Source organism: Cebidichthys violaceus, unplaced genomic scaffold (assembly GCF_023349555.1).
Source record: "Cebidichthys violaceus isolate CVI_PGR_0920_01 unplaced genomic scaffold, fCebVio1.0.p SCAF_6, whole genome shotgun sequence".
Taxonomy (NCBI): Eukaryota; Metazoa; Chordata; class Actinopteri; order Perciformes; family Stichaeidae; genus Cebidichthys; species Cebidichthys violaceus.
In genome coordinates, this window is record NW_027176816.1 from 10,580,061 (window position 1) to 10,705,582 (window position 125,522).

At 39.9% G+C, this 125,522-nt stretch overlaps 1 protein-coding gene across 2 annotated transcripts; it reads right to left on the bottom strand.

The window, feature by feature from the left end:
- Positions 1 to 11,660: 11,660 nt before the first annotated feature.
- On the bottom strand, positions 11,661 to 84,017 carry sema3b (sema domain, immunoglobulin domain (Ig), short basic domain, secreted, (semaphorin) 3B). 2 transcript variants are annotated; one of them, XM_068732785.1, is made up of 18 exons: positions 83,622 to 84,017; positions 36,209 to 36,864; positions 34,492 to 34,649; positions 33,154 to 33,216; positions 24,317 to 24,436; positions 23,749 to 23,842; positions 23,469 to 23,588; positions 23,192 to 23,334; positions 22,904 to 23,018; positions 20,758 to 20,827; positions 20,255 to 20,399; positions 18,705 to 18,924; positions 18,508 to 18,599; positions 18,324 to 18,365; positions 17,457 to 17,614; positions 17,260 to 17,315; positions 16,027 to 16,166; positions 11,661 to 15,378 (listed from the first exon to the last, which is right to left on the bottom strand). In XM_068732785.1, exons 2-18 carry the CDS (start codon positions 36,381 to 36,383, stop codon positions 14,866 to 14,868), a joined length of 2,424 nt encoding a protein of 807 aa, XP_068588886.1. In that variant the 5' UTR covers positions 36,384 to 36,864; positions 83,622 to 84,017; the 3' UTR covers positions 11,661 to 14,865. The 2 variants fall into 2 exon arrangements, with proteins under 2 accessions (XP_068588886.1, XP_068588887.1); XM_068732786.1 differs by lacking the exon at positions 83,622 to 84,017 and adding an exon at positions 43,194 to 43,435.
- Positions 84,018 to 125,522: the final 41,505 nt, after the last annotated feature.

Genomic DNA, 125,522 nt, shown 5'->3' on the forward strand with positions numbered 1-125,522 from the left:
TTTTCCAAATGTACAGTAAACATTACTGCATGATGTTTTTGCAATGCATCATTTATCTCAGTATGTTATTTGTTCTTTTGATCTTTCGCTTGAAGTGAAGCACACACAAACATGGCGCCTGTATTATTTTCTCTATACAAACTGCAACTGGGACTAAAAAAAAACATAGACTCAATGACACATTCCATGCCCTATAAAATGAATCTGGACTAAACAAAGTTGCTGCCTGCTTCAGCCATTTGCATCTGTTCATTTATCTCAGTGCACTGTGCTAATGCAGAACGACGTGTGTGTGTGTGTGTGTGTGTGTGTGTGTGTGTGTGTGTGTGTGTGTGTGTGTGTGTGTGTGTGTGTGTGTGTGTGTGTGTGTGTGTGTGTGTGTGTGTGTGTGTGTGTGTGTGTGTGTGTGTGTGTGTGTGTGTGTCACACTTCATTAGGAGCCATAGGCCTGAGTTGAAACAGGTGTGTGGCAGCATGCTGCTCAAACTCTCTTATGTTTAAAATATACAAAAAACTTTTGGAAAGATTTTTTTTTTTTTTTTAAAAGATGTATGTTTGGAAGATTGGTCTGATAATTTGTCCGGCAAGGTTGAATCAGATCAAGGATTCTGTGTGTAGTGCCAACATTAATTTACAAAAGTATCATGAAGCTGGAGTGCGGGACTTCTACATATAAATGAATGTCCCTTACATTCCCGCCCATGCCAAATGAGTTCACACAATGCTGATTAAGCCTATATCTTATTGGCATAAGCTCGAAATCCTTCATCCTAAGAATCACCCAAGAAAAGTTACTTCAATGTATGCTCCAGATAAAAACAACGTTCAGAAGAAGTATTAAAGTAAAAAAAAGAATGGCGAAAACATTCCTGGGGGCGGGGGAGATGCGGCGACCTCACCTGGAGCCATGCGCCTCAAGTATGCATTACAGTGTGTAATTTCTTTCACTGCCAGAGAAGGAAGACAAAAGTTCTCCAGCTTTAAATGATGGTCTCACACATCATATGCATTAGTACCAACTGTATATATCTTCAGTGTTTATGAGAAACAAAATACAACCACAGCTAACACAGCCTCCAGCTGGCAGGCACAGAACACAGAGCTATTCCCACAATCCTCAACTCTGTAAAATGTTTTATATACATATACAAACGCATGTGTACACAATTACCTCTAACCAAGTTATAGACAAACACACCCTACAGTTAAGTTGATGGTTGCTTTTCCCTGTGCACTCAGTATAAACTTTACTTCTCACTAGTACAAGAACATTGCTGTGCATGATAAGCCCAGGACCAAAGGGCAGTGCAGATAAAGTCAATAATAATGTACACCACTATTTGATGGATTACATTGAAGCTGCTTCAGAGGCTGATTGGAGCCCAGTTTGGGTTAAGAGGAGGATTTCCTGTCCACAATCCTGAGGTTTCCTGTTGGGATATTTAAAATTCATCACCACTACAATTGTCTGCGAAAGAAAACTAAAAAAAAACCACTTAAAGTAAGGACTTTTATAATGCTGGACTGTCATGTTTGAAATATGAGCATTTGACTTCACTTTGATATCTGCAAAAGCTCCTGACAATTTATCACTGCTGTGCTTATCAGAGATTTGATAAAGTGTTGCTGGTGTAATATTAATATATATGAAAAATTACTAAATGTACTTGGCAACACAACAACTCAACACACAGTTGAGTTGATTACTCAGTGGCTGTCATAGATATTTCAGTCCCACAGTATTCCTTGGCTTGTATCACAGCTGGACAGCCAACCCATTATTTCTACATATCAGAATGTAACATGATATGTAATGAAGCCACAACTTTGTTTTAGCTGTAAATATTCTGTAAGTTTGAGATGTTGGTTTGGGACTTGAAAGATTGGATCCTCTGCTTCTAAAAGATTGTGGTCTTCCACATGATCTAACATGACACAATGATGTATGGATATGTTGAAGGCCAAATAAGTTATTGCTGCACTTTACTGCTGTACTTCTTTTGGGATTTCATCTTGTGTGGAACGTTTAGTGTTCGGGAGGTTCAAGAAGTTCATGAAACTGCACTACAAGGAGTACCCTCACGCTGGAATCACAGCTCCCTTTGATTTTATTTGGCCCCGATCACACCAAGACGCGTTGTAGAAACACGTCTATTGCAAAACCATTGCTTTCTTATATGGTACAGCGTGCCTGGCATGCGCAACTCTTTTGGCGTGTGCCACGTCTTTCGATAAAAGTTTTAAATATTCAAAAATTTTCAGCGTCAAGTATGGAATCACACTGTTCGTCAATGTCACACTTAGCCCTGGCAGCCAATCAAATCAAGCAGGAGGTGGGCTTCACTACTTTACCCTGACTTCTTCTTTTGATGCCGGTAGATGTGGTAGGGCTAGGCAGACTATTTTGCCTGACCTGCTTTGCCAAGGTGATTTACTTTTATCACTTTTTTTTGGGGGGTGTGTTTATACTAATTCATGTTCAGAGGTTAAGGTTAAGGGTTTGTCTCCAGATCTAATCCAGAATACTAATAAACTTTACTGACGTCCTCTACTTAGTTAAGTTGTTGTTAGTTCTTTCTATTAAGCAGCTGAGTTTGTTTGTACTTACATATACATTACAGATTTGTTTGGACTTTAAACTAAAGATCAAACTCTAATGGGGCTATGCATCCAGGTCTTATTTAAAACCTTCGGTGGTAATGCACAGTCCTCTTGAGGCTGTCTAAACTATAAAAAAATATGAGGAAACAAACTTGACCAGTTTAGTCATGTGTGAACTGCCAAAGAAATTAGAATATGTCTCATTTATAGGTTTAATGGTATTAAATGAGTCTGTTTGGATACATTAAATTGACAGAATGGCCCAAACTGAATGGACTTAAATTACTTTAATGATGCCGTATTCATTGACTTTTGCCAAAAGAAACCGATAAGAGAAGAGTGAAATTGTTTATAGACTAATACTTGGCAGCAACAGTGGTTACAATATACACATAATGATGTTTAATATCCACTGAGAAGACTGCTGCGGAAAGCTGGATGTTCCCAGGATAATAAACCTCTTTTGAAAGTTGTAAAAGTGACAAAACATGCAATTCCAAATGTTGCATGTACATATTAACTCAGCAGTGGTTCACCCTTCTTCTTTTTGCCTCCGCTGTCTCCTTTGCTCAGACCAAAAATATGTTGTGTTCCTGTCTCTGCTGTGTTCCCGCTGTAGAGGCCACAGTCCTGTATCCAAGTGTTAGTCACAATGTATTTAAATACATTTTACATTCAACGTTGTGGGACAAAGCAACTTTATAACCTCAAATTTAGGTTTATTGCAGCACCTCACAGCAGTGTTATTGCCTCAGAGGCAGTTTTCCCACTCGGCCTGTTGTCGTCTGTTGGTGTATTTTATTTCTGGTCGACTACAAACAAGTTTCCTCTTGTTCTGCTTCTTTTTTTTTTTACGTTCTGGTTAGGATTGTACCCACTGGAGCGGTCTGTTGAACTCATTGATCCTGATTGGAGGCATGAGGTTTTCCTTTTATGTCTGTGTGCTGGAAAGAATCAGTCTCACACTGACTCACTGCAGACCTGCCTTGTCCTTCATTGTTAGAATTTGCACATGTGGTTAATTTTTTTTCCATTTGGACTAATTGTGAGTTTTTTTACCTATTAGTTTTGTCTATAAAATCTGACTTATCACATTATAAGTACATTTTTGTTAAAAATCTGAGAAAATGACTACTTACACACAGACTAAATTCAAAACTTCGCTGGAGTTTATTTTTTTCCTGTTTACTGGTATTGTTAGTCATGATGTTTGACATTTCCATATCAATGTTCTGCTGCTCTGAAAGCAGTGGTTGTAAGATAAGTGATTGAAGCAAATAAAACCATTGTGAATTGATATAGTGGATCAGGGGGAAACTGTGGGAGGAATATTTAGTTAAATTAAAAAGAGGTCTACAATGTTTCTACATTAAGTGTCTTTCACGTCAAACACTGATCTAATAATGTGTCTAAGAAGTCTAAAATTTAAAATTCAGTTTTTACTGAAAAAAATAATTTCTTTTTTCTTTCTTATTTAAAGTAATGAAAAAGTATTTTTCATCTTACAACTTGAAGTGAACTAGCCTTATCTTGTGCCTCATGGAGGAGAGGAGGAGAGTTTGGTCATTAATCTCTTATGTTTGGTCCCACTCATCCTCTGGGAGAACAAAATGAACAATTTCTTGGTGTGTCACAACCTGTTAAAGCGTGTATTGGAGTCTCACTAATACAACTCATTACTCATTAGATCGTGTCAGTGGGCCCACAGTCCGTACTCAAGCTCAAACATTATATGACCCACTTTAAGCAGGACTGTGTATTCATCTTTCAATTTTTAACAAGCTGACCCCAGGATGTTCCGCAACAACCACAGAAACCTCGCTCTCCTTCATGGTGAAGGTCTGAATGTTCTTCGTCTCTTCAGGCTTCTTTCACAAAAACCACAGAACAATTCCTAGTGCAGCAATGAGGCTTAATTAAAACTGTGTGGAAATGTTTTTAAATCCGCTATGATTTATCCAAATTCCTTGATGTTTTTTCATACCCTTGAGAGAAAACAAACTGTGTTGGGTTTTTTTTCAAGAGAGTCCCATGAAAATAAACCATTTCAAGATTGTCTTGCAGTTCATAATGGATAAATAATCTAGCTTTGTTCCAGGGTCACTAAAACATTTCCTACATGTACTGCAGAAGAAAAAGAAAAAAAAAACATATAAAGAACAAGATGGAAAGAAATACTTGGTTTCTGAGGAAAACACTTTTGAGTGATTGTCTACTTTGGTCAAATTGCCAACTTAATTCAAACAAAAACATACTCTAAATCTTGCCATGAAAAAACAATATATTGGTATCAACTTCTAATAAGATTAGTCAGTCAACAGCTGTTCCCAAATGTTAGACTTCCATTTGAACTGATTAATAAAAAGCATATTGGCTCTAAATTTATCTTCATAGCAACACAGCTTTCATCAAATGCTTCCCAGCAATACTTAAACGTATCCATCGATGGAAGAAGATGACCGTAATTATTGCCATGAAAAATGCATCTTAGCAGCCAAAATGTTTCCTGTTTTGACAGAATTTTGTATCCCTAAATTTGCAACAGCTTCACAGTGACAACAAAGTCTTCAATACAATTCATGTTTTTGTGGAAAACCACAAAGCCAAGCACTCAACTGTTTTGCATTGTTGAGTCCTCTTGAGGCTTATCATTTACAATCACATGAAAAAAATCTGTGTCATAACATGAAGAGACAGCATGCTCTTTTAATCAGACTTAGTATGCACTCTTCCACAACTTTAAATAATAAAGACTTCTAAATCTATAAATATGCCAATACATTAAGATTTAATTTGCATACATAATTTACTTTATTAAAGATGAACATCAGTATCTAAACATGCAATGATATTTAGCAATATGTAATGCAAAAGCTTCAACGCTGAATGTATTTTCTTTATCAGCTATGGTGATAAATATTACAGTATGTGTGTATATAAGGTAACACAATACTTGTTTTTGTTATATACCCAGACAGCCATGGTAATGAAAGTGCAACCTTGTGTTACAGTGAAATGCAAAGTGAACTAGGACACAATGAAAAGATGAAAGATGTCAAATCTGATCAGACTTTGTTTGTTCACATTCATGGTGAATTTACTCAGAAATGTGAACAAAAGTTGATTTATTTTTTAAGTCACCTACATAAAATCACTCCAGTCTTTTCTCTTTTTCCCAAACTTTGTGGGCTGGCTCAAAGTCAAATAGTATCATCCTTTTAGGATATAATCATTATTTTTCCTTAACAATCCTTTTCTTTCAGAGTTGTTGATGATTGCAGTTTTTTGTAAACGTTGAGCAACATGCAACTTTAAAACAGTGGATGAACAAGTTATACCCTTTAGATGTAAGACTCTTTAAAAGAGTAAACCAGTGCCATTTTTGCTTTTAGAACTTCATTGTAAGACACTGGCAGATTTTAACGCATAGTATATAAAGTATCAGTGTCATTCAAAGTCCACTCCTCATCAAAACATTTTACAAAAATGTTACCAAAATTAAAAAACAAGCTTCAAACTAAACATGCTGACTCTACCTGTCGTATGCTGTACAGATTGTAAAGCCCCTTGCTGAAGATCTGTGGTATTGGGCTACATCAATATAACTGTCTTGACTCAATATGTACCAAATGTATATGTACCAAAATGTAACTGATTCCTTTTTAAAATGGAGAGTTGCATGCTTACTCCACTTAATTAAAGTTACTGTGAGGACATTTTAACTGGTTATGAAACAGTCTAAATGTAACACTAATGCCACTGTATGACATACATCAGTAAATGAGACCATCAGCGAGAAGATTGGCTAATTGTTAACAGTTATTATAAATGATTGGCCCCTGCTGCAGTAAAATGAGATTTTTTTCTAAAGGGACTCTTGGGCTTGGAATACAGTTTTTGCCCACAGGGACCGCCAAAATCAACACAAAGTTCCATGTAGCTATGAAGTTTCAAATTGTTTTAACTTGATATTAACTTTCTCTCAACATGCTTCTTGTAAAGCCGCATACTCTAGAGAACATATTGAGGTTTAGAAGTTGATCAGATGATTTTTGCTGGTCAGGGACCCAGACTGAATGTTTTTACCTTCTCCCTCTGTGCCTGATCCTGACCATCATTTATACAGCGATGATTCACCACAGGCGTCAGCCCATTTTTGCTTGCGTCTACCACGCAGATGATCCACTGGCTGTTGTGCGTCGTCACCATAGATAGGACGAGGCCTGTCATCAGGAACCACAACTGATTTGGGCCTAATCATTTCCTGGCATTAGCAAGATCCTTTTCAATTAATACAGGAACATTATTTAAGTCGTGAGCAGATGTTTCTTGCAATGCAGAGGATAACGTGTGTTTTCATGTTGTGTTGCTGAGAGAGTCATCCATTAGGTATTAGGAACTGATGGAGGGAGAGACAAAGAGGTGCTGTTTTTACCCAGAGCAGAATAAACAACTGAGAGGAGCATGAACACCTGGTTATTAAAGGTGGAAGTAAACCATACAGCAACACACAATTACATGCCAAATGTTGACTGAATACTGGTGGGAAGTCGGGTGGATAACTTGCATACCACAGGTTGTTTACCATAACACACACTTATGGTTCACTTCCTTTTCCTGTTAGGAACAGCGCTAAAGCTGGCTTTAGTCCTTTCCCAGATTGCCTTTATTTTGTCAGAGGTAATGACGTGTGTGTGTGTGTGTGTGTGTGTGTGTGTGTGTGTGTGTGTGTGTGTGTGTGTGTGTGTGTGTGTGTGTGTGTGTGTGTGTGTGTGTGTGTGTGTGTGTGTGTGTGTGTGTGTGAGATAGCTACACCAGCTGTACTGGGTAACAGAGCAGGCACCTCAGGAATTGCCCACCTGAGACAAAACCTTTTCATACACATTTGCCAGTGTAGCTATAATTGTAAAAATGTTAATTTAATGTTCTCGTATTCAATTCAATGAAGCTTTATTGGCATAGCTTTTTGATCAAAAACATGTTGCCATATATTTAAAGACTGACTCTTTACATTAATGAATAAATATGAACACACTGAAAATTTGAAATTTGACTGAAATAAGACACACACACACACACACACACACACACACACACACACACACACACACACACACACACACACACACACACACACACACTGTTGTGTGTTAGAAATGTCGTCACATTACATTGACTTACTAACTTAACCTAAACACGCCTAACACAGACTTCTGCAGTGAAGAAATGTGTTAAAATTCCAGGGAAGTGGATGATTAGTCCTGCTGTGTGATTTTTAAAGATAAATCTTAATTTACTTTGCGAAGGCAGGGTGTATAAACAATCCAAGAACTGGTACAGACGGCTGTCACCTAACATTGTTTTTTCTGTTCCTTCACGGTTAAATGTTATACTTCATACTGGGCAGTTCATGAATGCATTATGTCTGCGTGTGCCTAAGTCTGTAAGTTAAAGTCATTTGCTTAAAACATCTCTTGTGAGTGTGATACGTTTTGTTAATTGATGTACGTCATCTTTACTTTTTGGAAGTGACAGATTAAAATCAAATTATTTATTTTTTCTTTCATAACAATACAATTTCTACATCATTTTAGTTAAAGGTTCTGGATCAGTTTTGCTTTTAGAGCAATGCTAGCTGCAGCCATGACCATGACCTGTTCCCTAACCTTAACCAAATAGTTTAAGTTGCCAAGTTCCCTTAGGTCTATATGAGGTGGCATGAAACTTTCATATGAGTCATTTAACAGTCGCATGGACTGATTCGGGAGGCACTGACAAACGACCTACAGTATTTTGTCATTTAGGCATGAGGCATGAGGCATGAACTCTTCAACCCACCCTAACTTTTCTGTGTAAAGAGGAGATTGAATGAGGTGTGATTCAGGGACACAGCAGCCACTTCACTTGCACAGATGATTATTAAATAACCTGATTTTGCTCAGGGGACATCTCACTTTAGCAGAGCACGTATATTAGCAGTCCATATACCTTATATTAAACAGAGCTCAATAACAGTCTGATATTCAAACTGCCTGCTCTCTACTTGCACACGGTATGTGCCGACACCTGACATAACAGAGACAGGGAGGTGCTGGTAGTACACGAACCAATGTATTACACTCTTTGTCTTTGTAGTACAACGCTTGAAAATCTAATGAAATGACTTGGCTGGTGGTAGGTGGTAATTGGAGTTCATTTATGTATGTTTATGTATGAATAGGATAAACTATCCAATACTGTTGTTGTTTTTTTTCTTTTCTTATTTGTGTCTGAGCTATTTGTTTTTCTATAGAAATTAGCTGGGGGAGTGTTTGGGTTTTCAAGCTGGTAGGGCTCCATCAGCTCAAATCAAGCTGTGGTCAAAAATCTGAGCGTGTGTGTGTGTGTGTGTGTGTGTGTGTGTGTGTGTGTGTGTGTGTGTGTGTGTGTGTGTGTGTGTGTGTGTGTGTGTGTGTGTGTGTGTGTGAGAATGAGTGACCGTGGTTAGTTAGTGTGAGCTCTGTCTCCTTTGTGTCAACAGGCTTTCTGGCTTGCTGAGGCTAATCACTGAGGTAATTACTGTTAATTAGGATCATCAATCATTAGACCTGTCAGCCTGTTTCATTGCCTGGTAGCTGGTGTGTGTTTGTGTGTGTTCATGTGTATTGTATAGGTCGGCAAAAGACAGGCAAGATAGGGTTGATCTATATTTTGCTTTATAAGAGTAAAAGCTACGTAAATTAATTTTTCATGGTTCAGCTTAATATAATATGTTACCACCTCACTGATACCAAGTCAGAAAAAATAAAACCAGACACAAGCATCCCAAGCAACCAAAAACAACATATCAACAATAGTATTCCGGTGTTGCATGATGCATTTTTACATGTACATAGATTTTTTGTGTCTGCATTCGTACAGAAGCAGAGTGAATTAATATTAAAACAGTAACTGCTCTGAGAATGAAATAAATGCCCATTGTTTTACATATATTACAACAAATTAAAAAGCCTTCAATTAAATATTTTCACATAAGAGAGGCATATTCAGAATGGATCTACACATGCTACAACTCATCGATGAGTTTAATATAGTGCTGCAATATAATCAGTGGCATGGTAGCAGTCATGTATTTTAATGGTTCATTGAAACTGTTTTACATTTACTATACAACGTGTTTATTGTACAAGACAGTGATGCAATCACAGGGATACACATTCTCCTGTTTCCCATTTAAAACTCAACGTAAACAATCCAGCATGCAGTGGAGGAACAGTGTTTATTCATTCAGCAAATGCAGTTGAAACCTCTGTGCAGCTTTGACTCTAAACACTGGGTGATGTATAGTCACAGTTTGAATTTAAAATATTGGATATCATCTCTTTCTTTGTCTCAAGTCTTTTTGCGTCATTTACTCTGTCATGACATAACAAGTATCAGATTTTGAAGGAAACCTTTATTGGAGGGGTTTTATTTTGAGACAAGAAGAACACAATTTGAATTGTGGTTATTTTATTGGTGAAGAGCTATATAATTGTGTACCATGGTACTGTAGTTGATATGACGACCAAGCTGTATACAAGTTTTCAGGGGCTTATGTCCAACAAAGTCAAGGTGTCATTTCTAAAATGAATGGCTACTACAGAGGTTGTCCACTCCCTAAAGCAGTTAAAGAGTTAATATTTTCACTAAACACTTATAATAGAGAGGCCTTTTATCTAAATAAGCCCTTTTTTGTGAAGAAAGCATATTTTACAGTAGCTGCTGAAAGGAAAACAAAGACAGGCCCAAAAGAGATTTTAACGAGTAGATCTATGGAACGACGCACATTTAACTTATACATTGCTGTAAGCACATTTGATACTCATCAGTCTAAGTGCACTGAAGTTCCTACCACTTTCGAACTAAAATATTCTAACAGAAAACAGAGCTGTGTCTTATATTTATATGTCAAAATAACACCTTTGTAATCTAAATAATTTCATGAGCTCACTGACAACTGTATTCGTCCGGCTCCATATATGTATATGTTAACATTAAAATGAAAGGCATGGGAATGCCTTCAATAAGCCTATTCTATTCTCATCTGGTGCGTCATATTATATGTAAACATGCCAGTGTATATAAATTAGAGTGTGCGTGTGTTGGGGTCTCAGTGATATCATGTTTCATACAGAGGCCACTGTGTGCCAAAGTTATGATACACTCAACTATATATGAAAATATGTTCACTTTTCTGGGCAGGAGAGAGAGACACCTGCACGCACACACACACACACACACACACACACACACACACACACATATACAGAAAACTGAGGGCCACTGAAAACACTGGGGGACTAATGGGTTGCCACTTGCCAGTTTGAGGACCCAATTTAATTTTGTGTTTATGACTGGTGACCACATGCTGCATTAGTGTGTGTGTGTGTGTGTGTGTGTGTGTGTGTGTGTGTGTGTGTGTGTGTGTTTGTGCGTCACTGAATACTTAAACATATGTGAATGTTTTTCATGTGTAAAGGAATGTAAGTGGTATCACTTATGTGTGTGTGTTGTATGTTTCTGTGTCACTCTGCATTGCCAGAATTGTTTTTTTACTCTGTCTTAAAGAACTTGTTTAGTTTCTTTAACAATTTTCTTTAACAACTCTCAACAGATCTCTCAATAAGTCACACGAAGGCACCATAGTGCAACTGCCACCATGTGGTGAAAACACGTATAACATAATTCAGAATCCAGAGCTGGGAAAAGTAGAATAAACTTGAATCAGACTAAACTAAATTTAATTAAAGGATCTAAATCAATCAATCTCTGTCACAACACTGGTAATCGTCTACCCAGTTATTAATTTATTAATTCATGAAATCTCATACTGGCAGAAATTAAAAACAGAAAATCATTACATCCTCACATTGTCATGACCATCTTTAACCTTTAAAAATGTTGGATTGTTAGATTCAGAATATGACTCATTATTATTATTATTATTATTATTATTATTATTATTATTGAGTTAATATGCTGCAATGATTTTTTTTCACGGCTCCCCTCCCCCACTATGGTACAAAACAGATCAGGAATTTCATTTTTAAGTAACTGCATATTTTTATTGTGTTAATCAAAAACAATCTGACATGACATTTCACAAAGACCTCTGGGAGTATTACAGTGCACCACGTTAACTTTGGCCTTTGACCTTTGAACTTTCAACTTCAGACCTCTCTACACACATACACACACCACTGTTCCCTTTGCCATTATATACAGAGCTCTGCTTTTCCCCAAAACTCACACACATAAAAACCGCTAGCACACATTTCTTTCTTGCTCACACACACACACACACACACACACACACACACACACACACACACACACACACACACACACACACGCTCTCCTTGTGAGCTATTGTACAGGGGTGCATCACATGACATGGGATACAACAGGAGTGTTGAGTACAGGGCTGTGTGAACAACAAATATTCTAATTGGACACTGATCAGGATTTCTTTTTTTTTTCTTTTTTTTCACCATTGGCTGTAATGTCCCAAAAAATGTTGAGGATGAGTCCTTTTCAGCAGACACAAACAACACATGTAAATCTATAGGAAAAATAAAACATATCAGACAACATAACAGCTTATCTTTGCACATAAATACAAAGGAATGATAATAATATTCAACATTGTGCTTTCTTTCTCTCGCTCTTTCTTGCCACCGTAACCATTGTCAAACGCGTTAACCACTAACATTGGTCATGCAATTTCAAAAGAGCACAAAACAGCTGGCTGAAAAGAGAGACTCAAGCAGATTTGACATCACAACCATTGTACATAATCTCTCATTAAAGAAAAGGTACACAACTAACAATCAAATTTGAGTGAATTAGTAGTATAACCTGAATTAGTTCTATGGTTTAAATGCCGAAAGGCAGCATCTTCCTACATTTAAACTCTTTTTTTTTTTCATGACATCATTTTGCAGTAAATCCTTGATGTGGTGTCAAAGTGCAGAGTGTGCCTTTTACAGGAGTCAGTCAGTTTAGTTCAGTTCAGTTTAAAGAGTTAATTACATCTCTATAAAAAAAAGGTACATAAATAACAACGACAATTATTCCATACATCTAAAATCCACTCACAGACCTAGTTTGTGATGCCTGCTGTTATCAGGGACTGTGTGAATTAATGAACACAGCCAAGTTTAGCCAATTAGAGTATACTGAAAACTTTAAACCACGATACTTCTGAGGAATTTGAGGCAAAAACACAAATTAGACTATGAATTCATCATAAAAATCATCTTGTGTCATGAAAGCAAAACACAAATTCATGTTGTATCTAACATGGGCAGTTGTTTTCTTTCATGTGGATAGACTATGATATAATAAAGTATGGTACCATAGGTAGGCTCCTCATCCGAGCCCATACACACAATGGACACTAAGGAGGCAGGCTACACACAACATGTTAGCACAGACGAGCAACAAACAGGTTTCTTTACAGATAATACACAGAGAGAGATTGGACTAAAGACAGAGAGAAGGAAGACCTCTTCGTACTAATTGTCCATAAGGAAGAGATGACATCATTAAGCAGCAAAAGGCAATGATATTAATGACGAAAATTTTGGTTTTGAAGGACAGTGAAATGCATTGTGGGTAGCGCAAAACAGCTTTCTGTGCATTTTGCGGTGTTGAATGAGGAGTTGGCAGGTGGCTCATCTCATATTATTTGCATATATCTATTTATCACAAACATTATATGCAAGAACAGTGTAAAAGAGCAAGGAGTACCGCTTAGAATACAAAACAAAATCATAGTTTCACTCATAAATATCATGCTAATATATTTATATATATTTACTGTACTGTAGCCCAGAAACATGGGTCGTCATACTAGAGTCCACTTCCCTCTATCTCCTCATTGTATCAATGTTTCCCCCCCAGACCACCATGTTAATTATTTATCCTGTTTGTTAATGCACAGAACATTAAACACAGCCAAAAACAAAACCAATAAATAACTAATTTTAGAGTGAGGTGTTGATCATGTCAAAATGTGAAAGATGTTACAACTTGTATAGATGTAATCCAGGTATTGTTTGGGCTTTTATTTGCTTTTACAGATTGAATTAATTTGTGCTTCAGCCTTGTCTGTTTCCTGTACACATCTCATCTTTCTCTCACATCGTGGAATGCCAGTAGTTTTTCCACCCCTCACTCGCTAGTGGTTTGGACCAGTAAAGCAATATAATTATATCTTGCTAGATTTGACTGCTCTCTAACCATAACTGCATTGTATTGTGGGATTTCTTTTGCTGCAACATGCCTCAATGTGCCAAAGGAAACCATAAAAAAACTACACATATAATATAACCAGTTTTGCAACATGCTGATCTGTTCCACAGGCTGACCCACACTGCTGACATCTCTACCTCTTCCGTGACTGCATTATGCACACAAACATGTGAAACGTGAGGTTACTGGAAAAAGTTGATCAATTTATCTGTTTGTGTAGTAACAATGTGTAAAGTGTTTATTTGTCTGAATGCTTTCGCATTTGCACATAAATAGTTGCATTCAAATGTCTTTCCAGTTAGAGACGATTACTTTCCAGTATATTCCAGTTTCTCAACTCCCTCCCATTATGCGCAGCACTGACGTCCACCATTTTTCTACGTTGTTGTGAAATCTTCAGGTAAGAAATGCCATGAGCAGAGGTCATCCACAACTTTGGGGGCTGTTTTTGTTCTGAGTGGTGCAGTCCAGAGTTTAGATGTTCATACTATGAGCTACTATCCACATATAACATTGTGTTGTTGGCATGAAGTAGGCAACAAAAGATGTGGGGTTTCTTTGTTGTCAAACCCACCTTCCATATACAGTCAGTATGACAACAGGAATGACAGGGGAGTGTAAGTTTTTTGCCCACAGGTAAAGGTGGGTTCACTCCCGTGTATTTGCATGTAACTTCGATTACGCTAGTGGAACAGTGTAAAGGGATCGTGCAGAATCAATTTGGGCTGTAAGGCAGCACATGCAGGGGCTGGCCAGTGGGACGAGGACTCAGAGATTGGGGTACCGTATAGTGGGGGCATCCATGGATAAATATACACAATAGTGGAGGTGCTGTGTTGTGTCTGCATGTGTTTTTATGTACGTGGTTGTGTCTGTATTTGTGAACACCTCCAGGAGTTCTTGAGCTATCAATCTCGTTCTATCATTTTCCTCCTTCCTTTCTTGTATTAGTCATTCTTTTCACCTTCCCTGTCTTTCTCAATGTTGTTACTCCCCTGCACTGCGAGGCGCCCGAGGATTCGGCTTCCCGTCGTGGGTCCGGCGGTTTCTCCCCTTCCTTATCTCCTGAAGATGCTTCCACTTCTTGTTAGCTGGGCGGACAGCGGGGCCCAGAGGAGGGGCGTCCTTCCCCGGTGCAGGAAAGGTCTTATCCCCTTGGTCACTGCCGGCATTCTTTCGTGCCCAAACTTGCTCACAAATCTGGTCAACAGTGCTCAGGTTAGGGTGGTCCACTAGCTGCATGAAGTCCCGATACCAAAGCTTTTGATTGGTCAGTGGGGGCCCACCTCCACTGCGGGGGTCTAGTCGGACAGGGGAATCGGAGGGTAGATTGGAGACTGAGGAGGATGTTGAAGGTAAAACTTCCAAAGTGATGCCTAGTAGGGTTTGGGTGAAGCCGTGTTCCATGGCATGACACTGGTAGATGCCGACATCTCTCTTCAGGACACGGCGAATCAGAAGGCCTCTGTCTGTCTGGAGAATGCGGTCATCTAGACGCACCTGGAAAACAGAAATAACTTCAGCAAAATGTTGGAGCTCAACTTTGTGCCATTTTGTCTTTTTGTACAAGTGTGTATCTTAGCACCAATGACATCCAGCAAAGTTTCATGCACATGTGTAAAGATGATTCTCACCCTGATTAATGGAAGAGCTAAGAGAACAGAAATGTTGTGGATCTGGAAGTGGCTCTAAACAGCCCTGAACATATGGCAGTGAATGCACAAGTACAGAATAAAGCCCAGATTTTAACAACTGCAAGAGCAGCTTGCATTTAAAACCTGATCTGTGAAGGTTGGCAATTTTGCACCCAGTATACTGTAAGTGGAATGCTCTTTAATCTGATTTGACTTTGTGGATAATAATCATCACCAAGGACCAAGGAAAAAAGCTAAAATGATCTTCAGTACCAATTGCAGTTCATTGTCAGAATATACTAACTTGAGTGACACTGCTTAACAACAATGTCATGTGGGGGAAAATTATTAAACTTGGATAAGCAAGAATCATAATAAATGTTAACACTAACTGCACATTGCAATAGATTGGCTTCCTGACTTCATGATTGGCGTCATGTAAAACCTTTTTTTGAGTTTGGTCAATGTTCCTGTAAGATCTCTTAGTTAAGCCTCTCTCCACCATCCCTCTCACCTCTTCACGTGGGTTCTGTGGATGTTTCTGGAAGGTCCAGGTGACTCTGGCCTGAAGGGATTTTGGGATACACTCCAAGAAAGTGCTGCTTCCCTCAACTCCATACAGCTTCTTCTCTGCAACACGATGCTTATGGTGGTCTGCAGGGGGCAGCAGAGACAAGGACATTATGGGATCTACTGTAACCAAGGGATATGCTCACTAATAACAATCCAGGACCAGTGAAGAATTGAAAAGCCAAAAGATTGCAGGACAGGACCGAGAAATGAGCTGAAAAAATGGACAAGGCAAGACAGGGAAGGAAAGACCTGGGCAAGTCAGACTAAGGAAAGACGGGATGATATGGGACAGAAACAACTTGAGCTAATAATGTGATTGCAAATAGGAAACCAAAGCTTACTCTCAAACAGTATCTCTGATCTATAAAGATTGGCTGTTGATGGGAAAGTTCACTACAATCATGACATGACTGCATCCTGCAGAACATTGGTGAATATTTGAACACTTGGTTACATGTTTAATGTGTGATACCCAACAAGGACTCTTCTGGTCCTGGCAGTGCTTATTCATGCATGTTGTCAATATGAGTGATGAGGTTTAGCAATGACAAACGATCAGTGTCTGTGCCCCAAATCTTAACCGTAGCCACAAGTGAGAGTATATGTGCTTATAAGAGAATTTCTAAGATTTACAAAAATATATACAACCACTAAGACTGTGATTGGGTCAGAATAAGAACAATTTTGTTTCTAACCACCAGCACTACACAAATTATTGGGAAAACAATAGTGTGGGTGCTGCTAAACTGACCTCTGATCAGTGCTTTGGGGCAATGACTCTCTCATCAGAGACAATTACTCTGACCTTCATTAGTTTTCCACAACCCAGCTTGCATGCCGCATGGTGTAATCGTATTACCCAGGAGCTCCTAAAGTTTGAGCGATTAGCCTGATTACGTTATGTGGCAGAAAGACAGATAGCAGCAGAATGCTGGTATTGTGGTCTGGGAGGACAGAGGTCACCAGGGGCAAAGGGTGGAAGGATTTGGGATTTTTTGGCACACGGACAGTGAGATTTCAGATGCCAGAAGAGTCTCTGAGTCAGAGCAGGATCAGAGTAAAGCTTTATTTTCTGAATATCCTCAGTACGCTAACAAAACTGGTCACAGCTGCAGAGCTTTTATTTATGTTTTCATTTTAACAACCAGAAAAAACAATAGTTTTTGAAGAATACCTCCAGAGCACAGGGTGTTGGGGTCTCCGTTCCTTACATCCTGGCGACGGAAACGTCTATAAAAGGAGTTAATTACAATTTACTACAACATTAGGAATTTATACTTCTGAGATTACAACAGTTTGTATTATGTTTTTCCTTCTCAATGTAATGAATGGTCATCTGGTGTGTGTATCATTAGTGTTTGTGTCACAGACCTCTTGGTGTTTGGCAGGTAACGAGTACAGGATGTTCCATCCCAGGCGCAGTACGGGTCTCTGGCCAGGCAGCACTCAGCGCAGGCCTTCCCATACACACTGCAGCGGTGAAGGGGAACCTGGGCAATGCCTGTGTCTGAGCCCAGATACAACTGTTGCTATGAGGACAAAGAGTGGAGGGACACGTTTGAATAGAGAGTTTCAGGACTTAAAGTACACACTGATTTTAACTCCTTTATAAGGCACGGTCACAAATGCACAAAATGAAAACTTGCCTTCTGTTCTGGTGGCATTGGTATTGTTGATAATTAAGCATAAATCTACTGGGCCCCATCACAGGCAACACCGTTCTCTAGTCCTGACTTAACTTACCTTTAAGCTGTCTTTTAGCTTCCACTCTCTCCAAAGCAAAGGACAGAAGCGCACTGTGTCTAGCAGTGGCTGCTGCTAGACACTTCAGCCCTTGCTTATATCTCCAAATGTATCAGCTTTGAGACAGGTTTGTTTTACACCCGGATAGAATATGTTAAAGGGAAGCTGCACCCAAGTATCTTTTTCCACACCTTCCCAACTCATCCACTCAACCCACTTTGCCCACAAGACCACTCTTGCACATCTATCAGCTTCTTCTTGCTTCTGAATCTCCTCTACAACCAGCTTTCTCCTGCTAACTGTTGATGGCTGTGCTATGCTTAGCCCATGCCGTACGGTCTCTACAACATCCCTACTTGTAAGTGCTGCCTGAGATGGTAAATCTGCCTTCCTTGGTTTCCACCTTAGTGATACAAAGACCAATATTCTTTCAAGCAAAAGGAGCCACAATGTTCCATATTTGTATCAATGATTATAAGTTGAAAACAAACATACCCGTTTTGAGGAGATCTGCATGTCGATGATAGATGAGGCATCCTTAAGAACAGACGACACATCAAATAAATTGATACATTTGCAAAAAAAGGCATTTAAGATGTATCAGTATTGTCTCTCAATATACAGCCATTACATAAGTGCTCGTATCTACAATAAATTAGCTTTATCATAGTTTTCTCACTTTGAAGACCTCCAGCTCTTCCAGTAGGAGCTCTTCCATGTTGTTCCAGCTCTCCTTGGGGACATTGATCACCTTTAGTACTGTCCCTTTGTCTGAAATAAGAGATGCAGTCCATCAAGTCACACATCATAACACATCATTTCTTTATTTTCATGTTTAAATATAAAGCTAAGTTAGAACTGAAAAAAGTAAATCACCTGTGCCAATAAACATGACATCATATTGTCCATCGGCAGCATTGACTCTGTCCACAGCAATCTGTGTGAAGCTGTAGTCCACGTTAGTTCTGACGAAGACGGGCCGTCTGCTCATAGGGTAGACCGGATTGTACATCAGAGGGTGGTGACGTGCAAACTGGATCACATCATCTGGGAAACCCTTTGTGGACTCAAAACTGCCGAATGTCTTGCTGGGACACTATTGCAGGGCAACAAAAGAAAATTGGATTCATTTTTACAGGAGGTCCTTGTTTATACAAACTTCCAGACAAACACAAATAAGATACAGCATAAAAAAAAGTCAGGTATTTCTGGTTCACAATTTTCTGAACTTCAAAAGGAATGGAAAATGGTGCAAGTAAATTTGAAATATTAAAAAACAAACTGTCAGTACTGAAAATCATCAAAACTGACCATTTTGCTTTCAAATATCCTGGGAATATATGCACATTTTGTATTCATAAATGGATTATACTCTAACCAGCAATTCAAAGTATTCCAATAATACTGCCAATCCACTTCTACTGTAAAGGATTTATTATAGCTCAGAATAGTACTTACTGTGGGTGCTCAGAAACTTTTTGCCCTGTTTGGACTCAAATGTTCCACAGTGACTCATACAATTTTTGATCTGTTTTGTGATTATTCTGCATGTAAACTGGTATAAATGTCTGACTTCTCAAAGTTACTGTCAACCAGGTCACAGTGAGGTGTTATGGTGTGATGGGTCACAAGAGGTGTGAGAGATTTTCTCCAGCTCAGAGTCCAGCTTCCCTCGCTAATTCAAATTCCTGTCTTAGACTTTAATTCCAGATACCTAAGCTTTACAAACCTTTACTGTAGCATGATGCAGTTTTCACACTTTTTCATGGTGTGCACAGGGGATACAGTTGGTAAATAAAGTGGAACATTCTTTGATCTAATTCAAAAACTCTGAACTCTGAATCTCTTGTTCTGCAGTTTTGCTTAATTTTCTTGAAAAGTGGTCTGTTTCTTTTTAATTTGATTCTTTCCGCTAATTTTACAACCCAGTGAGGTGATGATGGCATGAGAGAGGGTTTACTGAAGGCCCAATACAATTACTATTCGCAGCCATACAATGGGGATTGTTCTGCTGTGGCAGTAACAGCTGAGGCTTTGCGTAACAAATCCTGCTGATGCTATGCTGGTGTGCTTAGAAGAATGTAAGAGCCCTAATAAGCACATATTAATTGAGAGGACTCTTTTGGATGAAATTAGGTTTTCATCTAGGTATGGCGTGCCGCTAAGCCTTATCACAAGGATTAATGAGATTAATCAAGAATAAAACATTTATAACTGTTGTTATGAATTGTATACTAATGAGTGTTAATGTAGGAACAATGCTTTATAAATTATGAATTAAGTGTTTACTCATACTAATGCTTCATAGTGTGTAGTTATTATAAAGTGTTACCGATTAAGGTATTCATATTGATACGATTTAGTATTTTTACAGTTCAGTGCCCTAAATGGAAATATTAGAAACCAGGGAGAAGTTATTGACATACCATTCCTGGGCGTGGATAGGGGACTTTTCCCTGAAAGGGGACCCACTGGTAGTTGGGCCCCTCTTTGTGAGCGAAGGGCCCCAGGAAGGCCCTCCGGATGTCATTCATGGAGTAGAGACACACAGCTGAGCCTTTAAATACACTGCTACTGGGGAAAAGGGGAGCTGGGTTAGAAACATCCAAACACACACAGTCTGATTTTCATGACTTTTGGGGACATTACATTGACTTCATTCATTAACTTGAGACTTGCCCTAACCATAACCACTACCAGACTAATCCTTACCCGTAATCTAACTTTAGCCTAAACCTAACCTTGCCTTACCCTACCTTTAAACCAAATCTTCACCCTAAAATTCAATGATTTACGTTACTCGGACGTAGATTTTGTCCCCATGAGGCTAGTCCCCACAATGCAACTGTCATGAAAACACACACGCATTTGTCTTCCTCTCCTTTTTCTCTCTTTTGCACAAACACACACAATATGAATGGACTCTGACCTGGAAGTAGAGAAGACTGTGTAGACCAGAGGGTTCTTTCTGTCCCTTGTCTGCAGCAGGAACACGTCGCCTGAGGACCGACACACACACACACACACACACACACACACACACACACACACACACACTCAGGTCAGGAGGTGGTAGTCTAGAGGTCAAAGGTTGAGAGAAAGATAAGCAAAGCCCTATGGCAATTACTTTAAAGAAACGTTTCACCAATATCTCTGTCATAACATAGACCAAAATTCACTACAGCCTCGAGCAGTGTTTTTAACATTATTTTATCAAGATTGAGTCTGATTAAAACATTATTTTACAGGTTGGGGTCTGGCACAAATGAGATGCATCTCCAAGACCTGGCACATGAGTCATAAAATACTGCTGTTAAAAAAGTCTACTGCTCCATTGTACCATTAAAAAGTTATGTGGTGTAGGTATTTCAGTCGGACAATTTCAACAGGTTCAGATATTTCTACAGGGAGGTCCTTTCTAATTATTTGGCCTCAGGTATGGTCAAAACACTCTTGGTCAAGAGATAAGGGACTCATTGTTCACATGAGGGAATGTGATAGACAGACTTAGCCTAAAGGGTAAGGACAAATTCTTCCACTGAGTTTACCTTTCACTGCGTCACGAGATAAGCACAAAGTTATATCATATTATGCCCCACAGATATGTTCAGAGAGAAAAATCAAAAACACCTTGAGAGCTGAAACTGCTGCAGCTGCTGTGCAAACCACATGACTGGAGGTTTGGTGTTTGTCTTTGAGATGTTTTATATCATTCTCTAGCTTCCCATTGGCGTTCCTTATATATTCTAATACAAACTTTCAAATTTTAGTCAAAGTATCTTTTGTTTTGGTGTCAAAATGCTATTTTACCAAGCCCTGCAAAAAAATGTTTCCCCACATGACCTGATCTAAGTTTTGAGTATGACTTTGCTACATATATCTTTATCCATTGTGTGTATTACCTACAGTAATGGTGGCAATGGCATGCTCCCAGTTTGAAAATATCTTAAATATAGCTTACACTTAAACTGAGAATTTTTTAGATTGGCCTTCTTTTAGGTGGCAAATATTTCCGATGGGGAACTGAAGCAGTTATATTGCTTTCTTCAAAGCCACAAAACAAAAACAAAGGTCTAAAAAACCCATTACCTTCTTTATACTGTACAGTATTGCTCTGACGATACTCAGCATGTCGACAAATCCAGAGCTTGGTGAGCCTGACCTGCCTACTACAGTTGCTAAGCTATGATTGGACAATTGCTTGTCGGGTTTAGCGAACTGTTGCAGAGAAATCAACATGATTTAAATTTCATCTTGATGTCCAGGGATTACTCTTAGACTTACCCACTTTTTTTCGTCATATTTTACAAAATTATGAATAAAGGTTATAGCTGTTTTATCTATTAGATTGTTCCACAAATGTCTGGTTCCATTTCACCCAAACATTGTACTCATAATTACACAAGTGAATGAGTTTAGAGTGAAATGATTTCTTCTTTATCACAAAATATTTCCTCTGCCAACAATCTATGCTTTAGAAATACAGCCTGGCTTCTGGATCTTGTCTAATGAAAACATATTATTGCCTTTCATCACACGAAGACTCAACAGAGATGAGCCTGCAACTTTCTCTGAACTCACAGCAAAAACATTGGCTTTGGATCAGGCCAGAATCTATTACCAATGAATCTCAAAACTCATGCTTTCTCCAAGTCTGCAGGAATGTGAGGCAGAATGATAATCCACAATTGAGGTCAGAAATCCTGTTTAATTTATTATGCTTTCTCTCCCTTTGCACCCACAGAATATGCCTCTGGGTAAATCAGCCCAAATTTCCACTCTTTGTTTAGCTTTTTCTAACTTATGAAAACTACATCTTTATCTTAATGTATAATGTTTTGGATGGATAATGGGGACACAAAATAGAAACCTAGATAGGTTCAACCACTTTGTTACTGGAGTTGATGTGAGTTCATACTCAAAAGTGTGCTTTCTTCAATCCCAAATAGGCACATATGATGACTTTTACTGGCACATGCAAGGCCTTCACTTCAAACACCAATTACTATGACATCATGCTTTGTTCAACGTCATTGTAGTCATAAACAAGTTGAAGTCTGTCTATGTGAACTTACGCAGCTCATCAAAGTATGTGTCGCTGCCGTCGGCTCCTGGCACCGAGCAGATCAGACGTGTCTTGAGGAATGTCGTCCACTTGTTCACCAGACTTCGCTGACCGCCCATGTCATTCTGATTTCAAGACAAAACAATCAACATTTCTGTAACAGGATATGGTAATTCTTTTAAGAGAATATGACCTAATTTTGTTACAGAATCTGTAGCTAGGTTAAGCGGGCCTTGTGCAGATTGGTTTTATCACACCCGCTTTAATTAGAATACAGGTTGATGAAACAATCTCTAACCCTGCAGAGCTGTCCGATGCGGGAGTAGGTGGACTTTCCCAGCCCCTGGGCTTCAACCGCCGTCTCGCGGAAGAAGAAAAATACCTTGTCATCATCAGGGTTTTCACTTTCTGGGACCCAAAAGGAACCAATAAACTTTGGTTCTGGTAGAGCGAAACAGAGATGAACAATGTCAGTTTCTCAAACAAGTTGTGACCAAACTGAAGTTAGTTATGATGTAAAATGAACTAAACTGAAAAAAGAAGTGATGCCTAAGCTGACACATAAACACACAGACCATTGAGCCAGCGTGAGTCATGCTGTTCAGTGCGGATGGAGGGGCGTTTCCCCAGGCTTCTAAAGATGGTGAAGTCCCGTCCCATTAAGTCTGTGGCCACGCCTGCATATAGCTCATCACCTAGGAGACAGGATGAATCATCCATCATAATCAGCCTAAAGTATGGCATGAAAATGTTAGAAAATTATCACAACTATTACATATTTTGAACCAATTTAAGTAAAAACCTCTTCTAGTAAATGGATAATCAGCTCATATTAACGTGCATGGGTTTAGTTACCGACGAGAACAGATGCAGCATTGTGGCGAGGATCATACGGACTCTTCCCCTTCCCGTCCTCCACCTGGGAGGGGTCAATCCTGAACACATGGTCCTGATGGAGAGAGGGGACAGGAAGGATTGGCTACATTTTACTTCCTTTTGTCAGAATCATTTTTGGGTTGAGGTATCAGGTTTGAGATTTTGGCGGTTTGAGGGACATGAAACAAATTTGAAACCGGGAACTTGAGCTAAGCTTGATGGATTCGTCTGCACTCTTCGCCATGATTCACCTTTTCTATAGCGTCCAGATTGCAGCTTGCTTGAGTCAATCTCGCTATGCTACGCTTTCCAAGCATGAGCAACTCCTAGATATCGGATGTCAACATTCATGTATTTATACAGTTGAATTTGGATTATGTTCTCACTTATAGTGAAGGTTGGCTGAGGCAATTTAGGCAAAGCAAATTATGTTTGAGATATTCTCTCTGTTGACTCGATCTTATGATGTACTTAAAACAAGGAACAGTAAAAACTGGAATACTGTTCAGCAGTTTGGTGTGTTGGTTTTGTTTTGTGTATTCCTCACCTCCATCCTATGTCCCACCTCCACGAAGGCGCAGGTGGGGTGGAAGGCCCCGGTTCCACAGGCGTACAGGTGGGTGCGATTGAAGTGGTGCACAATCTTCACATAGTTCACACAGTCGGACTGAAACACACACAGAAGCACAGTTTTAGTTTATGCTGCTTGGGGGCTTTAAACACTTGCAGGAATTAAATTCTGGGAAGAAATTTATTCATGCGCAATGTCACATTAGGTCACTAAAACAAAACAAAGCAAAACAAAGAAATTACCAGAAAAATACCAATGAAGTGCAACTTCCAGTTATCTGCAGCTCAATTTAAGTAGTGTAAAAACAAGTTACCATGACAACACAAGAAAAAAAAACCCACTGTAAATGCAAGACCAACTAACAAAACTCGGACTCTCTTCTTTTTAGGTTTAGTGATGTACATTCCTCACATAGCTCCTCTCACCCTGTCTGCCTGTGACAACACTGTCCAGTCCCAAGCTCCGCCTCCAACACACTGTTGTGACAGCCTTTGTGTCCTGGCTGTACACACACATGCATACAATGTGTGTGCGTGTCAACTCATACGAACCTCCATATGAACACACACAAAAAGTATAATACGTGCCTGAAATTGTGAACTACTGAATATATATGTTGCTGGTTAACTCACACAGTATGGATTTCATGAAACACATTTTGTGCATCGCAGTGGGTGTGAAACACTGAGCAGAAGATTGCTTTCATGACGGATGGGACAAGAAGACAAACCGAAAGAGGAAAGCTTCCTGTTTAGCTCAGTGGCTTGTAGAATAGATTATAGTATTATAGTTTATATAGGCAAATGAATCAAACACCTTATGACATAAAAATCCAAATGTTGGTACAGTTATGATTTCAAATGTGTATATCAGTGGATAATCTATGATGTGATCAGCATTTGATGAAAATCTTGATAGGTTGGTTAAAATGGCACGGAAAGTGGTCTGTTGTAAAAAGCGGATAATGAAACAAAAGATACTCTTGTACTTTACCATATATATCTTTTTTTTTATTATTCTTCAGAAAGTGAAGACAAATAATGAAAGAAAAACTTTAAGCAAGTATGTTGTTATGAAAGAATTTTTGGGTGATACACATGTTCACTTTCTTGTCAGGAGTTAGATGTGAGGATCCAAAATACTCTTACAGCTGCATACTAAATACTACAGCCACCAGCTGATTAGCTTAGCTCAAGACGTGTCAATAAATGTGTGAAATAAATGTCAAGCGTGATACACAACTCAAGGTTTTCCTCTAAACTGAAATGGAAAACTTAATATTTGACTTGTTGAATAGTTTTATTTCTCTTCCTCCTCTATTCTCCTTCATATCATACATTTTCAGTATCCCCATTTTTGTCTATTCCCTCCTCTTCTTATCTAGACAGCAGGTTATTGACCCACAGTCACATCTGTCCATCTGGGAGTCAGGTTACAGTGAGCTGGATCTCAGGAGACATCTGCAGAAATAGATTTACTGTACACTAACATACTGGATGGTAACATTCCTTTTCTGGTCATAGCACTGATCCTTACACAAGGCATAGAGGAGATTGGACAGTTTTTCAACTACCCTTTACGAGAAGAGAAGATGCATACGATGATTATCAGGATTACCATCATGATTTTCAGTGGTCTTCAGTCCCAGGGCTCGGTAACACATGATGAGCTAATATAATGCTTTCAAACATCTGCGTTGGAATTTCAAAACAAGTTAATTTTCTTAGTGTACTAAATAATATTTTGCCGTAAACACTTGCTGGCTGTCACGTCTAATCTCTCCTTTTTCTCTTCTGTCCACTATTCTCCAGACAGGCCATTGTAACATCTGTCTGTAGATCAAGTTACAGACACTGTTAGACCCCGGGGACCCACTGGAGAAAAGGTTTATATAGACATGAATCTGACTGTCAACAATCGTCCTGTGTACAAAAGTTGTAGATTCTTCCATATTTAATTTGTTGATCTGCATATTTTTTTTTCAATCCAAGTTCATTTGGGAGATGCAAGATGAGAGAACTGTTTTGGCTTCTCTACATTTTTAGTTTTTGTCATTATTGGTGTGTATTTTGTGATTTAATGCCTAATTGCAAAACCAAATTTCCTTCAAGATAACATTTACTATGAATGAATGGAGGTTGATTGAGTATTTGTCTTTTTTCAGTTTCTCCGTCTCTGTTATCTACACATTTACTCTCCTCTTTAATCAAATGTCTTTCTTTATGTCTGTTCTGTCTCTAAGTGTCACCCGAGGGTGACAGACAGACAGGCCAGGTTGTGAAAGCAGGGACAATCGGAATTGTGGCTCATTAGGCCTGAAAAAAAAAAAAACACACACACACTCACCTCAGTGGTTTAGAACAAAGGCCTGCTTTTCAGCCTTTGAAAACCACTAGGGGGTTAGACTCTGAGTTGTTGGTGTGTGATTGCATGCATGTTTCCATGTGTGTGCACATGTGAAGGTGTTCAACCAATCGAAAGGCCGATTAAGCTGTTGACAAACACAGGAGACCTCTGTTTCCTATGAAAGAAAGAGGCACACACACTTTTGCCTCCACCCTAAGGCTGACATGGATATCAACACAATGAATACACACAATCAGGCACACACCTCAACAGCTTCCAAACACCCATGGTCCTCCAAAGAAACATCCTTGTTTCAACGTTTCAATCAACCTTTTATTCCATGTTTCCCACTGTGTGTATCTGAAGCAAGACCTCCTCCTTAATCTAACTCCCATTGTATTCCAAGCCCTTAGCGTGTTTGTGTGTGTCAGAGGGCCGAGGAAGGTGAAGGAGTCAGTGGAGCAGTAGTTTGACAAAGTCAATTCTTTGATGTGACAAAAGAGAAAGAAAAAGGTAAGAATAGAGAAGACGCTTGAAAGACCTTGAAAAGATCAGAAAGGAAGGAGGAGGACAAGGGAGGTGAATTATGCCAGCCATCACATTTCCTCAGTGTGTGTGAAAGGGTTCACTGGCTAACCTTTGACCCATCACTGACTCATTAGTTAAAACTGTGAGCAAAATGCAGGCTGTGACCTCACTGCGGCCAGAGCTTTAGGTCTTTGCCTTCATGTCTTGTAAAGCTGTATTGTTCCTCAGTGGATGTCTTTTTTCCTTTTCTCTCTTTATCCTCTCCATTCTAAAAATGATTAACCCGATCTATCTATTTATTATTTCAGCCGGTATCTGCTTCCTCTCTCCACCTCTTTCTGTCTCACATTAACTACATTTTCATTGAAGCATTACGTAGCCTATTGATTTATAAAGTCAAAAGAAAACTACAGTTTATCTCAATATTGCAATGATTTTTCTTGACCCTTAAAATTAGACGTCGGAGGCATTTTTTTTCCACCACACTAATATCACAAGTGATGTTTCTTTAATATATTAGCATCTAATTTGTTATATTGTTAGATATTATTCATCATAATCTTTACACAGCTAATTTGGGTAAAATCTGCGGATATTTAAATACAACTTCCCTAATTTTTTCCCATTTATCTGGCACTGATCTTTTTTCAACCCATCTAACGCACATTTCAGCTGTTTCAATGGATTATTATGAAAGATTTGATAGAAACAGAGCTACTGTTTAATTTTCTTCCTCTGTTTTGATTGTGTCTGAGAGCAAAGAGTGCCAGTGGCGTAGCAAACTTTAATAAAGTTAATGGCTCAGAGCCTTTGACTGAACACACGGACCGATGGCGCACAGTAGACAGCCATTAGATACACAACACAGCACTGTGTAATATCCCAGGAATGCCTTTGATTGCTTCTGCTGAACAGGACAACGTATAACAGCATTGACATTTGTCTGACGTATTTCTCCTTCGGCAGAATGATTTCTGCACTCTGACTTTCAACAATCTGTTCGGCTGTAATAATATCACTAAGGAACACATCGAGGCGGGGCAGGATTTCCTTTTTTCCAATTAGTTGGATGGAAATGCTCAATTGTTTCAGATGAGCTACAGCGATCAACTCAATAATTCTACACAGTGAAAGTCAAATAATCAGTGGTTTTCAGGAGAAGACTGCTTCACAATCACACATTGGTGGCCACTAAACTGCTTCACCAAAGGGTTAACGCCCTTGCTTAAGGGCACTTCAGGTCCTAATACATAAATGACTAAATATAGGTCTTTTGTAAGTGCCTCCCAAAACAACAAAAGTGAGTATTTTGCAGACGCGATGCCAGCGGCGTGACTCTGTGGATGGCAATGTTGGTTGGTTCTTTGGCTGCGTTAGTCGAGACAGAAATATCTCAGCAACTATTGGGTGGATAGGCATGACAGTTTGTACAGACAGCTGTGGTCCCCTTAGGAACAATCGTAATGACTTTGTATTCCTCTGACTTTTCTGCACTACCATAAGTTTTACATTTATGGTTTTGAATGAAATGTCTATTGGAGGAATTAACATGAAATTTGGTAAGACATTCATTTGTTTGGCCCCTTAACATGTCATTTAGTGCAATAATCAGGTCAAATTTTTGTTTTATTTTAATGCTAATAAGGAACTCTTGGCATGCTAACACACTAAACTAAGTTGGTGAACATGGTAAAAATTATACCTGCTAAATATCAGCATGTTAATGTGAGCATGTTAGCATGTTGACGGTTTTTTATTTAGCTCAAAGCACCGCTGTGCCAAAGTTCAGCCATCATGGAGCCACTGGCATGACTGTAGATTCTTGGTCCTGTTTTCAAGGTAGGCAATAGAATGTATTCAGTTAAGAATCACCTGCATAATTACAGAAAAAGAAACCAACTCTGTTGACTGTTTGTAGGACAGGAAACACAAGCTATGTGTGTCAAACACTGCTTACAGTGTTATTATATGAAAGTTTTTTGGTTTAAATATGGCTCCAACTCAACAGTCAGAGTGTTGAGTCAGACTAAGTGTCCCGGTGAACAGTCAACTGTTTACTGCTACTGTCTGACTGTGTTTATGTGCATGTGTCTATGTTTGTGTTAGTGTGTCTGTTTGCATGTTAGGTGGGTTTATTTCTGTGGTTTAGGGGTGTGTGTGTGTGTGTGTGTGTGTGTGTGTGTGTGTGTATGTGAGTGAAGAAGTGTTGTTACTTGTCCTTATGTGGGTAAATTGTTAAGCCCATCACATGCCTTGTGTGTATTTTGTCATTTTTGTAGTTAATTAGTTGGAATTTATGTAATACAAAATAAACACACACATACACATATACTGCACTGTATATGAATACAGCAAACCTTTCCGACTTTTAAAGTAACAGATTGACATTTTGGGAAATACGCTTTTTCGCTTTCGTGCTAATATCCGTTATAAATAACGTTACAATCAGGAGACACTAGTTGGGAAAAAACCTTGGTTTCTTAAGCACCAGTTTGCATAACATTGGTTTTCAAAACAGTGAATTGTTAGCATTGCAGTCTAAACCAAATGGCAGCAATTAAGCTGAGTAAGTTGATAAAATAAGTATTCTGAGACGAAAGAGAGGGCACAGAGCATAGGAAGTCCATGCTATCCACCACCATACTGTTACTACGGTTCCAGATCTCTGAAATGTCATCAATTCAGTCTGAATATTAGGCTTAGTACAAATCACTACCGTGGTGACAAGGATCTGATCTATCACTGGCTTCCCACCTGAGAACCCTGAAGACAGCATGGCCGAAAAAGAAAATACCCTGCCAGAGATTGAACCCGTGCGGTTTTGTCCTAGGCATCATCCTTGTGTCATGAAGAGACTTCTAATAAAGAGTAATTATGTATTATAAAGGCAGTGTAGTGTAGATACATATATTTGATTCTACATAACAGCATACACTTAAGCATCCCGCATTACTTTTGTGTTTGTGTACATGTGTGTTGTGCAGCAAATGTGCTAGCAGCATTACAGTGTACAAAGTGTAAAAAAAGTCTGATCCAACAGTGAAACGGCTAATATGAGGGTAACTGACTGTGAAGAAAAAAGATTTCTCAAACAAGTGCATAGAGACAATGGGAGGACGAAAGAGGTTGTAAACAACATGAGAAACTTCAGGTTCCCAGAGAACAACTAATATGAAATACAGAGAGAACATGGGAAGAGAAAAGGACTAAGAGAGAAGGGTGAAGTGGGAGAAGAAGAGATCCAGTTGGGGAGAGAGATGTTGGCCACAGAGAAACACTTCCCTGTAATTAGGGTCAACGGTGTGAGGTCAGGTCAGCTCTCAGTGTGTGGGTGAATGTTCACAAAGATACCAAAAGTCAAAAAGAATACACGGGCAGTGTGTTAAACACAGGATAAAAATAACATTTCAAAGGCCAGAAAATCAGGAATAACAACTGACCATGGGAAAGCTCCTTTCAATGCAACATTTGTCTTTAAAATCCCCCCTTATTTTTTTCTTTTATTTTCTTATCTCTTTCACCCTCCACCTCTTCTTCCCTTCTTCCTCTGGAGCAATTTTACTAATTCTCTTCATCCCTGTCCTCCCGTCTCCTCCGTTGCTCTCTCTTTCAAACACACACATACACAGGACACACACACTCAGACAGACTCCTGGTCAGGTGAAACTGGAGCCTCGGGTTTTGAATGAATGGAGCTCGTTGTCTGTCTGCTACAGCTGTGTAATCACACTGATGAAGGGTTTGTTCTACACACACATAGAAAGACACACACATCGGATACTTTAACATACATGAACAAACGTATACACACTCTGTTAAACATAAGAATACTGTATATATATATAGGCAGACTTGTGGCATTTTAGGAAGCATTGATGGGAAGTTACTGTTTTACACACACATGCACACACCTACGCACGCACACAAACTATATGAGTTAGCTAATTGTGTGTGATGTAATCCTGGGTGGTCTATGGGCTCTTGGTGGCCTCTACATGTCGGTCAGTGAATTCGAGCCTGCTCTGCCGAGACCTCCGTCCACACACATCACATTTAGACACATAATCATTCCATGCAATATTTACTCAACATATTCTTGGAAACTAAATTTGTGTCTTCTGTAGATCAAAATAGAAAATCTTGATTTTTCTTTTTTTTTCTTCTTTTTTTGGAGCCAATAAAAGATTGAAGTAGCAGGGTGGCCTATGTTTGGTCAAACAGTTTTCACATTAGGTCATGAGTTCAATCCTAGCAACATGTAGGAGTCGTATATGCTGTCAGTCAGGTCCCTCCATGGACACTCACTTGCAAGCACACAGAAAACCATGTGACTTTTTATACATAATTTCATGTTTAGCAATTTTCTAAATTTCATACATTTTGAACCATACGATTCCTTGGAAAAACAAGCGTTTCAACCTCAATCATGCCTTCATTGCAAAATGAAGGCATGCAAAACAGTTAAAGCCACACTGCAACCTAATGTAACCTAACACGTGTTTACATGCAGTGAGTGAATTAACAGATTTGTCCCGTGCCTCCAGCCTTATTTTGGAACCATGTCTTAATTACTGTACTTTAAGTGTATTAGTGCTTTAAGATGCTCCTCTTTTTAACTGTTCAACTGACTTAGAGGAGACATACCGTAGACCTCAAGAAGCCAGTGCCAATTTCAGTTTAACTCTGAATTTTAAATAGATTTTTCACAAAAGCATCACTTCCAATTGTTCTTTATGTCTCTTTGTATTGCTGTCACAGCAATACTTACGCTTTGTGATGTTAAAACTCTGATTCAAACTCTAAAATATATATTTATACATGACCAAGAAATCAGGTTTCACAAAAATCTAGCCTGAGCTAACTGGGTTTATCTAATTCGTTAACAAAAAATTGTCACGCCCATGTCCATGGCCCTGTCTCTCACTTGTCTTTCCTTGTGTTCCCCACTTCTCCTGTGTCATCCTGGTTCCCAGTTTGCTCTGTGTGCTTCTGTGTGTGTGTGTGTGTGTGTGTGTGTGTGTGTGTGTGTGTGTGTGTGTGTGTGTGTGTGTGTGTGTGTCATTCCCGTCTTGCTGCTCACCTGGACCTATGACTACCAGCACACCTCTCCTGCATATCAACCCCAGCTTTTCTCCCACTCGCCACCAGATTGTTGTTTCAACATCTGTGGAAGCTGCACTCAAGTCTCTAGCTTAGGAATCTTTGTGAATAGTTTTACCCATCTTCTGGTAACCTGACTTAATGCTCATTTGTTTCCTGTGCTCCAGGATTCCTGTTGGCCTGTTTGTCAGTTTAGCTGCTTGCTATCCTACTCTTCACAGCCACTCTCCATTCCACCTCTGCCATCTCCAGCCTTCTCCCCTCTCCGTCTGCACTAACATTACAATAAACCTGTTATATCAATGTCAGTGTTCTCTGATTGGGTCCTCCTTACTACATCACAACACAATTTAAGAAATATTTTTCCTGCATGAAGCCACAGGACGCACGCTAAAGTGTATATTGCAGTGGAAAACACAAATGTCTTTGAGTTATGCCGAGTGTAACATTAAGCCAGTCAGAAAGGGTTTAAAACAAACAGATTTTGAGGGTGTGATCTCACCACAGGGCAGGTCCAAAAGAAGGAGTGTTGCACCTATTATAACATGTTATCAGTTTAAACGTGGTGTTTCTGTCTTGTGATGACTCCCATGACTCCAGTGGATTAAAAGGTAGCATTGTGTTGTGCCGGGAAGGAGCACATAGTCCTCCACGAGGAGATCCTCAGCCCTTTTATTTATCTCTGTGTGCAATATATGTCTGCAGGCTGGTGAGTGATTTTTAAAAAGGATGTTATGTAATGGATTAAGACTCAGTCAGTTTGGTCAATAAGCGTGGTCTTATTATTTCCGGATATCTAATGCAGTAATACACAGTTTAAGTGGTATGAAGAGACTCACAGTGATATCCTTGCCAGCCCAGTTACACTCCTCCCTCCAGTCGACGGGAGCGGGCCAATAGATCTGAAACACAACAGCCAACGATCAGATGATTCTGTACCTGAAATATGAATGAATTATCTGGATGGTTGATGTACGTTCTGATAAAATATTTAAAACCTTTACACTAAAAACAACCCTCTAAGAATAATATGCCCCTGAGCATGAGTTCAAATGAGACACCTCCTCATCCTCCCTTCTCATTGTAAAGAAGGATGACCCCACCACATTGAAAAACAGCTTCAGCTATGGTTACTCTTCACACCCAGGTCATAAATCAAACTTGCCCATAAACCCCAAACCAACAGAGGCTTCACATCTAACACAGCAAGTACGTACATGTAATTTACTCCAAACAGCTGTGAACAGATGTTTGTAGTGGGCTGTATTTATATCTATGGTTCTCTATGCATTTAAGTGCACTCATTGTTTTTCTAGAGTGTACATTTTGGTATAAATGTGTGTCTGCGCCAATGTGTATTCAAGTATGTCTTGGCTATGACTACATATTCCAAAGGTAAAGGTTTCAATCAACTCATGTCATTTCAGATATCAATCACTATGTTTTTTTGGTATAAATTCTCTCTTTTCATCTCTGTCCACCTCTTTGATTTTCTACCTTTCTCTATCAATCCCACATTTATCTTTCTTCTATTGTTAGACATGAAGCCGCTCACTTGAGTGGTCACATATGTGCTAGAATATGATTCAGTCATTTTCAAAGGAGCATATTGGTAAAAAGTGTCCACAGTTAAATATCTCTCTTTCCTCCATGCCTTTAGGTCCAAATGAAAACAAGCCCATATCGCATGTGTGGCTGGTAATAAAACAGTAATAAATGATTCTTAGGAATCAGACATTATGGCAGTGGTTGTAAATAAAAAACACTTCCTGATTTCCATCCAATGTCAGTATAATCCCCTCTATCTAGTTTGTCGTTAACGCAAACTAAAGTAATAAAGTAATTGTATGATAAGAGGCAGATATGGTTACCAGTCAGAGCACAAAGCAGAAGTAAAGTAATAACTGCCATGTTTTAGAGACATAACAAACTAAGCTTATGAGAACTGTAAACACATTGTAGTCCATTAACCCAATGTTAAATAAAACAAAGAGTAAAAGTGTTAAAACCTCAGCAAAGTAATGGAATCACCAAACCTTCCATCCTTCCACATGTTTTATGGTTGTATTCTGCTTTGGGCCAGTAACAACTTTGTATTTAGATTTGACATGTCATCGGTCCAGCAAAAATAGTTCCTGACTTACTGTTGTTTCTAACTGATTTTAATTCTGACCAACCTTGTGTTCCTGTTTGGCAATGTTGTCTAACGATAGCGACAGCAGGAAGTTCTTGGCCCCGACGAAGAGGCGGCCTCGTTCTTCATCCAACAGCAGACCGCTGAAGCAGCACGAACGCTCCAGCTCGAACCTCCGCACTCCATGGAACTGCTGCAACTCTAGAATTGCACAGATATAGGACAACCGCTTCCAGTTTAGCATCTGTTTATTGGTCCTCTGTTACTTCCATATATACAGAAATAGACAATTTCAATTAAAACTGAGATACCTATGCAAGAGTCCAGTCACAGTTCTAAAATGTATGAAGCATCATCAGACTGTTGTGAGTTAACAACAACATGGATATTATGCTGTCAATAGTAAAACATAAATGTATTTATGGCCATTATCCGTGTGCTCATTTTTTGGGGAGTAAGTCTTCAAAAAAGTTACAAGTAAAAGTTAACAATGTCCTAAGACTAAAGACGTTGTGACCAAAACAACCTCAAATCATCAGTCTTCAGATCAGTTGATTGTCCATGGGGCTGCAACAAGTCATCTGGTTGATTAAGAAGAATACTTCCTAACCTTTTAACTGGGATGTCTCCTAGGTCCAGTGACTTGTGAACAGGCAGGACAAACTCCTCTGACAGTAATGACACTATTGGTTTCAATGGAAAAAGTGAGCGTCCTTGCTGTTTTCAAACTGGCAAGAACAAATTCTGGGGGAACAGTGCCCAGGAAAATTCAGCTTATATTTGTAAACTTAAGCTATAATAGTTACCCCAAGTCGTGGAAAAAAAACTGTGTTCTTGGCCTGAGAAGCTGAAGAAATAAAGGGACTGCATCCTCCCCTGCTGGACTGTGCTTAAACCAGAAGCTAAAAAAAACAAGCCCTCTTTGCTCAGACTTTAAAAGGGCTTTATTAGTCTGCCATTGTTCTAATTTATAACTTTTATTAAGACTCTGACGCCACCCAACAGCTGCCTCACCTTTTACTAGCTTATCACAAAAGGCAACACAGCAAAACCGTTCACCAGTCAGACATTACTACATTACAAAAGTAATTTCAGTTCAGAGATCTTGAGGTCATCAAGATCTCGTTCAGTCCTTCATGTGTCTACTAAAACTAAAATATTCAGCTGATCTCCATCCTGTGTGCTACATGTTACTGTCAGCCTAAATTAAAGGGAGCACATTTCTCAGCTGGGCAGACGGCCTTCAGCGAGCCTCATGTCCTTGGTGAGTTCCTTCAGGCTGTAAGTGCCAGCTTTCAATGATGGAACACATCCCTGGTTTATGTGGTTGTGTTGTCCATTGAGCTGCCTTCTTCTAACTTACAATGCTTGAGATAAAACACAACACCCCGCCGCTGTGTGTTTAAACTGTGTGTGTGTGTGTGTGTGTGTGTGTGTGTGTGTGTGTGTGTGTGTGTGTGTGTGTGTGTGTGTGTGTGTGCATTTGTTTGTGTGTGGCTGTTAATCACACTCACCACAAATTGCAGCTGGCTGCTGTTTAGGGCTGTTTACTTTGAAAAGGATATTGCGGAAGCTCACATGATGCATGAGAGAGTGTGTGTGTGTGTGTGTGTGTGTGTGTGTGTGTGTGTGTGTGTGTGTGTGTGTGTCCATGTACTGCACACAAAATAACGTATACATTATGTGCAGTAGGCAAGTAAAAACTCCGGAGTACACAAGATAAATTTCCCTTCTTTCCTCCTCAAAGCTTTGGATCTTACCTTTGTATGAGAGCTTCATACGTGGTGAGGAAGAGGGGGAGGAGGAGGAGGATGAAGATGTAGTGGAAGTGCGGGTTATGGTGCCGGAGGAAGCATGGGCGGCGGCCAGACCCAGCAGGAAAAGAGAGCTGCAGGTGACCATCATGGCCACCGTCATCATCATCATGGTCATCATCTTGGCTCGCTCAGAGCAAACTTTCTTTTCAAAGTCAACTTCAAAGTTTGAGTATGCAAAGTGACTTTATCGTAGTATTCAGCCTAGATTCCTGTTAACATTAATGCTCAATGTTCGTTTTATTATTTTATTTCGTTAGAGTCTGGTTCAGATTTAGAGCAAAATCAAATCCTTTTTTGTCCGTATACTTAATGCAGTTCACCTGCCTTGGTTTGGGCTTAGGTCCTGTTTGGCGAGGATTCAGTATCAGCTCAGCTCTCTAAGCCCAAAACAGATTCTCTGTCTTGGTGTTTGCTTAAGCAGAGCTTTTTCTATCCCTGGCTTCCTCTCAAGATCTTAATATTCAGTGTAATCTTTAAAATGCCCTCCTTGTTTCTAAAGAGTCTCTCTTGGCAGATTCGATGCTCCTCTTGTGAAGGACGACCAAGTTCACCTCTCACCTCCAAGACGGGACAAAAACGTCACACATGGGCATAGAGACCTAAAAATAGAGACAGAAAGGGAGAGGATTTAGAAATGTGCCAGGGATGCCCATGCACACACACACACACACACACACACACACTCACACACAAGCATTGGCGTCTGAGGTATATTTAGTCGAACTCAGATTGATGCCCCTGCCAGGCTGTGTTAGCGCCAGCCTCCATTATGGCAACAACACTATAATCTCTTCACGTTACAAAGAGACCCAGGGACAGTATCCAAAACACACACACTGACCATGATGATGAAGACTGTGTGTGTGTTTGTGTGTGTGTGCGATAGAGATATGCCATGTCCACTGCCAAGCCAAGCGCAATCTCCTCCTGTCTGTGACACTGCCATCTCAAAGTGGCTTCCCCCGTTTTCTCTTTCTCCCTCGCTCTCTCTGCCTCCACACTGGCAGACAGTGTCACCAGATGAGATCTCCTCATTGCTGAGGACATGATGAGCCAACAGTGACGTTGGATGGATGTACAGTATGAATGCATTGGTGCACAACACAAAGTTGCTTGTGAGCGAGTCTTTTGTAATGAGATTTAGTATCAATATTGAATTAAACAGTAGTAGATAAATTACATTACAACTTATTTAAAGCTTCAAAATGTTGGCTTTTATAACCTGCTTTACACACGGCTTCTATAATGTGCAGTTGCGGAGTGTGTGGGGACTTTCTGTCAATTGAGCATTGTCACGGAGTACAGAAAAAAAATCTCCATGAAGTAATCTGAGAACTGGAGTCAGATTTAGAGCGACAGATTCGTTATTGTTGCAGAAAAATCCTCAATAACTTTGTGCCTCGCTTCTGAGTGTGTCAAACCACAACTCTACCACAGCAAGAGCAGGAATGAGGTCACTGCTTTGCAAGCCTACATGTATATGAATGTTGTGTAGTCAAAAGTGTGCACTGGACAGACACACACTCACACACGCCTCTCTTTCAGTACTTTGGACTCTGCGGTCGGCCGTAACAATAAAGCCTTTCAGTAGAAACAGTCTCCTTTATTATATTACACCTCACAGTTGGCACTCTGTCAGTAACAGGCAGACAGTCTGCTTTCCCCCCTTTTCACTTTCAATCTTTGCTTCGTCTCCCCCTCCGAACAACTGGATCTGATTGCAATGACTGGTGCAATATCTGGAATAGAATAACAGTTATTAACTTTCTTTATATGGCTTATAAGAAGCTTCAAAATTACTTAAGGAAGCCTGTGTGGAAAAAACAGGCCCACTGTCCTGAGAACTTGTCCAAACCTTGCAGCCATATATGGACTAGACTCAAGTAGCATAAGAACAAAGAACATAGCACCAACTACCAGCTGCTCTTATCCCGACTTAGTTGGCGATGTGGTGGACCTCTAGGTTAAAGTAACACGAGAAGTCTTTTTAGTCTTACAAGAATAACTGCAAAGTACAAAGTGGGTCCTTCAAGACTGATTTTCAATATAGCAAAATATATATTAAATATATCTATGTATGATTTGGTGACCACAGTTGAAGTTTGATGGACATCCTGGTCAGTGAAGATGAAGATGGGTGAAGTGTGGCTTTGAGCCTGACGCACGTCATCGTCTCAATCGTCTTTAAAGCATGCTGAATTAAAAAAATTCACCTCATTCACTTTAGGCTTTTTAAAGATTTTTTGGAAATTCTGGTGCAAGTACTGCTGAAAGCTGTGGTGATCACTTTTAAGCACACATGTGCTTACTGAAATACAGAAAGATGCAGTATACACACAAATTGCACACACACACACACACACACACACACAGACAGACCCGTCAAGGCTATTGGCACAGAGTTTTATGAATAATGGAGCTATTGAGGCGTGAAGACAGGAGAGCTCTCATAAGCTCACGGCTTCCAGGCCACAACACAACAGGACAGAGCTGAGCAGGAACATAAACTCCCACATAACCTGCAGTATGTAAACACACACACACACACACACACACACACAGACACACACACACACATATATGCATGGACAAATGCATACACATCCTTCTGTTTCAGAATTGCACAAAGAGGCTATGTGCAGGTGTGAATCGTCTGGGATACTTTTAAAGTTTGGATCTGCTGAATTTAAATGTGTAGCAGAATATTTGTGTTTGTGTTTGTGTGTGTTTGTGTGTGTCTCAAGGTTCTGTACTTCGCTGCATAGACGCTGCAGTATTTCAAGGAGAGGGACGTCAGCGCTTTCGTCAGCTGCAGCTCCGTGACACACAAACAGAAACACACACGCACAGACACTTTACGTCACAGTTCCTGGGAGTGACAGGGGCAGCAGTGAAGCCCTTACACTCCCGTTGGCTGCTATAAAAGGAACGGCCGGTCCCATTGTTCCTCTGAGTCTCCCCGAGCTGTGTGTGTGTGTGTGTGTGTGTGTGTGTGTGTGTGTGTGTGTGTGTGTGTGTGTGTGTGTGTGTGTCTCATCGTGTGTGTGCGTCTTCCAAATCTGCCATTATGGCATTTAAGAGAGAATTATTGTCTCGCACATCCATGTCTCTGGCCCTTAGCGGACACACACGCAATTATGTGCAGGAACATATATATACTCATATATACGAACTCCTGCTTCTCAGCACTTACACACGTACAAATACACAAACTCCTTGCATGCTACATAATGCATCTTAATAAAAAAAAGCCATTGGGCCCACTGACACTTGCATTCAGTTCAGCTTCAATAGACATGGAGCAGCGGCATGCCAAGAGGGAGTGGATTAAAAATAAAGAGAAAGAGAGAGAGAAAGATTCTTAAGAGAGAGAAAGGGGGGGGGCAAGCCGTCCTGTCAAAAACAGCCTAAATAGACACAAGCAGACAAAGCAGCCTGCCTCCAGGGTGAGACAGACTTTTCAGAGTGAGGTTAGAGTGCAGGCCTACAGTACAGCACAACGTAATGAATGAACGTTTATCAGCAGTTTAACCTGTAGCCCTTCACTACCACAGGTTAGAGAAGAAGAGATTAAGAGACACCAAGGGTCTAACAGAGAGGAACCGACAGAGGGAGATACAAAAGGCATCATTAGAGGGCAAGAAGCAATATGAAGAGCACTTGATAGAAACAGGAGTAAGCAAGAAAGGTGAAATGAGAGAGAAGAAGGGGTAACAGGAGTGATGTGAGACAGTAGGAAAAACACAAAAGGGGGAGAAGAGGGGACAGCAAAGAAATGACGAGGCATTGGAGAGGAAAAGGTGGGAAGGAAGAGACAAGTGGAGAAAGAACAGTGTGTGATGCGGTGAGTGAAGAAGAAAGCAAGGTAGAAGGATTGAGGGCGAGTAAGAGATGGTGGAAGCAAGAGGCTGACAATGTAAGTAGAAGGGACAGAGCAATATACAGACGTTACACCTCTTCAGCTCTGTCCCACGGAAAAAGAGAATAAGATGGAGGGAGGGAGGAGAAAATGAGCGAGCCGAGAGGTGGTGTAGAGAAAGGAGCCAATTGTTTCGCCTGCAGGGAGAAAAGAGTTTCCCTGGCCTGTTACCAACAAGTCTAAGCCTCCCTGCGACGGAGAAATGAAAGGAAGGAGGGATGGATGGAGGGAGGAAGAGGAAGAATGAGGTAGAGAGGGTGGGAAGGAGGGAGGGCTCTCAGCTTTACCGAACAAAATGACTGAAACAGCAGGTTACTGGTGGCTTTTGCACCAGTTTGTCTGATGGAGGGGTGATGGGGGGTGGGGTGAGGGGGGGGACTAAGAAATGCAAGAACACAAAAATCCAACCTCAGGAAAAGACATGTCCCCATTGATCTTGAGTCTTAGGGGTATATTGATGTGTTTCAGTATGTTTACGTGAAGCAATGAGACAAAAAAAAATACTTGAATGTGAAAACAGCACATGTAGTGGCTGTAATTCTTATTTATTCTTCCAGCCAGTTGTTAAATCACTGAAATAACAGACATCTGTTCATTTCCACGTGTATACTGCCTGCCTCAATGAAGTATTTGTCCCGGCTAATAAAGGGACTTTTAAAAGGTGAGTTGAAGTACAATGGGGGGAAAAGAGAGCAGACTAAGAAGAAGTGATGAAGAGGAGCAGGAGAAACAGGAGAGAAGAGGCATGATGGATGCAAAAGTTGAGTCAAGGGGGGAGTTGGTCGGGGGGAGTTTTTTCTACTGAAACTACTGAAAGCGTTAACATTTCCTCTAAATGTTGAAAAGTGACAGTTCTTTTTTTATCCCACTCACCACATAACAAACAGTTAAATTTAAATTGAATCATGACTTTCTTATAATTTTGTCATGATAAAACACATCTGAGATGCATTGGAATTGTACGCACATGTTCCATGCCACGTTTTCATTCTGGCATTTTACTGCTATTTGAACCATACATTTGCCAAGTGCTCATGATATACAGCATATCAGAGCCCAGAGGAGTAATGGTGTGTGCGTGCATGCTTTGTATTCATCACATTGTCAAGACTAACCTCCCATCTGGGGACAATTTTTGATTTGAACAGGACAAGGTTAACCATTTATCCTAGTGTTAAAAGTTTGCTTTCAAGGCCGATGTTGGGGGGGAAAAAACTTAAGTTTACTGTTAAAGAAAGGGTTGGTGGTGATCAGCATGTAAGTATGTGATAGTTAAGGCTAGAAAAAGACTCCAGAGACTGAATGCGGGTCAGTTTCTTCACAAGTACTGTATAGAAGTACAAGTGCGGCAAGCATGTCAAATGTTGGATCTCCAAACTCACTACATTCCATCCTCCGCCCTGTTAAAGAAAATCCTTGAGAAATGAAAAATGATAACACATGAAAGCAGGACACCTCAAATGTGCAGAGAGAGGCAAGAGAGGAAGAGCAGGTGATGCAGGGCGGCTTGGCTGCATGTCAACACGCTGCAGACTTTCACAAACGAGTTCTAGAGGAAGCAGAATGCAACGAGCATGTAAAAAAGTGTGACTTTTACAATGACAGCAGTGACCACGTTATTGTTTAGAACCATGAGATCATTTTGTTTCAGAGCAGAGAGCTGAGCTGTGTCACATTTCTCTTGAAAACTGAGAAAAGAAACAAAGGTAGATGAAGGCAGACCTATTGCAAACTAAAGTACAGTATAATACAGTTCGGTGTTATGATACATTGATCCATAAATTAATTAATTTTAAAAGTCAGACCCGCAGTAAGAGTGAATGTGAAAGTTAGGGTGGAACAAACCTTTACAGTGATCTGCAGGAACGCAAAGCGTAAAAAGCTCAGTCACATGAATGTTTAGGAAAAGTGTACCGTGTACTATGGATTAGAAATACAGTGTTGTTTTCAGTGGAGGGTCTTGGGACAAAACTGGTTACAGGAGTAAATGGAAGTTTCATACACACACACACACACACACACACACACACACACACACACACACACACACACACTCACACACACAACCGTCAAAGTAAAGCAGCTATAAGCCAAAAGTGATTAGGAGTCTTTATGGGATTTAAACTGAAAAAAAAACAAAGTGAGAAAGGGAAAGCGAGACGATCTGGGGCTTGAGAGCTCAGTAGTTCTAAAAGACACAAAGTAAATGAAAGAGCCAGGGAGGTTACATCGCTCTGCTGGTCGCTGGGGCCGAGCCACATGGCCCGGCATCATTAATGGAAAGTTTCCCAGCCTGCGAACCCGTTGCTAGTATTTGTGTCCAAAATGCAAGTGCACCCTCCCAAGCCCTTATTATTGATATCTTTTCAATATTTTAGTTTTTATCAGTCAGGCTTGCACAGCCTGATAGATTGCAATGTAGAACTGCCTCACTACAGTCACAAATATGCTTAAACCTCTCATCTGGTATAACAAGCTCTGAAAAAAGAAAAAAGAGACAATGAAGGAGCCGCTAAGGCGATGGCAGCCTGCTGGTGGCTGGTAGTCGGCCATTTGGCTGTGTTAAACCCAGGAGCAGCAGTGAGTCAGGACTTCAGAGAGCTGCCTCTGGTCTCCTGACTGGAGCTGCTCCAAACAGCTCTCTGGGAGAAGACAACTCACTTTCAACCTGGTTCTCTGAGGAAGAAGCCCACATGTCATCATCGTGACTGGTAAAACGATATTTAGGTTTGGAATGGCTCAGTAACAGCATTGCTGCACAAGATCAGGTCACAAGCACAGCAGGCTGAGTAGTAACTATTTCATCAGGATTTCCACTCCGTCTGTGCTGAAGTTGTTTTGTGATTGAATGTTTTTTGAATACATAGTATAGTATTGTCAGAAATCCCCAAATAATTTTTGTGGTGCATCATTATCTGAATTATAATAATTGAATGACAATGAAAACATGTGAGGGAGGAAAGCAGTGACCTTAAATATTCCAGATTGGACCAATGAATATCAACTCACCTGTCCATCCGTTTCCAGGAGAACCAAATTCCAAAAAAAGTTCAGAACATTCCAAGTCAAGATCAGTGTCCACTTGAGCAATGCTTCAAACAGCACTGACGGTTTTTAGAGTTACTGTACTGCTTTTTCCTGTTTGACTTAATAATCTTTCCATTGTGATACAAAATAAAACAAACGTGTCCATATGAGACAAACCCTCTTGATTATATACTATCAGCATAGAAAGTGCTGTATACACACCTACGAGCTCTCACGCGTCTAAATTCAATGAGAATGCACAGAAAAGTGGAGGTGAATCTTAAAATTTGAGTCCATGAAATGAGAGGATGAAAAAAAATTGATTCAGAAATAATCAATAGATTGAAGTCATTTTCAGACAGCAGTGGAAAAAAAACTTCAGTAATTCCAATGATGGGAATGGTGCCTGGAGGGCAGAAAGAGAACAGCGGCAGAGCCCCACTTTGGTGCAAAAAGTCCAGTGAGTCTTAAAAAAGTCCAAAAAGCAACCGGTGTGTGAGTTAAAAAGGGGTGCAGTGAGATCTGAGTATCCCCCTGTCTGCAGTCAGCTCCACTGATGAACGGCTGCACTCCAGCTCCACTTAGAAAAGCACACAACCCCTATGCACACACATAAAACTCGTCTTAACACACACACGAGAGGAGTTCACACACACACACACACACACACACACACACACACACACAGTTTTCACAGAAGCTGAGCAAAGGAGAAGTGCTCAGAGGGAGAGCAGGCAGTAATAATGGACTTAATTCAAGAGGGGAGAGAGAAAGAGAGTGAGGGAGGGGTTGAAGAGAGGAGGGGAAGGTGGGAGGTGAGAGGAGGGGAGTGGAAAGGGGCAGGGACATGAACTATGTTGTTCTCAATGTGTGTGTGCTACTGTATATTTGCATTGGTACCTGTCTAAAACTTCACTGTCCATCAGTGTGATCAGTGACTTTGATTAACGTCTAATGAGACAACACAGCAGCAGAGGCTCCCTCTGGTCATTTTACTTGGGTCTGTCGTAAAGGCTTCTATTCACATTGTGATTTTGGGCTGTCCCAGTTGAAAGTTAACAATAATGAGAGAAACGCAGTCAAACACAGGACTTTTACTCAGGAAACCATTGTTAGTGTCCTGCGTGAAACCGAAAATCTGGCCACTTGTCACATGAAGCCAAATCATGATGTTTTTTCGAAACCTAACAAAGTGTTTTTGTTGCCTAAACCTAACCGGCACGGTTTTACAAAGTTAACCAAGTGTTACAACACTCACCACGTGCAAGCCTTCAGCATTGAAATACTGTGCAAAAGGCTGCCCCCAGCGTGATCTTATCACTACTCGACATATTGCGAGCAAGGTTTTCATGGACCTATCTGGAACAGTGTGACATGGGATGAACCCAGATCACTGTTGTTGCACAGCGTGTACAGGCCTCAAGTCACAAACAATGAGTCTTGAGTCTTGGGTGTAACTGTTGTGAGATGTGACTTGACTAGAGGCCTGACTTGAACCTTACTCTGACAGACACATGACTCTCCTCAAAAGACTTAAAAAGAGCTCTGACATACAGAAAGACAAATGTCCTGGCACAATACAATGACGGCATGCTGGTGTGGACAGCATGTAGGCTGATAAGCCACTGTAAATACAGTAAGAGGGTAATTTGCACACATTTATAACATATGAGGGTTTACATCATCGTGTACACAAATCAAAGTTGAAGTATGGGTCAGCTATTCATGACAACCAGCCCCTGAGAACATTATTGTGGAAAAGCTTAAAATGTAAGGAGAAAAGTTTCACTGATATGAAGTTTTAAAAACTTTAAAAGGGTCTCTTCTCACATGCCATTCCAGAGTTTGAGTCATTAAAGTGCCAATGGAAAGATCTTAAAGTTTTTCTTAGCATGTTTTGTATTTCTTATTTTAAAGACATTTGCTTTGGTTAGCTTCAACACAGTCAGTTACAATGTATTCCTTTGATGACAAGTTTTCACGAGGGGAAAAAAAAAGTATCAAAGCATCCATTCAACTTGTCAAACAACTACTGCAGCATAATCCTCTCCTCTGCTGTCCACTGATATGCTCAGTATTTAGGTCTGGATGGAGTTTACCATTAAACGTTCTGAGTTTATAGACAAAATTTTGAGTTTAATGATCATGCATCAACATGTTTACACTTTAAGCCAAAATCCGAATCCTCAATTGGTGTACAATGCTTGTTCCACTATTACTCTGTGTTCATCTTTTCTCAACTTGCCCCAGTCCTAATCTTCATTCCAACGGCAGGTGCAGTGATGTGCTTGGCAACCCTGACACACACACACACACACCTACAAACCCACTCTCACCAGGGTAGGGTCCCCATACAGAGAGGTCATGGGTCTCACATTAGGGGGTTCACTGCAGTATGTGTGTGTGCTGTCTTAACATTTGCCTGCATTTCTACACACAATGCACACTTGCCTTCAGTGCTTTAAACACTTTCATGCACTTGGGCACAATTAAAGCTATTGGTGCATGTGTATGTTTGTGAGTGTGCTTGTGCAGAGTGTTTTCAGCCCACTGCCTGCCCCCTGCTGACCTGTCTGTCATAAACCAGTCTGATGTCTCTGCAGACTGCAGAGTGAGCGCTGTGATCCTGACAAAGGCTTTTGTCTCAGCCAAAGCCTCTGTGCCTTTGAAACAGATGAGGGCTCAGTTTCCTAATAGCGTGTTGGTGAATCTTTGTTTTATGGTAAATCAATGAACCGAAATGATCTTTAGATTGCCGTGAGACCACAATCAGGCTGGTGTCTCCCACGTTGGAGTCTCCCCCTGTGGTCTTATTCAATTAAGGTATTTCATGAAGATATATAGAACAGAACAGAAGAAAAAAAACATTAAAAGTGGAAATCTGATATGGAACTTATCATACTTACTGACATATGTCATCTTTACATTGTAGACTACAGCATATATAATACTATATTTTTCATAGTGTTCTGCAATGTTTTGTATAATATTAATGAAGAGGGAACCATCGGTGTATAACTAGCTTGACACATATATGTTTATATTTACCTCTCATTGTTGAAAACATGAAGTAATTTATAATATTACCTCTGTACAATACCTAACCCGACATATTAAATGTTAAATAACAGTGGGTTGGTTTGATAAAGTGTTTTGTCGAATGTTTTATGTTGTGTAATCAGACGAGCAGGAATGCTCACATGACAACACTAATTACTGTACATTTATTTAATTTAAGGGAGTCTATTCTATTATTTTTAGACAAATACAGAAATCCCCCAAAATACTAATACCGTCAGACTTTGTTAAAATCAAAAATATAATCTATAATTATAGATGTCAGCCAAGCTCTTTGCATATATCTGTGTGTGTTATGCAATACTCATTATGTATAATGCAAAACACCATATGCCAGCACCACCAAACTCACACATTCAGCATTACCGTTCATTTCATTACATTAACATGCTTCTATAGGATGGAGAATTTGGCTGAATTTGGCTGAAGCCTCATACAGTCAAGTGGCCAGCATGCGATGAATACTGCGATAGGCATTTGAAGATTTTTCGATGCACGGTCACTGCCACACGTCTTCATGGATAAGTATGTTGTTGAGGAGCCCATTCAGGAGGCAAAAAAAGTACTTTTTGGCATCATGTCACTCTTTCTGGACCAAACTGGCTTTGTAATAGACATGCTTCCATTCTATTAAGTTATAATTAGTTCAGTTTGACCTACTGTTTACATATGCTCTTCTCTTATCTCACATCTCTTTCGATTTAGCTGAGCTAAATCTACAGATGCACTTTGCATTGTTGCTCCACCTCAATGAGGAATCCTGCCGGACAGATGCAGATTCTTCAAAAGCAAAGGAGGGACAATAGATTCAACCAGCATGTATTTACGGCAGGCCGGCCATAGTGTGACACCTGCCAACATTACAAGTGTTGCATTATAAACATTTGCTCAGCAGATGCAGAAATATCCAGGCCCGTTGACCCAACATAAAACAAATTCCAGGACTAAGTGGATCAATAGCAACATTGCAACTATGGAGGCTGTGCTGCCAGCTGTAACCACATGCCAATCTCATCTATGTGAGTATAAAGTATGTGTGTTTTTGTGCATCTGTGGGGTGAATTTGTCTATTAATAGTATTCACAGTTGTGGGTCAGGAGTTGAATTTAGACGGGTAGAACAAAAAGCCATTTTGGTGTTATTTGGGGCTTTGTGCTTAAGTCATTGTGTATCGTCAATGAAGTGGGGCTGTGTCTACGAGGCCAGAAATCTAACAAAAATTAAAAAGTGTAAAAAGCAAGATGAAGGACAGAACAAAACAATAAAATACTTTAAGGAAAATAGGAAAAATTAAAAAGACATACAAATAGGGTAGTTGGGCTATTCAGGCTCAGCTAGCTGGCTCTGTATATCCAGCTGTACTATATGTGTCCTGACAGGTCGTCCATGACATGGTGCCCTGGCCTCCTGACACCACAGGGATTATATGGTTCCCAGTGGAGAGTGGCAGGAATGGAAAAGAAATAGAGAGAGTGTTACAGTTAGAGGGGGAGAGGTCTTGCTTGGGAACCCTAGAGGCACAGAAACCTGTAATCCTCCCTGTTTCACTTTGATGTGATCACACCCAACTGCAAGGATGGAGGATAAAATAAAAGGGGGGGGGGGTTGTTTGGCCTGTCAGGAGGGCAGTATGGGTTGGTCGGTGGGGGGACTGACTGTGGTGCCAGGAGGCTAGGTGGGACACACTCTCACAGGCACGCAGTCACACACCATCTGGCTCTGAGGGTTACCGGGTGGATAAGACCACCTTCAAGCATAAGCTTTAGTGACACATTTCCCCACACACACACACACACACACACACACACACACACACCTCCGAGCAGGTTCTGAAGGTCACTGAGTGGATTACAGCATCTTGCATTAACACAGCTTTGTTTCTTTCTCACACACACACACACACACACAAAAGCACACACACACACACACACACACACACACTTGCAATAAGCAGTATTTTTCGGTGGAATGCACATTGCTCCACTAGTTCCCACCACTATTATATCTAGCTGGCTGATCACTAGATAATGAAAGCCTGCATCTCCTAGATGGGGCATTTCTTTAGGTCTGTGAATCAGAAAAGATTGTATCAACTAAATCCGCCATCACATATGTAAAAAGACATGCATTACAATGCATTTTAAAACTATATTAAACAAATATATACACTGGCAGACTAAGTAATCACTCTCTATGCATCATTATTTTCAGCTAATACATAATGGAGTATAAGAGTTAGAGAATGAGGCTAGTTTTGAGTCAGAAGTACAGAAAGGAGCCTGTAATTCAGAGCTTCACTTTAATCAAACATGGGCTGTTACATTGTTGCTATTTCTGAGAGAATTCAGCACAGATCACAGTGAGGAAGGATGAAAGACAACACTGGGGAAATCACCTACTAAAAAACGGCCCGCACACACTCAAATTTAGAGTTTTTAAAATCCAACAAGCATCAGTTCCTACCATTAAATCCGCCAAATTCTTGTTTTTATTTATGCAGAAGGTTTGAATGTATTCCCTTAATATTTGTATTACATTTTTAAAGTTTTGTTGCACATGAAGCAACACCAAATAAACATGTTCAATTATCAAGCATAACAAGCATCTCTGGAAAAAGTAAGAATGTTTTTTGATTTTGGCAGTTTTGTGACTACTTAGCTGCTAGCTCTGCTGCTGAGGCTAGCCATATCAGACCTACATTTTACTGGGCTACTATGGCGAACAAAGTCAACGCTCATTTCAACACCCACTTCCAGTGTTGAAAATGTTGACATTTGGTTTACGTATGGACATTGAATATTTTCTGAGTAATACAGTACAACATGAGTGGGTGTTGTGGATTAAAACATCTGAAATGTGTAATATAATAAATTGTTAAAATGTTCAGATTTGGAAACATTTGGATCTGAAAGACATTTTTGGCCAAAAAGCGGGCAGATTAGGCACAGGGTGTATGTAATGGAACACACCAGCAGTGCTGCTGTGCTGCCTCGTTAAGGCCTGAGATGTGATAGCAGAGAGCAGACCCAACGAAATGATTCCTGATCCTGATGGGCACTGATCCAAACAGACAGGCTGCTCTCAGCACCATGGCGGATTAACTGCACACACACGTTCGGGTATCACACACACGTTCGCGTATAGAAACAGACACACACTTCCCATGGAGTTGTTGAGACATTATTAGTGTGTAAGCGTGCAAATGCTGTAGACCCCCAGGGGAAATCTGAGCCCATCTCAGCAAAGAACAGTTTTCATGAGAACATTAGTGATTTTGACACATTGTGATGTGATTCTGCTTGTTGCAATATGTAACATGCATACACACACACACATTACCTGCTGCAGTGTAAGCACAATGGGTAGAGTTATGAAACAAATTTTATGAAAATATATTATTAATTTTTAAGCCCAGTTTTTAATTTAGCTTTTTAACTTCATCTTGAAAACTAAAACCAGTCATGCAAAGTGTAACCATTGTAGAAATGTGTGGATTCGTTTCTCATAGGCAGAATTAATCCTCACATAAGGAGTTGTTGAATGAAACTCAACAAAGAAGAGAAGGAGGTGCAGGAACTAATTTAATGAGGCGCTCTGCTTTTGCTAACTGAAAAAAATTGCAATCTATATCTATTTGAACACGTTTTTTATTTAGCTTCTAATGGTTGTGAAGCCTTTACATCCAATCAGTGTGAGAGCTGAAAACTAAGTTGGGAGCATCGACAGATCAGACAACTTCTGTTTAAATGCGTCAAACCAATTGCTGAGATTTTTCTAAGACATAGTATGCTCATTTCCAGGTTCATACTTGTACCTTGAGTTTCTACAAGAAGTTGTTTAAATGTTTTAATGTTTAACAAAAACTCTTTATTTTTCTCAACCTGTCTCCATACACCTACAACACTCTGTTTTAGCGTGTTTTGCATTGTTAGGCAACAGCTTGGGCCTATGTTTACTTCCTGTCAGCTGATGTCTTTCTCATACACTGCAACTAGAAAAAAATACTGCATCAAATTTAGAACACTTGTGTGCTTGAGAAATGGTCTGTATATTGTAGTTGTGAGCTCACAATTGTACAGATATCTTGACGGTTCGTTTAAAGGCACAGCTTCTGAATATGCATTGTGTGCTTTGTACAGGACAGGAAAATCTCACTTTTTACAATATAGAACCTTTAAAGACATTAACTGACTTCACAATTAAAGTTGTTCGGCTTAAAAATAAACAAAGCAGCAGAGATTAGTTTTTATTTTGCATTCCTTTAAACACAACACGCTAGCAGCAGAACCGATAAAAAAACATTCACAGACAAAGTTAACCTTCACTTACAATCACTTTCCCAAAGTGAGGAATGCAAAAAATGCAGCTGCTCACTTCGCTCTGTCAAACAAGCAGAACAACTACACACACACACACACACACACACACACACACACTCACACACACATCCATCCATCAAACACAGCCTGTGATCATAACTGCTACAGCAGATTATACAAGTGGTTAAAGTACTTTCAGCTTTGCCATAATTGCGATTTCACTTTTAAATTTAGACTGTCAAAACAGCTGCTCGCACAAAAACACTTAACACCCGCACACACACACACACGCACACACACACACACACACACACACACACACACATCTGCACATATTTCTCAGGTGTCCTGAGTGCCGTCTGTGTCTGGCGGGCCAGAAATCCCCTCCATCAACCAGTAATTGAAGACAGTTAGAGGAGGATATAATAAAGGGGGATGAATGAATGGAAAGTGAGATGCTTCTATGTAGCCGTTGTAAGACTTAATATTTGAGGGTTCATCCCCATATGAATCTCTAGCTAAAACAAGTTAAAGACACTGCCAAGTTAAAAGTTTGATTTCCCACAAGAGGCCACCCACAAAGGCACCTGATAAGTTATTTAATACAGCTAAAAGTGGAGGCAACAGGGAGAATGATAAAGGACCGCAACAGGAAACCTCATAAACTTAAAAACTTGAAATGATGATGAGTAGAGGGCAGGAGAGAACAGGATATAAAGAAAACTACAGGGCCCTTACACATCCCTTTCACCATCTTTTCAGAATGTTTCTTTTACTTTGTTGCAGACCTTTGTCCCTTTGTTGTTGCCATTTTAAATCTGCACTTCCTTCTGGACTGCAGCTCTTGTCACTGCTGACTTTGCCATTGTCCAAGGGAAAGCTTCAGAGATGTGTTCTAAAACACATGGAGTGTCTTTCACCTTCACGATCCATGATCCATCTCCAACATAGTCTGACAGTAGTTCATGAAATAATAAAACCAATAGGTTGGTTACTTGCTAAGCGACACTAATTGTCCATTTCTTTTGTATTGACACAACACAAAAAAATGGACAATTCGTCTTCCTGTACACAAATGTCATAGATTGCATTTTGTGACCCAACTTCAAATGTGCAGATGCTCGAATCAACCCGAAGGTAATGAAGTGACAAGAATATGTTCCCTCACCGGCTTCCCACCGACAAAACTTAGACAGTCGTGACTGGTGGACACAAACTTTACTTGTACTGCTTCCTGTGGTTTATTTCAGGTTATTAGGTGATCATGCTAAGGTAGCAAATTACCGTACAGTATTCATCCTTTGTGCAGCATCTGGCAGGTTTTTGACTCAACAAGAACAGCATTCTTCCTGCAAGTCAAAGCAGTTTCACGAGACTGATTAAATGAGCTTTGCTGTTTTATTGTGCCCAGGACTCCCTGGTAAAGTGGGTACCTTTTAACCTTTTCCTGTAAAATTCTATACAATATGTTCAAAGTGAAATGTCACATCCACTAATTACACAGGTACAAAAACCTACTTTTCACAGGAACTATGGGAAAATTACTGCAAGTAATAATTCAAATGTTGCCCCCAACTTTAACATGTTTAGGATTGTAATGCCTCTAAAGGTTAAAACAAATCCCGGTTGTTAAAATAAAGCCGTTTTAACGCTAGCACTCAGCTAAATGACAAAGCTGTTGAATGTGGGCTGAAGAACATTTCAGCCCACATTCATTCCAGACACAAAGAAGGGAAAAAAGGAGTCTCTCAGCCAGCCTCACACACACACACACACACACATACACACACCAACTGTAGATGACACAGGGTGTGATTTTGGGTTGCCAGGGCAACATGGGAAATCACCTCGTTATCATAGAGGCAACAGCTGTCATTAACATAGCCCCAAAATCACAGAGAGCAAACACACGCAGATGCACTGAAAAAGTCAAAATGCATTATAATAAAATCGGGGATGTTTATTTTCTTGAAAAAAATATGCAAGGACTTTTATTTTCATCCGATGCCAGCCTTAGCTAAAGATAGAAAAACCTGTTCTGCTTTAGACAAGCACATCAACTCAATATGTGCAGTCACAGCTGGCGGAGAGGAGGCATTATTAGGATGTTACACAGCAAGCTTCACTAAAAATGTTCTTCTATTTGTGCTTCTGCATTAGTGTGTGATTCTTGTCTTCCCCAGATTATATAAAGATATATATATATATATATCAGTAGCTGTGTGTCACCTAGTTTGAGACTTAGATGTATGGAAATATTGTGCTGTGCATATTTCAAACAGAACCTGGTAGTTTATTCTATTTATGGTGCTAAATTGGGTCAAATATACAAGTTAGTCCACAAATATACTGAAATAATTTCTGCAGCACACAGCTTCTGTCTCCAGGCTTCCTCCATCCATCTTTCACCATGTTTGAGGTTACAGGTAGTCGGCCAAGTGGAGGAAGATTAGAGTGTTCTAAGTAATAGGCTGCCCTGACCAAGCAAACTGTCATTTCCCTGTTTTGGCTCAGATGTTCTTCTCCTTCCACCCCTACTTTCCTTCCCTCCTTTTACTCCCACTTCTCCTTGGAGCCAACGTGTCAAGGGGAAAAAAACAAAGCTGTTTAAACTCTGAGCAGCATGAAAAGCCAGAGGGAGGAAGGGAGAAAGTAACAGAGCGAGGGAAAAAGGAGGGACAAAAGTTAGAGGAAAAATGAGAAAGATACATATTAATTGCCTCTTCGCTATCTTCATATGAAAGAAGTGTTCAAGCCAGTTTGAGCAGAAACGTTCTTGATCACATTCATGTGAGCTACAAATCACATCACTTACTGAGCATGAAAACAGTGCATCTTTAGTAGTGACATCATGCTGCAAAATAGGGAACCAAAAATATTTAGTAAGGTCCAGCTTTTATGCTTTTTAACAAACCAAACTACCTTTTTCTTAACGTATAGCTTGAAGTGAAATCCCTCATTGTCTAATGCCCATTAATAACGTCCACGTTTCCACAGGAAATACATCACATTAGGAAGGTAATGGCACCAAACAACAAGCCTTTAAGAGGATGTACTTTTCTTTTCACAAATGTGAAAAGTGGATTTTACATGTGACGACTTGGAGGTGTCAGCTTGAGGAATACGAAGAAGCACTGGTGCTACGTGAAAAGAAATCAGCTGCACATGTGGACAGATTCTATGATTGTTTTCCATTGGATACGCAGCACAGCACAAAGGTGGAAGCCATTTGTGGCCAACAGAGTGACAGAAATACAAGGACTCACAAATCCAGAGTTGTGGTGTCACTGCAATGGCAAAACTAATCCTGTTGATTTACCTACCAGAGGCCAGAGCGTCGAAAACCACATCCAGAACCACTGAACAAGCTGAGCCACTATTGGACTTGGAGAAGTACAGTAGGTTAAAAACTGCATTAAGAATAACTGCATGGGTGAAACGATTCATAGCTGATGCCCGTTATAGTCAAAGGATTCAGGGAGAGCTAACTTCAGAGGAGCTCACTGCAGCAGAAGTGTATTGGGTGAAGACGACCCAAGAGCAGAGCTTCAGCCAAGAAATCGTCCAGCTGAAATCTGGACAGGACATCAAGAGAGATTCAAAAATCAAAGACTTGAAACCATTCTTAGATGAGAATAGCCTTATTAGTGTAGGATGCAGGCTACAGTACTCTGATTTCAGTTTTAGACAGCAACACCCATGGGTGCTACCTAAAAATCACAGATACTCTGAGTTACTTGTTCAGGACTGTCATGAGAGAGTAATGCATTCTGGAGTCAGAGACACTCTAGTACAAGTGAGAGAGAGGTATTGGATTCTAAAAGGAGACAGCTAGTCAAGAAGATGGTATCACATTGCTACATCTGCAGGAGACTGAAGGTAAAACCAGCACAGCAGTCCACGTCTCCATTACCCAGAGACAGAGTGACAGAGTCCCCTCCCTCTGAAGTTATTGGGGTGGATTTTGCAGGGCCATTATATGTTAAGTCTAGTGGTCAGTCTAAGAAGGCATATATTGCGCTTTTCACTTGCGCTGTCACCAGAGCAGTGCATTTAGAGTTGGTTTCTGATCAGACTACAGAAAACCTTCTGTTGGTCTTAAAGAGGTTTATCGCAAAGCGAGGACTGTGTAAGGTTGTTTATTCAGACAATGCCAAAACATTCAAAAGAGCAGAACAAGATCTAAAGGAACTATGGCAGCCATTCAGAGGATCAGAGCTCACAGAGTTTTTCACTGCCGAGGGGATCACCTGGAAGTTTATTGCAGAGCGAGCTGCTTGGTGGGGTGGCTTCTGGGAAAGACTTGTGAGATCCGTGAAAACCTGCTTAAAGAGGGTCCTGGGGAAGGCCGCACTGAGCTTTGAGGAGCTGACAACCATGCTCACAGAGATAGAGGCTGTGTTGAACTCCAGGCCGCTTTCCTATGTACATGAGGATGCATCAGGGCCACAACCACGCACACCCTCTCATTTCTTGGTTGGGAGAAGACTAACTTCTCTACCGCCAAAGACTATGCTGCCACCGTCTCAGGGAACTAATGTGAGCAGAGAGGACATGGGCCGGAGATGGAGGTACCGGCAGAGACTCTTAACCAGCTTTTGAAACCGCTGGAGAAAGGACTACCTGATGGACTTGAAATCAGCTCACAAGTGTGAGACACCCACACCCACTGTGCTGAAGGTAGGAGATGTCATCCTGATTGGAGAGGACAACACGCCCAGGCAGAACTGGAAAATGGGCAGGATAAAAGAACTGTTCCCTGGGAGGGATGGACTCATACGTTCCTGTACTGTTCATACCTCTACAGGCAGTTTGTTGAGGAGACCTGTTCAGTTGATATATCCATTAGAGATAAGTTAAAGTAATGGGCGAGTAGTAATGAACAACTGTTCATCGGGCAGGAGAATGTTGTGAATTGTTTGATTGTATAATATATTGTTAAGTAGGGTTGGGTACCGAAAACCGGTGCCAATATTACAGCCAACATAAGCATCACCTCACTATACGACCGGTGCCTAGCGGACCGAAACGCAACGCAGATTTCGGTGCTTCCTTTCGGTGCCTGAGCCGATTGAAATACTGCCACTGGTGGCCTAAAACGGACATTACAGCCAACATAAACATCACCTCACTTGCGCTAGTTAACGTTACACAACTCTGATGACTCCGTCCTGGCAGCAGGTAACGATAGCCTACCGTTGTAGAGCTACAGTAGCTAGCTAGCCATGAACCTTTTAACCTTAAAATATTTAACATTATTTATGTTTATATTTTTGGCTCTCCAGCTTCAACAGCTGGCTCACCTTGGCAAAGAAGGCTCATTTAAGAACAGAGAAGGTGGAGGAACTCCACAGGTCTGTGACCAGATGTGTGGTCAAGGGACTGCATTCTTTTTCCACTGTGGAATCTCCACGGTTCAGGTAAAAAAAAGTGATGTGAAAACAATATTTGCATCAAATCTGTTCCATTAAGACAATTCGTCAAAAAGACTAATAAATATCCTCAAATTTATTTTATACAGAGAGATGACCACCGCCCTCAATCCTCGCTACCGACCCCATCCAGCGATGATCTGTCCAGTATCCCTGTGTGGACAGGCCTCATCGACACCATCTGAGAGGGTTTTCTCCTGTGCAGGACATGCAATTAGTCAGGAGAGAAGGCAAATATGGCAGAGAAGGCAAATATGCCAGAGAAGGCAAATATGCTCATATTTCTGCAAAAGATTTCTGCAAAAGAATTGCTGAAGTTTATTTACATTTATTTAAGTATACTGTAAACTGTTGTTAACAGTTAATATATTGTTCATAGTTTGAAGTTAAAAAGTTTGAAGCTGTAGTTTGAAGCCAAGTGTTTTGTATTTATTTATATTTATAGTATACTTCAAACAGTTAATATATTGTTCAATTTGAAGAAAACAAATTGCCTTGGCAATAAAAAAAAGCCTTTCTTTAATGTCAGGCACCGTTTAGGCACCGGTATCGTTTTAAAAGTATCGTTTTAGCACCGGTATCGGAAAAAACCCAAATGATACCCATCCCTATTGTTAAGCTGTAGATTGTGAAAAGCATAAAACTGGAAGTGCTTTTACTTTGAAGAGCCAGGAAGTAGCATGATATGTGCTTCTTGACGCTAACCTAAATGATGATGATGATGGTAGAAAGCCACATGTCGAGTGTTCACTGTTTCTAATACTGCAGTTCAGACAGTAAAATGGTCCGTTCAAACCAGACGTGTCTTGGTCCTCATTAGAAGCTCCACTTCACAACACTAAGACACTGATCAGAAAGCAGTACTGATCAGTACATCCACCATGGGACAGGACAGCGCACATACTCACCGTCACTGACAGAATGGATCAAGCTAATGCTCTATGAACTTTAGCCAAGACACACACACACACACACACACACACACACACACACACACAAATACAGGTTTTTCTCTCTTTGCTTTTAGCTCTTAAAAAAGATTAATTAGATTTGTCCTCATGACTTAAAGTTTTTGCCCCAGATTGCTCTCTACAGTGTAAACATGTGGAACATCTAGGCAACTGTTCTGTATTATCTGTACCATCTCTCGGAACTGTACTGTCTTCCTTGAGCAGCTGCAGTAAAACTGTTACCAGCAAATATTAGATCTATCTTTGTGCCGCCCTTTGAGTATGTTGGGGTCAGAAGACAAGATCCAGGAAATGCTTTACTGTATCAGAGATGAGTTTGGCACACAGCTTTTCATAGGACCTATTTCTTTTGTGGAAAGTAGTTCCAATGAAAACCTGTTTATAGGTTGTGTCCTTTTAAATCTAATTCCCCTCTTTTCTAAATGCCCCCCTAATTTGTGCAGCAATACAAGGATTCATCAGCCATCACTCCCCAAAATGGACACCTGGTTTCAACCACAGACTGTGATTAATCAAGAGGCCTTCCAGCAGCTCTAATTTGCCTCATATGGCAGATAAATAGACACACCGCCCCTCTTTCTGTGCAAATGAAACCACAAGGCAATTTAAGCTAAGACGCTGCAGCCAGCATTGCTAACGTGACTACTCCCGAACACATTAAATACACACCCTCAGCCTCCCTCCTGCAACCACAGCACACCCGCTCCAATAAAAGAAGACAACAGCATAGTGCTTCCCCACATGTGTTATTACTTAATATGAATTGCCATGTTGGCTGAATCACATTATACTTACTTATATTATACCTTCGAACATCTGGCCGGGGACAGCAGATGAAAACTAGCCTCTCTGGCTAACTCTGGCTCACCTACAGTTTCACTGCCGATTGGTGTGCATTGTCCCTGCAAAATAAATAAACAAATATATCTACTCCAAAATGAGGCAAAACATTTGTCTAAAATGACATGAGATTTGTGTGTGTGGGCATTGTAATTCTATCTTTGTGGGGACCAGTTTCAGATATTTGAGGACAAATTTCAACAGTGTTTTTAAGGTTGAATCAAGTTAAGGTTACACACTGGATTTTGTCAAAAAGGGACCTTTATAGTATTTAAGTATTAAAGTATATGTGTGTGTGTGTGTGTGTGTGTGTGTGTGTGTGTGTGTGTGTGTGTGTGTGTGTGTGTGTGTGTGCGTGTGTGTGTGTGTGTGTGTGTGTACTTGATTTATAGTGACGTGCGGTGAGGTTCGTGGCTGGTGAGGCACTGACACTACATAAGTCAGATTTACAAATATATGAACCCAATAGAGTAGCTTAAATCACCATTCAATTGGCAGCTTGCACATTGACTACTGGTTGTTTTTCATATCAGCATTATTTACACACACATAGGTAAGGTACATATTTGATTCCACCGGGAAAGTGTGCGCCGCGATCTGCCCCACCGACCCGCACCACCGGGAGCGTTTCAGAAGCGGAGCGCTCACGGGCGCCACCCGCGAAAATCGTGAGATTCCGCGATAATCTGTGTAACAACCACGGATGTATAAAGAGAACAACAAACACATAAAAGGTTACTTTACCTGTCCGACGTTGAATTGCTGTTGATTTGGTCACATTTCCTTGATTTTTGAGACATTTTTAAGCTTGGATATAGAATCTTACATTCTTTTTGTCAAAGCAAAATATAAGAAGAAGAGAAGTGTAGAAGAAGAGCAACGACAGAACAAGCATAAACCCGACCCGTGGGCTCTTGCACGCCCTCTTCTTTGAGGCAGAGTAGTGTTTGCCTCCCCTCTGTGCTTTTTCACTGCGGTTTAATGTCAGATCAGCAACACTAAATATGTTCTACACACACGTGAAATACATTACCTATTATATGGAATGAAAGGACGTATAACCCAGTTTGTGAGGGATTCACAGTCTGAGGTGAGGAACAGCTCGTCGCTGCCTCACCTCACGTGTCTCCTCTTTGAACAGGACGTGCTAATTCAGCGATTTTGATTATTAAAATGCTTGAAATGATTAGAATAATACAGAAATTACATTTATAGCACAGATCAGTAGAGAAATATTAATATTTATTTTATTTTAGCATTATTTGTTTTTTACTTGTCATGATGACACGCAAGTCCCTGTTGATTTATGATCTTGTGGGGACTCATTCCTCATCAGAGGACATTGGTGTCCACATATTGGGAAACATGCACTGCTTTGAAACCCAACAATGTACTTCTGAAAAATCTAATGCCTGCCTATCAAGTAGCTGTTAAGGATGCAGGAATGATTTTCTTTGCAAATCCAGTTGCCGACCACCACCGAAACCCTAGTCTTTTCATTCTACACACAGTACATCCATTGTGGAGTGCCACATGGTTCAATTCTTGGTTCCTCTTCTCATTTCAAATGCTTCCATTTGGTCACATAATGCGAAAATAAACTGTCTCATTACGACTATGACGATGACACCCAGCTGTATATACCTAAATGAAATCAAAGAGTGGATGTGTAAAAACGACTTACTGCTAGACAATAACAGAAGTTTCACTCATTGGTCCACGCTGGGTGACTGAAGTGCACAAACGCCAGGTGGGTTACCTAGCTCCCTATGCCACACACTCTGCCCAAAACTTCTCAATCCCATTTCACTCAAACAGCAGGTCAAGAGAGTTGTTCAACTCTCTTGATTGTTTTCTACAATTAAGATACATCTCCAAAATCATCATCATCCGTCAGTGATATGGAGAAGGTCATACATGCTTTCATTTTTTCTAGAATTAACAACTCCTTGTATTCCTGCCTCAGTCAGAAGCAACTTTCACAGCTACAACTGTTTCAGAATTCTGCCACCAGGCTTTTAATGGGCATTTACAAAAGGGAGCACATTACACGTGTCGCGACATCATTACACTGACATTACGACAAGTTAGTAGTAAAGGGAAGTAACACTTGTTAAATGAGTTCCCCCTGTATTTTTGTGTTTGTGTATGTCTAACTGTCCTCAGTACAAAACTGAACTGTGTGATGTCTCATACATCTGTTGATCATTAGTGGGATTCTCCCTCTGATTCTTTCTTTCTCTGTACTGCTTTCTGTCTCGCTTGCTGTTTGCTTCTGCGCTCTTTATCCTCGCTTTCCCCTTTGGCAACTGTGCTTTCTCATTCATCAAATCTAAATCACATTAATAGGTAATGTCATACTTCAAAATTACATATCTGTACTCTTACCAAAACCTTAATCTGATGTGATACATTTTGGTAAGGAAATTAACTTAAGTATTTAAGAAAACCTGCACCAAAGAAAATGTTTAATACAGGTTTCTAAGAATTGTTGGCGGGATACCATCTCAAAGCACAAAGAAATGTGATGCACAAGAAAATTTCCCATTTCAGGCTTTTTTTCTGGCGGAAGCCTGAACCTGGTAATTCCCTCTGGGGGACATCATACAATTTGCAGCTTTGCCCTCACAAATATTGGTCTACCATAAAATGTGTGTTTCAGCAGCTCTTATTATCAGATACACGACCAATCTGGAGTTGCCAGTGACCAGCGGTGTGTGTACATACTGTATGTGTGTGCTTATGGACATGAGTGTGTTGCATGCAACCTCACACAACCCTAGCTGTGCTGAACTATGCATATATTAGGGTATTGAAAGAACATTGCCTGTGGTTTACCAAAGTTGGCCAGAGCACTCAAAAGAATAATTGTGATTTTAAATACATAAATAACCAGTCAACATGATGTAGTTCTTCATTTCACTGCAAAATATTCATGTACCGTATTTTTCGGACTATAAGGCGCACCGGATTATAAGGCGCACTGTGAATTAACGTGCCTATGTTCACACATAAACCGCACCGGATTATAAGGCGCATTAAGCAAAACAACACAGTCCGGTAAATCAAACTTTATTCAACTCAGTTGTAACAACAAATACCGGTACAGAAAAATACACTCACTTATCGATTCATTCCTCTTCCACAAATCCATCGAATTCTTCATCTTCAGTGTCTGAGTGAAACAGCTGTCGATTTCGGCATCAAGAATGCCCGAATCCCTCTTGTCATTTTCCGAGTCAGTCTTGTTGCCGTTATCGGTACTTGGCTGTTCAGTGATGATTCCAGCTTTCGTGAAAGCTCGGACGATAGTTGCGACCGATGGTTACTTGTTGTGCTTATTGATCGATTTTGACTTTTAGTTTAGACATTACATTCCTGTTACGGGGCCGATCAGGTAGTGACACAGCGTACCGTAATGCTCCGAATATCCATTGAGCGGAGCGGCTTCGTTGCTTACCAAAGTCGTACTTACACATTTCGGCAGATTTTTGAGCGCATTGTACCACATAAAATCGATCAATACGCACAACAAGAGACCATACATAAGGCGCGCTGGATTATAAGGCGCACTGTCAAATTTTGAGAAAATTTAAGGATTTTAAGTGCGCCTTATAGTCCGAAAAATACGGTAATGCACAGTGCTTCATGCTTATTTTCTTTGCTCAGGTCTTTCTTTTTCTTTTCTTTTTCATCAAGTTCTTATGTGATTTGAATCTTCCAGTTGTATCGACGCATAAGGGTTTACATTTGATATGGCAGCAGACAAACAAGTGGTTTGGCTGGTAGAGTGCTGTATAAACACTGAAAAGCATGTTAGCATGTTAGCGTGTTAATTCTTTTTCCCCATCCCTTCTTCCATCTCGTGGGTGTATCTGTAGCAAAAACAACACACAATGGGTTGATTCCTAATGTAAGACAGATGCATGTCAAGGCACCACAATGAACCCAACAGCATGTCGGTTAGCGGAGCCACACAGCAGCAAACTCCTTCCCTTGCCTTGTGTTTGAGGAAGGATTGTAAAGTAGGTGGTGCCCTTCAACATTTTAAATATGTGGTCAGGACTTCACTGGTTAGAGGAAAGAATGAGGGAGCAAAGTTGTGAATAAGTTGTTCACTGGTCAAGGAAGTCATACACACACACACACACACACACACACACACACACACACACACATACACACACACACACACACACACACACACACAGTTTAGCAGCAGTCCACAACCACAGGAGCATGATGCCTTTTGGAGAAGCTCTGAAAGGGATTGCCTCCCTTCTTCTTCTTGGTCAATTTTTTCCTATAACAACTCCTCATTAATTTCATCTTCCTTCATCACCTCTTCTTCGTCAATTATCCCATTCCTTCCCCCCATGTATTTCTTTCCTCTCGCTTTCCTCTTCACCTCCATGATTTTCCTCTGTCCTGATTGATCAACTTCCCATCCTCCATGACCTTTATCTCCCCCTTCCCATTTCTTTTCCACTAAAACAGATAATAAAATAATATGAAATAAAATATTCCTAAATTAAACTAACTGCGAAGGCAGCTTGTACCCATTGCGGTCAATTATTTTATTCTTCTCTTTGCTACGGATTTCCCCTACTGCAGCTTCCTGCCAGCACATCCAGTCGATCCATCAGATGGGAAACACATCAGACACCATAAGTTCTGCTCACAGCCGGTATTATCTGCACTCTGTCTGAAGCTGGATAAACATACCGCACCTGCAACAGAGATCTGTCCGTGAAATCAACATTAGATGGAAAGATTTCACAGTAATTCAGCTCAAATAAGTCTCTGATTTTGTGACTTCTCTGGTTTTACTTAGACTGCGATGTGTTTTAACAAGTGAGGCAGATCATATAAAAACAATAACTCATATGAAGCATGGAGCATATGGAGGATATTCAGCGAGAGCAAACAAGAGTTTTTTTATTTTGCTTGTTGTCTTCATTTATATGTCAGTCTATTGATATATTCATCAAAGTCTTTGTGTACCACAATTGTGGCAAAAATGGTGGCTACCATGACAATAAAGTAAAGCACCTTTGAGTCATAGTTTGTAATTGTAATGTAATTATTTTCGAATTGGTGCAATCAATCATTTCTAAAGAGTGAACTCTTCTCTCAGTTGAAGGCCACTGTATGTTATAATTATTTCCTGATCCATGCTTTTCTCTGTAATTTGATTACCCATGGCTGTGTTGTAGTGGCTGATGGGTAATTTAATGGAGCTACTAATACTTGCTGGAGAGTGTGTTTCAACAAGAAGCTGAGCTGTAGGCCAGACACACTTAATGAGGTTAGTCAAACAACGTGTGCACTGTAGACAGAGACGGGAGACAACAAAGATGTGGAAGACGAGACAGAGAGAAGAGGATAATAAAACCAGGAGGGAAAGAAGTGAAGAAAAGAGAAGAGCGAGGCAGGCCCCAGAGGAATAACTGAGGAAAGAATAATACTCATAAACCATTTCAGTTCTTCTTTTTCTTCCCTCCTGACAACACTCATTCCTTTGCCATCCTGCTGCCAAATGCCAGAATCCCACTTGGAACCTCACATAATTACATCAGTTACAATAACGATCTGTGACATTTTACTGTATATTGTAAATGTCTGGATTCCTACTTTCCTTCACCAACTGGTATAAACTGTATAACAGAAACTATAATGTTCATGACAGCTTTTACCCGTCAAGACTTTAACTGTGAGACTCACAGTTTGTTGTTTTTACTTGCGAGTGAAAATCTCACACATTGTCACACTATCAAAGTAAACACAATTGGAAATTGTAGCATCATGATAAGCAGTGAGTACAGTGCAGGGGCTTACCAGTTACTAGTAGTCTGGTGGTTTTTCAGTGAAGAGGTATGACAGCATCGTCTACACAGGTGTCTGACAAATGATTTGTGGAAAGTGTTAAAACACCACAGCACTGAGCACCTATAAAAAAGACGTTGCCAACATACCAGAGTTTATCTTTAAAAAAAAAAAAAAAAAGTCAGCACAAGGGTTTCCCAAAAATCCACATAGATTCACACAAGCATATTTCTCTCACTTATTATCCAGTTCTTTTTTGTTCCTGGATGACCATAAGACCAATGAAGTATTTATCCTAAACACTCGGTGCCAAGCACAGAGAGGAAAAGCCACAACATGACCTGGTATGGCTGAACTGCTCTGGTGACCACCTCATCTTTAAACTAGCGGACCACGGTTGCACGCTTATTTCTCTCAGGTCTACACATGAGCAGTTCACAAAGAGACTCACAAACCAGAAACCTGCACCTGTCTGTCTGTCTGGTCATGATAAAATTGTACTAAAACATATTTCCTTTACTGCATATGAAGTAAATACTAATATTATGCCACTGTTCTTCAACTAGCTTTCAGCTCAGATTACAGAAGATGGAGATCACATAAAATATCCTACTTTGTGTTGAGTCTCTCTAACATTAATACAGTATTAGAGCAGATCATGAAGCATCAGTAGCTCATGAGACTAACATCCAATGCACAAAGATATTTTATAATACTAATATATTATAATATAATATAATACTATAATAGTATGCTGTATTTATGTACACAAATCTGAACCCTGAATTTTGTATTATTATTTATAGAAATGCAAGAACACAGAGACCCCAGTATGTAAATCTCAGGCAGACAGAGCAGTGGGAGTGGTACACCATTCACCCTGCCTAATTAATTAACACACTTAACGAGTTCATACTTAACGAGTTCAGCCTGAACACTGCTGCTAATTGGCCATGTCAAACGCATGTGTCCCATGCTAACTGGCTCTTTGATTGGGGCTTCATAGACTTAATTAGCCAATTAGCCACCACAGTCTGCCAGTTTGGTCTCACTGTGGCTTATGTCCTTGATTTGGGGCGTATCAGACGCTGGTGAGGAAAGATTAGAAAAGATACCACTGTCTCTTTGCCAAAGGAAAGCTCTTAAGAAAAGACAAAAAAGACTGATATGTGTTTCCATCACGTTGCCAGACATTTAAGCAAAACCTAAAACACCAGGAACAGAGAAGCAGCTACATTTTCTGTAATTTCCATTCGCATGATGTGGTAAATGAGAGAGTTGTCTTAATAATATTTGGCAGAGAGAGAAAATGTTATTGGGAGGTAAAGGAATGGGTCAAAAGTTTACAGAGGCACTCCCCGTTCTATAGCAGCAAACTTCTGTGAGGGAAACATCAAAAATATTTCCATTTGTTCTCATGTTTCATGTACAGATTATCAAGATACCTCATTGAAACCAAATGGGACAGCTAGAGGCTAACGTAGCCCAACTATCCCTTTAGTCCCCATGAGGAATGCGAACAATGAGAGCAAGTCTTTGTAGGCAAACTGCAGGTCAACTGTGGCCACAAGTGCCACAGTGTAGAAACACATTGTGAAATGTGTGTGTGAGAACACACCCCTCTTGAGAATTTTCCTGATATTTCCACTCCAGTCTTTTATGTTTCTCTGCCCAATTTATCAGCACACTATTGCAAAATTAATTAAAATGTAAAAAAAAGCATGTAGTCCAGAATGACTGTATGAATAATATGTATAGCGCAATCAAATAGCACATACTGGTTGGTATTTTTGGGGGTATACAATACCACAGTATGAGGTTTTGTTAAAAAACAAACAAACAAACCCTTGCTGCAACAATTTCTCTTTGATATTTGTAATTGAGCTTTTCACTAAATGTGAAAAATGGTGTATCAGTTATATAGTTTATCATAATCCCTAACTCTTTCATAATGAAGTAAGGTAGTCTATGCACTGCCTGCATTTGCTGCAGTCAGGCAGTACTTCACTGTCAGTTCACCTTTCAATAGATTCTACGAAAATGTATTTGTTTGTAAAGAATTTATTTTAGGGTTGGAGCCAAAAAGGTGGAGCAGTGGTAAGCATGTATTAAAACATGATTTACAGTCTTCAACTGCAAAAACTACATCGATAACAACGTCATGGTCCTTCGTTCACTACAGCATTCAAATTGCTTTAGCAAGGATCAACAGATTTGGATTTGAAGGTGGGTAAGAAGATGACAACTGGGATTGACTACAAATCCAAGGCAGCTTTGGCTCACTTAATTTCCTTAAGTGACAACATGTTTGATGTATTGTCGTCTTCTGAGAAGTTACACCACATGAGATCTGACCCAGGAATTAGGAACAAATATTCAACTGTTTGTGCTTCAACTGAATTTGAAGCAACACTGCGACTGGCAAATATGCAACATTCAGCTTTTGGCAAAATAACATGTTCTGAGTATATCTTTGATTAAAGTTGAGTAAATTGTGTTCATTAGATGGTGCAGCTAACAATGCTGGCCATGTTAAACGGCCTGTATGTATTTATTCTGCATACACCCTGCAATTTCCCCATGAGCAGCTGGTGCACTTTAATTAAAACTAATCTACAATATGCAAAAAAACTCTTTTTAGGTTTCTCCAAACAATTCCTTTTGGCTGTGGAGCCCGATGTGGAGTGAATCCTGTACCTGTAAATGGCTTCGGCCCCACTGTAGCTCATCATCCTCTCAGAGGAACTAGCATATAATCCAACAGTGCAAACCAGGATTTGAGACCACTTAGGAAGATGACAGATGCGATTGGTAACAAATCCCCTTATCCTCAGCTCAATTCATTTCCATAAGTGTCAACACGCCTGAAGTCTTGCAGTGAGACGATTTGACGCAGGAGTTTTGTGAATTAGACAAAAACATGGAAGCCTCCACGCCTCTAAAATGATCAGTCAGTGTTGGGCATACTGGAATATTCATACTGCAACGAATGTTGCAATGCAGCCGTTTGGGAATGTGGCGGGCATATTGTGCATGTGTTTGAAAGATAAAGTCACCATAGTCATTTAATGTGAAGGGATCTGAAATCCCCTGCTTGTTGCAGCGCGCGCACGCACACACACACACACACACACACACACACACACACACTCAACCACTAAGAAAGATGCACATGAGATGAACAGTCACTTAAGAATGCAACACACACTCAGAGAGGTAAGCAGCAAGAAGGTAATAAGCTTCGCTATGTGTGGCGCTGTCACAGGGAGAGGATTCACACACACACACACACACACACACACACACATACACACACAGGGGAACGGATTAGAGGATATTGGGTGTCACATCTACCCCCCACCCCCCCCCCCACCCCCACCCCCCACCCCCCTTTCTCTCTCTCTGCGTCAAAAAGTAAAGAACTAGAGACTTAATCAGGCTAAATACAGAGAGTGTGAGACAGAGAACCAGATCATGAGACAGACTGATGAGTGTAATTGGCCAAGAGAAGAGAGGAGTGCATGTGAACGTGTGAATGAGCGCGAGGGGGAGAAACCATGCAGAGAGAGTGGACCAGAACAACATGGGTGTGTATGAGAGTTTTTCATGAAAGAAAGAATGCAGTCAGGAATTCTTTTAATTGCCTCGATGCCCAGCCTACTCAACCGTCCTAGGACAAACACACGCACACGCACACACTGTAGATACATACACATACCAGTCATTCTGTTTGCACAGTGCTCCACTGCGAACTTCATAGGACTCCATCTCTTGGTGCTTTTCCTGGCCAACCTGCACTCTCAGCTCAGGACACGAAAAAAATTACTTGATGAAATATTTTTTGTTGTATTTCCAGGTCTAGTCCAACTAATTCATGTAACTCTCCTAACACAGCAAGGTCAGCAAAAGGCACAGGGAAGCTAGCAGGTAGTATGTTTCTTTTCTTTTTTTTCTGCTACTCTGCCTTATGTTGCGTTGTGTGCTGGAGTCTAACAAAAGTGTTTTCCTTGTGTGACGTGGCGGTCAGTAGTGTTTTTTTTATGATAATGTCTCAAAGGTCGTGCAATAAAGATTCACTGATTTTAAGAAAAGTGTCAGCATCTTCAATCAACTGTATGATGTACTCATGCTACACAAAGAGGACACCTGGTTCTGATCAACCGTCGCACAGTAGCACTGCAGTGTGAGAGCTGCTTAGTGTCTCTATAACATTTAGCTCTTCCTGTAGTTTATCTTGGCCTCCTTCTCTGCTGACAGCTGTCCTCCTAAAAGCTGCCCTTGGGGTAGGATTCACTTTGCCCAGGTGTGTGCCTCGTAGTGTGTGTGTGTGTGTGTGTGTGTGTGTGTGTGTGTGTGTGTGTGTGTGTGTGTGTGTGTGTGTGTGTGTGTGTGTGTGTGTGTATATGTGTGTGTGCGATGTATAGAGTTACTGAGGGGCCACAGAGTACAGCTGTCTCAGATCTGGGTGAATCAATGCAACACTGGCAGAAAGCTGACACATTCTGTTGACACGCTGTCATTATACACTCAGTTTATTGCTGCAGTAAAATGACGTACACTCTTGTATTTAGATACAGTTTGAATATGAAATGAAGTCTAGTGAAAGCATGCACAGATTCATGTAACTGTAAGTCATGCATTAAAAGATACTGATCCGTTACACACACACACACACACACACACACACACACAGACAGAGAGGCGACAGTCACAGAAACCTGACTTGAGATGTCACCTTGTGATGTCTTTCTCTCTTTTGTGTCTGTCTCCACACCACCCTTCCCCTATCGCTCCCGCTTTGTTGCAGGAGTTCGTGTTTCAAAAGTGGGAAATTACCTTATTCATACACGAGACACACAATAGCAACAAACCACCAGTCATGCCCTACAGCGCTGCTTTTCGCTCCCCGACTCCAAACCTCCGCTCCATTCCATAATGAGAAGAGCCCTGCTGCTTGGCACTGCTCGGCAACAGCAGCTGAGAGGAGAGTGTAATATAACCTAAACAAAGAAAGGACATTCTGAGGAGAAAGTGATGTTTAGAGTTCCAGAGCTGAACTTTTCGCTTCATCAGTTCTTTCCTCGTCTTTCCTGTGTTTCTTCATCCCACTTTTTTTTCTTCCTTCTTTTCTTGCCTCTCCTCGTGTCTTCTTCATGTACTGCTGTCCTGTCTTTTCCTTTCCTCTTACTTGTTCTCTGTGCTTTCATTATTTAGCACCTGTCGACCGTAGAACAGAAAACCTTGTCAGGCGAACCATCTGACGTAGATGTACACACACACACACACACACACACACACACACACACACACACACACACACACAAGCTGTAGTCCAGACAGAACCACACACTTCTGAATGCTGACGCACGCAGGCCCGCATACACAGGGTTCCAGAAACTGTGTTCATGAATACACCACACACACACACACACACACACACACACACACACACACACACACACACACACACACACACACACACACACACACAAGACATTTCTGATTCACATTAGCTAATGTGGAAAGACAGTTGGGCAGAATTACCACTACACCTAATGACTATTTCATGTCAGCGGAGAGGAGGACGAGAAGCCAGAAACAGAACAGGGTTGGATTCAGCAGGTTCTCTCCCTACTTCCTTTCCTTTTCATACTCCATAATTGATCTCACATTCTATGGATGGAGTTAAATTTTTGACTGACAGGCCCAATGGTACATTGCTGCTTTTTCATTTTTGCCAGGGGCAAACAGGGATTAAGTCTTAATTCAAGGTTTACAGTTTAAATCAAATCAGAATTTCAATCTTAACTGGTTTTCACTCATATTGTTTTCTTTTTCTTTTCTGTTTTTTTAGATTTATACATTATAAAACCCACTTTACTACAACTTGAGCCCCTTTGATCCCCTCTTTGGAGGTCGGTGTATTGGAGTCAAGTTGTATAATAATTAATATTTTTGTTACCACACTGATTGAGATAGAAGATAATCACGCAGCTCTCCAAAAATTCATTTTGGGGTATTTTGTGTTAAGAAAGCGGTTTCAAATTCCCAATCATAGTTCTTTCATTTTGTTGTATTCCTAAAGAAAAGACACATCAGTACCACAACTTTTTGGATTATTGCACACATCCACATATTTTTCAAACCAGTCATTTCAGTAATGCCTTTGTTTACATTTTGACTACAACCACCAAATCCCAGACAGACACTGATCATTTTGCTGATTGTAGTTGGTCAGTAGAAGTCAAAGGGTTGCTCAGTCATTATGCCCATTTATTTATACATTTTGGCTTAAAAAAAGTTTTGTACCAAAGAGTTTGGCTTAAAAGAAAAACATTTATTTAAAGAACTGCCGTGCAATTTCAAGCCCAATGTATCTTGGTGACAGATTTGCAGAGAGAAACTGACAACTTTACAGTCTTTACAGCGTCTCAGAGCTCATGGAGGATGGATGACAGGACCTCACATAATGCACACTGAGAGATCATAACACACAGCATGGGATGGAAGTGGTTTTACTTTTACACCCTATGGTTCATTGGTTTTCAGAGGTCTCGCTTTTTTGGCTAATAATTTTCCTTGACTTTTTTTTCCCCCCTCTGTTCAGGAAGCGAGCATCAGCATGTCAGTGTGTAGCTATGTCCTGCTGTTAAACCTCCTCTGAAGCACAGCAGCCCTGAATGACTGAAGGACTGATGACAGGGTTTGAGAAAAGTGTAAGTGTGTGTGTGTGTGTGTGTGTGTGTGTGTGTGTGTGTGTGTGTGTGTGTGTGTGTGTGTGTGTGTGCGCGCGTGCGTTCGTGCATGCGTGGGTGTGTTTGTGGGGAAAGAAGTGTGTTAATCTAGGAACACACAACTTGGTCCCTACATGGTAACAAGTTAATGTTTTTATTTGGTAATGTATTTATTTCTAACTCTCACTGATGTTTTGTGGCCATTTTTAGCCATGACAAATTACAATGTCATGATTCAACAATCATCTGACTGATGAACAAGCAGATTTAGCTGTTGTTTGTTACTAATTTTATACTATTAAACATTACTAAAATGTTACATTATCTATCTGAATTAATTTGGAACAAAATCTATAAATGAAATGAACAATGATAAAAAAATATAAAATACTTAAACAAAAGCATACACATGATTTTACATGTTCATTGAGAGGTGTTCATGCACTTTAAATGTTTGTTATACTGACACACAAGAGTTTATGTCAGGGATAATGCTACGAGCTCTCTATTATCATTAATGTCTACATGCCAGACGGTACTAGCCTCCCCGTCGTCCATTCATTTAGATGAAAGTTTAAGCAGTTATAAAGGGGCTATACATCGTTTTTGTGTGTTGAGTGAAGGTGTGTCCAGGTATGTAGGTTAAAAACAACTGTTGCTCCTGTCACAGCCTGCTCTTTTCTTTCCTCCACTTACATTTCCAGGACACAGACTAAACTCTGTGCAGAATGCTGGTCACTCATTATGTCTCAGCCTTTCATCTATCATCATTACTGTCAAAAGATAGACAGAGCTATAGATGCACTCAAAGCTTTTCAGGTATTAAGACGTCTTTTTTCCTTGCACAGCGCTTGCACAAAGGACAGATCCATGACCTCAAACTAGACTTCATTAACTACACGTGTGTGCAAAAAAATAGGGGAAAAAGTTAAAGCAGAAAATGAAGGAAAGGTACAAATAAGTGACATGGATGTGTTTATGTTGTCCTGAGGTAGATATCCATACTGACCTCTGACTCTGACAGTATCAGCAAAAATGCTGCTTTTAATGTGTGACCATTATTGTGTGTTTTATGTTTTTTTTTAGTGTATAGCTTTTATATATGATGATTTTAATGTAAAGTGTCTTTGAGTACTATGAAAAGGGCTCGACAAATAAAATGTATTATTATTATTATTATTAAAAAGGTACAAATGCAGATTTTCTGACCCTTTTATACCTGCCATTTATACCATTACCTCCTCTTTCCATCTTTCTTCTGTTGCCCCAAGCGTTACTGTGAATCTTTCCATTCATCTTTCATTAAAGGAAAAAAAGTTGCAAGTTGTCTAAACATGGAGTAAAGTGACTTGTTTTTTCTTAGATCAGTAGCTCTAATTACACTTGCCAGTCTATCGTCATAATTACCTCATAGAAACGACCTCCTGCTGTACATTTCACATAAATCCAAAGATAATTCCACCTCCCTCATTCTCTACCACCTCCTAATTTCTGTTCTCTCTTTTTCATCTCATGCTCTATAACAGTCAGCAGTCACAGGTAACATTTAAGTAATCAATCAAGTGTTTTTTGTCCCACATTAAAATGCATGCATAATATATGTGTGCACAATCGAATGTATATATGCAGTGCAAGAACAGATTCTCCCTTTTTTAATCAACACAAGAATTCACATTCTTGGTGGTTATCAAAAGACACACACACACACACACACACACACACACACACACACACAAAACCATGGCTAATGAGAGATGCAGTGAGCAGTATATAAGCATATGGGGTCTGAAGCATGAAAGACTGATCTGTTTGAAGCCCCCTCACCCAAACATAAGACACCAGCCAATTCTCCTCATAGTTCCAGTGGTCACATCAAAGACTGTCTGCTCTATATTTGAGGACGGTAACTTTCCATTGCTGTCATTGAATGCCGGTTTGAATTTCTATCTTCAAAGTGTTTTTTTTTTGTTCATCGCCACTCATTTGAGATATGCATTTCCAGCCTTAGCAACATAAGGTATGAGAGGGAGAGAAAAGGCTTGTGACAGATGTCTCAGAGGGGACAGTAACATGCCGCATCATTTAAATACCTGGATAAGCTTTTGCTCTTGTAAACGTGTCCTTTGACGTTTGTCGTAGCACAAATACATTTTACTAATCAAAGTCCACGGAAGTCTGTGTTGGGAGGAGGTCAGGGTGGATTGATGTAAAACAAACACAGGACTTTCAGCGAGGACAGCTGTTTCTGTCCAATTTGAAACAAAAGACAATTTTGAACCATAATGGTGGATCAAAAGGTAAGGGCACCTGGGGCCCATTATTTTTCTGTTGTGGTACATCTGTGAAAAATTGAATGCAAAAAATGTTCCTCATCGGTACATCTGTTTGAGTGTATGGAAAAAGGTCTCACTTGTTATTTGAAAATAGGGATGTGTTTTCCACTCTTCTACAAATACGAAGAACAGACCTGAAATCTTTCCACACACTGTACTGAAGGTAGCAACTCTCTACGTGTCAAATGTCTTTTCCACAAGACCAGTCGACCCCAAACCTCCAGCTAAAATACCTTATCTGTCCATCTGAAAATGACATTTTACTAATGGCCGCAGCTACTGCTACATACTAAACATGCTTCCTGCACAGAATCTGTCAAGATGCTTGACTCGTGCTGTGTTGCTGCGTGTATAACCACGGTGTGCCTGTGTGTGTGTGTGTGTGTGTGTGTGTGTGTGTGTGTGTGTGTGTGTGTGTGTGTGTGTGTGTGTGTGTGTGTGTGTGCATTTGTTGTTTAATTACAGCCAGTGTATCGTGAAACTTGGGTCAATGGTCTTGAGGTTTACTCCACCTTTCTTTTGTGGAGATATTATGCTTTTTTTAAGTCTTACTGCAGTCTGTGGTACAGAGAACACAGACAAACACACACACACACACACACACACACACACACATACACACTCTTTCTCTCTCTAATCAATTAAAACATATGCATTCAAACACACAGAACCTGAAAAGATGTATAGTATAAATAGCAGTGCAGTATCAACACTATACACACCGTTAGAGGTTCACAAAAACATGTTTCATGCTGTTTGTTGTACACAACTGCAAAATCTCAAATTCCCAATCTGGGCACATTTGAAGACATTTGATATTATTTCTTCTGATTCTGAAGAGTGATACAATCAATAACAAAATGTCTTTGTTCATCGTCTGTCTTGCTTGTTAGTGGGATGAGGCTCGGTATATAGACACACACGTGCGCTTGCACACACACACACACATACACATGCACATTGAGACACGCCCATTGTAGTCCCCAGGTGCGGCTGGTGGAGATGGAGCTCTCTGAAGGTGAGCCCCATGGTGAGCCAAGGCGAGGTGCTGTGCTCTGTGAGTGTCTGTATATCCCTCCTTTCATGTATTCAGTTGTCTATTATGTCTGTATTTGGGGGTTGCAATCATTTGTAAAAAAAAAAGGTGTACAAAAGATACATTAAAAAATCATGCTTTTTACACACTTGAAAATGTAAGTTACTTATTCTAAACTGTAAAAAAATTAGAAAATGCAAAAAGACAAAAAATAGAAAAGGTTGAATAGAGACTAGCGGGTTGAAGCAAGGGGGGTTGAAGGATAGAGAGATGTAGCTTTTATCTGGAGGAGGGGAAGCCAAATTAGAAATGTGGCATGATCCCCCCCTCCTGGGACTGAGTCAATTAGCCTGCCTGGAAGAGCTGCCAAGAGGCTAGGGCTGGGGGATGGTGTCGGTAAAGAGGGTGGTGGTGGAGGTGGTGGGTGACTGGCTGAGACAGGATAGGCCTAGGGCGTAGGCAAGAGGGCTTTCATGGGAGGGTGGGTGGATGTGGAGGGAAACTGGCTAACAGGGGCTTGCTGGGTGTTGTGCAAGATATTACATACACTGTAAGACCATAATAGTAGAAAAGGTGAACGTTGAAGCATTTTTATATGTGGTTAATACCTGCAGAATAAAGATGTAGGAGCAACAATTTGTTAATTCAATGTCATCACAGGCTGGGCACTATATCCTTGCATAGACATGGACAGAGGGAACTTGAACTTTGGACCAGGTCTCTCAGTCCATCACAAGTCAGATGCAAGGTTTCACAAGAAAGGAAGGATGAAAAACAATGGAACCGAAGGGCTGCTGGTGTGTAGGCGCAGCAAACAGCAGCTGTACTGCAGAATTTAACAAGAGTGGATGGAGAGAGGGTGGTTAGAGGTTGGAAGTGCTGGCAAAATGCCATTCTCTCACCGAGCAGCTCATCTCGAACCAGATCAATCATTCATGCCCCAAATCACTACCAGCAATGCATGCTAGTCTCGGCCAAACATTGGCATCGAGCTAAAAATATTGATGATGAAAATAATTTTGAGGTAACAGCAGTTACCTCGAAAGCATTTTTTTTTGAGCATTTATTGTTGCAATAAATGCTCACTCAAAATGTTCTCCCTCTCTTGACTTTCAATAACTCTCTGTGATCCGGAGCAGCTGCCGAACAGCAGTAAGCAGGATTACAGGTGGTGAGAAGAGAAGAAGTTCGGAGGAAGGGGGGGTCAAAGACGGAGAAAAAGCAGGGGGAAAAGAAAAGTGGGTAGCCTTCGTGAAGGAGAGGAAGGGAAAAGAGAAGGTAGTCTAAGGAAAGGAGGGAGGAGGGGAGGAAAGGGGGGGTCAATTCATAATTGGGGGTTGTTGAGGAAGGTGGAGGGACGAGGTGAAGAAAATAAAAAAGGAGCAAGAGAGTCAAAAGGAGAAAAAACGGAACAAAGGAATGGCTGTGTATGTGTGTATGTTTACTAGTTAACAAATGAAATACTAGTCAGTCCCTGTGTGTGTGTGGTATCATCGCCAGTGGCAGTAGAGGGTGGCAGGTGACTTGAATGACAGGTTAAAAAGGAAACGGGAAGGAGAGGAGGCTGTACAGCACGCGCTTAGTAGCGTGTCACCAGGCAGGCCTGCGCCTCCTCCCTTATCTGACAGGCACACTGCAGAACAGCAAAATCCCCTACATAAGCCCCTCTAGCACTCTAGTGTGTGTGTGTGTGTGTGTGTGTGTGTGTGTGTGTGTGTGTGTGTGTGTGTGTGTGTGTGTCTTGAGAGACAGAGACAGTTGCTTAAACTATAAGGGTGCTTGTATGTGTGTGTGTGTGTGTGTGTGTGTGTGTGTGTGTGTGTGTGTGTGTGTGTGTGTGTGTGTGTGTGTGTGTGTGAACGGGATGGAGAGAATCTCGTTATTTTCCTATCTTCCTGTGTAAAGCCCTTCTAATTCCACATCACCTTCAACACTGCATGACCGCTCAAGGTGATGGAACAGGACAGGCCCGGAGTCCAAATTGACGCACACACATGCGCACATATCTACACAAATTGAGAGTGCAATTACAGGACAATCTGGTAAAGGAGGGGTTGTTCTGCTACAGCGCTGGGCAGACTTGAGTATTCAAGGAGGGAAGAAGATATTAGGAAGGGTGTGTGTGTGTGTGTGTGTGTGTGTGTGTGTGTGTGTGTGTGTGTGTGTGTGTGTGTGTGTGTGTGTGTAAGAAGGGGGAGTGGAGGGTAAGGAAAGGTAAGAAGGGGAGCACAAAGACAGTATTGGATACATTTTTAGAGAGAAGCAGAGCTTCTTCTAGCAACCTTGTGAGCGGAAAAAATCCCATGTGGATTTAACGTGCTCTTTCTGCAGATCCGATGGTGTGGTGTTTGACTGATACCACATAATACCAACATTTTAGACCAAAAGTGTCAATGACTGATGTTCAACATCTGACTATTAATATGTTTTTAGTGTTAGTTGAGTTAGATATCTCTGAACGGAACACAGGATACTAAAAATCCCCAGGACTATTATAACCTCACACTGAAAAGTATAGCATTGCAAAACTGTAAATGGAGTGGATGTTTGCCAACCAGGAGGCCCTTTTCACAGCAACCATTTTGACATGTCATAGCAGGGTCAACACAGGTGTAATTGATCAAATGAATTATGGTCCTGTTGTGTCACAGCCATTCCAGTGAGCCAGCATGCACTATTATGACCCTGGCCCTCCTAAATGGAACAGGGCCATAATTAATCATATTAATTACACCTCTGTTTACCCTGCATGGAATGTCAAAAGGGCTGCTGTGAAAAAGGTATTTTAAGGTCCAGTTCCTCTCTGGATCTGGTCTGGAAATGGTAAAATCTCCAGATTTATTAATGGATCTCACGTTAATTTTCTCTTGCTTTTTACTATCAATGAGCAATGTACAACATATGTTCTCCTAAGAACCAACTATGATCTAAATTTGAGTTGCACTTCTTATTCATTAATTTATTCATAACTTTTTATTTATTAAATTATTTAAAACAAACCAAAATAGATTCAGTAAGGAATGTGAAAAGATTCAGATATGATAAAATACTATTAAACCCCAACCCTGTTAACAGTAAAATACTATTTTATATATCTGCAGAAGAGGGCTGTGTGGTGATGGCAGTCGGTGTAAATACAAGGAAATAAGAGAAGCATGAGACTTGTTCAAGTCAAGCAGAGAGTGTGGTCTGCCAAAGGAAATCAGCCCGAGCCCCATCTACGAAATCATGTTCTTTCTCTTTCTTCTGCAAGACTGTTTCTGCTTTGTACTACAATTATATTAGATATTTCAATGGTGACATTGCACAGTGGGAAGAATAAGAAGTCCAGGAGTTAAAATGTGAGGATACCTCCAAACCTTGTGACCCTGATTCTATTCTATTCTTAGCTGCCAGTTTGAATGAAAAACAAAAGGTTTGTTTATCTTTGTGGTTTTATCAAAGTTACTCTAGCTTTCCCTTTTAAAACACTTGGAAAGTATGGGTCAATTTGTGCTAGCAACTTGTGCTCATTTTGTCAAATTTCAGTTTGAGATCAACTGGAGTTTTTGAGTATAAAGACAAAAACTAGAGAGAAACAACACTGTCTACATGTTTCCTCCCCTTGAACAGCCTTCAAACCATCCGATGGACCAACAACCTTTTTTGCTATGGCAACAGCTGTGCATGTACACTCTGTACGGCCGGTAGCGCCCATGAATTTCATCATGAATGGATTTTTGTCTTCATTTGTTGTTGTTTTTCTTATCTCTAATGACATATGACGGAATACATTCATCAACATCTGAGGGGAGTAAGTGCAGCGGTCTTTGAGACGAACACCGCCCACGGCCGACCAACCAGCCAGACCTGCAGGAACAAACGCCACCAAACTGTCCCAGGGAGGGGAGGGAGGAGAGCTGAGATGGAAGCTAAGCTAACCCAGCTAGGACCTAAGACTAGTCCACTACCCAGCCTACTGCTGGCTGTCTGATGTCCGGTGGCAAAAAAATAAGATGGATGAAAGCAGCGGGAGGTCGATGACTGTTGAGCCCACATCTTCACAGAGACCTTGCTCCATCGTTCATCCCGGATCAAGCTGCACTTGGCGGGCGGACAGCAGGACAGAGTGCAGGACTCCGGTGGGACGAGAGGAGTTGGACTCTGTGTTTACATCAATGATGCTTGGAGCTCAAACACAGTCAAAGCTGATGGATAACGTTTTCCTGATGTCTAATTTTTAATGTGAAGATGTCGGCCATATTATCTGCCCAGAGAATTGTTTTTGTTGCTGCTTACATTCCTTATGATGCAAATTTAAAAAATGCTTTTTTTGTTTTGTTTTGTTTGTCATGTGATGCTTTACAAATGGGCTATAACTGAATGTTGTTGTGCATCCCTGTGTTGCATAATGACAGTAAATTATCCTTGAATCCCGAACGAGTCAACCCATTATTTTAACATCACACGTCCATCCATTCATTGTAAACAGCCCACTGATAGTGAACTGAGATCGACTGCCCTCTCTTCAGCTTTGGGCCATCAGCATGTTTAAGTGATCTGCTGATCTTATCTGATGACACGGAGTCACATTACCATTAACCATCCAGTATATACGACATCTGTACTGATAGTTAACCCTAATCAATCTCATTGTCGTGTTTTGGGTCTTTGGTTTAATCTGATGACATCTTGCTACTGATCCATCAATGAATTCACTTCTTCCTCCCGGCTAGTCCGACACCATCACTTAGCTTTTCACTTATACGGAGCCTCAGGTGATCTGATACTGTGAGGAATGTGTTTGTTTTTCTTTAGTTTATCAGATATTTCATCTTGTTTACTTATTCTTGGATCAGGTATAATTAGGTATATATCCTAATTTGAATCACAATTGTATGCATTTCACACTGTGCCAACAAGTTATTGATTAAGACCTTCAACTGAGTTCTGGAGATGGGTCAAGTACCACATTTTCTTTTAAACAAAAACATTTTTAAATCAATTATTTTTGGTTTTATACTGATGAGACATACTGCTGCTTCTATATGTGTACGTAACATCTGGGTACAATATAAATATTTTCTACTCTCCTATTGGTTTCCTTATGACAATAGAGATTGTGTTTTCTATGTCTAGCACATTAAGACGCATTGTCTTTTTACCAAGTGTGTAAAACATATCTTTACCAAAACATTCTCTAGTCTACTTGTATGCTAAGAAACTGTGGCTATCACTTTTGGACAAAAACGTCCAATTTCAGCTTCTTTGTTCTCTCAACGAAATCTGATATTTGTGCAGCTTCCTCTTTCTCTATTATTTTAACAACCGCTTCACCTTAAATGGTTGATGCTTAACATTAGTTAAGGTTTTTTCCACCATGTTATCTACGCTAGAGTATCAGCATTACCTGCCTTTTTAACACGGTGATGAATTTGAGAGACAATCTTCTCTGACCTCAGGTTCAACCCTTTTGTTATCCATCCATCTATGTGTTGAGGTTATCTGCACTTATCAAATGACACCTTTGAAACAGGGGATCTATTAGCTGTTATCTTATCCTATAACTCCTGAATAGTGGAAATGATTGCTTAAACGTGATCATGCAGAGTTATTGTAACATTTGTGAATGTAAGAATTACAAACTGCAGCATCATTCATTAAAGGTTTAATAACACTTTCTAATGTAACACAAACATGCACACATGCACTAAGGCACTTACAGTTTATTACTTTAAAAACTGTCAATTTATAAAACTATAATTTGCAGCATTGTTCAATTATTTACTGGAGCTTAATCACTTATTTATTCAGTAATATTTTTATTGATATACTGTATTTTTTTTGCTTTACCTTCTATAGCTGACCTTACAACCAGAGGTTCAAATAAAAAATTTAGATTCAGCAGATAAGTGTCTAAATATTGCAGGAAATTCCTTTTAGATGTGTGTGAACATCATATCAGAAAAAATCTTGTTTTGGGATTTAAAAAAAAATCATACTACATCTATCCTTATCATCTGTGCTCATATACGTGTTAAAACTACACATTTTGAACAAATATAGTACATAAATAATACAGTATACACAAATCCAGAGTTGCATGCACATATTTGTGCAAACATAGCCATTATACATAGTCTCATATACTGTAACACACACACACACACACACACACACACACACACACACACAGAAAATCTATAGTTCCACACAAACTCTCTCCCTCCCACACACATACACACACAACTCAATTTTTACCCTTCATTAGCCACAACTTTCAAATCAAGGGCAAGTATCATGTTTTTTCTTAATCAGAAGGATTGTAAAAGAAAACAATAAATAAATAAATAAAATAAACTGCTTAAAGTTTGATGCTGAACAGCCTTTTGCTTTTTATTTAAATGAGGGAACAACCTCCGCTACCGTCTGTCCCCTCTGGCTATATGGGAAAAAGTCAATATTTCAAGAGAGCAGAGACACTCATTAAATATTTCAAACAAAGAAAGACCGGCATCGCTACCCAGTCTCTCTCTCTCTCTCTCTCTCTCTCTCTCTCTCTCTCTCTCTCTCTCTCTCTCTCTCTCTCTGTCTCTCTCTCTCTCTCTCATGTATACATGCACATATTAGGCACCACACTCTCCTAAATCTCAACATTTGTACCTATACTTTCTGCTGACTAGGTAGATATTTCAGGCTGCAGAATGGGTTAAGAGGAAGGTTAATGGGTTTTTCCAGTGAGGAAGGGTTGAAATGGGGGTTAATGGGTTTTAAGGTGTGGCAGTGGATCAGTGTATAGCCATTTCAACCATAAAGTTACCTTGGTGATCAATTCATCACCAGGCAATCAGCAGACCCACCTTGACCCCACAGGAGCTGTTGGGTTAAATAAATGTCCACTTTGCTGCTCTCTCTTGTCAAATGACTGACCACACTTGAAGAGTGAATGCGACCTGTGACCAGGCGGTAGAAGCTATTATTTATGTGCTGTTCTAAACACTCTGCCTGTCTGTCCTGGAAAAAAAATCTTCTGACACACAGGAAGTGATGTGTTTTTGGAATACACAGAAGAAGACCTGGGAATTTGCAGCATTAGCCACCATGTCAGAGCAGACAATGCAAAGAGTGAACAGTCTACAGAAAGAACATGCCAGATAAAAGTACTGCAGGCTGTTCTCATACTGTGTTTGTAGCTATACATGCAAAATGTTGTGCATTCGTATACAACCCACATAATTAATAATCCACATAATCCTGAACTAGGACAGATGACGTAATATAAAGAGAGTTAAAGTCCACTAATGGAGGAGGTTCGCATGTACGGGTGGGTAAAAAAACACAGGAGTCAACGTTGACTAATTGGTCACTTAACTTCATACTTAAGTAACATCCTTCCGTACTTATTTTAACCCAAACATAGTTGGTTAGGTTCTTAACCAAGCATTTCAAACATACTTAATTTAACCCAAACCACAATCTTTTCCCAAAGCTAACCAAGTAGCATTGTTGCCTAAACACCTGTTGGGCGTGAGCAGGTGCACAGATCGTTTGTGTTGCTGGACATTCGTAGGAAAAATAAGTTTAGTACTGGCCCATATCGATCAGGCTCCTGCTAATAATGGAAGAGTTTACCAAGTCATAAACAGTAATGTGCTAACTTTTCTTGTCCAATCTGGCAACTATTAATCAAAGCTACCTTTGTTTTGTAAGCTGCTGACCTCTTCAAAAATCATGAAACCATTGCCATTTCTTTTTTACATTTATAATTTGTTGTCATTCAGGTTTGCTACTTCCCTACAGAACATATTTAGCCTAATTCTTAACTACATGTACAATCCATCATGGATCTCAATCAGGCCTGATCGTGTGAGGATCTTACTGTGTTTTAAGAGGTTTCTTATATATCCTTCCTGTACTTCTTGAAGATTTTGTTGGATTTGAGAACTTATTTTTCTTTTTTTATCCTACATCAAGAGTAGCCATCAAAAAATAATGTCATGAGCATTCTCAAAAAAGTACTACTGATTTAGTGTTGCATGACAGATGACATTGTCGGACTGACACAATGGACAACACAGCAGAATATGTTGTCTTTTTTATTCCTTCATCCGCATTCATTACCCACAATACAACACAGTTTGGTAGCAAATTGGGGTGTGGTTTGCTAGTACCTGCAAATGTAGCCTTAAGCAGAGATACGGTGCAGCTACAGAGGTCTGGTCAAGTCACTTCTTTCAAACTCCACACAATGATGTTGTGATTTTAAAACTTGTAGTTTTAAGACCCATCCGACGCTGACTCAAGTGACATCACTTGAGGATCAAACTTTACACAGCTTCCTCTGGAGCCATACAAGTCTTTAAACAACTTTGTTGAACTTTGATGTGTAAAAACTCTAATAAGCCATACGTTCAAGAAAACGGCCTCCTGTATGCTTAAAATCACTGTGAAGTGGAGGTTTCAATTACAGCAACCAAGATGAAAGACCTTTGTGCAAGAGCACAATTAACACAACACAGGATAACTATCATCCAACACCTTGTTGGACCATCCACTGCAGCCAGAACACACCTCACTGCACAAGGTAAAGGGGTTAATGTGTGGTTCAACGGTATGGTAATGGAAGGGTTACTGTGCGGGTTGAAGTGGGTTTCGAGTGAAGGGGCTGTACAGACCAGTGAGACCTGGGATTACAAGACTGAATAGGAGAGATGACAGACAAAATGCACACCTGTGAGTTTTAAAACACATATACGCCCACTAACAAAAACATGCTGGTGAAGGCTAAAAAAAGAAGATGCTGATACTACAAATAGCATAAAAGAGAACAGATATTTAAAGCTTTATAAAAAGCAGATGGATTGTCAAACAGAGGATGAAGAGGAGAAAAGAGAGGGGTGGTAGAAAGGATGAGAGCGCGGCAGAGTGGCACGGGATAAGCCTCTGTCATTAGTTGTGGGATTTCAACGGAAACCTGCAGAAAAAGGCAGAAGTAAATGAGATTAGAGAACAAAAGTGGCAGTGTGGCAGCATGGAGGGTAGAGGGAGGAGTAGAGGGATGAGGCACACAATAACCGCAGGTGAAAGGACCAAAGACTTCTAATCTTCTATATGTCCACTGGTTTCTTTATTCAACACTGATTTATAGGCTGTTAAAAATTCATATAATGCGTAATTGTGCTTCTGAGCCTTGCACAAAAGCTTTTAAAAGCAAACACTGTTACCATTTCAAAGCTTTACCATGGAGGCAGACCTTATTATTATGTTCCCAGACTGAAAACATAACTTCAGTGCGTCTAACCAATGCCAACTGAAAAAGACAGATTCTCTGCAAAAGTGATAATAATTCCCCTTAAATCCCTCACTTCCACTGGTGGACCATCAGGAAATAAAACATCCAAGATACACATTCCCCCACATACACGGAAACTCCTCTCACATTTTCCCCTTTCCTGATTCAAGCTCAGTTGACTCTCTGTCCAGCCATGCTATCATATTGCTCAAGGAAATCACCCTAATGATCAACACACATATGAAACCAAACCAGCAAAGTTGACACACATCCAGAGCTGAGTAACTCCAACACAAACACACAAGGTATTCCCCCAGTTTCAGTATAACTTCGCCACTTTTTTGGCTCTGCTATTAACAGCCATTTAATAAATGAATGTAACAGAACAGCATAGCATAGACATTTCACTTTCACATTTACACTAAATCAGTCAAACACACAAACTACTACCTCGCTCATTACTTACTAAATTAAACCGTCTAGTAAATACCTGTACTCATATAGACATAGATGCTGTCAGAAAAGACAAAGACAGACACGGGAGCTATTGTCAGAGAATTAAAACCTCACCTTCATCAGCAGCTTCCTCTGCCTGCGTCCCGGTTCAGTCCTCAGCCCCTCCTAGTCACTCTCCCCCTTGGCAGGTGCCATCATGGTCAAATAGTCCACAGGAAAGGGCTGGAATGGGCTATTCTCTCATGTTCTCAGTCTCTCTCTTTCTGTCTTATTCTCCCCCCCTTGAGTCCTTTTTAGGTTTGTATCACCACAAGAAAAGCAGCACGTGTTTGTGTCAGTGTGTGTTTGCGCACAACTCCAAAGGTCCTGAAATTCCTAAGTCCTGCGCTAAGAGCGAGTGTGGCTGAGCTCCCTCTCTGTGTCTCTCTCTCTCTCTGCACTCCTTTTCTTTTTCCTCTCGCTCCCGGCCGGGCAGAGAGGAGGGGAAGACAGTCAGGGGGTGGGACATAAGACAGAAGCTGCTTTCAGCCAACTCTTTCTCTATCTCTTCTTTCTCCCCCCTCTGTCCCTCTCCTCGCGTCTTAGTCTTTTTTGTCTAACTTTTACTTGTTCTCCTTTGGCTTGTTCTCTGTGACAGATACTCTTTCACTGCTCAGCAAGGCGTGAAAGCAAAGCTCTCTCTGTCACACACACACACACACACACACACGCTCACACCCTCCTCTTTCTTTCAACGCGCCTCCCTCTGCCACAGTCCAGAGGTAAAGTCACTCCCTGGCTGTGTCACCCAGCCGCAGTGTCTTTCTCCTTCTATTATGATTCAACATGCTTCATCACCAACGGTTCAGTACTGTGTGGGCTCCGTGTGTCTGTACGTTTCTAAGTGATCCAGCAAATTGTTTGGCGGATGTGGTCATGATACGGATCAGAGTGTGACTGGGATAAGGGTGCACTTAACACTTGGAATTAATTTCAGTTGAAGTTCCTTCACAAAGTTCACACATTCTTTAAAATGGCAACTCATCCATGAGTTCATTGTTCATCACAGAAGGTGTTCACGGAAACTTCTATTCTGCTCCCCTGAGTTGAAAAAAATATGATAATAAAGCTCTCAACCCGGATGTTCTTGACCTTTTCAGTTCTGCTTTGCAACTTAACAAAAAAAGATTTGGGATTTGGGGAAAATGTAACATGTTTTTCTCTTGTCTTAATGAAAATGAATATAAATTGACTTTGAGCATGAAAAGTGAGCATGAATCATGCACATAATGGGAAAACCTGGTCGGTTTAATGATGCAGCCCATTTCTACCCTTTAGCCATGAATGTCTCCTAATTCGAAAGTATCCACATTTAGCATTGGGGGCAGATTTTTGCAAGAATCTTTTCAAAGCTGCCATTAAACAACACTAGAAAAGAAAAAGACATTCTTCGACATTTTGTTCGAGTTTTTGTTCTGCTATTGACTTCTGATGCTGTCTTCTTCTGCATTGTCTGTGTTCTCCAGTGAAACAAAATATTGGAACAGTGTACAGTTACAAGAGTTTTAAACAGATTCTTTGTATTTGATTGGACCACAAAAACTTAGACTGTAGCGCAATATGAAGCTACAGTGGACTGTGGCTCTACACACACGTCCCTTGGATGTCATGATATTGAAATTGGTTGGTGCTAGTTTACCTAAGTCCATGTCATAGTTTGTTTGCAGGAACGAGGGAAGAAAATATGATTGGATTTGTATATGAAATTAAGATTTTTTTTGGTATATGGGTTAGGGTTAGGGATGTGTGGATGTGATCTAGAAGGGTTTAACATGCATTTTTAATTTCATCTCAACATTAAGGTTGGAAAACTAAAAAAGCTTGGTTAGGGTCAGGCAAAGATTGTGGTTATGATTATTAAGAAGCTCAACACTAATTGCGAGTTTGTGATGGGACACAAACTGTGGTCTCCACTTTCTGCCTCTACATATATACATAGTATACTACTTCCTGTATTAGCATGTGATGGAGGAAATTGATGTAAATCTAGTATACTAGGATGAAATAGCATCTCCTAAATCCAAAGTGGACTTTTTTTTTGCCAGAACCCCTAGTAGTCCTTTTTGAATTGAGGACAGGTTTAAATTGAGAGACAGGTTTAAAGGTCACAGCACAAAGTTACATTTGCTTGTCCATGCAAAAAAGGGTGAGGCCTTTATCTTGGTGACGTAGTAACTCTTCCTAGGGCTAGGACTCTTCCTAGGGCTAGTTGCTGAACTGTCGTAGCCTCAGGGACAAATGTTACTTAGCCGTCTGGCCAGGCAGTCGCTACTCAGTCACAATAGCTCTCGGAGCTTCTTCCAATGCTCTGTTTACTTTGACATTTTGTTCACCATTGGGCACACCTTTGCGTTTAACAAAAACATTTTGAAAAGGGAAAGTAAAGTTGTCAGACCTAATAATCTTGCTAAGGATCAGCTAGCAAACCTATTAGCTCAGTTTGATCGCTAATACGACAATAAACTCACATTGTTTATTCATGTATCTGTACCATCAACTGCTGTTGATCATAAGTGCATGCAAATCATTGCTCTGTTAAATAAAAGTCACTCTCCATCCCATCAAAGTTCATCACTGTTAAAATTGGTGTGCTATTCATCGACAGTGGGAATTTGCATGTCAGAGTTCACCACGGTTGCTTTAAAGTGATGTCATTTTAACATGCAGGCCTGTAAATGATTTACTTATAAGACATGCTCAATCTGGAGCAATGTCAGGTTATTTATATAAGCGCAAATCTATGAGAGAGGAAGACAGAGGGAGGGAGAGGGAAAGACGGAAACCAAAAGGGACAGATAGGAATAGAGAGTGCATACAAGCAGGGTGAAAACCTACACCTTACGGGACACACTCACACAAAACATGGACTAATTTATTGTATTTATAATCAGGCCCCAGACAGCGGGGCGGCACAGTATCAGTGATGCACACATGCACACACGCACGTGCACACACACACACACAGGGTCATGTCACACTCACACATGGAGATCCACACTCATTCAGGTACACACAAACAAACATAAACACCTGCTGATGGTACGTTCATGTAAGCACAAATGCATGCTAACACACTCTCTCACTCACACAAACACACACACACACCCACACACGTAAACACAATGTGTGCCGTCTGTCTGGCGTCTAGCTGGCACCATTTAGACGGCCATCTCTAGAGGCTGCAGAGGTAACCAATCACAATTGCCAGTCAGCAGCTTTCATTATCACCCACACATAAGCACAAAGTAGGTCCTTGGAGATTGGGCGAAGTGTCTGTGTGTGTGTGTGTGTGTGTGTGTGTGTGTGTGTGTGTGTGTGTGTGTGTGTGTGTGTGTGTGTGTGTGTGTGCGTGTAGACAACTGGTGATCTGCTGCTGTTTGTGTGCCCCTTGTTACCAGTGATTAAAATACAATAGAGGAAAATAGAGTGAAATAGAGTAGAATAACTTAAGATAATAAGAAAATAAAATTGCAGGAATCAGAAAGAAATGAAAAACTAATGATATATTGGTATCAACAGATGTGCCCTCTGATTTTCATTCAGCTGTGCTGACTTAAGTGGCATTATTATCCAACCAGGACAGTTCAACTAGCCTTTCTATTATCTGGACTGAAGGTTGTAGCATTATTATTGTCATTGTGTAGTGCTCAGACCAAACAGACGGCAAACTAGAGTCCAGTTCTTTTCTCCATTTAGTTTTCTATAAATTAAACTGCTCTGTTTTTCTATCAACCCTACCCATCATTATTTTATGAAGAGACTTCACCATTTTATGCATGTTTTATTCAAAGGGCTGTATTTTCATTTTTATTTTGAAAATTGTATATAAAAAATGAATGATACAAAATTGGATTTAGAAATTACCATTTGGATTGCTTAACCTTACATAAAAGCATGCATCATTTCTGCTGGCCACTTACTATTTTCTTTTCCTACTTTCAATGGAACACTTAGCCTCCACTCATTTTAATACACTATTAATAAACAACTTGCAATGACTTACTTAAGATGGCTTTTCTGAGTTACATTATTATTATAGAACTGTCTGATAATACAGCGGATAGTATACTATTACTATGTTTAAGAAATAAGTACAGAAAACGTATATAGTACTTATAAAATATTATGAGAAGCATCCATAAGGGATCTTCCCACTTCTCCTGGTTTCCCTCTTTTTGGTGAGTTTGTTGTTTATTGAATTCCTTCCCTACTTCTGTCCTTTAGCAAATGTGCACTTCCAAGAAATGCACTGCTTCATGTGTGTGTGAATGAGTTTTTTGTTTTTTTTTTCACATAAAGGGCTACCTGACACCAGATACAAAGGCTGATAAGCCTGTAAAACACTCTCTGATATCACAAACCGGACATAAGCGTGTAAAACTGTCACGCCGTGCTGACAACATCAACACCTCCACAACTGATCCGGCACATGTTTTCCATTGCAGCAACAGAAACACACACACACACACACACACACACACACACACACACACACACGCATCCTGCACCCGTCCATCTCTTTCCTCTTAGCTTGTGAGAACTTTAATCATTTGTTTTTGCTGGTGACATTTTTTGGCTAATAATTTATTTATCAGTTATTGATTTGATATGCCTACTACTGCAGCACACACACACACACACACACACACACACACACACACACACACACACACACACACCCCAGCAACACCCCCTTTCCCTCCCTTCTTCATTCACACATAAACATGGAGGCATGTGCATTTTTCTTTTTGTGTAACTTTCTCTCTCTTTCGCTCTCTCTCTCTCACACTCACACACACACACACACACACACACACACACACACACACACATACACACACACACACACACACACACACACACACACATACCTACACACACTTAACCCTGTGGCCTCTTTCTTCCGTCAAAGCTAACCTTTACTCAGAGAAGCCTGTGGTTTCCCTTTCTATTCCTTCTACCTTTATCTAAAATTGCCTCCTCCCCTTTAAATCCTTCCATCTCTCCATCCTTCCAATTTCCTTTACCCATTTCTTTTTTCGCCCCACCCTTCTTCCCTCGCTTCTTTGTTGATCTTTAATCATTCACTACTTCCCTAATCCCTCTTTCTCTTCCATCATGCTTCCAATTAGGCTTTGTTTATCCTCTCTTCCACCTATCCCTATTTCCCTCTATTTTTACACATACATCCCTCCATGCAACAAATCTTGTAATTCTTTTTCTACAATTCTCCATTCATCCACATTTCCCTCATTCCAACCTTTTCCCCCACATTCCCTCCATTTGTTCTACCTCTCTTTCTCTTTCTCCCCACCAAGCGTTGCCCCTGAGCCCATCCCTCCATCCCTCCCTCCCTCCCTTCCTCTATCCTTCTGTCTCTATTCTCTGTTTGTTCAAGGTCTCTTTTAACGAAGCCAGTCTCCTCCCAGGTCTCAACAGGCTATTGTCAATACTGACGTCTGGCCTCACACACACACGCACTGAGACTCATATACATGCACCTAAAATTACACTTGGCTCTTTCTAAAGGTCTCTGCCTCTTCTGTCCTTTGTCCTGTCCTCTAATCGCCCAGTTTAGCCTTTAACACTCCCTCAACACACACACACACACACATAGGGATTGCCAAGTTCACCGGATCGCCATCCATGAACTCTTTTCAGGCCTGTATTCATTGATTTTGATTGACAGGACATTATAATGCAGAGAAAAGAGCAACATTAACAGCAAGCAGTTTACATGTTGCAATTGTGGAATGAGCAAAAATCTGCTGAAGAAATTTAAATTAGCAACTTAAAATCGTCATACCCACAATCTTATTCAAAGTTTGTGCTAGTGGCCATGCAGAGATATTGTAAAAAACGAGAATTAAAAAAAAATGACACAATCCGAGGTTAAGCAGAATCATCCGGTATCAACATTCTATGGCTATACGGTTTGGTCATTTGATTTGGAGCTACATGGAAAATGTGATTATCAACTGACTTCAATGTCTGCTTGAAATGCCTCAAGGCTCCATGAATTATACCGATCAGCTTTGGAAATTTGCCTACATAATCTGATTTAGGTTAAATAATAAATTCTCAACAATGACATTATTTTAAACATTCCCTTTAAAGCCAGTCTGATATTTTTACTCTTAATTTGCACATAGAAGTATATCAGCACTTGTGCAACATATTAAAGATGGAACTTGCTAATGTTCTTCTTTTAATACATTTCAGTCACATTTATATACCATGGTCCTTTCTAGGCAAACTGATGTGAAGCCGTTTAATGTCTTTATGAATGTTCATAGCCTCAATTATGACTAGTAAGCTGAATGGATAAATGCATTTGTTTATCTTCTACAAGCCTGCAGAAACTTCCATTGAAGATTTCACACAAATTAAAAACAAGAATTATGATAAAAGACAAATCAATATACAAAAAGGACACAATCAAATCTTTTCAGGGTTATTAAAGGCAGTGTAGATCTTTTCTTATTTGTTGTTTAAACACAAGTTCATTCCTTTGTCCTCTTCTCTCTTTCTCTCAACTCGTCCTACCAAAGCAGCACTCCTGCCCATATAAATATTTCACATCCAAAACTTAAAAAGGCCTGTTACTTTACACTTCAAAGACCCCAGTGTATGCATCACTCCCTCATACACACACACGCATGCACACACACAAGTATAAAAACCTGTATGCTTGATAATGCAGCACCGCACCAGACTCATACTGACACATACAAGCACACATTAACAGGTATACAAGCATAAAGAAATACAACACATTTTCAAGCACACAAAGGTGGATTTGCACACACACACACACACACACACACATACACACACACACACACACACACACACACACACACACACACTGCTGTGCACTGCAGGCCCGGGACTGACCAGGAAGAGGTGCTGGCAGATACCTCATTAATGATTGATGTCATGAGGATGAGAAGAGAGGAGCTGATAGATTCTGCCCTCCAAAACACTCCTATAGCTTCCTGCTTGACCAAAACACAGATACTGCGGAGGCTCTCATGTATGTTAATATCAAAAGAGGCTAAAAATGAATCAGCAAGTATTCGTTAACAGAATTCTCTTCTGCATTTAATAACACAATTATTTTTTTGAAATGCATCCAGTTTTTTTTTATAGAAAAGCATAAAGGAGATTTGGAGAAGCTGTTTTGTATGTGAATACTGCCTTAGAAAGATAATTCAACGGACAATTTATATCTAGAACTCTAGGAAATGAGGAGGCCAAACAGTTGAAAAAATATATATTTTCTCTATGCCTCCCTTAAAGTTGCATACAAAGATGAACACTGAAAAAAGCTCATCACTACAGCAGACGTGGACAAGAAAAAGTCTGATTGACCATGAAATATTATTTCAGTAACTTTAAGACTCAAAGTCAAGCTGGATTATTTTAGGTTCAGCATATTGGTGAAAATTGAGATTTGAGTGACACACTCTTTTAAATCCGTTCATTTTCAAAATAATTTAATGGCCTTAATTGACTTCTTCACTGACAAGGAAAGGACATTTTCAAGGCCAGTGTGAACCAAATCCATTTTGCTTTGTACTCTTCTCTCCCATGGTCTGTAAAAATGTATTTGAATGTGTACATGTGTGTTTGTGTGCTCACACACATCAAGCAGGTGCAGTTGCAGTGCCTAATAACAGTCAAGCAGCCATCTGTCAGAGCCTTTGTAGGCAGATAGAATGAACCAGAACTCAGTGGTGTGTTAGATTCATCAAAGCCTGCCAACACTGGACCTAAAAAACATTTTACTGCTTTGGAGAGCACACAGCTGCGTTGATTGGAAAACCACCTGAGTGTGTGTGTGGGTGTATATGTGTGTATACAGCCCTCTGTGTGAATGACAGGTGGCAACAGGAAAGTATGCGTGTGCATAGACTTGGACATTTTAACTTTTTTGAAAGTGTGAGTCTTATGTGGTTAAACTATACGTGCTCGTGTGTGTGATGCTGTATTTTGTATGTGAGCCTATGTGTCACCACTGTTGTCCTGCAGTCTGTGGAATTGCCTGGCTGGGAAACCCATGACTTTCTGACATTTGAGCCCAAAGCAATCTGTCCCCCCCCCCCTCTCTCTCTCTCTGATCCATGAAAAAAGACTGTGAGAGAGAGAGAGCGAGAGAGAGAGAGAGAGAGAGAGAGAGAGAGAGAGAGAGAGAGAGAGAGAGAGAGCGAGAGAGAAATGACAAAGAAAGAATGAGAAGGAGAGAGAGAAGAACATAGTGTTTCCTGTGTTCTGAGCGACTCTCCCAGGATTTAGGGTCAACCAAGATCCTGAACCAAGAGCCAGTGATCCATAGCACAGAACTGAAAGACAATGACACTTAAGTTAAGGGAAAACACACTGGCATAGCACATTAAGTCCAAAGTGAGCTGAGAGACTGTTAAGAGCTGAATGGCATTGGTATCTTTATGCTCTTTTTGACCAGACTGAAGATCCCCCAGGAATTGCAGACGGGAGCAAATTCAAGAAAAAACCTAAATAAATTGAATGCAGGTTAGATTCCTGAATTTTAAAAGCATTTTCTTTGGTGGAAAGGGCTTATTTGGTATCTAAATTACATTGCTTTTGGGAACAGCTCGAGAAAAATATTTTCACTGCACACTCAGACTTTCACATCTAATTTCTCACTCCCATTTAAAGGGAGGACAGGAGTCCTGAAGCGTCCGAAGGTAAACACTCTTGGCCGAGCATCCTTCACTCCCTCCATAGCTCACCACACAGGGCCCCTCTAATTAGATAAACTGCCTGTCCAAACAATGAAATCAGTAGCTTGTAGTATCTGAACTCCACCCTTCCCCTGTCCTCAGCTCCTCTCCTCTCAATCCCTCATCCATCTTCATTGTACTCTCTTAAATTATCTCCTCAGCTCGTCCTGTAACCCCTTATTTCCCTTAAGAAGACCTTCTTAACAGAACTGTCTCCAGTCATTTCAGCAACTGCCCTGCAACATATGTTTACGTTCATGTGACAAACGGCTGTAGTAGGAAACAAAGGAAGACGGTGTTGTTATTGGGTGACAAAGTCCATGTAGGGAGGAGGTCAGGGTGTTTGGATGGAACAACAAAGCATCAGACTTTTAACAAATGATGTGGTTCGGCATTCATCAATGTGGAGGACTCGTACGTCATACATCCTTATCCTTATATGCTGTCTGCAGCAAAAAGATAAATAAAAAATGCTAAGGAACCAAAAAAAAATTAAAAGAAGGAATCAGCAGCATACCCAAACATTTTAAAACTCTTGCCATTATTTTCCATTGCTATAAGTTGAGGCCATAATCACCCCCAGGAGTGATTGTGTATGTTCAACTGCAACAGATTGACTTGGCAGGTCAGAGATATTTCCACATTGGTTATCTGTTGTTCCTTGTAGACCTGGAAGACTGGCCAGCTCGGCGCTGTACACCCCTTTATCTCCTCCACGCCCTCACACATTTCTCCATCACTATCACTGAATGTCTTCTTCCTTCTTCTACTTACTCTTTGCCTCCCTCAGTCCATCTCTGTCTGCATTTTTTTCCTCTCTCATCCACCTGTCTATCTGTTTTGTGCTGCCTTCAAATGGAACTTTTGAGGTTGAAAAATGTCCCCTTGAAAATAACTATCTATCTATCTATCTATCTATCTATCTATCTATCTATCTATCTATCTATCTATCTATCTATCTATCTATCTATCTATCTATCTTACTGATCCCAGTTCCTTAATAAAAACGAGGCCTATTTGCAGGCCTCAGCTCGAATAAAGATAAGAAATACCTAATTAATTGTATAAAAAAAAAAATAAATAAATAAATAAAAAAAAAAAAAAAAATTTTTTATATATTTTTGAGATGAGAAAAATCATGGAACTATCAGAATACATGTTACTGGTTCACATAAGATAAGGATGGAACACAGCAGAACTTGGAAAACTCAAAAGCTCGATCTTGAAAAACAGCACTTTTAGGGTATTGTTTTTTGGAAAGTATGGGTATCCAAGACTTTGAATATGCTGGGCTCTTAGAACAACTGATATAGGCTCTATATACACAGCTATACATAGATACAGTGAAACATTTATGAAATATAGAGCATTTCAAATTAGAAAACTGATCAAATACTCCAATATTTGAATAAAAAAGTATTTTTAAAATTCAAAAACACTCTATATCACTTCTATGTATCACTCATGATGTTCATTGAATCAATAGACCGAAGATTGGACCTTTTTTGAGTGTTTTAAGCTCTTTCTATGCCCTTTTTAGTTATTTAGTTTAAGGTCAAATCCTGCTTCAGACTCTCTGTTCAGGGCTGTATCTCAGCCCCCCCTTCTCCGATTTTCACCATTGAGACATCCTTCGAACCGTAGGAGCCAATAGAATTGCCTGGAATTGAAAGCTAGATGATTGACAGCACTATTAGCCAATAAAGCTCAAAAAGGTCCGGCTCTGAAATCTGATTTGCTGAGCTTCCAACCCTCCCAAGAATCCGAGGAGTGTCGGAGAGACACGAATCGAACGGATTCACACGGAGCACCAGCAGCTGGACAAACATGCGTTGGAAGTACGGAGATATTCCATTTTTTCGCTGAGATTCGACCAAAAGTAAGTACAATATTCGATGAAAGCTGTGTGACTTTTTGTGTTCGAAGCTGAATATCTCTGCGATGGTTTACCGGGGAGAGAAATGGAAACTATGTCCGTAATCTCCGTCAGGCGCTCGTGCTTTTTCATGCTGCATGTTCGTAGGTAGCACGTTGCTAACGGAGTGTAGCAGCCTTTTTCTCCGGTCTTTTCCAGTCATATCGAGTATGATTTATGATATTTTGTTATTTGTTTGCTTGGCTGATGGGAGATGTGTTTGTCTCATGTAGAAGTGACCTAGTTCATGTTGTTCCCAGGACGCTGAGGTTTCTGCAGAACTATAACATCACTATATTCGTTCTTCGTGGGTTCTCTGCCAGTTACTTTTAACACAAAACTCTCTAAGTTTTGATGTACTCTGCGTCCAAATGGGGGACCTACGGGTGTATCTGGTTTTAAGTCAGAAGCAAGTTTTCTATTCAAATGTATTGCAAAGAAAATGTAAATCAATGTCAGCTATTACCACTACTGTTATATTTGTTGCATGTATTAATTTGAGGATTGTCACAGCCTGCTTGTCAGTCCGCACACATCTGATGTTTTCATCTGCTGCCTGTTTTCATCTCTCCAGTGGATCGAGCTTCAGTGGACGTTTAAGTCACGCGCTTGATTCAATCGCTAAGTCTGTTTCCATTCCACTTTGTTGCATTTCGCTTTCATTGATACACCAACTTTTTCAACCAAGTGCAAAAGCTTGTTTGCAATGTTGCCAGTTTGTTTTCAAATTTTCTGTATTTTCACTCAGGTTTCCTATATGAAAGTTGCAATTGTTCATAAAAACAGATGGATGTAAACACACCAATAATCTGTTCTCTCTTTCACTTTTCTTTTCAAACCCTCCTTCCTTCTTATCACTTCCTTTTAAATATTTGTTTTTAATTATAATTTTAATTTTAATTATATGCCAATGCTCCTTTTTTATTTTCCATCCATCTGACTTCACCTGCACCAGTTTCTTATGTCACTTAAACACTAAACTCCCTTCCTTGGTGTAATTTTGACTTACTCCTCTCTCTAAGATCTTTCCTTGAAATTTGCCTCCACTTCTTCTTCTCACACTATGTGAGATGGAAAACAAAAAAAGTCATTACAAATGAAAGGTAGAGAGGAGTAAAAGAGAAAGAAAGCATTTTTTTGCCCTGGGTCAGCTCTTGACTGCTTTCAGTTATCCTATCACAGCTGTGTTCACCAGGGCCAAGAAACAAATAATGCTCTTATTATCTACAAGCTTTCATTTTTTTATCCAAAAATAATTAGTAATTCTGTTATTACGCAGCACTGCCAAGAGACATGAAGTTTACCACAGTGACCTTTTAGATAACACAACTACCAGCACTACCACTATGATCCGTTTAAATGGGAAGTGACCTTGTTCTCTCATTGTAATAACGAATGGCGATAGGATTCCGTTTCCTCTAATATACACACAGGAACAATCTATACACAATAATTCAATGGCGGGTCAAATTATATGTTATCTAAAAAGTTATATGGAAACCTTCCAGCCCTCAAATTAAGTGTAAAAGTGTTTTAAACCAGAAGGCAAAACAGTCCAGTCTGTGGTTATTTGCCTCAAACAACAAATATACCAACTTTACAGATGTTAGCTGGCAATACTCACCAACCGTATGTGTGTTTGTGTGTCGGTTTAGCCTCTCACTGATCTCACAACACACCAGAAACTCCAGCTATCTCTATTATTTCCCTCTAGTATCTCTCCCTTTTCCTGTATTTATGCATAAACCCCCGCACATTTTTTATCAAGTTAAACCATTTTCAACTCATGCAGACGCATCTTCTCCTCAGTCTTTGCGTCTATTCACACCCAAACGTCTTTCCATTGACTCAAAGGAATCTCACTGCATCTAAAATAAACACATTGAACACAAAGTTGATGGTAAGATACAAACACATTTAAGCAAATTGAAGCAAAGGTGCATCTTGTAATACACAAAAAATCTTTCAATTTGAGTGATGGATATCTAATGTTTTACACCATATCCTCAATCGTCCCTTTTTCACTTCCAACTCTTCAAATACCAACGCTTGGTCAGTGCCTCTACACACGTCTGACACCGATGCACCGAGGCACCATTCAGCATCTGTGTGAGACACACTGGGCTTCCAACCAACTCCAATGTAAAGTCAGTTAGAGCAACTGACGTAATATAAAGAGCAAGAGAGTCTGCATTGAGAGGAGGTCGGAGTGGATGGTTGATTGTGTTACGTAACCTACATACATAAACTATTTTATTTTGAAAAGACACAACGCATGTAATGAGTTGAAACTGACATGCTGTCCCTGACATGCCAAAACTGACACTAGAAGGAGAGAGCCATAGTTATAAGCCTATAGGGCCACTGACCAAGCATCGGTATTGGACAAGTATGTTTGTTATGTTTCTGTGTTTTGTTGCTACTTCTATTTTCCATCAGCTGTTAATAATGTAAACAATTTTCCAAGCAGCTAATGAGGGATGTGCATGCTTTCCTTAATTAAACAATGACAACACAGATGTTTTCAACAACCACTTGAGAACATCCAACCGAAACAATCATCTAATTACGATTTTAACAGTAAACTAATAAGGACAGAGGTGTGATAGTTTGGAGAAATGTGAAACGCTATAAAGGTCAGGGTGTCCCCCTTTGGAAAGAGAGCACTAGCTTGTTAGTATCCATGTGTGATATGGAGCACTGCTTACAACTTTGTGTCCTAAAACTAATCATTTGGAAGCTTTTCAAAGGAGGGAAGCTAATTCCCCCATTGTGTTAGTGTGTGTGTGTGTGTGTGTGTGTGTGTGTGTGTGTGTGTGTGTGTGTGTGTGTGTGTGTGTGTGTGCGTGTGTGTATGTGCATCTCCAGATCTTGTCAGGAAGTTCGGCTATCTGTTGCTGTATTATTACTTCCTGTGTGAGGACATTTTGACCTTTTCAGAGGCCGAGTGCTCAAGCTTTTCTGCATGTTAGTGTATGTATACATGTATCTGCCCAGCATACCACACACACACACACACACACACACACACGCACACACACAGATACACACAGAGCTGTTATGACAAGACAGACAGATAAGCATGGCGCTAGCAGACCAAATACACTTCCACTGCGCCGTGGGAAACAAGAGTGTGTGTTTAACTCTATGTGTGTGTGAGCCCATGCTTCTTTATTTTCCACTGTCCAACCAAATTGTCTTTGTCTGTGCTTTTATTATAAATCATCATATACTTCCCATCTTTTTTCTCAATGCTTCACCTCTTTTCACAAGTGAATTATGTGTCAATTTACTTCAAAACGTGGACATGCTTACATGGATGTGTGTGCCTGTATGTGTGTATTTTTCAGTGTTACTCAAGGACACTTAAACACTGATAAGTGGCACGACACAACAGCCCCACACCTAAACCTTGAGAGCAGTCAGCCAAAGTGTCTCACGCAGTAACCGATAGACACACACACTCGATACACACAAAGACACATGTCTATCTTTCTATAATTGTGAGGACATAGTGAATTCCCTAGCCTCTTATCCTGACATAAACCTTATTCTGAGCCCTCAAACAGCCCTTTACAGTGAGGACCAGCCGAAATGTCCTCACTTCCAAGGTCTAAAACTCACACTGGTCCTCACAAAGATAGATAACGCAAGGAACATTTAAGGAAATAGACGCTTATTATGGCAATTTTTATTTTAAAGCATTATTTGAGACACACACGATGGGACAGCAGTTTATATAATTTGCACACACACACACACACATATATATATATATATGCCAAATGGTAACTAGTTAATCTGACTAACACACAATAAAGTGCATAAACACACACTAATGTGACACTCTGCTCGACCTCTCTCTTTTCCTCTTGCTGTTTCCAACCAATTCACCCTTTTCTTCCTTTTTAATTCTGTTCCTCGTCATCCTCTTCTTCACTCTCCTGTCCTTGGCTTTTATCTGTATCTCTCTTTTCTCATCTCTCTCTCTCTCTCTCTCTCTCTCTCTCTCTCTCTCTCTCTCTCTCTCTCTCCTGGGCTCTCGTCCCTCGCTCTCTGTTCAGTCTGCTCCTATTATCATCCTTGGCTTTCTTATATCTGTCTGCCTTCCCTACTTTATCTCCATATACAACCCGCCATGCACACTGAGAGTGCACTGTGTGCTTTTTTTATTGCAGGTACAAAGGGTGTGTATTTTTATGTGTGTGCACATATGTAGGTAGGCTACACATTATTGGGAACAAAACTGAGAAAGGAAGAAGTATGAAAATGTGAGAGAGCAGGGATTATATTTGTACAAATATATATCTATATATCTATAATCAAACTGTTAAGATAAAAGTTAAAAAAAAAATCCTCCTTTAACGACTGGCAAATCAAAAATTCTTTATCATATTACTTAGGATTTTGGAAATATTCTTAAATGTACGGCTGCAGTCCAAAGGTAAGTAGGGCTGGGTATCAACTGAATTAACCAAGTAGTATCAGAACTTCTCCAGTCAAACAATACCTGCAATCAATTATTTTAATGCCCATATCTATTTAACTGTTATCTCCAAACACACATTTGATAGGATTAAGGTTAGACAGCTTAAAAGGCCAGATGAAGATAGCAGTGCTTTAGCTGGCAATCATTTTGTTGTTGTTGTTTGCTTTTTTTAAACGCTGTGGTAGATTCTTTACCAGTACAGGTTTTCTTTAAAATTCCACTTCTAATAGCAGTGCTTCAGTTTTCAGTGCTATCAATGTTGGACGGTATTGATATGCTTATAGGTGGTTGTCAATTATTGGCTGCTGCTATCAACTTAGTATAATACCATTACGAAGCTAAATAGAGCGAGTTGTATCGTAAAAGGTGAAGATTGTTAGTAATATGATTGATGAATACTGATTTTGTGTCATAAACATTGTTTATTGTCCCAGACCAGATAATTAAACGCTGATGTTGCCCAAATACCATTTCTTTTCTTTGGTCTAGCTGTTGTCCGCTTATTAAGGGGTGTATAATTCAGGGAACTCAGTTACCAGAAAATTAAGCTCCACTATCTGTTCCTTCGCTCCAGTTTCTGTCTGGTCTCTCTGTCTGGAAGTTGAACCATCCTAAACTCTGAATACAGCTAAGAGCTGTGCTGAAGAGCAATATAGTCCTCCCCCTTCTCGCCGCTGCAGTCGCGTGAAAGCAAAAAGGGATTGAATAAGAAAGAAATGGTAATGATGGGAACATTCTGTGATGTTGGAGGATGCGGAAAGGTTCGAACAAAAGACTGAGGACACATGGAAGGATATGGAACTAAATATGGAAAGTTAAGAGAATGAAAGGAGTTATGTGTATTATGTGTAGCATCCCCAAATGAAATGTGAATGATGAATAGAAATGAAGAGGGATTGAAATAATCCCCCAAAAAAAACAAACAAAGGGGGGAAATGAGGGAGCAGCTGGATGTAGGATATGGGAGTGCTGCAGGGAGAAGAGAGGATGGAGGGATTGAGCCTAAGTGCTCGAGGGAGAGGAGGAAGGTAAATGCTGGGTGGGAGGGTGCATGGATAGATGCAAAGGTAGGATGAATAGGGTTTTATGGTGGATGAGAGAACTTGAATGTGTGCAGAGGGGATAAGAAAAGTGACCTAGAGGGGAGAGAATTGGTGCCAGACGGATCGGATGAGAGATTGAAACGGTAGAAGAGATGGAGAGCAGAGAGAAAGATAGATAGTACTACTGGGGATAGACATCACCATTGTTGAAGACTGGGAACTTGTGCCAAACATGATTAAAGACTTGGCCAAAAGAAACCTTAAGCACGGGTAAAACCCTTCGCTGAAGTCTACGCACTAAAGGGATGAGTGGGCGGGTTAGTAGGATCAAGAGAGAAAGCGAGCGGGGAGGAGGGGGGAGCAAGATGAGGAAGAAGGTGAGGATCCCCTTAGGTGGCTAAATAGGCTTATGTAAGGGCACCGCAGAGAGATACGAGAGTCATGGCCGTTTAAATGCACACGCATATACACGCAAGACCAGTGACTACCTGGCCAGTGTCCCAGACATCTCCCATGAATACTGTATGTACTCAGAGACTGAGACAAAGGCCGGGATTTGCAGACACACTTTCTGTAAACACAAACAGAAATGCTGATACAGAGACACGGTGGAGAAATAGAATATAAATTAATAGCATGATAATAGCAAAACAAGCAGATAAACTGGACAAGGTTCCCATGCATGGATCAACCCTAAACCTCAAGATTTATATTATGAATGAGCAGCCAAAGATTACAACTCAGACAACTCAGTTGAGCACAATGTGATCAATTTTGTTAATGAGAAGCCTTTTCGGATTTATTTTTTACTGTTACACATGCAGCTGATGTCATGCAACAAAAGTTATGAGCATCAAAAAACAGCGCAAACAGTATGTATGAGGTATCATGCAATGTTTGAATGTTTACTAAAAAAGAAAATTTGTCTCAAAGCTAAAACTAATTTCCTCTTCTGTCATATGTTTTAAAGGGTTTCTTTGCCAAATTTTTTCTAACTATCCTACCTCATTTCCTCACTAACACACCGGAGACAGAGCTACTGTTAAATGGTAAATGCTGTCATAAACTGGCACACCTGCAGCGAGGAGATGGGCGCAGGTGCAGCCAGTAAGAGTGAGATTTAACAATGGGTCTTCTCAAGTCTTCTTGTTGTATACTGGCAATGCTAACACACGCAAGTCTTACATGTTAATACTGAGAAGATCTTAAATGACCTTAGGATAAAGCATGTAGAGCTGAATTGAAGTCAGCCTTGCCAAGGTATTCTCCCTCCCTCCTTCAAATTGCATCGCTTGGTCATTGCCCCTTGGCATCAGAGATCGACATACTAGGTACCCCTCTAGAGTTAGTTTACAACCTGTCAATATATCCTTATTACATGCATATGTCCTTTCAAACTGCAATCTTCCAAAGTTAGTCAACGAAATGCCATATTTAGGCTTAAGAATTTGACTGACCAGGGACTCACGTCACTACCGAGTGACTAACAGCTCGTGTGACTAACGACTCCTGGACAACTCAGGTGATTAACGACTAACAAAATGTCAACATTCACGATAAGATTCGCACAGAACACTAAAACAGGCCTCCTAAATAAGTCCTGTGTTCTCAACATGTTTTGCCAACATGTTTTGCCTATAGACTTTATATGTAGTCACCATGATGTCACCCATTGGTTTTTTGACTACGGTTTTAAAGCCTCAAGTTTAGCATTTTAGCTGACGCCATCTTGATTTTTTTGGTACCTGAAAGAAGGTGAAATTAAGCACAACCGATCACTGAACAAGGAATTTGTGGGTGACTGAAAATTGTTATAATTTTATAAGTAACTTTCATGAACTGAAAACACACTGTGAAAGGGTAAAAGTTGTAAGATGGGACCATAACTTACTAAATGAACATCATGCTAAAGAAGACTTTAATCTAAAGATTGAGACCTTAAAGTAATGTTTACAATGTTTACGAAGGTAAAAAATAAAACATGAACATGTGAGAAGTAGAATCATTTTCTCATGGACTTCTATACAATCAGACTTATTTTTGCAACAAGAGGAAATGCCCCCTGCTCGCTATTACAAGGAGTACAAGATTAATGCACTTCTGGATTGGCTCCACTTTTCAGAACTGGAGACTGTTGCTTGGTTTTGTCCCTCCTGTGGTACGAATCTAAGAACATCAAAGTTGTCCATCCAACAAATTTCTTTAGTGAAATGAAGGGACATTAGCATGGAGGTAGACTTTTAGTCTTCAGTGACAATCAGAAGCATACATTTTGTTTGACCTTAGGATGGAAACATAGCTGATTCAATATGATTTCATTAAAAACAGTTTATTCGGTTAAGTGGCAGCTGTAGAACAAAATATGCAAACCAGTGACCGCGGTGAAATACCAAGAGAAACTTTCCATCACAGAAACAAGCAAACATCAACATGTTTTCCACATCAAATTCTCTTTTTCAAACACACACAGCCACATGAATAGCAGAGCTCCCACAGAGTAAAAAAAAGCCATAACAGGAGTGAGTGATGTCATTGTTCATGTGTATCAGAAAATGTTATCCATTTATTCATTAACAACTACGATCTTAAAATGATCCATGTGAATTATATGAGAAGCAAAGGCAGTTAAATCATTATAAGCAACGTATCAAACTCAGTCACACACACTTTTTCTCATTTATTTTTCTCTTTCTCAAGCACACACAAACACAATCCCTGTATTTACCATCTCAAAATATCTGCAGATAAAAAAAGATTATATAGGACCTTAACAAAGACACAAAGAACTTGTGTCATCGTGCCACATGTAGCAGTGAGCTCATTCTTTTATTGAACTAGACATACACTACTGACATGTCATCTGGTGATACACAATAGGGCCGACAATGACAAACTAACACTACAGACCAAGCAACAGATGAAAAAAGTAACACTTGAGACAAATTAAACGGGAGAGGGAGGAAGTTACAATGTCTAACCTTTAATTTTGGACAGCACATCCTGTATTTGTGAACATGAAGATTGTTACCTACAAAACAAATGTCAATGTCATAAAGAGACACGCCTTGGAACTGGCGTCTTCTCACCTGAACCGCAGCGTTGATCACCTATGACAAATCTCATAAATATCTCAAAAAGCAATACAGTTGCAACAGTTATTAGTCAGAGCCACCCACTTCATTCTTGACCCATGAGACTCTGTCATTTCTATTGCGTGTCCTCAGCTACTGGAGGGAACAATGATTCATTGAAGGAAATCAAGTGTCTTTCTGTTTTTGCTCTCGCTGCAACTCATTTCACGCTTCTTCTATATTCCAATGCATACCCTTTCATCTCTATAATTCGCTCAAGGTCACCTCTTGACTCAGCCTTTCAGGGGGAGAGCGTGCTGTGTGTGTGTGTGTGTGTGTCCTCATGCACGTGTGCCATATTATGTTCACCACATAGAAGGTAAAAGCAGCTTTTAATTCTAAAGCCCAATTCCAGATGACAGTTTTGCAACTGTTTAACAAGACCCCATAACAATAATTTCCTTTTGGAGTTCGACAGGCCTGAAAATATGATCCAGGTCCAACCAGAACACCAACACCCCTTGTATGAGCCTATAGAACAGCCTACTGCTTTTAATGAGCCCTAACCAAAGTCTGGAGTTCCCAATAATGTCATAGTTATTTTTTTTGACTCTCTCAATATGGTAAGTTCATCAAGTAAGCGTTACAGCCCACCTGCAGTGTCGATCAGCACAGCAACTAGATGGAGAGCTGCAGGAAGTAAGAAAAATGTACTCGGTTCTTAAGCAGGAAAGGCCTTCTAATCTTCAATAAAAGATCTAAGAGGACAGTACAGCTGAAATGTCATTTAGTAAAAAACTGAATTCAGAAGTAATGACCATGGCAACACAGTGACAGAAGGATTTCTTTAAAGAAAAATACTTTGGACATTAACATTTCTCAATACTCAACCTTATGTTTGGTATTTTTTTTGTTTTTCATCCTATGTGATTATGCTGCTGCTGATGTACCACTAGCTTGTCGATGCTTACAACAGAACATGCTGTTTGTCCATGCTTTGACAAAAAAGCATTTTCTGATCTACAAGATTAAGTTTAAGCGACCCAAATCCAGTTTGATGTCAAGTGGAAACCATTTTGCTTTAATGTTAAAGTTTAAACAATAATGCCTTGAGATGGGTAGGTCTTCTAATGGTTGTAGACTGCATTCAACTAAAAATAAATTCCAAAACTTCACTCAGGCTCAAACTCTTTTCCAAATTTAGATTTCCTGGTTCTGATAATTGACAATTTTAGTGGCAAGCACTGAACCCAAACTGAAGAATTACACGATTCATTATCTGACATCTCTTTTGTACTTTACCTTCCAAAGGGCTTTTATGTATGCATACTGTATGTCTCTCCTCCATCTGTGCTACTCCCTTCAACTCCCTTTTTTAAATTTACTGCTGCTTCCCTCTCTGTCGTCCTTTCATCTTCTCCTGCGGTTTTCCTACAATTCCTCCATCTGTTCCACTTCCTCTATTCTAGCAGGTGAATAGGTCTGTGACCCCATATCACAATAACACTCACTGTGACCTCCAGATAATCCCTCACACGCACAGTCTTCTCCCTCATCTCATCATTAGATTCCCAACATTAGCCTTTCCATCCTCACCTCCTCCTGTTATTACATTTTTTTTGCATAGTATCCTTTCTTCTTCAAACTACTACTGTTGCTTTCTCCAATGTGTTCTTATTTTAGCACGTACCTTTCCCTCCCTCTGCTTACGTTCATTTTTTTTCATTTTTCTTTGATCTGTACTTGCTAATCTCTTCCAGAGGGGATCTGTTCGCTAGTTTACACTGTTGGAGTTCTGGAAATGACATGCAACGCCTCTGACTTACCCATTTTCATCCTCATTGCAGTGCTAAACAACATTGTTTAGAACACAGGATTTGTTTTATTTAGAAATAGTTAAATATTCATTAATATTTCATTCAATTGTGAAGGATTAGTATCAGGATGAGTGAAGCTCAGCAAGTAAGAGCATGGCACGAACACTGCCAAGAATTTTATGCTGTGTGGCTGAAAATGTAGATTATTAACGAGTCAAACTGTTGAAACATCCATCCTTGCCAAGAAAAATAAGAAAAAAGATTCATGGGCGACTGGAGAAACAAATTTTTAATGGGATATTTTTGTTTTCAGAGAGTGATCCAGTTATTGTTTAATATATCCCATTTCAGGTTTACCTGCTATGTATTTGTACATCTTGCTGCTGACTTGCTGTGTTAAAAAACTAAATTATGGTCGCAGGGCTAAAGAAGAAGGATCACATTGAACTAATCAATTAACAAGAAAACATATTTTACATTCACATTATTTAAACAGAAAACCCTATCAGAGGAGAAATGATTTGTCTCCAGCAGGTGTTTCAGGTTTGGTGCCTGGTTGATTGGTTCCAGCCTCGTTATTGATTGATTGAGCTCACCTGTGAGGGAGTCTTTAAAAACCCTGCAGCTTCCACACTTTGTTTCCCTCTCAGAAATCTTGATCCTTTTTATAGTGATCTGATTGTTTGTGTTTAGTTTTCTCCTTTTAAGTGCTTTTTTGAATTCCACACCACTGAAAATGAAGACTCCTTCTTCTATTATTATAAATAATCTGTCCTCCTGTGTCAACCTCCTTTGTTCGTTGCCACATTTGGAAATGTGCGTTTTCAAAAGCACATTTGTTATGATGCCCTTTGGGTTCAAAATGTGAATCAATTCTGTCCCAATGCCAAATGTTAACAAGCTCATCTCTGCATTCATGGCTACATTGTTGGTTCATCTTGAACAGCGTCTCCCACCCCCTCAAAACATGCTGGTTGAGAAGAGGAGTATCTTCAGCCAAAGACTCATTACCCACAAGGTGTTCAATTGAGCGGCACAGGAGATCATTCCAGTGGCCATCAAATCTTTTGTTTCATCCCCAATGTGTTGCAGTATGGACATCATGTGGATTGAAAATGGTCTCGCTAACTCTAACTGCAATACATATAACTCATAATGTCCACTTTGCACACCTTGCAGCAATTTGCATATTGTATGCTGCACACTTTTTTTTTTACTTTTTAACTCTTGTACTTGTGTTTTTGATATTAGATGATTTGCACATTTCTTATTCAATGTGGTTGCTTTCATGTATTGCTACTGTGACATGGGAATATGCCCCTGAAATATAAATAAGGTATCTATCTAAGCTGCTGCTATGTTTAGCCGGTGCTGTGTTCTGGATGAGTTTCACTGTCAGCAACCTTTCTCCTCACTGTTTCACCTAACCGGATCTTTTCCTGATCTCTTCCCATCAGCTCAGCCTCTTTGTCTTTATTTTCCGTGATGTGACTTCCTCTGGAAACTACTCACTCAGCATCCTCTGCCTCACCTCTGTTTCGCCCCATCTCACCCAGCAGTGGAGAGAATCTAATTACAGCAACTGTAGTTGCAGATATGTTTTGGTCTTGTTACTATTTCATTATTTACATTACATTTAGTTATATCAGTCAGTAGTTTGATTTGAGGAAATTGTGAGTTACAGTTATTATGGGCAAGGAGAAGCACTTCATTATCACTGCTCTGCTCCACATTGGACCTCTGCCTTTATTATCACAACATGATCATGGAGTTTAGGTCACCCTTAAAGAAACTAACAGTCTCTAGATTTCTGAAATTGAAATAAACAATTATATTGTTCTGCATCTAGCCTTTCAGATGCTAGTTAAGAGAACAGAACATTGAAATAATGTATTGTGTGGCAAAAAAACAGTGATTGTCTTTGTTGGAAATTTAAAGAATATATTCAAGAAAGTTCAAGTTTGTGTATTTATTAAAACCCAGATGAAGCACAAATACATTGGAACAGCACTGTAAAGCTTAACAGAGTGTAACATATGCTATAAATCTGTACATACAGGAAATCATCCCACTGTTGCTACCTGTCTCCCACTGACACTGACAAATGCACAGTAAATAGACGCAGACCTGTTCGGATGGCCTTGTAGAATACCTGACTCAGTGAGATGACCGTAACTCTCACCCTGATCGGTTGCAGTATGGTGCTATTACACGCTCTGCTTGTTTTTAGTTGGACATCTAGAATTTTTCCACAGTCAGCAGCTTCAGCCAAACCTCCTATTATTCATCCATGTTGTACTTTTCACAAAGCTTTGCAAGAAAACACACATTAATCTAAGTTTGAAACATTAACTTTTGTACTGTTAATACCCATTGGGTCAATTGGACGTGTTTCTGACATTCAAAGTCACTTTTACATTTCAGATACATGTGCCACTATACACAGGAGTATGTTATGTTTTTGCAATTTTCCTTTCTCGTTGTCGGTAACATGAGAGAGACTAATTTGCACTCTAAGTAAGAAAGTAATCACTTTATTATTCCATGTACTTGTAACCCCCCCCCCAAAAAAAGGAGTAAAAGTGCAGTAGTAGGCTAGCTTCTTACCACAAAATGCCAAAAATCAAAACTACCAGTAACATCTAACATTCAAATTACTGTGCCGCTACTCTGATATGGTTAAAACTGTTCAGGTGACTTCACTAGAAGTAGATTCACGTTCTGGTACTATCTGTGACAATCATTTCAGTTCAGAAAAATCAAACATATATTTGTAAGGCTCACAGTCACATGAAGAACTAAAAAAAAAAAATAATTTTATTCTTATTTGAATCAAAGACATAAATCATTTAATTTGGGCTACACATTATTTTTTGGATGGAGTAGTGTATTCCATCTTTATGCTTTTCTTGGACCTTTATTTTAAACCTGTTAAACTCATTCCTTGTTTTCTTCTCTGGTTCTGTCCTTTTGGTTTATGTCACTCTTTCCACTTGTTTCTCCCTCTTTCCTTCTTAAGAGTAACCCTAGACAGAACACGGTGGGGCCGCCAGGCGCCACTTGCCACAATTTGCCGCTTTTGGGCGGATCAATCGTGCTGTGAATCCAAATGCTGTTTTCTGCTGGCCTCTATGGCTGTTGTTGTTTAGGTTAAAATAAACAAAGATCAGCTTAGAGGATGCATATGAATGTACAGTATCAGCAAGCTATTAATAAGCTTTATTTAGATGAGTTGTCAGGTGTGATTGATTCATTAAACCTTGATTGTCCTCTTTTCAGCTCATTGTTTATTTGAACATTGCCATTAGTGCTGTTTGCCTCAGGGCAAAGTTTGTTTTTTGCTCAAGGCACAGCAGACATTCATGTCTGTGGTCTGTGCTACTGTATGGTTGCAAGTACACTAAATAACTGAGTGCAGATTATAGCTCAGATATAATTAAGTGTGGAGTGGACCTAATTTTTCAAGAAATTTTGGAACACTACCTTGAACAAACTAGCATGGTAGAGGAAGTGAAACTGGAATCAACTTTTCCCCACCATCGCATACTGGCCACCAGTGCTAACTACTCCTGGAACATGAATTAGCTCTCTGCCTTTACTTTCCTTATTTCTCTTCTGTCCCAGTCCAATTGGGCCCTGCATGATTTTCTCTTTTTTGTCTCTTAGTCAACTTTCCACATGTCATCCTCATCACATTGTTTTCATAGTTAGCCTGCAAAAACAGTGAGAAGAAAAATACAGACATGACTTTACGCTCATCTTACCTTCTCCACTTGTGTTTTTCTTCCTTCAAACCCTTGTTTGTTGCAGGGCAAGATTCCCAATGGTGGGAGTTACTGTGGAATAAGGTGTCAGGTTTGATTTACTAAATCCTTTTTCACTATATCTGAAAAATATCTGCAGATTTCAGTCTCTTATCAACTAAAACATTTTTATTTTTTATTTTTGACAGGTTTCACATGTTTGTTTTGAGCTTCAGTAGGTTAAACTGTTGACGCTGCCATTCATAATTGTCCCTGCTTTTCGCTCTTTTTAACAATGATGACAAAAAGTCACCATCCCTCTTTCTCCATTGTTTCTTTTTTCAATTTCCCTCTCACGCTTTCATTCTTTGTCTTCTGAAGCATGCGCGGCGGCGCCTGCCCCGTTTCTAGGCGGGGAAGTCGTTCGCACCTAACACGGTGGTCACTCCGTCGGCTGTTCCACCTGCTAGGATATACGTTCCTTTTTGAGGTGTTGGAACAAAACCTTCGGCCTTTTATCTCACCCCGTAGCTAAATCGTTATGATTTTGGATTAATTATCTTCTTGAAATTCTTTTATGGCTAATGCCTTAAGCGTTCTCAATGGGATGCAACCCTAGCACCCTGTATGTAATATTTATGTACTTTGTCTGTACTTTACTATTGCCTATTGTGAACATTCTCACCATTTTATGACTAACACTACCAAATCTTCACTCAGGGTACTTACCTTAAGCTCCTCTGCATGCTTCAGTTGTCACTTCTGATCACACCATCAACGGACAGGGGAAGAGGGTTAACTTGTTTAAAGGACCAGAATAGGTTGTTTGGTTTCAGTCTCTTACAAAATGTAAGGCTGTATTTTGATTTAAGTTTTTCACACAAAAATCACATACAACAATTTCAATTCAATGAAACAGTCATAGTGCTACAATACCAACTAATTCTAACACTCCTACTATAAGAAGTTCGCCTCTTGGTCAGTTTTCACTGATTTTGCTATGAGGTATATCTAGTCTCTATCCTAGAAATCTCCCCCTTTCTCTTCTCTCTGCAGTCTCTGCATGTTTTTGCTGGAGTTTTGCAGGCTCTCTCCGTTTGCTCTGTCTGAGTTTTTTCTTCTTTTTTTTCTAAGTGGGTAAGATAGCACAAGTGTCTTCTGCCCCCACTTCGAAGGGGGTAAGACAGCAGAAGGGTCTTCTTGTCCTCTATTCTAAGGGGGTAAGACCCCTAAGTCTAGTTGGGGGGAAAGAGCCCAAACTCACAGATTCTCTGCTCCTTTTTATGCTGCTAAAAAGCTGCACCTCCTTCAGGCTAATGAGTAACTCACATGAAGCCTCCTCTCTCTAAGTCAGACACAGAAGGTAACTGGTTTGATCCTGTTCAGACGAGGAAGTAGTGTATAAGTTTAGAGTGACTACTTTATATAAGGCATATATGCAGTTTATGTTTAATCATATCTATCAAAAAGTAAAGCAAGTTATAGGTTTAATCACTTCTATCAAAAATTAAAAAGGTTTATACGTTGATTCAAAAAGGTTACAGGTTATAACAGTTATACTTTTATACGATCTTTCAACACTTCCCAAACTCCTCTTTCTGTTTGACCGGCGACTGTTGCAGCAGTGAGTCATCTGTATCTGGGGACGTACAATTCAGAGGCTAAAAGTAGCTCTTAAACTGGCTGAGTTAGGAGAAACTGCAAGAACATAAGGACATGTCAGTTAAAAAAATATAGGAGTTTTTGGTGAAAGTCATTCACAAATCAATTTAGCACATAGGTCTTAAATCTGAAAGAAGTTCAGAGGACTCCTAAAGTCACTATACCTTTTTACAATCAGTCAAATGCTGTAGGTTATTTGTCTCATTTTATCAGTTTTGGAAAAATACAAAATAAATAACCTTCAAAAGTAGTCAATTTAAGATAATGAAATAGAGATATAATAAAGATGAATTTGCTGGGTAACAGGTTTGTAACCTTATAAATACAGATGTGTGTTCTAACAGGCTGTATAGGTTTTGCTTATCAGTGAATTAAGGCAGCTTGATTTCAGATGTAATGGGCTCCCGACATGGAGTTTTATTTGACTGAAAATTTTTTTTTTTTCAAGACTGCACAAAAAAGAAAAAAAAGAGAAACAAATATGCCTTGACATTTCAAAATCTTTCAAACATATTGTATGTTGCGCTTATATGAAAGCTTGCACAAAGTCGTGGGTGCACACATACATGCAGACAGACTCATACATGACTGAATGTTTTATGCAATGCAAATTCAGTCATGCATACATCCATGCATGCTTTCAGACAACTGAACAACCACACTCGTCAAAACCGGCAAACAAGCTAACGTGAACCAATCACCCTGTCTAGACTTTGGTGCGTGTGTGCTTCTTTTGTATCATTCTTCATCCCTTAATCCGGTTGCCTTTCTTTTCTGCCATGAGGGGGACTTTCTCACTGTCACCCTCACCCTATTTCCTAATTTACTTTTTTCGCTTTCCTCTCTTCTCCTAGATCGCTTGGTCATTACACCTCTAACCTCACTTTTACTCCTTTAACCCTCCCATCAGTCTGTCCTCCAGCTGTACAGATTAGCGTCCTTGAAAAACTCATTTTGATTTCATTTCTATGGTCATTTCTATCTGTCGTTCAGGCCCCAACCTGCTGAACATTCAATGACGTATATGTCTCCATCTCTCTACCTCCTCCACATCCAAGGACACTGCTATATTAGTGCTGCATCTAGAGCGGACATAAATTAATGATTACATTACATTAATACACTGGAGAGACTAATACATGTTTGACAGCCCATGATTTTAATCTTTTAAAAAAAATGCATCTCTTTAAGGCCCTGTTTTCACTGTGGCTTTAAAACTGAACTACATATCACTGTGTTACCATATAACTGCAGAAGAGTTAATACAAAACCCAAAGTTCGTTTTTCCTGGTTTTAAAATGTTTTGCAGCAGTTATAAAGGCTCAGTAAACCCTGCAGTCTTTTATCTCACGCCATCCACCTTGAACACAGCACAAGAGCACTAATACATGCATGAGCAGGTACGTGTACAACACGCACAAACATGCCATTCAGTGTTAACAGCCCATTGATGCCTGAATGGAATGACCTGTGCAGGTGTAGAAATCCAGACCCATTGACCACACATACATTGTTGTGTCTGAAGCCTAGAAAGCACTGAATGGTGTGTTGTCTTTGAGTAGAAAGGCAAGAATCCACTCATGAATAGTTAACACCCACGATGAAGTGATTAGTGTTCCTCTCTCTCCATCCATTCAGTCAAGGTTTTAAGATGTATGTGTTCCCTTTGACTTCCAGTCTGTGACATTATGGTTCAGATTCTAAAATCATTGCATAATTATAATTATACTACATTATGAGAAATATGCAACATTTTACTTACTTACCCCAAAACCATGCATTACTTAGTAACATGTTACAGTAATGTGATTAGGCTTAGTTTTTTTCAATAATGAGTAGCTCAAGAGCCGCATATCTCCCTCAGGAGTTGGTGGACCAAAACTAAGAAGGTGAATATTGGACTTGCTTTCATCAGGTGACCAGAAACACAACTCCAAATGAATGATAAGAAATGATTTTATGATAAATCTGATTTCCATACCGGATCGGTCGAGGCCTGGGTTATCTTTTATGGAAATAGGTGATGTTCTGTGGCAGTAGTGAAACAGCTGAACAAAGAAAACTTTGTCTGGTGCTGAGATGTAGGGCTTTCAAAAAGCTTTTATTTACTTCACTTCATTAAATGAATATATAGATTGCACAAGAGAGTTGCTATATTAACCTCCTCTGGCGTATGTGAACATTCAAGCTTAATTTCTCTCCAAGATGTGGACAAGAGTTGCTTACGGTCCTGATCCCAAAACAATTTCACCAAAGCTCCACAGACAACAATTTATCAGTGAAAGCTCTTTGGACTGAAGCAATGAAGGACGATGTGACCTTATGTCCCCCCGACAGTAGGCTAAATGGTTCTGAAGAAGTCTTTGAAGAATCTTCCCACTCTGAAGTGAAAACATCAGACAGCCAAAAAGCCAACTAACTCATCCATTTTTCACTTCGGAAGCAATTTCAAATATGTGAATTGTCAGGATCTATTGTAGACTGTGTGGTCTGTAACCCTCCAGTTACTTAGGGGAGGTCTGACCCCAAGTTCCTGCTCTCACCCCTAAAGCACACACCTCCTGCTTCTCCTTTATCACATACTGTTTCCTTCCTCTCTGTCGCCGCTTACACCTCTCCACTCTCTCTTTTCTGGGTTTCTACTCAGACGGCCGTTCTGCTCTGCTGCGTTTCTTTTGCAAACAGTCGATTTTGAAAAGAAATTTTTCTTTTTTGTCGTGTGTGTGTGTGTGTGTGTGTGTGTGTGTGTGTGTGTGTGTGTGTGTGTGTGTGAGCAAGAGAGAGCAGCGAACCTTAAACAACTCACAATATGTCAAAATAATGAAAGCTACACCTGCTTGCATTCATGTGTTGGTAAATAAAAATCAAAAACTGATAACAAATTAGCTTTCTTATAGAGTGTTTTTATACCATTCAACGATTTCAATAAGCGTTCCCAAAACATCTTTCTTTTCTTCTTCCCAGAATATCTCTGCCTGAATACCATCACCTGGCAAGTTAAGACACCTCTTTGAGCTCTCCTAAATTTTGGCAGAAATAGGAGTGATTCCTTACCTCAAAAAAGTTTATGGAAAAAAAGAGTTGTTAAGAATCTAGAAATTTGAATGTGATAATTTTGAATATCCAGGGGCCTCAGGTGTACGCGACAGCACACTAAGCTGAAAACTATAAAAAACAAACTTGACGGGAGAATGTGTGCACCTTCACAAAAACTCAACAAACAAACATTTTGAAGAAGCAAATGGTGAAGCCAAATTGTAGGAATTAAGTATGAGAGGAATCATTACGTATAATTATATAAATAAATGTATAATGATGGACTTTTCCATATGCACTTTTCAATTGTATAATATATAAGCCAACCTAAATCTCAAATCAAATTCCGCTCTATTTCCTCATCAGCACATTTCCCACTCGCGGAGTGCATTTTCAAATGATATCTCAGGGTGGGGGCAACGTATACATTTTTTACCTTGTTTGTATGTACGCAAAAATGTAGTGTGGATTCTCCGCAAAGTTTAATAAATGAGGTCCCTGATATTGCAAGCAAAAACCACAGTGGCAAGCTGAATTGTTTAAAATGCATCGCTCCATATGAGTTTAAATAAAGGTCAGGCTCTTCCAGCAGAGTCAGCGCTTTCTCGCTCTCACACACAGCACACTGCTTAATGGGGACGGAGTGGACAGGGCTTTCCGTGTAAACGAGTGTCAGGCAGCACTTTACATCAAGATTCATGTCAAGTTCTTTTTCCTCCTATATTTGTGTCTCTCTGACTCTGACAGCTTACTGTATGCAGCAGCCTGCTGGTCTAGCAAGATGGGAGCAGCACAGAGGGATTTGATTAGACCTAAATATATCTATACAGTACAGCATCTCAGATAAATCAGTGTGGCTGGTAAATACGTTTTAAATCAAACAGGGGCAGCTGCAGAGGCTTAATAAACATAAGAGGGTGTTTTCAAATCAACCATAGCTTGGAAAATGCAAACAGGGTGTGTGTGTGTGTGTGTGTGTGTGTGTGTGTGTGTGTGTGTGTGTGTGTGTGTGTGTGTGTGTGTGTGTGTGTGTGTGTGTGTGTTTGCTTCCAGCATTTACACTGTTATTATAATCTTTTATTATACCATCTTCCCTGTGATTTTTTTGGTCGCCGTTGACTACTTCTACTGCTAGTACCATTCAACCGTCAACATGTTCAGCTCTTTGAGGATAGTTATGCTGTGACTTTGCTCTTGGCATTTATACATTTTAAAATATCAACATCTCACAGATGCTTACATCTAAGTCAATGGTTGCAGGTTCGATTGACGTCTACGACTAATGCTGATACTGTTGCCCTACTACTACAACCCTTTCTGCTACTGCAGCTGTGTTCAGTGGTATTTTCAAATGATCACTGTTTCAAAGTAATATTTCATTCGGACCTATTTCTCTCTGTCTAAAACCACACATGATTGGACGCATATTCAGGGTTTAGACATGTTAAAATGTTCCACATCTTTCAATTATGAGTTTATTCTACTTTTATATGCATACACACATACTAATAAAAACACGTTACACACCTCAACTCATTTAAGGGGACTTAATTACTACAAGCTACTTTAAGTGGGCAGATAGCACATTTTCTCTTAAATATGTTCATGTTGACTATTTTCTTAGAGCAATCGATAATTCAATCACTTTGCTAAAAAAAAGTTTTTCCAAAAGCTGAAGATTATTACCCCCATGAAGTTATGGATTTATTGCAGAATTGTTCTAATAAACTGCATTAGTTTGAGCTAAATGTATATTAAGGTGTATAATTAAACAGAGAAATCCCCACATTGGAGGATTAACAAACGATTAATTGGCAGAAAAATTACTGGCAACTGATTATAGCTTGCCAAGTATCTATCACTCCACGTAATATTGTTGTGTTTAGCGTTCTATAGATTAAGTCTGACAAGGTTTTTTTACTGTGGGTGGTCCTCTTTTCTGTGTTTATTCACTCACGGTGGCTGTCACTTCTGATGTTAAATATGTCGTAGTTCCTCTTCTGTTTTGTACAAAATGATGTTGGGGGCTGCACAAAAATAATTGCTGTATCATTTTTCCCTAGGAAGATCTACCAATGTTTGAAAATGCATAATTGAAACCGGGGTGAAATTTCATGTAGTTGTGCTACAGTGCATTTAACAGCAAAACGAACACATTTATATGAAGAGTTGTGCAGATTTTCACTTAAACTGCTTTTCTCTGCTTTATACCCTGAGGCTATTCAGCACAACACTGCAGAGCTTCATGGCATACAGTCTTTAAGTATGTAAAGAGAGAGGGGGATACAAGGAGACAGTAGGTCAATAAAGAAAGTTTGAGGGAGACCGGTTAAGAGGAGTAATTCAGTAGAAGATGCAAACACAAACCAAAATACCTCATAACTGTTATCTAGTATAAACTGTCACTGAATTCATAAAACAGTATATCACTACAATTTATCACAACAAACATTCTAGTCCTGCTCAGAAACCTGCGTGCTTCTACATGTGTAACTGAACACGCTGTGGCTTGTGTGTATGTGTGTTTACATGAAGGCACAAGCATATCTGTGCATGTGTATACATGTAAGGGAGTGTGTCCCCCCCCTCCTATGTCTCAATGACCCTCAGATGCATCCTCTCACTCATTAAACTTATTTCATCATAGGCTGAACCTACGAGGCTCTATAAACCTTTCACCACTGACAGGACTATGAATCTCACCGTGATGGAGAAGGTTGAACATGATTGATAACGGGGGTAGAGCTGGTACACTCACTGAAAATGTGTGCAAGTCAGTAGCCAACAACTAACTAGAGTTTTGGCACTTGATTTATTCATTTATTGATGTATTTATTAATTGTCCTTTGACTCTTTTTTTATTTGACTTTTTTAAATTCAAGAAAAAAGTTGAGTCTAGTTTTTGTCCGTTTATTTGTGAAATAATGTGTTCTTCTTTTTCTTATTATTATTAATTTTGTCTTCTAAGCTATTTGAGGCAATAACTGACAGTCTTTGTTCAGTTGCCACGGTTACAAGTGTTGCTCTTTCTATTGTGAGGCTGTCTGTGTCAATGTAATGGCTGGCAAACTAATCTTTCTAAACAGCTACATTACTGTTCTATGTTTTAATTTTGACAGCTCTATAAGTCTATCAATAATGATTCACCAACATTCATGACCAATATTGTTTATAAGTCTGTGTATGAAGTTAGAAAATGTGTGACCGACAGTAACTAAGAATAGAACCAGGAAAAGCAAAGATTTATGACTCGTTTTTGTCACAGACACTTAATAGTATAGGACTTTTTAGATTGAGTGTGGATCCATTTACACTTTATTTAGGCCACATGCCAATCATCAAACAAATCTTTAATGTCACATTTACAACCATCGTGAAACAAAAGAGCTAGAGCCAGATCTGGGAAATCTTCCACACTGGAGCTGCTTTCAACAGCATGACTGATAAAAGAAAACGGATCCGTTTACACTATATTCAGGCCAGATGCCAATCACTGATGAAATTAAGAAACCTTTAGCTTGGAAATCTTTAAAGAAAGGTTGCAAATTCAAACATTAGGCTGGTCCTCAGATTTCAAAAGCAAATTGAGTTGGCCTCTTTACTTGAAATGTAATAACTCCATGGAATTGGTGTAAGAATGCAAAGACTGTGCAAACATAGTACACTGTGGATACAATTACATGTTGGGAAAATATTCATTACCCATCTTTGATTTGTTTACTTGTGTAAATATAGCACAATACAATTTTAAAACTAAAGATGCCTGCAATTATGAAGCAGCAATGGATTGTCATCAATATATATGAATATAATCTATTTAGTCACATTAACTGTAATCTCTGTTTCATAGAGATATGGATGAAGTATTGACTTTGATTGGAAAAACGAGAATAAATGTATTTTTATGTTAGATTATTTCAGTGTTTCAAAAAACATGTGATGCCTGCTTTTGATATGTTTGGGTGCTAAACAAAAAAACACACCTTTTTGTGGTCACTGTTTTCTGTTTATAATATATTGTGAATTATTTTATTAAATTAAACCTGTATTTTCTAGCATTAGTTGCAGTTGTACGGGTTTATAAAAATGTAAGGATCACACATAATTTACAGTATTTTAATATTTCTCTCAAATGATATAGCATCTCACATCACCATTGTTTTTACATAATGTTTTTATAGGATATTAAAAATTAAGTTCTGAGTAGTTAATGGTGTAGTAGTGACAAGACTATTGGCTCACCTGGACAAGTAGAGACCTGTTTGGTCAACAGGAAGGGAAGAACTGGGGTGAAATTACCTGTGAGCTAATCTTGCCCCAGGGCAGCACGGTCAAAACTTACTTCACGTGGACGGAGAGCTGGTAGCGGGTGTAAAGGTAGATCAAAAAAAAAATTGAAACATGACATTTGACTATGTGATTCATCCTGCAGTGTCAAAAATAGATGCTCAAGTTGATAAAAAAATTTGATGAATTCACACTCTAAAATAATCCTGAAACATTTCTAAAATGTATACAGTAGGTTTGTTTGGATGCAATGAAGCATAATTAAATGTTATGAAAAACATGTTACAAAAAATACTAGCTATAGCTTCTTGTATAATACTTAAATGCTAAAATTCGGGAGGTGATACATTTTTTATGTTTACCAAGATGCTGAAAATAATGCCATGCTCCTAATTTACATGTAGTCCGTGTAATGAACCTGTCATTTGGCTCACCATGGTTCGGGGTTAAAGGTCAAAGGCTAAGGGTTAGGGGCCAGAGAGCAGGGCAGTAAAGAGAGATATCTGCACAGGCATGCCTTTCCACCTCCAGGGCCTGATATCATGTTTATTCTGTAAACAAAGACATGGCATGTGAAGGAGGCAGATAATACTCAAAAGTATACACAATGCCCAGACACACACTAAACATCAAGGTACAACATGACAAAAAAAAGCACCTGACACTCGCATGCAGTGTGTATTTAGGGATTCTTTTTTTTTTTTGCTCTCTTGCAGCACAACACTGACCCATATTGTTTTACAATTTCTACTTCTCTTACTTACATCTTTTTGTGAAATAATACTTGTACTTGTAGGATAAAATGAACCCCAAACCCTAGATACTATTTATAATGAAATCTAATGATGTTTCTGTTTTTTTCTGTTTGGGACGATGTCAGGTAGATGTCCACCACTTTGGGAAAGATCTTTAGCGTTCCCCTGTTGAGGTAAATAAAATAAATGTCTTGAAAATAACGTCATCATCTTGGTGAAGGACCAAAGGTACCCATACAACTGGGAGATTTGGTAAAGGTGGAAAAATAGTGACTTTATTCACTGAAAGTATTTACAAAAAATTTTAGATGGGTAGCAAAATAAAACAAAAGTGACAAATTAAATAAATATATAAAGTCAACAGAACTGCTTAACTAAACCGAACCTAGTTTTAAGCAACATAGTGAGTGCTCCTCTGACCAAGAGACAAGTGCCTTCATCTCCTAACTGCATATAATTATATACTCTATGCTGGCCAGTCCATAGTTGATTGCAAGGGAGAGACCACATTCCTCTTCTTAAAAAGGTGTGGTTTAGATGTAGTGGCCCCTGAGAACACCCCTCTGGCTGTAGTATTTTTTAATATCCCAAAAATTCATAGTATAGTATATTGAAAAAAGTCACAAGAAAGTCATAGCATAGTATGTCAAAAAGATTCATAGCACAGTGTCAAAAAAAGTCCTTAAAATGTCATAATATACAATGTCGAAGAACGGCATAGTATTGTACTTAAAGTCAATAAAAAGTCATAGTATAGTATGTAAAAAAAAGTCATTGTTTTATGATGGCCACGTAGCAGCTGGACTTTAGAAATGGGAAACTTGACACAGAGGTTAGGTGCACACCAACCAGGTGTATAATTCACTAACAATTATGATCTTAATATACAGTGGACCACGGGCAGCATGTGGTCCTGGCAGCGACAGCACATGATGAACTCTGGCAGCATTATATAGCCTGCCACTGACAAGGGCCTCAACCCCACTACAGTATGGGTAACTCTGCCCCTCACGTGACAACACAATTACCTAAACCACAATGAATACATTCAAATACAGTCATATCACCCTAATGCCAATCATCTGCATGATCTCTGTTTGTGACACACAACACAATAGAGTCATATAAAGCCTTAACAGGGAATTCAACTTCATTAACACCCCTCCACTAATTACTACATGGTACCTCCTGGAACTATAAATTGGTGCTAGCAGAGTTGGTTGTTGACCACATACCAGGGAGGCAGAGCCTCACCTGTCATCATGAAAAGTAAAAAACAAATAATGCTAAAATAAATATTAATATTTCTCTACTGATCTGTACTATAAATGTAATTTCTGTATGATTCCAATCATTTTTATAATCAAAATCGCTGAATTGGCGCATGTCCTGTTCAAACAGAGAGGAGACACGTGAGGTGAGGCAGCGACGAGCTGTGCCTCACCTCAGATTGCGCAATCCCTCACAAACTGGGTTGAGCGCGTGCCTTTTGCTTTCTCATTGTTTGTCACCACTGTAAAATTTGTAGACACTTTTATTATATGTCCTTTCTTTACATAGAATAGGTACTGAATTTCACGTATGTGTAGAACCTATTTAGTGTTGCTGATCTGACATTAAACCGCAGTGAAAAAGCACAGAGGGGAGGCAAACACTACTCTGCCTCAAAGAAGAGGGCGTGCGAGAGCCCACCGGTCGGGTTTATGCTTGTTCTGTCGTTGCTCTTCTTCTACACTTTTCTTCTTCTTCTTATATTTTGCTTTGACCACAAAAATATAAGATTTATATCCAAGCTTAAAAATGTCTCAAAAAACAAGGAAATATGACCAAATATACAGCAATTCAACGTCGGACAGGTAAAGTAACCTTTCATATGTTTGTTGTTCTCTTTATACATCCATAGTTGTCACACACATTATCGCGGAATCTCACGATTTTAGCGGGTGGCGCCCACGAGTGCTCCGCTTCTGAAACGCTCCCGGTGGGGCAGATTGCGGCGCACACGCTCCCGGTGAAATTAAATATGTACCTTACTGTGTGTAAAGAATGCTGATATGAAATATGAAAAACAACCAGTAGTCAATGTGCAGGCTGCCAATTAAATGGTGATTTCAGCTACTCCATTGGGTTCATATATTTGTAAATCTGACAGTGCCTCACCAGCCGCTAACCTCACCGCACGTCACTGCCAGGTACAGATGTTAAAACAACTGCTAGGCTACTCCAATTGGACTAAATCATTGCACAATTAGAGATTATTGTGATTCATGATGAAATTCTCTCTAAAATGGACCTTGTTGAATATGAATTGAATACCCCTGGTGCAGGCCTGGACTGGGACAAAAATTCGGCCCTGGACTTTTTGGTCCAGACTGGTCCACCACAATCCGCGCGCAGATACTGTGCCAACTCGGTCCATTGATGTACTGTACATATAATCACACAAGCCCTTAATAACACTACTATACTGAATAATATCCCTTGATATTCTGGAGCATTGAATAAAATAAATGACTACACAGTATGTTGCTCACTTGCTCTTAAGAAGGATACTGGAGAAAGGATTTAAGATTCAAGAGTGTTTATTTATACAAATACTCATACAAATACAAATAGAACTCCCTGTGAAAGACAGAAACAAAAGATGTTATTAATATCCACTCAAGTTGTCAAGTGTTGACTAAAATAAATGTATAATAGATTGCCAAGAAAAGAGTGTATTGCTCTTACAAGGAGGATACTGGCTAAAGTACATCAGGACAGTGGCACTGGAAGACAACTGTAGGTCCCTCACAAAGCACACACTGGAACAAATATAAAGCTCTCCTCAGCCCTGTGAAAGACAGACATTATTTTTGTGATTTGTACTGATTACAATTAGTAAATTAACAACCCAGTACTTAATATACTCATTTACAACAATACTCACAGATGAAATAAAATACTCTCTGGTCCTTAAACATATTTTTCATAAACAGGTCGGTGAACATCTCCTCAAACAAATAGGTAACCTGTGCATGAGAGAAGAGAGAGAGAGAGAGAGAGAGAGAGAGAGAGAGGAGAGAGAGAGAGAGAGAGAGAGAGAGAGAGAGAGAGAGAGAGAGAGAGAGAGAGAGAGAGCTAATGACAGTGAAATTATGACATTGCATGATCTTCAATCTAAAATAAAAAGTGCAAATCTATCCAAGGTTTTGTTTACATTGTTCTAGGCAGCACAACAGGCGTTTTCAACTGTTTTGTAAATATTCACCATGTTCCAATGAATGGGAACACTACCCAAAGAAGAACCATCTTTGACATTGTTTATTTTAATACTCACTGGATCAAGAAATGCTCCCTGCCCTTGAACACCAACAAGAAGAGGGAGAACAACACCTCAAACAAATTAAGGCCTGTGTGAGAGGGAGAGAGAGCGAGCATGGACATAAAGATTGAGTCACTTACAGTATTTTCAATCAGAGATGGTTGGATAATAAAAATTTAACAATTAATAACAATAAAAGTAATACTATTATTGTCTTACCTTATTAGATGAGCAGTTTAGTCAGCGATGCAGTCTTCTCTGCTACTCTGTTGATCACAGTGTCTGTGTCCAGGTGCATGAGGACGTCCTTCTCAGTAGCCATCAACATGAAAGCCTCAAAGTGGTCCTGTGAGAGTGTGCTCCTGAGTCTGCTTTTAATGAACTTCAGAGTTGAAAATGTATGTTCACAGGCCACCTGGGTGATAGACAGAGTGAGCAGAAACTTGTATCCAAGTCCGATGAGATGATATGCATCTGTTAGGAGGTTGAACTGGCTGAGTATCTGGTAGCAGCAAAGTGGACAGTTTTTGCAGGAAGTGCAGCTTTTGTGCAGTATTTCAACCTCCTCTTCATCATTTTCATCAGCTGTCCTGGACATGTACTCTTCCAGTGGTGAAGCCTTCAGTCTGTCCCACTGTCTAGCTAGATTTTTCAGCTCACACTGCAGGTTGTCTACAGTTGCCTTGTTGTTAAACTTGAGTAGACACTTACTGAGCTCTTGGAGGGCATACTGAGGAAGACATTGGTTCTGATCTCTGGAAAGTTTCTGGGGTCCAGAATTGCCAGGTCATTGTACAGGGTGCCATGAGAGAGAAACCTCCTGTGGATGACCTCAACTGCTGTATCCATGATCTGATTATACACATGTACCTCATATGCTCTCTCAGCATTAGACAATGTTTCATCATGAGCCATCTCTCCAGGCATGTTTTCACCTTTCTTCTCCTCTTCAGTGGCAGTGCAGCCTCCACTGTGAGCTCTGTGTCTTTGTCCTGTTCCTTGAACCTCTCGTTTGCCCATATAACAAATGCATCTGCAGCTGCCTTAACTGACTGGAAGTCTCTTGACATCTCCTTCAAACTGTCCTGTGTTGTCACAACCATTGCATGGGCCTTGATGATGTCCATCCCGTTTGTTTGCAGATATTTTGACAGGAGTGTTGTATGCTCAAATATCTTGAGGAATAGCTGAGCTGTCAGTATGGTCTCATACCTGAGCAGACCCTCTATGTAGCTTCTGGCTTTGACCCGTACTGGTGACTTCATGGTGTCATCTTCTTCTATGGCTGACAGTGTGAGCACCACATCAATGAAGAGAGCATTGTCAGCATTGCCAAAGAATCCAAAGAATTTCTTCAGGGCTTCGTGTTTGGCCCACCACCGTGTCTCTCCAATTGTGTTGAGCCGTCTGTGTCTCTTGGTCTGGCTTCTATACAATCATCCCACAGATTCATCCTCTTGTATGACTCTCTGATGAACACAGCAATGTCGTTGAGGAGACTGAACAGTGAGCCACTTTCAATTACAGACTGAGGTTGTGTCAGAGAGCACCAAATTCAGAACATGTGCATAGCATCACACATGCACATGGTTTGGGACTGTGAGGACAACAGAGTGGAGAATCCTTTATATGGACCTTGCATATTAGATGCCCCATCTGTCGCACTCCCAATGCACCAGGTCATGTCCAATTTCAGTTTGTCCATCACCTCTGTCAGCAGATTGACAAAGTGCTGTCCAGTAGACTTCTCACACTTGACTACAGCAATGAGCCTCTCATTAACAACATCAGTTACATATCTCAGAATAACTGAGCATTGATCCTGTGAGGTTATGTCTTGTGTTGTGTCAATCTGCACAGAGAACATGCCAGCTTCCTGAATCTCACTAGAAATTGACTCTTGAATGAGTAGCTTGACTGTATCTGTGACCGAATTGACTGTGGTTTTGGACATGAATGTGACAAGGGGACCCTCTACCTTTTGCCCCAGATTGATGTAATTGCTTGCTCTGCTCAATGCATTTGCTGAGATGCTCTTTCAGGATGACATCATATTTTCCGAGGAGAAGAATAATCTCTAAGAAGTTGCCGTGGTATCTTCAAGAGTGTATGCTGCCTCATTCTCTTGGTGCCTGTAGCTAAGCCCCCTCTTGCCTATTATTTTAACTACGTCCACTATACGCTCCAGAACCTGCCGCCTTTTTCTCACTTGTTCTCTGTGAGCAGACATCTGGTTGCCAGCAAGCAAACTCCTAATGTCAGCTTTGCAAGCCTGTAGCATGTAGGCTTCTGCACAATCCTTGTGTGCCTTACTGCTATTATGCTCTTCTATGCGCTGCCCATAATGCTTCCAATCTGTCATTCCTGGAAAGAATTGACTTTTGTCAGTGGACTTGGCAAATGCCATGCATACGAAGCAAACAGTGCGTGGCGTCCCTGACTGTATGAAAGCCACTTTCGAAGTGTGCCATCCTCGCAGCGGAAAACTTTCTGCCATTTGGGGTTACTTGTTGATTGTTGAGGGTGATGGTTAAAAAATAGCTGAAGGGTGTCTGGGTTGGGACGGGGTGAAATTATCAATGGGTGGGCTGGGGTCTCTGGTGAGAGAGATGATGTACTGGCACAAACCTGGACGTGAAAAGTAGAGAAATATGTTTGAACACCCCTAATATGTATGCAGATGTTTAATTGTAACAGTAGTTAATCAGTGTTTCATTAGTTTTAACTGTATAATGTGAAATGGGTCATTGTACTCCTTGTCTCTTATTTGATGTAATTTAATCTGAAAATTTCCATAAATAAGTGTTCAAAAAAAGAAAAGCAAGGACAATAAACCATAAACACTGACAGAAAAAAATAGGTAAAGCATATTTGAACAAATTGGACAGTGGGCTTGAAGAAAGTGTATTGATACTTAAAACACTTTAACTCTGGTGACCTGATTTGTAATTATAAAAATTGTGAAAAAGCAGATCTGCATGCTCAAACCACACCACCATAAAATAGTGGTTAATTAATCAGGATAGTATATCATTTTCCAACACTTTAGAACTAGATTTACACCACACGCTATCTATTATGTCAAGTAAAGTTCATAGACAACGTTTCTGAACATTTAGTGAATGAATGTTTATCCACAACATGTTAGCTAGCACACACACCTGCTATCACCACCACCAATCTCCTCCTCCCCCTCCTGTACCACCATGGCAGCGGGAGCCTCACTTTCACTGTCCGACGACACCTCCTGAGAGGGACCCCGCCGCGCCCGGCGCAGCCAAAGCCCAGAGCCGGAGGCTACGCCACCCGCCGCCGGCCCCCGCAGCAGCAAACATGTTTATTATATTTCTGCTCTTAGCAGCATCAGTTGCGAAAGCTTTTTTTTTCTTTTCCCTCAGTTTTTCTGCACCGCCTTTTCGTTTTTTCTCCATTTTTGCTTTCTCTTCTCTCTCACAGATTGCTAATGATGTGTCATTAGCTCATCATTAAAGGTGATTGGACGAGGGGGGGTCTGGAAAATGCGTGGGCGAGACTACTGGGCCTATCACAGGGCCACTGGGCCTCTTATGCGTCTTTACATACAAAAAAAAAAAAATGTCAGCCACTGCGGCCCATTACTGACCGGCCCACCGGGAGTTCGGTACTTCCCTATGGCCAATCCACCCCTGCCCTGGTGTAGTATGTCGAAAAAAATGAGTTGTTATATAGTTAGTTGAAAAAAGTTATACGACAAAAAAAAGTTTGAAAAAAATAATAGTATAGTAGTTCCAAAAAAGTCAGAAAATATCTTGGTATTGTACGTCAATAAAGTCCTAAAGAATAATATTGAAGTATGTCACAATGTGTCATGGTCATAGTATAGCATGTCGAAAAAGCCATAGTATAGCATGTTGAAAAAAGTCATAGTAGTAGGGGTCGGCAACCTTACTATCCAAAGAGCCATTTTGCCCTATTTTTCACCAAATAAATTTTGTCTGGTGCTGCAAAAAGCTATTTGATATTACAGCTTATAAAGTTTTATATAATAATATATATATATATATATATATATATATATATATATATATATATATATATATATATATATATATATATATATATTATTTA

Bases quoted from the DNA above. Each gene is read 5' to 3' on its own strand.
- sema3b (XM_068732785.1), bottom strand. From the start codon at position 36,383: ATGATGACCATGATGATGATGACGGTGGCCATGATGGTCACCTGCAGC. The intron at 23,589-23,748 runs GTAACTAAACCC...CCTGTCTCCTAG, and splicing joins TGCTGCATCTGTTCTCGTCG to GTGATGAGCTATATGCAGGC. The intron at 20,828-22,903 runs GTAAGTTCACAT...GTCGGTCCTCAG, and splicing joins CACATACTTTGATGAGCTGC to GCGACGTGTTCCTGCTGCAG.